At 42.5% G+C, this 144,179-nt stretch overlaps 5 protein-coding genes and 1 non-coding gene across 8 annotated transcripts in view; 3 read left to right on the forward strand and 3 right to left on the reverse strand.

Moving 5' to 3' along the window:
* Positions 1–13,785: 13,785 nt before the first annotated feature.
* txlnbb (taxilin beta b) lies at positions 13,786–32,760 on the forward strand. 2 transcript variants are annotated; one of them, XM_014211508.2, is made up of 10 exons: positions 13,786–14,028; positions 15,703–15,943; positions 16,332–16,423; positions 22,472–22,642; positions 24,314–24,508; positions 28,096–28,215; positions 28,439–28,513; positions 28,669–28,761; positions 31,635–31,730; positions 32,042–32,760. In XM_014211508.2, the coding sequence occupies exons 2-10, from the start codon at positions 15,712–15,714 to the stop codon at positions 32,657–32,659; spliced, it is 1,692 nt and encodes a 563-aa protein (XP_014066983.2). In that variant the 5' UTR covers positions 13,786–14,028; positions 15,703–15,711; the 3' UTR covers positions 32,660–32,760. The 2 variants fall into 2 exon arrangements, with proteins under 2 accessions (XP_014066983.2, XP_045579629.1); XM_045723673.1 differs by lacking the exon at positions 13,786–14,028 and adding an exon at positions 14,074–14,097.
* Positions 32,761–39,559: 6,799 nt separating this feature from the next.
* On the forward strand, positions 39,560–59,522 carry slc22a3 (solute carrier family 22 member 3). Its single transcript, XM_045687067.1, is given in 11 exon segments — positions 39,560–40,060; positions 47,638–47,741; positions 48,009–48,163; positions 48,615–48,783; positions 49,063–49,180; positions 51,978–52,093; positions 52,844–53,058; positions 53,509–53,617; positions 57,093–57,205; positions 59,078–59,177; positions 59,340–59,522. Coding segments are annotated over 11 exon segments (1,692 nt in total). The 5' UTR covers positions 39,560–39,646; the 3' UTR covers positions 59,419–59,522.
* A 15,170-nt stretch (positions 59,523–74,692) lies between these two features.
* On the reverse strand, positions 74,693–76,572 carry dusp23b (dual specificity phosphatase 23b). Of its 2 annotated transcripts, none has more exons than XM_014211473.2 (3): positions 76,554–76,572; positions 75,580–75,861; positions 74,693–75,375 (listed from the first exon to the last, which is right to left on the reverse strand). In XM_014211473.2, the coding sequence occupies exons 2-3, from the start codon at positions 75,847–75,849 to the stop codon at positions 75,190–75,192; spliced, it is 456 nt and encodes a 151-aa protein (XP_014066948.1). In that variant the 5' UTR covers positions 75,850–75,861; positions 76,554–76,572; the 3' UTR covers positions 74,693–75,189. The 2 variants fall into 2 exon arrangements, with proteins under 2 accessions (XP_014066948.1, NP_001134900.1); NM_001141428.3 differs by lacking the exon at positions 76,554–76,572 and adding an exon at positions 76,437–76,541 and having other exon boundaries at positions 74,707–75,375.
* Positions 76,573–85,756: 9,184 nt separating this feature from the next.
* On the forward strand, positions 85,757–85,839 carry trnal-cag (transfer RNA leucine (anticodon CAG)). The gene has a single exon. It is a non-coding gene; the product is annotated as a tRNA-Leu (tRNA).
* A 1,683-nt stretch (positions 85,840–87,522) lies between these two features.
* Positions 87,523–116,445, reverse strand: gng2 (guanine nucleotide binding protein (G protein), gamma 2). Its single transcript, NM_001146515.1, is given in 3 exon segments — positions 87,523–88,626; positions 90,992–91,113; positions 116,341–116,445. Coding segments are annotated over 2 exon segments (216 nt in total). The 5' UTR covers positions 91,079–91,113; positions 116,341–116,445; the 3' UTR covers positions 87,523–88,497.
* An 18,891-nt stretch (positions 116,446–135,336) lies between these two features.
* LOC106611355 (FERM domain-containing protein 6) overlaps positions 135,337–144,179 on the reverse strand; it is a 63,933-nt gene continuing 55,090 nt past the window's right edge. The window contains exon 14 of the mRNA XM_014211509.2: positions 135,337–138,876. Coding sequence (XP_014066984.1) covers positions 138,580–138,876 — 297 coding nt within the window. The 3' untranslated portion in view covers positions 135,337–138,579. The remainder of the gene's footprint in view (positions 138,877–144,179) is intronic.

Here is a 144,179-nt window from a genome sequence, read left to right on the forward strand (position 1 = left end):
GGTGTCAGTATGTTCCCCTGTCTCTCTCTCTATTGGTGTCAGTATGTTCCCCTGTCTCTCTCTCTCTCTATTGGTGTCAGTATGTTCCCCTGTCTCTCTCTCTCTATTGGTGTCAGTATGTTCACCTGTGTCTCTCTCTCTATTGGTGTCAGTATGTTCCCCTGTCTCTCTCTCTATCTATTGGTGTAGGTATGTTCCCCTGTCTCTCTCTCTCTATTGGTGTCAGTATGTTCCCCTGTCTCTCTCTCTCACTATTGGTGTCAGTAGGTGCCCCTGTCTCTCTCTCTCTATTGGTGTCAGTATGTTCCCCTGTCTCTCTCTCTCTTTTGGTGTCAGTATGTTCACCTGTCTCTCTCTCTATTGGTGTCAGTATGTTCTCCTGTCTCTCTCTCTCTATTGGTGTCAGTATGTTCCCCCCCTCTCTCTCTCTCTCTCTCTCTCTCTATTGGTGTCAGTATGTTCCCCTGTCTCTCTCTCTCTCTCTCTCTATTGGTGTCATTATGTTCTCCTGTCTCTCTCTCTCTATTGGTGTCAGTATGTTCCCCTGTCTCTCTCTCTATTGGTGTCAGTATGTTCCCCTGTCTCTCTCTCTATTGGTGTCAGTATGTTCCCCTGTCTCTCTCTCTATTGGTGTCAGTATGTTCCCCTGTCTCTCTCTCTATTGGTGTCAGTATGTTCCCCTGTTCTCTCTCTCTATTGGTGTCAGTATGTTCCCCTGTCTCTCTCTCTATTGGTGTCAGTATGTTCCCTGTCTCTCTCTCTATTGGTGTCAGTATGTTCCCCTGTCTCTCTCTCTATTGGTGTCAGTATGTTCCCCTGTCTCTCTCTCTATTGGTGTCAGTATGTTCCCCTGTCTCTCTCTCTATTGGTGTCAGTATGTTCCCCTGTCTCTCTCTCTCTATTGGTGTCAGTATGTTCCCCTGTCTCTCTCTCTATATTGGTGTCAGTATGTTCCCCTGTCTTTCTCTCTCCATTGGTGTCAGTATGTTCTCCTGTCCCTCTCTCTCTATTGGTGTCAGTATTTTCCCTGTCTCTCTCTCTATTGGTGTCAGTAGGTTCCCCTGTCTCTCTCTCTATTGGTGTCCGTTTGTTCCCCTGTCTCTCTCTCTCTCTGTTGGTGTCAGTAGGTTCCCCTGTCTCTCTCTCTCTATTGGTGTCAGTATGTTCCCCTGTCTCTCTCCCTATTGGTGTCAGTATGTTCTCCTGTCTCTCTCTCTACTGGTGTCAGTATGTTTCCCTGTCTCTCTCTCTATTGGTGTCAGTATGTTCTCCTGTTCTCTCTCTCTCTCTATTGGTGTCAGTATGTTCTCCTGTCTCACTCTCTCTATTGGTGTGAGTATGTTCCCCTGTCTCTCTCTCTTTATTGGTGTCAGTATGTTCCCCTGTCTCTCTCTCTCTCTTTCTCTCTCTCTCTCTCTCTCTCTCTGTTGGTGTCAGTAGGTTCCCCTGTCTCTCTCTCTATATTGGTGTCAGTATGTACCCCTGTCTCTCTCTCTATTAGTGTCAGTATGTTCCCCTGTCTCTCTCTCTATTGGTGTCAGTATGTTCCCCTGTCTCTCTCTCTCTCTATTGGTGTCAGTATGTTCCCCTGTATCTCTCTCTCTATTGGTGTCAGTATGTTCACCTGTGTCTCTCTCTATTGGTGTCAGTATGTTCTCCTGTCTCTCTCTCTCTCTCTATCGGTGTAGGTATGTTCCCCTGTCTCTCTCTCTCTATTGGTTTCAGTAGGTTCCCCTGTCTCTCTCTCTCACTATTGGTGTCAGTAGGTGCCCCTGTCTCTCTCTCTCTCTATTTGTGTCAGTATGTTCCCCTGTCTCTCTCTCTCTTTTGGTGTCAGTATGTTCACCTGTCTCTCTCTCTATTGGTATCAGTATGTTCTCCTGTCTCTCTCTCTCTATTGGTGTCAGTATATTCCCCTGTCTCTCTCTCTCTCCCATTGGTGTCAGTATGTTCCCCCTCTCTCTCTCTCTCTCTCTCTGTTGCTGTCAGTATGTTCCCCTGTCTCTCTCTCTCTATTGGTGTCAGTATGTTCCCCTGTCTCTCTCTCTATTGGTGTCAGTATGTTCCCCTGTCCCTCTCTCTATTGGTGTCAGGATGTTCCCCTGTCTCTCTCTCTACTGGTGTCAGTATGTTTCCCTGTCTCTCTCTCTACTGGTGTCAGTATGTTCCCCTGTCTCTCTCTCTCTATTGGTGTCAGTATGTTATCCTGTCTCTCTCTCTATTGGTGTCAGTATGCTATCCTGTCTCTCTCTCTATTGGTGTCAGTATGTTACCCTGTCTCTCTCTCTATTGGTGTCAGTATGTTCTCCTGTCTCTCTCTCTCTATTGGTGTCAGTATGTTCCCCTGTCTCTCTCTCTATTAGTGTCAGTATGTTCCCCTGTCTCTCTCTCTATTGGTGTCAGTATGTTTCCCCTGTCTCTCTCTCTTTGGTGTCAGTATGTTCCCCTGTCTCTCTCTCTCTCTATTGGTGTCAGTATGTTCCCCTGTCTCTCTCTCTCTATTGGTGTCAGTGTGTTATCCTGTCTCTCTCTCTATTGGTGTCAGTATGTTCCCCTGTCTCTCTCTCTCTATTGGTGTCAGTATGTTCCCCTGTCTCTCTCTCTCTCTCTCTCTCTCTCTCTATTGGTGTCAGTGTGTTCTCCTGCTCTCTCTCTCTCTATTGGTGTCAGCATGTTCCCCTGTCTCTCTCTCTCTCTATTGGTGTCAGTATGTTCCCCTGTCTCTCTCTCTCTCTATTGGCGTCAGTATGTTCACCTGTCTCTCTCTCTATTGGTGTCAGTATGTTCTCCTGTCTCTCTCTCTATTGGTGTCAGTATGTTCCCCTGTCTCTCTCTCTCTATTGGTGTCAGTAGGTTCCCCTGTCTCTTTCTCTCTATTGGTGTCAGTATGTTCCCCTGTCTCTCTCTCTCTATTGGTGTCAGTATGTTCACCTGTCTCTCTCTCTATTGGTGTCAGTATGTTCTCCTGTCTCTCTCTCTCTATTGGTGTCAGTATGTTCCCCTGTCTCTCTCTCTCTATGGTGTCAGTATGATCCCCTGTCTCTCTCTCTATTGGTGTCAGTATGTTCTCCTGTCTCTCTCTCTACTGGTGTCAGTATGTTCCCCTGTCTCTCTCTCTACTGGTGTCAGTAGGTTCCCATGTTCTCTCTCTCTATTGATGTCAGTATGTTCCCCAGTCTCTCTCTCTATTGGTGTCAGTATGTTCCCCTGTCTCTCTCTCTCTCTATTGGTGTCAGTATGTTCCCCTGTGTCTCTCTCTCTCTATTGGTGTCAGTATGTTCCCCTGTCTCTCTCTCGATTGGTGTCAGTATGTTCCCCTGTCTCTCTCTCTCTATTGGTGTCAGTATGTTCCCCTGTCTCTCTCTCTCTATTGGTGTCAGTATGTTCACCTGTCCCTCTCTCTATTGGTGTCAGTATGTTCCCCTGTCTCTCTCTCTATTGGTGTCAGTATGTTCCCCTGTCTCTCTCTCTCTCTATTGGTGTCAGTATGTTCCCCTGTCTCTCTCTCTATTGGTGTCAGTATGTTCCCCTGTCTCTCTCTCTATTGGTGTCAGTATGTTCCCCTGTCTCTCTCTCTCTATTGGTGTCAGTATGTTCCCCTGTCTCTCTCTCTATTGGTGTCAGTATGTTTCCCCTGTCTCTCTCTCTATTGGTGTCAGTATGTTCCCCTGTCTCTCTCTCTATTGGTGTCAGTATGTTCCCCTGTCCCTCTCTCTATTGGTGTCAGTATGTTCCCCTGTCTCTCTCTCTATTGGTGTCAGTATGTTCCCCTGTCTCTCTCTCTCTATTGGTGTCAGTATGTTTCCCCTGTCTCTCTCTCTATATTGGTGTCAGTATGTTCCCCTGTCTTTCTCTCTCCATTGGTGTCAGTATGTTCTCCTGTCCCTCTCTCTCTATTGGTGTCAGTATTTTCCCCTGTCTCTCTCTCTATTGGTGTCAGTATGTTCCCCTGTCTCTCTCTCTATTGGTGTCCGTTTGTTCCCCTGTCTCTCTCTCTCTCTGTTGGTGTCAGTAGGTTCCCCTGTCTCTCTCTCTCTATTGGTGTCAGTATGTTCCCATGTCTCTCTCCCTATTGGTGTCAGTATGTTCTCCTGTCTCTCTCTCTACTGGTGTCAGTATGTTTCCCTGTCTCTCTCTCTATTGGTGTCAGTATGTTCTCCTGTCTCTCTCTCTCTCTCTATTGGTGTCAGTATGTTCTCCTGTCTCACTCTCTCTATTGGTGTGAGTATGTTCCCCTGTCTCTCTCTCTTTATTGGTGTCAGTATGTTCCCCTGTCTCTCTCTCTCTCTTTCTCTCTCTCTCTCTCTCTCTCTGTTGGTGTCAGTAGGTTCCCCTGTCTCTCTCTCTATATTGGTGTCAGTATGTACCCCTGTCTCTCTCTCTATTGGTGTCAGTATGTTCCCCTGTCTCTCTCTCTATTGGTGTCAGTATGTTCCCCTGTCTCTCTCTCTCTCTATTGGTGTCAGTATGTTCCCCTGTCTCTCTCTCTCTATTGGTGTCAGTATGTTCACCTGTGTCTCTCTCTATTGGTGTCAGTATGTTCTCCTGTCTCTCTCTCTCTCTCTATCGGTGTAGGTATGTTCCCCTGTCTCTCTCTCTCTATTGGTTTCAGTGGGTTCCCCTGTCTCTCTCTCTCACTATTGGTGTCAGTAGGTGCCCCTGTCTCTCTCTCTCTATTTGTGTCAGTATGTTCCCCTGTCTCTCTCTCTCTTTTGGTGTCAGTATGTTCACCTGTCTCTCTCTCTATTGGTATCAGTATGTTCTCCTGTCTCTCTCTCTCTATTGGTGTCAGTATATTCCCCTGTCTCTCTCTCTCTCTCCATTGGTGTCAGTATGTTCCCTCTCTCTCTCTCTCTCTCTCTCTATTGCTGTCAGTATGTTCCCCTGTCTCTCTCTCTCTATTGGTGTCAGTATGTTCCCCTGTCTCTCTCTCTATTGGTGTCAGCATGTTCCCCTGTCCCTCTCTCTATTGGTGTCAGGATGTTCCCCTGTCTCTCTCTCTACTGGTGTCAGTATGTTTCCCTGTCTCTCTCTCTACTGGTGTCAGTATGTTCCCATGTCTCTCTCTCTCTATTGGTGTCAGTATGTTATCCTGTCTCTCTCTCTATTGGTGTCAGTATGCTCTCCTGTCTCTCTCTCTATTGGTGTCAGTATGTTACCCTGTCTCTCTCTCTCTATTGGAGTCAGTATGTTCTCCTGTCTCTCTCTCCTATTGGTGTCAGTATGTTCCCCTGTCTCTCTCTCTATTAGTGTCAGTATGTTCCCCTGTCTCTCTCTCTATTGGTGTCAGTATGTTCCCCTGTCTCTCTCTCTTTGGTGTCAGTATGTTCCCCTGTCTCTCTCTCTCTCTATTGGTGTCAGTATGTTCCCCTGTTCTCTCTCTCTCTATTGGTGTCAGTGTGTTACCCTGCTCTCTCTCTCTATTGGTGTCAGTATGTTCCCCTGTCTCTCTCTCTCTATTGGTGTCAGTATGTTCCCCTGTTCTCTCTCTCTCTCTCTCTCTCTCTCTCTCTATTGGTGTCAGTGTGTTCTCCTGTCTCTCTCTCTCTCTATTGGTGTCAGTATGTTCCCCTGTCTCTCTCTCTCTCTATTGGTGTCAGTATGTTCCCCTGTCTCTCTCTCTCTCTATTGGCGTCAGTATGTTCACCTGTCTCTCTCTCTATTGGTGTCAGTATGTTCTCCTGTCTCTCTCTCTATTGGTGTCAGTATGTTCCCCTGTCTCTCTCTCTCTATTGGTGTCAGTAGGTTCCCCTGTCTCTTTCTCTCTATTGGTGTCAGTATGTTCCCCTGTCTCTCTCTCTCTATTGGTGTCAGTATGTTCACCTGTCTCTCTCTCTATTGGTGTCAGTATGTTCTCCTGTCTCTCTCTCTCTATTGGTGTCAGTATGTTCCCCTGTCTCTCTCTCTCTATGGTGTCAGTATGATCCCATGTCTCTCTCTCTATTGGTGTCAGTATGTTCTCCTGTCTCTCTCTCTACTGGTGTCAGTATGTTCCCCTGTCTCTCTCTCTACTGGTGTCAGTAGGTTCCCATGTCTCTCTCTCTATTGATGTCAGTATGTTCCCCAGTCTCTCTCTCTATTGGTGTCAGTATGTTCCCCTGTCTCTCTCTCTCTCTATTGGTGTCAGTATGTTCCCCTGTGTCTCTCTCTCTCTATTGGTGTCAGTATGTTCCCCTGTCTCTCTCTCGATTGGTGTCAGTATGTTCCCCTGTCTCTCTCTCTCTATTGGTGTCAGTATGTTCCCCTGTCTCTCTCTCTCTATTGGTGTCAGTATGTTCACCTGTCCCTCTCTCTATTGGTGTCAGTATGTTCCCCTGTCTCTCTCTCTATTGGTGTCAGTATGTTCCCCTGTCTCTCTCTCTCTCTATTGGTGTCAGTATGTTCCCCTGTCTCTCTCTGTCTATTGGTGTCAGTATGTTAACCTGTCTCTCTCGCTATTGGTGTCAGTATGTTCCCCTGTCTCTCTCTCTCTATTGGTGTCAGTATGTTCCCCTGTCTCTCTCTCTCTCTCTCTCTCTCTCTATTGGTGTCAGTATGTTCTCCTGTCTCTCTCTCTCTATTGGTGTCAGTATGTACCCCTGTCTCTCTCTCTATTAGTGTCAGTATGTTCCCCTGTCTCTCTCTCTATTGGTGTCAGTATGTTCCCCTGTATCTCTCTCTCTATTGGTGTCAGTATGTTCCCCTGTCTCTCTCTCTCTATTGGTGTCAGTATGTTCACCTGTCTCTCTCTCTATTGGTGTCAGTATGTTCTCCTGTCTCTCTCTCTCTCTATTGGTGTCAGTATGTTCCCCTGTCTCTCTCTCTCTATTGGTGTCAGTATGTTCCCCTGTCTCTCTCTCTCTATTGGTGTCAGTAGGTTCCCCTGTCTCTCTCTCTATATTGGTGTCAGTATGTTCCCCTGTCTCTCTCTCTATTGGTGTCAATATGTTCACCTGTCTCTCTCTCTATTGGTGTCAGTATGTTCTCCTGTCTCTCTCTCTCTCTATTGGTGTCAGTATGTTCCCCTGTCTCTCTCTCTCCATTGGTGTTAGTATGTTCTCCTGTCTCTCTCTCTCTATTGGTGTCAGTATGTTCCCCTGTCTCTCTCTCTACTAGTGTCAGTATGTACCCCTGTCTCTCTCTCTATTAGTGTCAGTATGTTCCCCTGTCTCTCTCTCTATTGGTGTCAGTATGTTCCCCTGTCTCTCTCTCTCTCTATTGGTGTCAGTATGTTCCCCTGTCTCTCTCTCTCTATTGGTGTCAGTATGTTCACCTGTGTCTCTCTCTATTGGTGTCAGTATGTTCCCCTGTCTCTCTCTCTATCTATTGGTGTAGGTATGTTCCCCTGTCTATCTCTCTCTATTGGTGTCAGTAGGTTCCCCTGTCTCTCTCTCTCACTATTGGTGTCAGTAGGTGCCCCTGTCTCTCTCTCTCTATTGGTGTCAGTATGTTCCCCTGTCTCTCTCTCTCTTTTGGTGTCAGTATGTTCACCTGTCTCTCTCTCTATTGGTATCAGTATGTTCTCCTGTCTCTCTCTCTCTATTGGTGTCAGTATGTTCCCCTCACTCTCTCTCTCTCTCTCTCTCTCTCTATTGGTGTCAGTATGTTCCCCTGTCTCTCTCTCTCTCTCTCTATTGGTGTCATTATGTTCTCCTGTCTCTCTCTCTCTATTGGTGTCAGTATGTTCCCCTGTCTCTCTCTCTATTGGTGTCAGTATTTTCCCCTGTCCCTCTCTCTATTGGTGTCAGTATGTTCCCCTGTCTCTCTCTCTATTGGTGTCAGTATGTTCCCCTGTCTCTCTCTCTATTGGTGTCAGTATGTTCCCCTGTCTCTCTCTCTATTGGTGTCAGTATGTTCCCCTGTCTCTCTCTCTATTGGTGTCAGTATGTTCCCCTGTCTCTCTCTCTATTGGTGTCAGTATGTTCCCCTGTCTCTCTCTCTATTGGTGTCAGTATGTTCCCCTGTCCCTCTCTCTATTGGTGTCAGTATGTTCCCCTGTCTCTCTCTCTATTGGTGTCTGTATGTTCCCCTGTCTCTCTCTCTCTATTGGTGTCAGTATGTTCCCCTGTCTCTCTCTCTATATTGATGTCAGTATGTTCCCCTGTCTTTCTCTCTCCATTGATGTCAGTATGTTCTCCTGTCCCTCTCTCTCTATTGGTGTCAGTATTTTCCCCTGTCTCTCTCTCTATTGGTGTCAGTAGGTTCCCCTGTCTCTCTCTCTATTGGTGTCCGTTTGTTCCCCTGTCTCTCTCTCTCTCTGTTGGTGTCAGTAGGTTCCCCTGTCTCTCTCTCTCTATTGGTGTCAGTATGTTCCCATGTCTCTCTCCCTATTGGTGTCAGTATGTTCTCCTGTCTCTCTCTCTACTGGTGTCAGTATGTTTCCCTGTCTCTCTCTCTATTGGTGTCAGTATGTTCTCCTGTCTCTCTCTCTCTCTCTATTGGTGTCAGTATGTTCTCCTGTCTCACTCTCTCTATTGGTGTGAGTATGTTCCCCTGTCTCTCTCTCTTTATTGGTGTCAGTATGTTCCCCTGTCTCTCTCTCTCTCTTTCTCTCTCTCTCTCTCTCTCTCTCTGTTGGTGTCAGTAGGTTCCCCTGTCTCTCTCTCTATATTGGTGTCAGTATGTACCCCTGTCTCTCTCTCTATTAGTGTCAGTATGTTCCCCTGTCTCTCTCTCTATTGGTGTCAGTATGTTCCCCTGTCTCTCTCTCTCTCTATTGGTGTCAGTATGTTCCCCTGTATCTCTCTCTCTATTGGTGTCAGTATGTTCACCTGTGTCTCTCTCTATTGGTGTCAGTATGTTCTCCTGTCTCTCTCTCTCTCTCTATCGGTGTAGGTATGTTCCCCTGTCTCTCTCTCTCTATTGGTTTCAGTAGGTTCCCCTGTCTCTCTCTCTCACTATTGGTGTCAGTAGCTGACCCTGTCTCTCTCTCTCTCTATTTGTGTCAGTATGTTCCCCTGTCTCTCTCTCTCTTTTGGTGTCAGTATGTTCACCTGTCTCTCTCTCTATTGGTATCAGTATGTTCTCCTGTCTCTCTCTCTCTATTGGTGTCAGTATATTCCCCTGTCTCTCTCTCTCTCTCCATTGGTGTCAGTATGTTCCCCTCTCTCTCTCTCTCTCTCTCTCTATTGCTGTCAGTATGTTCCCCTGTCTCTCTCTCTCTATTGGTGTCAGTATGTTCCCCTGTCTCTCTCTCTATTGGTGTCAGCATGTTCCCCTGTCCCTCTCTCTATTGGTGTCAGGATGTTCCCCTGTCTCTCTCTCTACTGGTGTCAGTATGTTTCCCTGTCTCTCTCTCTACTGGTGTCAGTATGTTCCCATGTCTCTCTCTCTCTATTGGTGTCAGTATGTTATCCTGTCTCTCTCTCTATTGGTGTCAGTATGCTATCCTGTCTCTCTCTCTATTGGTGTCAGTATGTTACCCTGTCTCTCTCTCTATTGGAGTCAGTATGTTCTCCTGTCTCTCTCTCTCTATTGGTGTCAGTATGTTCCCCTGTCTCTCTCTCTATTAGTGTCAGTATGTTCCCCTGTCTCTCTCTCTATTGGTGTCAGTATGTTCCCCTGTCTCTCTCTCTTTGGTGTCAGTATGTTCCCCTGTCTCTCTCTCTCTCTATTGGTGTCAGTATGTTCCCCTGTCTCTCTCTCTCTATTGGTGTCAGTGTGTTATCCTGTCTCTCTCTCTATTGGTGTCAGTATGTTCCCCTGTCTCTCTCTCTCTATTGGTGTCAGTATGTTCCCCTGTCTCTCTCTCTCTCTCTCTCTCTCTCTCTCTCTATTGGTGTCAGTGTGTTCTCCTGTCTCTCTCTCTCTCTATTGGTGTCAGCATGTTCCCCTGTCTCTCTCTCTCTCTATTGGTGTCAGTATGTTCCCCTGTCTCTCTCTCTCTCTATTGGCGTCAGTATGTTCACCTGTCTCTCTCTCTATTGGTGTCAGTATGTTCTCCTGTCTCTCTCTCTATTGGTGTCAGTATGTTCCCCTGTCTCTCTCTCTCTATTGGTGTCAGTAGGTTCCCCTGTCTCTTTCTCTCTATTGGTGTCAGTATGTTCCCCTGTCTCTCTCTCTCTATTGGTGTCAGTATGTTCCCCTGTCTCTCTCTCTATATTGGTGTCAGTATGTTCCCCTGTCTCTCTCTCTCTATTGGTGTAAGTATGTTCCCCTGTCTCTCTCTCTCTCTCTCTCTCTCTCTCTCTCTCTCTCTCTCTCTCTCTCTATTGGTGTCAGTATGTTCTCCTGTCTCTCTCTCTCTATTGGTGTCAGTATGTTCCCCTGTCTCTCTCTCTCTATTGGTGTCAGTATGTTCCCCTGTCTCTCTCTCGCTCTCTCTCTCTCTCTCTCTCTCTCTCTCTCTCTATTGGTGTCAGTTGGTTCTCCTGTCTCTCTCTCTCTATTGGTGTCAGTATGTTCTCCTGTCTCTCTCTCTCTATTGGTGTCAGTAGGTTCCCCTGTCTCTCTCTCTCACTATTGGTGTCAGTAGGTGCCCCTGTCTCTCTCTCTCTCTATTTGTGTCAGTATGTTCCCCTGTCTCTCTCTCTCTTTTGGTGTCAGTATGTTCACCTGTCTCTCTCTCTATTGGTATCAGTATGTTCTCCTGTCTCTCTCTCTCTATTGGTGTCAGTATATTCCCCTGTCTCTCTCTCTCTCCATTGGTGTCAGTATGTTCCCCTCTCTCTCTCTCTCTCTCTATTGCTGTCAGTATGTTCCCCTGTCTTTCTCTCTCTCTATTGGTGTCAGTATGTTCCCCTGTCTCTCTCTCTCTATTGGTGTCAGTATGTTCCCCTGTCTCTCTCTCTATTGGTGTCAGCATGTTCCCCTGTCCCTCTCTCTATTGGTGTCAGTATGTTCCCCTGTCTCTCTCTCTACTGGTGTCAGTATGTTTCCCTGTCTCTCTCTCTACTGGTGTCAGTATGTTCCCATGTCTCTCTCTCTCTATTGGTGTCAGTATGTTATCCTGTCTCTCTCTCTATTGGTGTCAGTATGTTATCCTGTCTCTCTCTCTATTGGTGTCAGTATGTTCCCCTGTCTCTCTCTCTATTGGTGTCAGTATGTTATCCTGTCTCTCTCTCTCTATTGGTGTCAGTATGTTCCCCTGTCTCTCTCTCTATTAGTGTCAGTATGTTCCCCTGTCTCTCTCTCTATTGGTGTCAGTATGTTCCCCTGTCTCTCTCTCTATTGGTGTCAGTATGTTCCCCTGTCTCTCTCTCTCTCTATTGGTGTCAGTATGTTCCCCTGTCTCTCTCTCTCTATTGGTGTCAGTATGTTATCCTGTCTCTCTCTCTATTGGTGTCAGTATGTTCCCCTGTCCCTGCTCTCTATTGGTGTCAGTATGTTCCCCTGTCTCTCTCTCTCTCTCTCTCTTTCTCTCTCTCTCTCTCTATTGGTGTCAGTGTGTTCCCCTGTCTCTCTCTCTATTGGTGTCAGTATGTTCCCCTGTCTCTCTCTCTATTGGTGTCAGTATGTTCCCCTGTCTCTCTCTCTATTGGTGTCAGTATGTTCTCCTGTCTCTCTCTCTCTCTATTGGTGTCAGTATGTTCCCCTGTCTCTCTTTCTCTCTATTGGTGTCAGTATGTTCCCCTGTCTCTCTCTCTCTCTCTCTCTCTCTCTCTCTCTCTCTCTCTCTCTCTCTCTATTGGTGTCAGTGTGTTCTCCTGTCTCTCTCTCTCTCTATTGGTGTCAGTATGTTCCCCTGTCTCTCTCTCTCTCTATTGGTGTCAGTTTGTTCCCCTGTCTCTCTCTCTATTGGCGTCAGTTTGTTCCCCTGTCTCTCTCTCTATTGGTGTCAGTATGTTCCCCTGTCTCTCTCTCTATTGGTGTCAGTATGTTCACCTCTCTCTCTCTCTATTGGTGTCAGTATGTTCACCTGTCTCTCTCTCTATTGGTGTCAGTATGTTCTCCTGTCTCTCTCTCTATTGGTGTCAGTAGGTTACCCTGTCTCTCTCTCTCTATTGGTGTCAGTAGGTTCCCCTGTCTCTTTCTCTCTATTGGTGTCAGTATGTTCCCCTGTCTCTCTCTCTCTATTGGTGTCAGTATGTTCCCCTGTCTCTCTCTCTCTCTCTCTCTATTGGTGTCAGTATGTTCTCCTGTCTCTCTCTCTCTATTAGTGTCAGTATGTTCCCCTCTCTCTCTCTACTAGTGTCAGTATGTTCCCCTGTCTCTCTCTCTATTGGTGTCAGTATGTTCCCCTGTCTCTCTCTCTATTGGTGTCAGTATGTTCCCCTGTCTCTCTCTCTATTGGTGTCAGTTTGTTCCCCTGTCTCTCTCTCTATTGGTGTCAGTAGGTTCCCCTGTCTCTCTCTCTCTCTCTCGCTATTGTTGTCCATATGTTCCCCTGTCTCTCTCTCTCTCTGTTGGTGTCAGTATGTTCCCCTGTCTCACTCTCTCTATTGGTGTCAGTATGTTCCCCTGTCTCTCTGTCTATTGGTGTCAGTATGTTCCCCTGTCTCTCTCTCTATTGGTGTCAGTATCTTCCCCTGTCTCTCTCTCTATTGGTTTCAGTATGTTCCCCTGTCTCTCTCTCTATTGGTGTCAGTATGTTCCCCGGTCTCTCTCTCTATTGGTGTCAGTATATTCCCCTGTCTCTCTCTCTATTGGTGTCAGTATGTTCCCCTGTCTCTCTCTCTATTGGTGTCAGTTTGTTCCCCTGTCTCTCTCTCTATTGGTGTCAGTAGGTTCCCCTGTCTCTCTCTCTCACTATTGGTGTCAGTAGGTGCCCCTGTCTCTCTCTCTCTTTTGGTGTCAGTATGTTCACCTGTCTCTCTCTCTATTGGTATCAGTATGTTCTCCTGTCTCTCTCTCTCTATTGGTGTCAGTATGTTCCCCCGTCTCTCTCTCTCTATTGGTGTCAGTAGGTTCCCCTGTCTCTCTCTCTCTTTTGGTGTCAGTATGTTCACCTGTCTCTCTCTCTATTGGTATCAGTATGTTCTCCTGTCTCTCTCTCTCTATTGGTGTCAGTATGTTCCCCCGTCTCTCTCTCTCTATTGGTGTCAGTAGGTTCCCCTGTCTCTCTCTCTCACTATTGGTGTCAGTAGGTTCCCCTGTCTCTCTCTCTCACTATTGGTGTCAGTAGGTGCCCCTGTCTCTTTCTCTCACTATTGGTGTCAGTATGTTCCCCTGTCTCTCTCTCTCTTTTGGTGTCAGTATGTTCCCCTGTCTCTCTCTCTCTATTGGTGTCAGTAGGTTCCCCTGTCTCTCTCTCTCACTATTGGTGTCAGTAGGTGCCCCTGTCTCTCTCTCTCACTATTGGTGTCAGTATGTGCCCCTGTCTCTCTCTCTCACTATTGGTGTCAGTATGTTCCCCTGTCTCTCTCTCTCTATTGGTGTCAGTAGGTTCCCCTGTCTCTCTCTCTCACTATTGGTGTCAGTAGGTGCCCCTGTCTCTCTCTCTCTATTGGTGTCAGTATGTTCCCCTGTCTCTCTCTCTCTTTTGGTGTCAGTATGTTCACCTGTCTCTCTCTCTATTGGTATCAGTATGTTCTACTGTCTCTCTCTCTCTCTATTGGTGTCAGTATGTTCCCCTGTCTCTCTCTCTACTGGTGTCAGTATGTTTCCCTGTCTCTCTCTCTACTGGTGTCAGTATGTTCCCCTGTCTCTCTCTCTATTGGTGTCAGTATGTTCCCCTGTCTCTCTCTCTATTGGTGTCAGTATGTTCCCCTGTCTCTCTCTCTATTGGTGTCAGTATGTTCCCCTGTCTCTCTCTCTATTGGTGTCAGTATGTTCCCCTGTCTCTCTCTCTATTGGTGTCAGTTTGTTCCCCTGTCTCTCTCTCTATTGGTGTCAGTATGTTCCCCTGTCTCTCTCTCTATTGGTGTCAGTTTGTTCCCCTGTCTCTCTCTCTATTGGTGTCAGTATGTTCCCCTGTCTATCTCACTATTGGTGTCAGTATGTTCCCCTGTCTCTCTCTCTGTGTTTGTGTCAGTTGTGTCCCTGGGGTTTATTTTGAGGTCTTATCACAGCTGTTCTATATGTGGGCAAGACCCCCCACCCCCCACCCTCTCTCGCTCTTTTCCTCCTTCTCACTTCTCCTTTTCTTTCTCATATACCCAGGACCTTCTGGTAAGAATCAGTTCAGTATCTCGTATCCGTTTTGTGTTTGGGGTGATGTAGACAGAAATATTTTCATGGGTATATGTTTCCTGTCTTCTTGTGGCATTGTAGGGATTGTTTGAAAGTATTTTGGATAAGCTATTGTTTTTGGAATGGGTAACAGATTTGTAATATTCGTGAAGTAGTGTACAGTTTGTGTTACGGTGGACCACTTTTTCTTCGACATTTTTATGTGAACTTGTCAATTACAATATTGTATCAAATTAGTGTTTGGTTCCAAAAGTCTTTCTTGGAATGGATTAGGCAGGCTGCTTGGAGGTCGATGTCCTATCACACTGCTCTATCTGAAAGATTCATTAGAAATACATACACATGCAAAAGTGTCCCATTTTTAGACAAGAGGCTGTGGAATATAGTATTACAATTAAAATAGATGTGTTACTTCTTCTGGGTAAAATGCAACTCCAGCTCTGTTGTATAGTCACTGTTCTGGGTATTTCAAGTGCTGGTATTAGTTTCATCAATCCATATACTACTACCATTTACACCAACAAAAGTGAGGTTTTGAAATAAATAAATAACATGACCATATTAAGAAGTTCCTAAAATAGCATGTGTGCCCAGAACAGGTGGCAAGTGCTCTGACAACTCAGCTCTGCCTGTGAAAGCACTGAGCAGCGGGAAGTGGAGAATGAGTAGAGGCTTTGCACCCAGGCAGCAGACTAATTATATGCACATAAACAGGCCACAGTCAAGCTCTACCACCAGACTTCAGTTGATATATTATAAGTTGTGAATCTGATTGACTATGTCATTTAGGCTCATTAAATAGATACAAATCAAGAGAAAACAGTTTTAATAATATTGGAAAAGATTATGTTAAAGCTATTCTGTTGAAGTTTGGATTGACCTTGGCTTGAATGTTTTCCCCTTATACAGTATTATAATAGTAGAAGTATATTAGTATACACTGAGTGGACAAAACATTAGGAACACCTGCTCTTTCTATGACAGACTGACCAGGAGAATCAAGGTGAAAGCTATGATCCCTTATTGATGTCACTTGTTAAATCCACTTCAATCAGTGTAGATGAAGTGGAGGAGACAAGTTAAAGAACGATTTTTAAGCCTTGAGACAATTGAGACATGGATTGTGCATGTGTGCCATTCAGAGGGTGAATGCCTTTGAACAGGGTATGGTAGTAGGTGCCAGGCGCACCTGTTTGAGTGTGTCAAGGGCTGCAATGCTGATGGGTTTTTCACGCTCACCCGTTTCCCGTGTGTATCTGGAATGGTCCTCCACCCAAAGGACATCCAGCCAACTTGACTCAAATGTGGGAAGCATTGGAGTCAACATGGGCCAGCATCCCTGTGGAACCTTTTTGACACCTTGGAGAGTCCATGCCCAACTAGTTAAGGCTGTTCTGAGGGCAAAAGGGGAGTGCAACTCAATATTAGGAAGGTGTTCCCAATGCTTGGTACACTCAGCATATTTTATTGCTTTTATTACCTGAGCATGAGGAACCAGTCGGGGGATTTGCATTGTGAGCGTGTGTAATAGCGCATAGTCTCTAGGTTTTGTCTCATTAATGACCATCTTTCATGGAAACACTGAACTAGAATATAACCACATTCGTTTTAGTCATTCTAATTATATGCTGTATCATTCTCTCTCGTTGCTAGTCTATCAGAATGGAGACTTGTCAGGTGAGTGGCCAGGAGGAGCCAGCCCAGGGTCAGGGTCAGGTGGACTTGACAGAGGACCTGAGCAAGCAGCTAGAGGACATCATCAGTACCTACCAGGAGGCCAGTGAAGAGCCCACAGAGCAGGAGGAGGTGGAAGACGAGGCGCTGAAGGAGCAGGTCACTAAGAAGAGCTCCGCCAAGGACCAGAAACTGGAGAAGAAGATGCTCAAAAGTCTTGGTGGGTTATTTTCTTCTTCTTCTTTGGTTCTATTCAGCATCAATAGTTGTAGTGTTACAGTGTATCAATAGTTGTTGTGTTACAGTGTATCAATAGGTGTAGTGTTACAGTGTATCAATAGTTTTTGTGTTACAGTGTATCAATAGTTTTTGTGTTACAGTGTATCAATAGTTGTAGTGTTACAGTGTATCAATAGTTGTAGTGTTACAGTGTATCAATAATTGTAGTGTTACAGTGTATCAATAGTTGTAGTGTTACAGTGTATCAATAGTTGTAGTGTTACAGTGTATCAATAGTTTTTGTGTTACAGTGTATCAATAGGTGTAGCGTTACAGTGTATCAATAGTTTTTGTGTTATTAACTGTACTATAACATGATCTCTATTCAGGTAAAGAGGCCATGCTATTGATGCAGAGTTTGAACAAGCTCGGCACTCCAGAGCAGAAACTGGAGGCCATCATCAAGAAACATGCTGAGCTGGTGAGCGGAGCATGCTGATCCATGCCTCAGAGTTAGTGCTGATGGAAAAAGTACCCAATTGTCATACTTGAGTAAAAGTAAAGATACCTTAATAGAAAATTACTCAAGTAAAAGTGAAAGTCACCTAGTAAAATACTACTTGAGTAAAAGTCTAAAAGTATTTGGTTTTAAATATACTTAAGTATCAAAAGTAAATGTAATTGCTAAAATATACATGCGTATCAAAAGTAAAAATAAAAGTATAAATCATTTCAAGTTCCTTATGTTAAGCAAACCAGATGGCACCATTTTCTTGTTGTTTTTTAATTTATGGATAGCCAGTTGAAACACTCAGACATCATTTACAAACGAAGCATGTGTTTAGTGAGTCCGACAGATCAGAGGCAGTAGGGATGACCAGGGATGTTCTCTTGATAAGTGTGTGAATTAGACCATTTTCCTTTGGGGTGTCAGGGAAAATGTATTGAGGAAAAAGTACACAATTTGTCAAAAAGTAAAAGTTCTAAAAAATATAAATAGTAAAGTACAGATACCCAAAAAAACGACTGAAGTAGTACTTTAAAGTATGTTTACCTAAGTACTTTACACCACTTCCCAGAGGTAGTGTTGATCCATGCCCCAGATGTAGTGTTGATCCATGCCCCAGAGGTAGTGTTGATCCATGCCCCAGAGGTAGTGTTGATCCATGCCCCAGAGGTAGTGTTGATCCATGCCCCAGAGGTAGTATTGATCCATGCCCCAGAGGTAGGGTGCTGTGGCGTGTAGAAGGGAACTAGACATGATCTTTGTCCATGTACTTTTCCATGATCCTTTCCTTCTAAATATATTTAATATTATTTGTAGTGAAGCATAGATGCATGTATCTAACAGGCTGCCAACCAGTTCCATATCATTGGTCTAGACCAGTCATAGGCAACTTTGATGGGGGTGGGGGCCACAAAACTTCAAAACTCATCATGAGGGGCCTCAGTTGCTCGCGGGTCTGCGTACCCACAAGTAGAGTTTATATTGTGCAATTCTACACATTTTGCCATGGGGCATAGAGAAAATGTTGCGGTTTTAAAGTGAGTTTGCTGAAATTCTGCACATTTTGCCATGGGTCATAGAGAAAATGTTGCAGCTTAATAGTGAGCTTGCTGAAATTCTACACATTTTGCCATGGGCAGAGAGAAGATTTTGCAATTTTATAACTAATTTCATACAATTCTACTCGTTTTATCATGGGATGGAGAGGAAGATCTGCTGTTTTACAACACATTTCCTGCAATTCTGCACATTTTGCCATAGGGTGGTGTTGTGTCTTTACTATCATTAAACGTGAAGACTGTTATTTTATCAAATCAATTTACACTCTCTATTTCCCGAATCGACTGTTCAGATATTTTCATATCTTATCGAGTACAGTCTTCTATGAATGATTATTAATCTTTACCTTCCGTCAGTCTCATTCCAAATGTCATAAAATTCTTGGTTATCTGCATGAACCCTATCTTAAATTATGAATCAGCGATATACAAATTGGCTTAATTATTTGTTTACTAATTAACTAATCAAATCACAGAAACACATGAAAACACACACAATCAGTTCATACATTGGGTTCCTACATGATACAAAGAAAAGTCCCTAGAAGATGAAACCGATATGACGGCTTGGTAGACAAAGAAAAGTCCCTAGAGGATGAAACCGATGTGACGGCTTGGTAGACAAAGAAAAGTCCCTAGAGGATGAAACCGATGTGACGGCTTGGTAGACAAAGAAAAGTTCCTAGAGGATGAAACCGATATGACGGCTTGGTAGACAAAGAAAAGTCCCTAGAGGATGAAACCGATGTGACGGCTTGGTAGACAAAGAAAAGTCCCTAGAAGATGGAACCGATGTGACGGCTTGGTAGACAAAGAAAAGTCCCTAGAGGATGAAACCGATGTGACGGCTTGGTAGACAAAGAAAAGTCCCTAGAGGATGAAACCGATATGACGGCTTGGTAGACAAAGAAAAGTCCCTAGAGGATGAAACCGATGTGACGGCTTGGTAGACAAAGAAAAGTCCCTAGAAGATGAAACCGATGTGACGGCTTGGTAGACAAAGAAAAGTCCCTAGAGGATGAAACCGATGTGACGGCTTGGTAGACAAAGAAAAGTCCCTAGAGGATGAAACTGATATGACGGCTTGGTAGACAAAGAAAAGTCCCTAGAGGATGAAACCGATGTGACGGCTTGGTAGACAAAGAAAAGTCCCTAGAGGATGAAACTGATGTGACGGCTTGGTAGACAAAGAAAAGTCCCTAGAGGATGAAACCGATATGACGGCTTGGTAGACAAAGAAAAGTCCCTAGAGGATGAAACCGATGTGACGGCTTGGTAGACAACGAAAAGTCCCTAGAGGATGAAACCGATGTGACGGCTTGGTAGACAAAGAAAAGTCCCTAGAGGATGAAACCGATATGACGGCTTGGTAGACAAAGAAAAGTCCCTAGAGGATGAAACCGATGTGACGGCTTGGTAGACAAAGAAAAGTCCCTAAAGGATGAAACCGATGTGACGGCTTGGTAGACAAAGAAAAGTTCCTAGAGGATGAAACCGATGTGACGGCTTGGTAGACAAAGAAAAGTCCCTAGAGGATGAAACCGATGTGACGGCTTGGTAGACAAAGAAAAGTCCCTAGAGGACGAAACCGATGTGACGGCTTGGTAGACAAAGAAAAGTCCCTAGAGGATGAAACCGATGTGATGGCTTGGTAGACAAAGAAAAGTCCCTAGAGGATGAAACCGATGTGACGGCTTGGTAGACAAAGAAAAGTTCCTAGAGGACGAAACCGATATGACGGCTTGGTAGACAAAGAAAAGGGGTGTGGCAGTTCAGGAGCGGGAAATTCATAGAGGATTACTACACTCATAGAAATTGCTAATACTTTACATGAACGACCGCTCATTCGAAAAGAAATTGCAATGTATATATATTTACACCCAGAATGTTGTTGTTGGAATCTGTTGGAATCCTCGATCATCCTGTAGGGTTCATCAGAGTCTCTGGTTAACTTTCATTCAAGTCACAAAGTCTTTTGTGGTTGTAGATGGTTAGAATGGCTACTTCAGAGTACCATTCAGAAATGTTCTCATAGATAGATGCTTCGGCGGTTGTCAGTATTCTCGTTCTAGACTTACATAATTTCTAGCTGTAGACTAGTAATTATACGTCTAAGATTTGCTTTATTCTGTAGGGATCGATAGTCTCAGAGTTGAACCATTTCCAGTCGTGTAGCCAATGCTCCACGTGGTATAGTCTTGTCCTTTGGTAGAGTTGCAGTTTAAACCACTTCACACACCAGCGTCACCCGGCATGTTTTGGTCTTAGAAATTCAACCATCTGCAACCTTAGCTTACACCGGGGTTTGCGTGGTCTGGTGTGAATTTCATCAGGAGTGGGTTTTATACGTTTCAGTAGAAAAGGGCGGTTCCATGACGCCGACGTAATGTCTATGCTCACGTGGGCATGACCATTGGTTTGATTAACTTTACATGAAAAACCCATACTCTCATTTAGAAGGTTAACATCACATTACATCTTTTCACAAATAGTTTAATCTTTAATCACATACGTTTCACAATATTTAGATGTAAACCTGACTGCTGGGAAATGTACACTTTAAGAGATACCGTTATGTGTGTTTCCTGTCCTTCTTGAGATCACCAAATGAAACACACTCAACATGACTGTCCCTTAAGTGTCCACGGACCATTCCCAAAGTAGAAATATTTTTAAATTCTCCCCTTTTGAAGATTTAGGAGTTTGGCCAAGTGAAGTATTTTGTTCTCTCTCTCTGAATACTGCATGGTAGTTTCTACCCAGTATTTATGACCAGTCACAAAACTGTGGCGAGAGAGAGAGAGAGAGAGAGAGAGAGAGAGAGAGAGAGAGAGGGAGAGAGAGAGAGAGGGCTATGATCCTTCCCACAGGGCACGTCATGACAGTGGAGAGAAATGTTTGTAGTTCTTAGTGTGATACCTGAGTGAGACTGACTAATAAAGTGGGTGGTAATAAAGTGGTAATTCAACCGGGATTACCAAATTTAGATAGCTTGCCGCTAGACTAACGTACTAATCTAAAAAATGCTAGCTGACATAGGCTAATTGAGTGACTACCAGTAACTGACATAACAAGAGAGAACTGCTGATGCACAACAACATTTCGAAATTGCACCTTGTGTATTCTACTATTATATTTCCCAACACTAAGCAGAGACCCCGACAGAGTTCCAAATAAATAAAACATTTAATCCGAGGGTTTTCAAAAGGGGTGCCATCTCTGGTCTAGACATACAGTGCATTCAGAAAGTATTCAGACCACTTGACTTTTTACACATTTTGTAACGTTACAGACTTATTGTAAAATGGATTAAATATTTGTTCCCCTCATCAATCTACACACAATACCCCACAATGACAAAGCGAAAACAGGTTTTTAGACATTTTTGCAAAAAAATAAACAAAATATCACATTTACATGAGTATTCAGACCCTTTACTCAGTACTTTGTTGAAGCACCTTTGGCAGCAATTACAGCCTCAAGTCTTCTTGGGTATGACGCTACAAGCTTGGCACAACTGTATTTGAAGAGTTTCTGCCATTCTTCTCTACAGATCCTCTCAGGCTCTGCCAGGTTGGATGGGGAGCATCACTGTACAGCTATTTTCTTACTTCTTTATTTAAAAAAATAAAATAAAATGTACCCCTTTTTCACAGCTATTTTCAGGTTTCTCCAGAGACGTTAGATCGGATTCAAGTCCGGGCTCTGTCTGGGCCACTCAAGGACATTCAGAGACTTGTCCTGAAGCCACTCCTGCATTGTCTTGGCTGTGTGCTTAGGGTCGTTGTCCTGTTGGAAGGTGAACCTTTGCCCCAGTCTGAGGTCCTGAGCGCTCTGGAACAGGTTTTCATCAAGGATCTCTTTGCTCCATTCATCTTTCCCTCGCTCTTGACTAGTCTCCCAGTCCCTGCAACTGAAAAACATCCCCACAGCATGATGCTGCTACCAGCATGCTTCACCGTAGGGATGGTGCCAGGTTTCCTCCAGACATGACGCTTGGCACTCAAGCCAAAGAGTTCAATTTGGTTTCATCAGACCAGAGAATCTTGTTTCTCATGGTCTGAGAGACCTTTAGGTGCCTTTTGGCAAACTCCAAGCAGGCTGTCATGTGCCTTTTACTAAGGAGTGGCTTCCATCTGGCCACTCTACCCTAAATGCCTGATTGGTGGAGTGATGCAGAGATGGTTGTCCTTCTGGAAGGTTCTCCCATCTCCACAGAGGAACTCTAGAGCTCTGACAGAGTGACGGTCAGGTTCTTGGTCACCTCCCTGACCAAGGCCCTTCTCCCCCGATTGCTCAGTTTGGCCAGGCGGCCAGCTATAGGTAGAGTCTTGGTGGTTCCAAATTTCTTCCATTTAAGAATGATGGAGGCCACTGTGTTTTTGGGGACCTTCAATGCTGCAGAAATGTTTTGGTACCCTTCCCCAGATCTGTGCCTTGACACAATCCTGACTCGGAGCTCTACGGACAATTCATTCGACCTCATGGCTTGGTTTTTGCTCTGACGTGCATTTTCAACTGTGGGATATTATATAAACAGGTGTGTGCCTTTCCAAATCATCTTTCCAAATCATGTCCAATCAATTGAATTTACCACAGGTGGATTCAAATCAAGTTGTAGAAACATCTCAAGGATGATCAATGGAAACAGGATGCACCTGAGCTCAATTTCGATTTTTTTACCAAAGGGTCTGAATACTTATGTAAAAAAGTTATTTCTGTTTTTTATTTGCATTATGGGGAATTGTGTGTAGATTGATGAGAAAAAAAAGGCTATAATGTAACAAAGTGTGGAAAAAGTTAAGGGGTCTGAATACTTTCTGAATGCACTTTATACTACATAGATTTGTTTTGTTTGTGAAGAGGAAAAATGATGTATGTGTGTGTGTGTGTGTGTGTGTGTGTGTGTGTGTGTGTGTGTGTGTGTGTGTGTGTGTGTGTGTGTGTGTGTGTGTGTGTGTAGCTGGATGAACACCGGGGTGACCAGAAGCAGCTGAAGTTTCTGCAGAAGAAGCTTCTCCAGGTGATGAAAGAGAAGGACCAGCTCCAGAGTGAACACAGCAGGGCTGTTCTGGCCCGCAGCAAGTTGGAGTCCCTGTGTAGGGAGCTGCAGAGACACAACAAGACCCTCAAGGTGAGCCTCTCATTGTAGCATGATTTACACTACATGACACTACACTACAAAAGTATGTGGACACCTGCTCGTCGAACATCTCCTTCCAAAATCATGGGCATTAATATGGAGTTGGTCCTGCCTTTGCTGCTATGACAGCCTCCACTATTCTGGGAAGGCTTTCTACTAGATGTTGGAACATTGCTGCTGGGACTTGCTTCCATTCAGCCACAAGAAAATGAGTGAGGTTGGGCACTGATGTTGGGCGATTAGGCCTAGCTCGCAGTTCCAATTCATCCCAAAGGTGTTCGATAAGGTTGAGGTCAGGGCTCTGTGCAGACCAGTCAAGTTCTTCCACACCGATCTCGACAAATCATTTCTGCATGGACCTCGCTTTGTGGTTTGTTATGCTGAAACAGGAAAGGGCCTTCTCCAAACTGTTGCCACAAAGTTGCAAGCACAGAATCGTCTAGAATGTCATTGTATGCTGTAATGTTAAGATTACCCATCACTGGAACTAAGGGGCCTAGGCCAAACCATGAAAAACAGCCCCAGACCATTATTCTCCTGGGATCTGCCAAGCCCAGATTTGTCCGTCGGACTGCCAGATTGTGAAGCGTGATTCATCAATCCAGAGAACTTGTTTCCACTGCTCCAGAGTCCAATGGCGGCGAGCTTTACACCACTCCAGCCAATGCTTGGCATTGCTCATGGTGATCTTAGGCTTGTGTGTGGCTGCTCGGCAATGGAAACCCATTTCATGAAGCTCCCGACAAACAGTTCTTGTGCTGATGTTGCTTCCAGAGGCAGTTTGGAATACGGTCGGGAGTGTTTCATCCGAAGACAGACAATTTTTATGAGCTACATGCTTCAGTACTCGGCGGCCCGTTCTGTGAGCTTGTGTGGCCTACTACTTCGCGGCTGAGCCGTTGTTGCTCCTAGGCGTTTCCACTTCACAATAACAGGACTTACAGTTGACCGGGGCAGCTCTAGCAGGGCTGAAATTTGACCAACCGACTTGTTGGAAAGGTGGCATTCTATAACAGTGCCACATTGAAAGTCACTGAGCTCTTCAGTAAGTCCATTCTACTGCCAATGTTTGTCTATAGAGATCACATGGCTGTGTGCTCGATTTTATACACCTGTCAACAACGGTTGGGGCTGAAATAGCCAAATCCACTAATTTCAAGGGGTGTCCACATACTTTTGTACATATAGTGTGCCTCAGTACCCATAACACTCTGTGTAACATGTCCAAGGTGAGGCTCTCCTCTCACTAGTACCGCCAACCAGAATTGTATCAAATACTACTTTGAAATACCTGAACTGCTATTGATTTACTTTGCCCTTTAAAATGGAACCAATGGATTAGCCTTGAATGTTCAAACTCCAAGCTAAATCAAGCGCATCTCAAATACTTTTACACATTTATTTGACCCGGGTCTGATGCAACAACCAGTGGCCCTCACTAAGTTAAAATTATATGGCAGGTGTATGGTTAGTATGTGAATACACTGTCTGTGTATTCACTCCTTACATGAGATTGTCTGGGAGTCCAAATGGCACACTTTCCCTATGTAGTGCACTACTTTTGACCAGAGCCTGGTCAAAGGTAGTGCAATACATAGGGAATAAGGTGCCATTGGGGACAAACCCTAATGGTGCATCATCCTGTATTCTGTGATTGTTCAGGAGGAAACCCTCCAGAGGTGTAGGGAGGACGACCTGAAGAGGAAGGATATCACCACTCACTTCCAGAGCACGCTGACGGACATCCAGGCCCAGATCGAGGACCACAGTACCCGCAACACCAAGCTGTGTCAGGAGAACACCGACCTGGCAGAGAAACTTAAGAGCCTCATCTCCCAATACGACGCAAGAGAGGCAGTATGGAGTCCTATTACAAACTCTCTGGAGCATATAGTGCAGTTTAAACTGAATGTGTTTAGTTACAGTATTAGTCAAATGTTCAAGGTTTTTGCTTTATTTTTTACAATTTTATACATAATAGAATAATAGTGAAGACATCAAAAGTATGAAATAACACATATGGAATCATGTAGTAACCAAAAAAGTGTTAAACAAATCAAAATATATTTTAGATTTTAGATTCTTCAAAGTAGCAATCCTTTGCCTTGAAAACAGCTTTGCACACTCTTGGCATTCTCTCAACCAGCTTCATTAGGAATGCTTTTTCAACAGTCTTGAAGGAGTTCCCACATATGCTGAGCACTGGTTGGCTGCTTTTCCTTCATTCTGTGGTCCAACTCATCCCAAACCATCTCAATTGGGTTGAGGTCGCATGATTGTGGAGGCCAGATCATCTGATGCAGCACTCCATCACTCTCCTTGGTCAAATAGCCCCTACACAGCCTGGAGGTGTGTTGGGTCATTGTCTTGTTGAAAAACAAATGATAGTCCCATTAACCTCTCTAGGCTAGGCGGGACGAATTCGTCCCACCTACGTAACAGCCACTGCTATCCTGTGGCGCGATTTTCAAAACCTTAAAAATCCTATTACTTCAATTTCTCAAACATATGACTATTTTACAGCCATTTAAAGACAAGATTCTCGTTAATCTAACCACACTGTCCGATTTCAAAAAGGCTTTACAACGAAAGCAAAACATTAGATTATGTCAGCAGAGTACCAAGCCAGAAATAATCAGACACCCATTTTTCAAGCCAGCATATAATGTCACCAAAACCCAGAAGACAGCTAAATGCAGCACTCACCTTTGATGATCTTCATCAGATGACAACCCTAGGACATTATGTTATACAATACATGCATGTTTTGTTCAATCAAGTTCATATTTATATCAAAAACCAGCTTTTTACATTAGCATGTGACGTTCAGAACTAGCATACCTCCGGGGAATTCGCTAACATTTTACTAAATTACTCACGATAAACGTTCACAAAAAGCATAACAATTATTTTAAGAATTATAGATACAGACCTCCTCTATGCACTCGATATGTCCGATTTTAAAATAGCTTTTTGGTGAAAGCACATTTTGCAATATTCTAAGTACATAGCCCAGGCATCACGGCTCGCTATTTAGACACCCGGCAAGTTTAGCACTCACCATAATCATATTTACTATTATAAAAGTTTGATTACCTTTTGTTGTCTTCGTCAGAATGCACACCCAGGACAGCTACTTCAATAACAAATGTTGGTTTGGTCCAAAATAATCCATCGTTATATCCGAATAGCGGCGTTTTGTTCGATGCGTTCCAGACACTATCCGAAATAGTAAAGAAGTGTCGCGCATGGCGCAATTCGTGACAATAAAATTCTAAATATTCCATTACCGTACTTTCGAAGCATGTCAACCGCTGTTTAAAATCAATTTTTACGACACTTTTCTCGTAGAAAAGCGATAATATTCCGACAGGGAATCTCCTTTTCGGCAAACAGAGGAAAAAATCCCAAAGGCGGGGGCGGTCGGGGTCACGCGCATAAGCTCAGTGTCCCTTGATCGGCCACTTGAGAAAGGCGATAATGTGTTTCAGCCTGGGGCTGGAATGACGACATTCTGTTTTTTCCCGGGCTCTGAGCGCCTATGGACGACGTGGGAAGTGTCACGTTAGAGCAGAGATCCTTAGTAAATGATAGAGATGGAAAAGAAGTTCAACAAATGGTCAGACAGGCCACTTCCTGTAAAGGAATCTCTCAGGTTTTGACCTGCCATTTGAGTTCTGTTATACTCACAGACACCATTCAAACAGTTTTAGAAAATTTAGGGTGTTTTCTATCCATATGTAATAAGTATATGCATATTCTAGTTACTGGGTAGGAGTGGTAACCAGATTAAATCGGGGAATGTTTTTTATCCAGCCGTGTCAATGCTGCCCCCTAGCCCTAACAGGTTAAGCGCAAACCAGATGGAATGGTGTATCGATGCAGAATGCTGTGGTAGCCATGCTGGTTAAGTGTGCCTTGAATTCTAAAAAGATCCCTGACAGTGTCACCAGCAAAGCACCCCCACACCATCACACCTCCTCCTCCATGCTTCATGGTGGGAACCACACATGCGGAGATCATCTGTTCACCTACTCTGTGTCTCACAAAGACATGACGGTTGGAACCAAAAATCTCAAATTTGGACTCATCAGACCAAAGGACAGATTTCAACTGGTCTAATGTCCATTGCTTGTGTTTCTTGGCCCAAGCAAGTCTATTCTTCTTATTGGTGTCCTTTAGTAGTGGTTTCTTTGCAGTAATTCAACCATGAAGGCCTGATTCACGCATTCTCCTCTGAACAGTTGATGTTGAGATGTGTCTGCTACTTCAACTCTGTAAAGCATTTATTTGGGCTGCAATCAGAGGTGCAGTTAACTCTAATGAACTTATCCTCTGCAGCAGAGGTAACTCTGGGTCTTCCTTTCCTGTGGCGGTCCTCATTAGAGCCAGTTTCACCATAGCGCTTGATGATTTTTGCGACTGCCCTTGAAGAAACTTTCAAAGTTCTTGAAATTTTCCGCATTGACTGACCTTCATGTCTTCAAGTAATGATGGACTGTCGTTTCTCTTTGCTTATTTGAGCTGTTCTTGCCATAATATGAACTTGGTCTTTTACCAAATAGGGCTATCTTCTCTATACCACCCGTACCTTGTCACAACACAAGTGATTGGCTCATTGCATTAAGAAGGAAAGAAATTAACTTAAAAAGGCACACCTGTTAATTGAAATGCATTCCAGGTGACTACCTCATGAAGCTGGTTGAGAGAATGCCAAGAGTATGAAAAGCTGTCATCAAGGCAAATGGTGGCTACTTTGAAGAATCTAATTAAAAAAATATATTTTGATTTGTTTAACACTTTTTTGGTTACTACATGATTCCATAGTTTTGATGTCTTCATTATTATTCTACAATGTAGAAAATAGTAAAAAAAATTAAGAAAAACTCTTGAATGAGTAGGTGTTCCCAGACTTTTGACTGGTCTATTAACACACAATCACACATGTATTTTAAATAGTGTTTTTCATTACAATGATAATCTCAAAGATGCTTTAAAGTAAAACAAATGTTACAATGTTAGTATTAAATTGTACACAACTTTTGTGTGTCTTTCTAACTTCCATCGCACACACTTCACATCACACACACTTCACACACTTATATTCAATTCAATACTCAACTGATATAGAAACCCATCATGATTGAACACAACAGGCCCATGCAACAATAGGGGTCACTGTGTGACAATATAAGCTTGCTCCTCCTTGAGTCAAGGACATGCTCAGTGGTTCATTTGTCTCATTTCTCATTATTGTTAGTGTCTGATGAGCTTGGCTCGGTTATTGATGTCAAAGTTCACCTTTCAAGCAAGAATGTTACCACTAGGAATAGACCAATGACACAAACCAGCCCTTGCTACTCTTTTACTGTGGAAATGTTGTGTAAAATGTGTAGTGTTTGTTTCAGTGAAAGTGATCCAATCTACCTCTTGTTACCTCACAGAACCTGGAAAAGGTGTTCAAACATAGAGACCTGCAGCAGAAGCTGTTGGAAACCAAACTTGAACAGGCAAACATGATCATTGCAGAGGGAGAGGAGAAGCACAAGCGAGAGAAAGACCACGTAAGTTAGCATCTTACACAATTTAAAAATATTTTATTTTCAGGTCATATTGACTGACGATGAGAAGAGTTTCATCACATACAGTGTATTCATATACTGTCTATTATTGAAGATCAGTGCTTGGAATAAGCTACACACATGACAGAACATAATGGAAAAATGTTATTCAGTGACAAGGCAGAGAATTCACAACTGATATATTTTCATTTTACATTTTTTGAAGTTGATAAATAAGGCCGCACGGTCGCAGGTGAAGGTGCAGATTCTGAAAGAACAAGAGGAAGGGATGCAGGCCCAGGTAAATGGAGACAGTTTCTTTATCTCTGTCTGTCTTCCCTCTCTCTCTCTCCCACTCTGTCTCCCCTCTATCTCTCTCTGTCTGTCTCCCCTACCCTCTCTCTCTCTCTTTTACATACTGCTGCACAAACTTAACTTTCTAATTTCTCCCTCCAGATTTCCATGTACTCCGAAAAGTTTGATGAAATCCAGGGGACTGTGTCAAAGAGCAATGGAGTGTACGCCAGCTTCAGACAGGACATGGAGAAGGTAGCCAAAGTCTTACTCTCAGTATATCACCTATAGTGATGACCTTATGTATAATCTTATATGAGATCAATGGTGTTGCCATGGCACAAATACATTCCATTTATTTATACCATGGCATTGTTGAATACTAATATCTGATTGGCTCTAAGGGCATTCTAGAGCTTGCATTATTGAAGTGACAATGCCCGAGAAGCTGGTGTTTGGAGGATATTGGCATGGGTGTTGTTAGACAAACCGTGCCAATATATCTTCCAAACACCAGCTTCGAGGGCATTATCACTTTTATACAACGGGTTACCAACATATTCAAATAATAATTGACATATTTCATTAAAAACGTTATTTTTATGAATTTATTCATACTATTTCATCCAAAAGATATAGTCCCGACTCACAAATGTAGGGTTGCTACCAAACCCGGCTGGTCGTTCGTTCTATCGGTTCGGTCGCCAGAGACGCGACCCAGTCGTTCAGTCTTTTTGTTCTGTATCTATGGACGGGACCCAGTCGTTCGTTCTAAATGTTACATTGCCATACTGGCTGGCAACGTTCTCATCCCTTGCTTGCTAGCTACTTACAGTCACGTAAAAAAGTGCAGCCAGAAAAAAAGCTAAGTAGCTGCATTTGCATTTGTTTAAGCTGTTTTCTAGTTAAATTTATTTGGGTACATCCATAACAATGAGATAATGAGGCATGATTTCGGCTGGCATAGAAAATCTGCACACTAGCCAACAACAAAGCTAACTCAATCACTTCAAACTGAAGCTGGAAAGACTGCAAACTAGCTGCACTTTGTTTTGTTTTACCTTTTTTCAATTGACATTTCTTTGTATATACCCATAAATGATGGCAGCTGATTCATGATTTTGACTGGCTGAGAAACGCTGCCTTTCTGTGTGTCTCGTCCAGACACGTTCATTACTATGGGACAGATGGAGATCGAATTTGAATATTGAAACAATATTGCAAAAGTCAGAGAGACAGAAAGCAAGGTTTATACAAATTTCCGCAGTTGAAAACTAAATGTTAGTCTAAAAGAAATGTGAGATAATGTCTAGATGCTTTTTATAGTTGAGATCAAGTTTATAAATTGCCTGGCTGGGCAGATGAGACAGTGGATTATGCAGTCAGATGGAACAGAGTAAATAGGCATTTTAACATCATAGATTTAGCTGGTGGTAAGTTGTGGAATAGACACCGGCTGGAATGTGTTTTCTTAATAAAAAAATATCCAATTGGTAGTTACAGTCTTGTGCCATCGCTGCAACTCCCCTACGAACTCAGGACAGGCAAAGGTCGAGAGCCACGAGAGCCTCCAAAACATGACCCTGCCAAGCCGCACTGCTTCTTGACACACAGCTCGCTAAACCCGTAAGCCAGCCTGCACCAATGTGTTGGAGGAAACACCGTACAACTGTTGTTGACCGAAGTCAGTGTGCATGCACCAGGCTCACCATAAGGAGTCGCTAGAGCGCGATGGGACAAGGACACCCTGGCAGGCCAAACCCACCCCTAAGCCGGACGACGCTGGGCCAATTGTGCGCCGCCTCATGGGTCTCCCGGTCACAGCCGGCTGCGACACAGCCTGGGATCTAATCTGGGTCTGTAGTGCCTTACATGCTGACCACACAGCCCGCATTGCAAAAGAAATGTACACATACATGTTATTCAATCATTGCACTCACACTGCTCGCGCGCGTCAACGTGCGTCTGCGTAGCCAGGCGCTAAAATAAAACTGGGTTCTATTTGTGACGCTTGAGGCGCTGCAAGTCCCGCCTCTCCCATCTCCTCATTGGTTTTTAGAGATTACTAGAAAAAAACTTGGTTTATCCATTTATCTGTGGATTAATTGTCGGAGTAGAGGACCTTGTGCATTTCAGGTAAAATAACAACCCAGGTGAAATTACAACCCAATGTTTATATCCCAGAACAAATGAGCTAGCAACAGCAAGCTAGCTAGCTAAATTGCAATACATGTTTAATGCTTTTCGACCTGTCCCCAAATGAATATAGTTGGTTCAGAGTTTGTTTTGATATTTCAACCTGCGTGTCCTGATCGCGTCTGGTGTGGGTGGACAAAATCAACATGCATGTGATGTGAGTGGTCTGGTCAGCATGTTAGACCCAGATGCTGGAATGCAGTTTTAACCATACAGCATTCGGGATTAGACCCACCCATTGTATAATACCCTTTATAAACTGGGTGGTTCGAGCCATGAATGCTGATTGGCTGATAGCCGTGGTATATCAGACCATACCACGGGTATGACAAAGCATTTATTTTTACTTCTCTAATTAGGTTGGTAACCAGTTTATAATAGTAATAAGGCACCTCGGGGGTTTGTGGTATTATGGCCTATATACCACACCCCCTCGTGCCTTATTGCTTAAACAATGCACGGTAGATGGCTATAGTTCATCCTTACATGTTCTATGTTTGAGCTGCTTTTGAAAGCAAAAGTCGAATTGAAAACATTGGTATTGTTGAATTGGATTTTCATAATAGCAAGCTAGGACAGATGGTTTGGTTAGCCAAACTAGCAAGTCTGTTTGTTCAGTAACCAAGGCAACTAACAGTTACTGTCGTATCTAGTAAACTTGCTATCTACTTCAGTTGATGTTTAACAGATTTCTACCTGCAAATGAACACATTTCTAGCGGCAAATGTGTTCAAGTATAGCCATTGTATAACAGGGATAACCAACTCTGGGCTCTGCGTTCTCTGGAAAATAATGCAACTCCGTGGAAGGATGGTTCAACTCTGCAAGCGTGTCGTGGAACACACCTTCCACGTCGTTCATTATTTTCCATAGAGCGCATAGCCCCTTGTTGATTACTTTTCAATTGAACTGTCTTTTTTTTGGTCTTGTAGATGTCCAAGAAGATGAGGAAGCTGGAGAAAGAGTCTATTCAATGGAAAAGCCGTTTCGAGGGCTGCAACAAGGCTCTTATCGATATGCTCACAGACGTAAGACCATACAGACCATACACGTTTCATCCATTTTTTGTAATACTCAGTGCGCTTTTACATTCACCCTCTATCAAAGACATGAAAGACAAACAAGCAACAAAGACTTAAATATGACTGTAGTTCTTCTTTGACTCATGGTGGAGATAGTGTCTGCATATCAAATGGCACCCTATTCCCTGGTGCAGTGCACTACTCTTGACCATAGCCCTATTGGCTATAGACACCACATAGGGAATAGGAGGACATTTGCTATGATGGCTATGATTTATCTAGACAAAGCTCACCCTGTATCTTTTTACCCCATTCAGAAAACCTTGAAGGAGAAGGAGTTTGAGCTGTTCACCTTGAAGACTCAGAAGCTGGAGAAACTGTGCCGGGCACTGCAGGAGGAGAGGAACAGTCTCTCTCATAAGCTCCAGGAAGCCAATCCAGCAGCTGCCACCAGTGTAGCGGAGACAAAAGAGAAGGAGAATCCAGAGGTACCTGCTACTGAAAAGCCCAGTGAGACACCCTCTGAAAAACCCAGGGCTATTGAAACCCCTGTTCCTATAGAGACCCCCGCAGTCGTAACTCCTGCTACTGAAAATCCCGCTCCTGCAACCCCCCTGACCAGAGAGCTGGCTGACCTGAAGGCCCAGAAGGCCCGTCTACAGGAGATTCAAATGTCCTTCACCCTTTCCAACGTCGTGCCGCCTGAGTTCTTTGACAACCAGGAAGAGGAGGAGACCACCACAGAGCCACATGGACACACTGAGGCCCCAGTGGCCAGTAACGAGGCAACCAAGGCCCCAGAGAAGAATCACATAGAGAGGTGTAACGGAGACAAGACGACAGAGGAGACCACCAGCCCATCTTCTTCTGCCGCAGCAGCTGAAGAAGACGAAGCCCAGGAGCAGAGAGATAGGGATATGGAGTCAGTTGACTAGACTAGGGTTGGTGTAGTTACAGTAGGTTACAATCAGAGATGGAAACCATGTGATCATAACTTGTTTGAATGGAATTTTTAAGAATAAACAATAAAAACGTGCTCTTGTCCATTCATAAATCATTTATAATCACTTGTGTGCTGATACTAAATTAAAGCCCAGTCTTTCAGGCACTGATGATGCAGCTTCTAGCCTACATAGATTCAATTATTATTATTGTACATGATTACCAAATATGTTTCCAAACAATAAAATACATTGATTATTATTCACCACCAGCCTCTCTGTGAACAAGAAAAAGGAAGCTGAGGAACTATGGACGAGAAACTACCAGTAAGGCATCTAGCATAGCTACCTTTCCTAATGAGAACCATTGACTGTGAATGTAAACACCTTTGTGAGATCAACTTTATTACAGCCAATGCATTTAGTAATAATCAACATTATCTCATTCATCACATTATATTAACCTTTGAACAGCACATACAGAAGTTACACAGATTATCTACTGTTATTGCTCTCTGGATGTAAGGAAATGCGGAATGCTGTTGAGGACTTTATACAGCTGGGAGTAGGCTGATATACAGTACCAGTCAAAAGTTTGGACACACCGACTCATTCAAGTGTTTTTCTTTATTTTAAAAGATTTCTACATTGTAGAATAATAGTGAAGACATCAAAACTATGAAACAACATGGAATCATGTAGTACAAACCAAAAAAGTGTTAAACAAATAAAAATATATTTTATATTTAAGATTCTTCAAAGTAGCCACCCTTTGCCTTGATAACAGCTTTGCACACTCTTGGCATTCTCTCAACCAGCTTCACCTGGAATGCTTTTCCAACAGTCTTGAAGGAGTTCTCACATATGCTGAGCACTTGTTGGCTGCTTTTCCTTCATTCTGCGGTCCAACTCATCCCAAACCATCTCAAAATTGGGTTGACGTCAGGGGATTGTGGAGGCCAAGTCATCTGATGCAGCACTCCATCACTCTCCTTGGTCAAATAGCCCTTACACAGCCTGGATGTGTGTTGGATCATTGTCCTGTTGAAAAACAAATGATAGTCCCACTAAGCGCAAACCGGATGGGATGGCATATCGTTGCAGAATGCTGTGGTAGCCATGCTGGTTAAGTGTGCCTTGAATTCTAAATAAATCACCATCACACCTCCTCCTCCATGCTTCACGGTGGGAACCACACATGCGGAGATCATCCATTCACCTACTTTGCCTCTCACAAAGACATGACGGTTGGAACCAAAAATCTCAAATTTGGACTCATCAGACCAAAGGACAGATTTCCACCAGTCTAATATCCATTGCTCGTGATTCTTGGCCCAAGCAAGTATCTTCTTCTTATTGGTGTCCTTTAGTAGTGGTTTCTTTGCAGCAATTTGACCATAAAGGCCTGATTCACGTAGTCTCCTCTGAACAGTTGATGTTGAGATGTGTCTGTTACTTGAACTCTGTGAAGCATTTATTTGGGCTGCAATTTCTGAGGCTGGTAACTCTAATGAACTTATCCTCTGCAGCAGAGGTAACTCTGGGTCTTCCTTTCCTGTTGTGGTCCTCATGAGAGCCAGTTTCATCATAACGTTCAAAGTCCTTGAAATCTTCCGTATTGACTGACCTTCATGCCTTAAAGTAATGATGGACTGTCGTTTCTCTTTGCTTATTTGAGCTGTTCTTGCCATAATATGGACTTGGTCTTTTACCAAATAGGGCTATCTTCTCTATACCACCCCTACCTTGTCACAAACAACTGATTGGCTCAAACGCTTTAAGTATGAAAGAAATTCCACAAATTAACTTTTAAGAAGGCACACTTGTTAATGGAAATGCATTCCAGATGATTACCTCATGAAGCTGGTTGAGAGAATGCCAAGACTGTACAAAACTGACATCAAGGCAAATGGTGGCTACTTTGAAGAATTTCAAATATAAAATATATTTTGATTTGTTCAACACTTTTTTGGTTACTACATGATTCCACATGTGTTATTTCATTGTTTTGATGTCTTCACTATTATTCTACAATGTAGAAAATAGTAAAAGTAAAGAAAAACCCTTGAATGAGTAGGTGTGTGCAAACCCTGCTGTATAGATCATACTGACAGCCCTATAGACAGACCTGCAGTATATACTGACAATCCTATAGACAGACCTGCAGTACATACTGACAGTCCTATAGACAGACCTGCAGTATATACTGACAGTCCTATAGACAGACCTGCAGTACTTACTGACAGCCCTATAGACAGACCTGCAGTATATACTGACAGTCCAATAGACAGACCTGCAGTACATACTGACGGTCCTATAGACAGACCTGCAGTACATACTGACAGCCATATAGACAGACCTGCAGTACATACTGACAGCCATATAGATAGACCTGCAGTAGAGGACGTACTGACAGCCATATAGATAGACCTGCTGTAGAGGACGTACGGACAGTCCTATAGACAGACCTGCTGTACATACTGATAGCCCTATAGACAGACCTGCAGTAGAGGACATTTGGACAGTCCTATAGACAGACCTGCAGTACATAATGACAGCCATATAGACAGACATTCAGTAGAGGACATATGGACAGCTCTATAGACAGGCCTGCAGTACATAATGACAGCCCTATAGACAGACCTGCAGTAGAGGACATATGGACAGCTCTATAGACAGACCTGCAGTACATACTGACAGCCCTATAGACAGACCTGCAGTACATACTGACAGCCCTATAAACAGACCTGCAGTACATACTGACAGCCCTATAGACAGACCTGCAGTAGAGGACATATGGACAGCCCTATAGACAGACCTGCAGTAGAGGACATATGGACAGCCCTATAGACAGACCTGCAGTACATACTGACAGCCCTATAGACAGACCTGCAGTACATAATGACAGCCCTATAGACAGACCTGCAGTACATAATGACAGCCCTATAGACAGACCTGCAGTACATACTGACAGCCCTATAGACAGACCTGCAGTACATACTGACAGCCCTATAGACAGACCTGCAGTACATACTCCAAAGTGGAGCAGCGGTCTAAGGCACTGCATCTCTGCATCTCAGTGCTAGAGGCGTCACTACAGACCCTGGTTTGATTCCAGGCTGTATCACAACCGGCTGTGATTGGGAGTCCCATAGGGCGGCGCACAATTGGCCCAGCGTCGTTAGGGTTTGGCCGTGGTAGGCCGTCATTGTAAATAAAAACGTGTTCTTAACTGACTTGCTTAGATTTTAAAAGGTATGCTGTTGGGGTAGTGTATATTATTCTGTTTTAATCTTACTCCTGAATCGATACGATAAATATAATAGTTTTTCTTCAGTCTATTTTTAACAAAGATGATAGTTACGTTGAAGTGCAAAGTGTAGGGATAAGCCTACAGATGAAATCAGTCTTCAGTACAAACAAGGTGGTGTAGCAAGAAGATTAGAATGCCATGAACCAAAAGGATGTGAGTTCAAATACCAGGTGAGGACATGTTGAATAATAATTACTTTATGAATAAACATACACAATGTAGTCAAAGTTGGTCATATATGTAAATTGAAAACAGTATGTTAAAAGAATTGTGCGTGTTGCCCAAAGACAAAGAGATGTGATTGGATCAGTGGTTCACCATTCAGGGCCTTGATGTCCATGGCAACAGTAACAAGGGGTGATGTGTAATGAAACTAGGGCGTGGGTGTCCTGGGTGTCCTGGGTCAATCATTTTTGGGTGGGGAGAATATTTTTTGCGACAATCAGGTGAAGTCCCCGGAACAAACCGGGAACTAGACAAAAAACCTCCAGAGGACCATGACACAATGTCCCAAGAACGTTCAGGGGTCCTTTAGGGGACCATGACCTAACATCTCAAGAAAGTCCTAAAAACTGGGAACTAGACAAAACCTCCAGGGGACCATGATATAACGTCCCAAGAACGTCCTAAAAACGTTTGCGGGACAAACCGGGATCTAGGCAAAACCTCCAGTGGACCATGAGACAACATCCCAAGAATGTCCTAAAAACTTGGAACAACCGGGAACCAGACAAAACCTCCAGGGTACCATGACACAATGTCCTGATGACTTAAGGCAAACACTTTGTGATGTCCCAAGGACATTGAAGCCAGTTCACTGCTTTTATAAATTCTTCCCCTCGAATAAGGGACTGATTTAGACCTGAGACACCAGGTGTGTGCAATTAATTATCGAGGTAGAACAGCAGTACTTGTAGAATAAGATTTGAATACCCCTGGACCATAGTCTCCAGTGCCAGAGAAGAACAGTAGCTGTTAGGAGACTACAGTACCTAGCTAAACTAATCTCAGAACCAACAACCAAATCTCACATGGTCTAACAGTCTTTTACAGTGCCTTCAGAAAGTATTTAAATTGTCTTGGTAAATTGCATTTGTTATCATTAATTTCTTGCTGCTGTATACCTTTTTGAAAGTGTTTTGGATGCCGTAGATGTCAGTCATGTACCCATGCTCTAATTTTGAGCTTGGTTCTTCTACTGTACCTACTATGGTACATAAGGTGCAGGCATGCGGCACAGTTTTGATTGTTGTTGTTTAGATCATGATTACAGATAACCTGGGTCAATTATTTCTAGGTAGTTCTTTAGTATCTTTTTTAGTCTAGTGATCATTATGTATAAAAAAAATGATAATAATAAAACATTGTATTATGAAGAGCAGTATACCTGGGTATGTTATACTGACACGTTATTCTTTATGATATATTCAAGACAGCTGTATCTTAGAGAATGTGAATTCAGTGAATTTGAAAAATGTCAAAGCACACAACTTTCAAAATGAGTCCTCAGATCTTTTATTACCTTTAATGTAAAGTAAATCTAGAAGTTATAAAACGTAGACTTTAATAACAGTTGTGACCATTAAAGCCAGATGTAAAAGGGCAGCTCTGCTGAAGAGCAGTGACCCATGTATGGTCTGTCATGCAAAATGAAGAGTCCTGTTTATTACATCCAGATGGGTAACAAATAGCTTCATATGAGGACAATGTCTCCTTTGAACATTCATGTTATCTACAGGGCTGTCTCAAATGTCACACTATTCCCAATAGCCTAGTGAACTAACTAGTTTTGACCAGGCACCTTATTACCTATTTCATGTGGGAATAGGGTGTCATTCGGGAAACATGCAGGGACTGGAGGAGAGTTTGAGATAAGGGTTTGTCCTTGTCGAATAAAGAAATGTAATATAGTCCTGGAATATTGTTCCTTGTTTTGTTTCAGTACCATGATAATGCAGTGTGTAGGAAAGACAAAAAGGAAATGAGCTTCAAGGGGATTTTTTGGGGCATTTATTGTATTCAATCTCATGTTCTGTACAAATCCTCAAAACAGTTATGTATTTACTTGTGGATGTCTTATTATTATTACTGTGTTATTATGTCCCGTGCCCCGGTACTCAAGGCCAAGTTAGGAAATTAAACAAGTATCTCTCTTGAAATGTTGCACAACTGGACAGACGAGATACATTTTTTTATTGATTTATTTTATTTTTATTTAACCTTTATTTAACTAGCCAAGTCAGTTAAGAACAAATTCTCATTTACAGTGACGGCCTACCAAAAGACAAAAGGCCTCCTGCGTGGACGGGGGATTAAAAAATAAATAATAATAGATTAGATGACCTATTGAAACAGCCTTTGAATGGACTCTTGTCAGTTATATTGTCATGCTTTATATATTGAATTAAAGAAAATTGTGACATTTAGTCAGTTCTTCTATACATTTATTTTATGAAATAATAAGTCTGAGGGGATATTGTAGTCTGCATTATTTTTAGACTCTGAATATGTTAACTTTCATTTGATGTTCAACTCATGCGATGTTTAACAGTGAGAATGGCAGAATGGTGAACTTACTAAATGGCTGAGAGTTTGACTGTGTGATATTAGGTTGCTTTTTGTGTAAATATTTGCCGTTTGTTATATATTGCATTTTATATAGGCTAAATGCAATATGTTGCATATATATGTTGCATTTATATGTTGCATTTATATGTTGCATATATATGTTGCATATATATGTTGCATATATATGTTGCATAGTGTACAGTGTATGGGCAGAGCACCAGGAAAAGGCCTCTCCCTTGAAGTCAACTACAGGCAGAAAATACTTCAGACTGTCAACCTATACAGATTTAGAATCTTAATTTGAACCAGTTTGCTACAGCAGGAAAATAATAATGTAGCAACAAGACATTTGTATTATTATGTGGATTGTAATTCATGTACGTTTTTGTTGGGGAAAATCAAGTCTGAAATTTCAAAGTGTAAACAACAACCTACAGAATCTTTTTAAAATCTCAAATACACTACGAGTTTTACATTTCTTGCACTGCAGAAAAGTTCTGCAACAGGGTGATCAAGTTAAGATCATACATCTGTACACATGGTGTTGTATCAAGTTCAATTTACTACTTAGCCCACAGTTCTGCTTAGGTCATGATGCCCCTTTCTTGAGTGTCTTCTCCTTCTCCTTGAGGGACTTTGAACAAGTCTCTAGACTAGCCCCACCTCTACTTCTACATATGTAGGATATTCATTTGAGCCAGTTTGCTACAGCAGGAAAATGATCCTGAAGAAAAAGGAAATGTGAATTATTATAAATAAATGTTGTTGTTTTTTTTACAGGTTGTGAACATTTTGTTAGGGCAAATCAAGTCTGACATTTCAAAGTGGAAATTACAAACTTTAAAAGCCTTTTTAAACATTGAATACACTACAAGTTTGTATTTCCTGCTGTGCAGGACAATTATCAGCAGCAACAGAGTGATCAAATTAAGATTCTACATCTGTAGTAAGGTACAATTATGCATGGAGTCAACCGAACCAAATGATTGACTTGAACAAAAGGAATGCCTTGTCAAATTACTTGACCCTCTCTTTAAAATGATGATGAGCCCTCCTCGCCACCAGTGACATCTGTCAACCCAAGATAAAACAATAAAACAATGCCGAATTTAGATGACCTGCTCGTCCACATCGGAGATTACGGACCATACCAAAGGAGAATCACTGTCCTCGGATCTCTGCCGGTGCTGACCTTCGCGTTCGTCCTCGTAGGAGTCGTGTTCTTGGGGAACACTCCCGCGCACTGGTGCCGGACCTCCGGGACAGAGCGCATCCAGGATGAATGTGACTGGACAGACAAGGAGCTGCGTGAACTCACCGTCCCGCTGTTGGATGAGTCGGGGCAGGATGCATTGGGTGCCCTACAGCCGCTGCCAGAGGTTCGATGTGGCCTAGAAATTCTGGAACGGCAGCCAGAGCAACTGCAGTGACCTCACCGACTCACCCAGTTACCGGTAGTCGCGTGCGACAGCGGCTGGGTGTTTGATCCGTCTCGCACTACTATCGTTTCAGAGGTAAATTTGGTCTTCAAAAAACGCTGCAGTGTCTGGAAGTTCAGGAGCTCAAATTCTACTAAGAAATAATTGAATTAATTAATTCATTTTATTTAACCTTCATTTTATCAGGGAGTCATACTGAGATTAAAGGTATATTTTACAGATGAGCCCTGAATTAAATTACAGAAAATACACACATCAATATAAATACAAAATGCAAGCAGAAAGAAAAACATGGTCATGAAAAACAAAGATGTTCATCAGTAAAAAGGTCCTCAATCAGCATCCTGAATTGACCTAGAGGTACCAGAACAGCACATTTCAGTACATGTTGAAGATTGTTCCTCAATTAAGATGCAATAACTAAAAGCTGAGACCAGGGGTGGTAACTGCTATGTCCGAGGTTTACTGGTGATGTTGGGTACAGTGGGATTTTTTGTACAAGTGCTTTATAAATGAAAACATAGCAATGTATCAACCTACATGACATCAAAGAGGGCCAACCAACTTCCTAGAATGCAGAGTGCTGATGAGTGCTAAAACTGTCGCTCATAATACAGTGCAGTATATGATGATAAACTGCATCTAACAGCTTTAATGAAGTAGCAGCTGTGTTCATTGTCTTGTTTTGCACCCTTTGTACAAAATATTAAAATGCAGTACTACAGGATATTTCTTAAAGTAGCTCTTTATTAGCTAGCTACAACTGGCATGTTCACTTATCTCCAACCATGATCAACTGACCATGACCTAACCCTCTGGGTGGTCTTAACCAATCATAGCACAGTATGATACGGCTGTACAATGCATCCAATTATAATTCAGTATGTTTACACATATGAATATTCCATTCATATAGATAACAGTGGAGGATTAAGAGGAGAGGATGGGTCATAATAATGCCTGGAACGGCGCAAATGGAATGGCAACCGTGTGTTTGATACCATTCTATTCATTTCGCTTCAGCTATGACCACCATCCCGTCTTCACAAATGACCGTGCCACCAACCTCCTGCGATAAATGCTGTCGCAGTAGTCTTGGACAGATAGGAACTTTGACTGAATAACCTGCTTTCTACTACTTATCGAGAGGCAGAACCTATTTCTATAGAACAATATTTTTATTCTCAGCTTCTTAAGTATATTTAAAACCAAATACTTTTAGACTTATTTACTGGGTGACTTTCACTTTTACTTAGTCATTTTCTATTAACTCCTCAATATGCTTTTAAAAAAACAGCTTTTCATCTATCCAGGGACACGATCAATATGGGCACCATCCAAAGTACATATGCTCAAATCATCAGAGTTATTTTTATGGTGCTCTAGAGAACAACATATTCACTAATGTAGTACTATGCCACTCAGCTCTCCTTGGACCACCCCACAGAGAGAAGCGCCACATTGAATTTCACTCAACTTCTAGAGTTTTCCCTGTTAGTTAAGACTATCGATGTTTCCCTTAACTGTGACAATTGTGATCGAATCAACGAAATATTAACCACTTTCAATGCAACATACCGAAACAAAACGAACTATGCAACATATTTTGTTTTTGGCAGAACGCATCAGAGTTGGATTCTGTTGCACATGACTCAGCAGTACTGTTTACAGACCCGTGCGGAATAACCAATCAGAGCTGCAGTAGGCCTATATGCAGATAGGCCATTGCCATATATGGATCTGTGCCATTTACTTTTACAGCATGAGCGGTCGTGAGTAGATGCGCTTGTCATGAGATCAAAGAGAGAGATGCATGTAGCCACATGGTCACATTTTGTTCATATCCTTTGCTAGTTAGTGAGTTATTAGCTCAGTTATAGATAATTTGTAGTCAGCAAGGGAAGTGATTGCTTCCTGCAATACAGGTAAAAAAAAAATTTTGGTCTTAAAGGGGCAGTGTTGTATTTTGAGACAGGCTTGAATAAACTAAGTAGCCAATAGGCAGATGGTAGCATAATTTGTCTTATTCTCTGTAATACTCGTGGTTTCTTCCATCAAACAACACAACAACATTTTCTGTCACCTCCTTATCTAAAGGACAAGTGGATAATCAGGTAAATGTCAAGCCCTGCATATTTTTTTCAAAAGTCTCATGGAATGTAGGCCTATATTGAACACCACACTGCTACTGTAGGCTGAATGATAGAACAGCTATTTCCATGTTCAAATATTATGGGATGCATTTCTCTATCGTTTTTGATGGTAGGTCGCTCTGGTAGGCCTACATTATGATCAAATAGCCACAGTAGCCTACTTGTCAACTGTTAAAACTGTAACTTAAAGTGGGTACAGCCTCAGTGTTCACAGTCAACACGCTCTGGAAGTTGCACAGAGTTATTTTTTTACAGACATATCGATATTGTTAATCTAAAAAGTAAAGGACCCAAACCTTTCGTAATATCCAGGAAACCTGATTTAACACCATCAGTAGCTATACATTAAGCTCTGTCTGTCAAGTCATTTATTAAAACCAGTTACATGCAGCCTGGTCTAGGCCAATTGAGGAAAGCCTCTGAATTAGCAGTGAGTGATCATCAGTATGGAAAGCCTTCGACAGGTCAATAAAGAGGGCAGCACAATGTTGCCCTTTATCCATACAATTAAGCACATCATTTATAACTAGGGATGCAGCAGAGATAGTGCTATGATCTGGTCTAAAACTTGACTGATGCACATTTAGAATGCATTTCAAAGATAACATAGACACAGACACGTGCATACACACACACAATAACATACACACTATACACACACACGATAACATATGCACTATACACACACACGATAACATACGCAAACTACACACATACAATAGCATATGCACTATACACACACGTGCACATGGATTTTGTGTTGTAGATACAGTGCCTTCGGAAAGTATTCAGACCCGTTGACTTTTTCCACATTTTGTTAGGTTACAGCCTTATACTTATTTAATTTTTTTATTCCCTCATCAATCTACACACAATACCCCATAATGACAAAGCAAAAACTGTTTAAAAAAAATACATATGATTTCAGACCCTTTACTCAGTAATTTGTTGAAGCACCTTTGGCAGCGATTACAGCCTTGAGTCTTCTTGGGTATGATGTTACAAGCTTGGCACACCTGCATTTGGGGAGTTTCTCCCATTCTTCTTTTCAGAACCTCTCAAGCTCTGTCAGGTTGGATGGGGAGCGTTGCTGCACAGCTATTTTCAGGTCTCTCCAAAGATGTTTGATCGGGTTCAAGTCTGGGCTCTGGATGGGCCACTCAAGGACATTCAGAGACTTGTCCTGAAGCCACTCCTGCGTTGTCTTGGCTGTGTGCTTAGGGTCATTGTCCTGCTGGAAGGTGAACCTTCGACCCAGTCTGAGGTTCTGAGTGCTCTGGAGCAGGTTTTCATCAAGGATCTCTCTGTACTTTGCTCCGTTCATCTTTGCCTTGATCCTGACTAGTCTTCCAGTTACTGCCGCTGAAAAACATCCGTACAGCATGATTCTGTCACCCCCATGCTTCACCCTAGGGATGGTGCCAGATTTCCTCCAGACGGGATGTTTTGCATTCAGGCCAAAGAGTTCAATCTTTTCATCAGAGCAGAGAGTCTTATTTGTCATGGTCTGAGAGTCTTTAGGTGCCTTTTGGCAAACTCCAAGCGGTCTGTCATGTGCCTTTTACTGAGGAGTGGCTTCCATCTGGCCACTGTACCATAAAGTCCTGATTGGTGGAGTGCTGCAGAGATGGCTGTCCTTCTGGACGCTTCTCCCATCTCCACAGAGGAACTCTAGAGCTCTGTCAGAGTGACCATCGGGTTCTTGGTCACCTCCCTGACCAAGGCCCTTCTCCCCGATTGCTCAGTTTGGCTTGGTGGCTAGCTCTAAGAAGAGTCTTGGTGGTTCTAAACGTCTTCCATTTAAGAATGATGGAGGCCACTGGATTCTTGGAGACCTTCAATGCTGCACGAAATGTTTTGGTACCCTTCGCCAGATCTGTGCCTCGACATAATCCTGTCTCGGTGCTCTACGGACAATTCCTTCAACCTCATGGCTTGGTTTTTGCTCTTACATGCACTGTCAACTGTGGGACCTTATATAGACAGGTGTGTGCCTTTCCAAATCATGTCCAATCAATTGAATTTACCACAGGTGGACTCCACAATCACGTTGTAGAAACATCTCAAGGATGATCAATGGAAACAGGATGCACCTGAGCTCAAATTCAGGTCTCATAGAAAAGGGTCTGAATACTTATGTAAATAAGGTATTTCTGTTTGAAAAATGTTATACATTTGCAAACATTTCAAACTTTTGCTTTGTCATTATGGGCTATTGTTTGTAGATTGATGAGGATTTAAAAAAATGTAATCCATTTTAGAATAAGGCTGTAACGTAACAAAATGTGGAAAAAGTCAAGGGTTCTGAATACTTTCCGAAGGCACTGTATGTATTTGTATTTGTATTTATTATGGATCCTCACTCTTCCTGGGGTCTGGCAGAATTAAGGCAGTTTTCACTTTTTTAAACATTACAGTACATTCATAACAGATTTTGCAACACATTAAGAGTGTGCCCTCAGGCCCCTACTCCACTACCAGATATCTACAACACAAAATCCATGTGTACATATTTGTATATTGCTTATATTATCATGTGTGTGTATGCATGTGGCTGAGCCTATGTTTGTGTTGCTTCACTGTCCCCGCTGTTCCATAAGGTGTATTTTTATCTGTTTTTTAAATCTGATTCTACTGCTTACATCAGTTACCTGATGTGGAATAGAGTTCTATGTAGTCATGGCTCTATGTAGTACTGTACACCTCCCATAGTCTGTTCTGGACTTGGGGACTGTGAAGAGACCTCTGGTGGCATGTCTTGTTGGGTATGCATTGGTGTCTGAGCTGTGTGCTAGTTGTTTAAACAGACAGCTCGGTGCTTTCAACATGTCAATACCTCTCACAAATACAAGTAGTGATGAAGTCAATCTCTCCTCCACTTTGAGCCATGAGAGACTGACATGCAGCAGCTGTGCTGCCCTGCCCTGTTCTCAGCCAACTGCAATTTTCCCAAGTCCCTCTTTGTGGCACCTGACCACACGACTGAACAGTAGTCCAGGTGCGACAAAACTGGGGCCTTTGATAGTGTTGTTAAGAAGGTAGAGCAGCGCTTTATTATGGACAGACTTCTCTTTTTATATTTTTATATTTTTTTTATTTAACCTTTATTTAACCAGGTAAGCTAGTTGAGAACAAGTTCTCATCTACAACTGCGATCTGGCCAAGATAAAGCAAAGCAGTGTGACACAAACAACAGCACAGAGTTACACATGGAATAAACAAGCGTACAGTCAATACCACAATATAACAAAAAAAGAAAGTCTATATACAGTGTGTGTAAATGGCGTGAGGAGGTAAGGCAATAAATAGGCCATAGTAGCGAAGTAATTACAATTTAGCAAATGAACACTGGAGTGACAGATGAGCAGATGGTAATGTACAAGTAGAAATACTGGTGTGCAAAAGAGCAGAAAAGTAAATAAAAACGATATGGGGATGAGGTAGGTAGATTGGGTGGGCTATTTACAGATGGGGTATGTACAGCTGCAGCGATCGGTAAGCTGCTCAGATAGCTGATGTTTAAAGTTAGTGAGGGAAATATGTCTCCAGCTTCAGCGATTTTTGCAATTCATTCCAGTCATTGGCAGCAGAGAACTGGAAGGAAAGGAGGCCAAAGGAGGTGTTGGCTTTGGAGATGACCAGTGAGATATACCTGCTGGAGCGCGTGCTACGGGTGGGTGTTGTTATCATGACCAGTGAGCTGAGATAAGGCGGAGCTTTACCTAGCATAGACTTATAGATGACCTGGGGCCAGTGGGTCTGGCGACGAATATATAGCGAGGGCCAGCCGACTAGAGCATACAGGTCGCAGTGGAGGGTGGTATAAGGGGCTTTGGTGACAAAACGGATGGCACTGTGATAGACTGCATCCAGTTTGCTGAGTAGAGTATTGGAAGCTATTTTGTAAATGACATCGCCGAAGTCGAGGATCGGTAGGATAGTCAGTGTTACGAGGGTATGTTTGGCGGCGTGAGTGAAGGAGTCTGTTCTCCCCATCTTACCTACTGTTGTATCAATATGTTTTGACCATGACAGTTTACAATCCAGGGTTACTCCAAGCAATTTAGTTACCTCAACTCGCTCAATTTCCACAGAGGTTTAGGGTTTAGTGAATGATTTGTCCCAAATACAATGCTTTTAGTTTTTGAAATATTTAGGTCTAACTTATTCCTTGCCACCCATTCTGAAACTAACTGCAGCTCTTTGTTAAGTGTTGCAGTTATTTCAATCGCTATAGTAGCTGACTTGTATAGTGTTTAGTCACTCGCATACATAGACACGCAGGCTTTACTCAGAGCCAGTGGCATGTCGTTAGTAAAGATTGAAAAAATTAAGGGGCCTAGACAGCTGCCCTGGGGAATTCCTGATTCTACCTGGATTATGTTGGAGAGGCTTCCATTAAAGAACACCCTCTGTGTTCTGTTAGACAGGTAACTCTTTATCTACAATATAGCAGGGGGTGTAAAGCCATAACACATACGTTTTTGCCAAGGCAGCAGCTAATGGGGACCCATAATAAATAAAAAATAAAAAATCATAAATGGGTTAATGATTCAGCAATGAGGGGGGCAGAGAGCTGCAGTGGAAATGGATCAAGCATATCAGCCCAAGTGGATTTTTTACATCAGTCTTATGCACGGCATCTCGGACATCACAGATAGTAAATTGCTGAAATGAAAACAAAGATCCACTAGAAGTTGACGTGTTAACCGACAAGTCAGCTAGAGGCTGGGAGTGGGAAGAGCAGTCGATTGATTGACCAGGGTCAATTAGACCACCGTTTCTCTCAAATAAAAAGACTGCTGAGATAAAATGATGATTAAAAGCATCACTTATCCTGTTCTTCTCAGTGATGATTCCAGCGTCAGACAGAACTTGCTTAGGCAGGGGAGGAGAGGAATGTGTACGCTTCAGTGCATTTACTGTTTTCTAACATTTAGAAGGATCTCCAGCAGAGTCAGAGATAGAACTTAAAAAGTAGCTTGATTTAGCCTTTTTAATGGAGATAGTACATCTGTTTCTCATTTGTCTGAAAAATGACCAGTTCACTGCAGTCTTTGGCCCAGGCCTGATTTCTCATCTGAATGAGCTCAGATAACTCTGAACAAAACCAAGGATTAGATCTATCTTTCACTCTGAGTTGTTTAAAAGGAGCGTGTTTATCTGCCAGAGAAACAAATATGAAGGATACATTTTCTAGAGCCAAGTCAGGGTCAGGAATGAATGAATTACACTCTGTTGCAAGTGCATGGTCGGTAAATTTACTGAAAAGCCTATTATTCAGGATAACTTCAAATACCAACAAAAGTTAAAGTGCAACATTTATCATTGACCATTTGACAGCATGTCAGCATCAGTGAGAAGGGTCACTTCATCTTAAACTAAGCATGACGTCACCCCTTGAGCAAGGATCTGTTTTCTCAGCAATATAAAAGGTGCATTTGTCACCAATATACATAATGTTATCTATTTATTTACTTGTTTCTTTATTTATCCCAGTTTTCCTTAGTGTGTGAGGATTCATGGCTAGCAGATTTGATTCAGGTGTCCCTGGCTGGAGGGTTCTTCATTGGTGCTTTTGTCACTGGATACTTGGCAGACAGGTACATCAGCATTTTGTTTAAACACTGTAATAATAATAATACATAGCATCAATCAATGTAAATACATACTGTCAATATAACCTGTATGGGTATTATGGGAGCATTCCCCTTATGCAGCAGACTAAAAACACCGTTAGGTAGGCTACTACTGCAGAAAGGCAGTAGTAGCCTACCTTTCCTTAAAAATAGTTATTCTGACATGCTGCTTAATTGTTTTAATGATGTCAGTTGCATTCTTAAACACTTTCATTATTCCTCCTCCAACAGGTTTGGAAGGAAGCCCTGTTTCATCCTGTCTATGTTTGGCCTGGGGGTGTCAGGGATAGTTGTGATGCTGTCACCCTCTTACCCCCTGCTGCTGCTCTTCAGAGTTCTCCAGGGCTTCTGTTGCAAGGGAGCATGGACAGTCAGCTATGTATTTAGTATGTTCTTTATTGAAATAACAGTGACTGGTATGGAAGCACCAGAATCCAGCCTTAAATGTGAAATACTGTTATGTAAAGGAGGTGTTCTCTGCTCTTTGTTGACTAGAAATGCAGTCACATGGCAGTCACACATAACATCACTGAAACACATGGGTATTGTTTTTACAAAATAAAAATGTATTAATAATATATGCAAAATTATAAATCACAGAACACCGAAACAGAACACAGAAACACAGAAACACACGAACACAGAAACACAGAAACACATGAACACAGAAACACAGAAACACAGAAACACAGTCCATACAAGGTTTTTAGGTAGAAAGTCAGTGTCCATGTATTGGTTTTCAGAGGAATGATATGGGAGGTTTTCTGCTTCGTTCTGTACCGGCTCCTGCTTTGACGTTTCTGTTATTGTGGTCTTTCTTGTTTTTGTCTTTGATAGTCATTGAGTTCTTTGGCTCAAACAACCGGAAGTTTGTCTCATTGGTGTCCCGTACCTTTTATTCCACTGGAATGACCATCCTACCTCTCTTGGCATACTTCTTGCCCTCCTGGAAAACCCTGCAGCTGGCCATGAGTCTCCCCTGCTTCATCTTCATCACTTACTTTTGGTAATATGTCAATATTTACACACACACACACACACACACACACACACACACACACACACACACACACACACACACACACACACACACACACACACACACACACACACACACACACACACACACCAAGTAGGTGACAGTTGTAAAAACAGTTATAAAAATGCAATTTAGCTAGATGATTCCATAGTGTGTGGTGTCCAGGGGTTTGAGTAAAACCTATGAAATTAAGCTGATTATTATTATTATTATTATTAAAATATTTAAATATATTTTCCATTTCAGGCTCATTCCAGAATCTCCTCGCTGGTTGTTGTCACAACGAAGAACCAAAGAGGCTATGAGGATCGTTAAAAACATTACCAAGTGCAATAAGAGAACTGTCCCTGAGAATTTTAGAGAGGTTGCCTACTTTTGATTTCTGAAACATCTTCTTGTGTTTCAGGGAGCTCTCTTCGGAGTAGTGTCTGAAACATCTTGTTGTGCTTCATGGAGCTCTCTTCGAAGTAGTGTCTGAAAGATCTTGTGTGCTTCATAGAGCTCTCTTCAGAGTAGTGTCTGAAACATCTTGTTATACTTCAGGGAGCTCTCTTCCGAGTAGTGTCTGAAACATCTTGTTGTGCTTCAGGAAGCTCTCTTCGGAGTAGTGTCTGAAACATCTTGTTGTGCTTCAGGGAGCTCTCTTCGGAGTAGTGTCTGAAACATCTTGTTGTGCTTCAGGGAGCTCTCTTCGGAGTAGTGTCTGAAACATCTTGTTGTGCTTCAGGGAGCTCTCTTCTGAGTAGTGTCTGAAACATCTTGTTGTGCTTCAGGAAGCTCTCTTCGGAGTAGTGTCTGAAACATCTTGTTGTGCTTCAGGGAGCTCTCTTCGGAGTAGTGTCTGAAACATCTTGTTGTGCTTCATGGAGCTCTCTTCTGAGTAGTGTCTGAAACATCTTGTTGTGCTTCATAGAGCTCTCTTCGGAGTAGTGTCTGAAACATCTTGTTGTGCTTCATGGAGCTCTCTTCGGAGTAGTGTCTGAAACATCTTGTTGTGCTTCATAGAGCTCTCTTCTGAGTAGTGTCTGAAACATCTTGTTGTGCTTCAGGGAGCTCTCTTCGGAGTAGTGTCTGAAACATCTTGTTGTGCTTCAGGGAGCTCTCTTCGGAGTAGTGTCTGAAACATCTTGTTGTGCTTCAGGGAGCTCTCTTCTGAGTAGTGTCTGAAACATCTTGTTGTGCTTCAGGAAGCTCTCTTCGGAGTAGTGTCTGAAACATCTTGTTGTGCTTCAGGGAGCTCTCTTCGGAGTAGTGTCTGAAACATCTTGTTGTGCTTCAGGGAGCTCTCTTCGGAGTAGTGTCTGAAACATCTTGTTGTGCTTCAGGGAGCTCTCTTCGGAGTAGTGTCTGAAACATCTTGTTGTGCTTCAGGGAGCTCTCTTCGGAGTAGTGTCTGAAACATCTTGTTGTGCTTCAGGGAGCTCTCTTCGGAGTAGTGTCTGAAACATCTTGTTGTGCTTCAGGGAGCTCTCTTCTGAGTAGTGTCTGAAACATCTTGTTGTGCTTCAGGAAGCTCTCTTCGGAGTAGTGTCTGAAACATCTTGTTGTGCTTCAGGGAGCTCTCTTCTGAGTAGTGTCTGAAACATCTTGTTGTGCTTCATAGAGCTCTCTTCGGAGTAGTGTCTGAAACATCTTGTTGTGCTTCAGGGAGCTCTCTTCGGAGTAGTGTCTGAAACATCTTGTTGTGCTTCAGGGAGCTCTCTTCTGAGTAGTGTCTGAAACATCTTGTTGTGCTTCAGGAAGCTCTCTTCGGAGTAGTGTCTGAAACATCTTGTTGTGCTTCATGGAGCTCTCTTCTGAGTAGTGTCTGAAACATCTTGTTGTGCTTCATAGAGCTCTCTTCGGAGTAGTGTCTGAAACATCTTGTTGTGCTTCATGGAGCTCTCTTCGTAGTAGTGTCTGAAACATCTTGTTGTGCTTCATAGAGCTCTCTTCTGAGTAGTGTCTGAAACATCTTGTTGTGCTTCAGGGAGCTCTCTTCTGAGTAGTGTCTGAAACATCTTGTTGTGCTTCATGGAGCTCTCTTCGGAGTAGTGTCTGAAACATCTTGTTGTGCTTCAGGGAGCTCTCTTCGGAGTAGTGTCTGAAACATCTTGTTGTGCTTCAGGGAGCTCTCTTCGGAGTAGTGTCTGAAACATCTTGTTGTGCTTCAGGGAGCTCTCTTCTGAGTAGTGTCTGAAACATCTTGTTGTGCTTCAGGAAGCTCTCTTCGGAGTAGTGTCTGAAACATCTTGTTGTGCTTCAGGGAGCTCTCTTCGGAGTAGTGTCTGAAACATCTTGTTGTGCTTCATGGAGCTCTCTTCTGAGTAGTGTCTGAAACATCTTGTTGTGCTTCATAGAGCTCTCTTCGGAGTAGTGTCTGAAACATCTTGTTGTGCTTCATGGAGCTCTCTTCGGAGTAGTGTCTGAAACATCTTGTTGTGCTTCATAGAGCTCTCTTCTGAGTAGTGTCTGAAACATCTTGTTGTGCTTCAGGGAGCTCTCTTCTGAGTAGTGTCTGAAACATCTTGTTGTGCTTCATGGAGCTCTCTTCGGAGTAGTGTCTGAAACATCTTGTTGTGTTTCAGGAAGCTCTCTTCTGAGTAGTGTCTGAAACATCTTGTTGTGCTTCATAGAGCTCTTTTCTGAGTAGTGTCTGAAACATCTTGTTGTGCTTCATAGAGCTCTCTTCTGAGTAGTGTCTGAAACATCTTGTTGTGCTTCAGGGAGCTCTCTTCTGAGTAGTGTCTGAAACATCTTGTTGTGCTTCAGAGAGCTCTCTTCGGAGTAGTGTCTGAAACATCTTGATGTGCTTCATGGAGCTCTCTTCTGAGTAGTGTCTGAAACATCTCGATGTGCTTCAGGGAGCTCTCTTCGTAGTGGTGTCTGAAACATCTTGTTGTGCTTCAGGGAGCTCTCTTCGTAGTAGTGTAAACTGCTATCTCCAGTTTATCTACAGATGGAAGATGGGAGGCTGATATGTACTGTAGAACTGAAAGGACACACAGTTAGTGCAACAGTTTATCAATCCTAAATATATTCTTTTAGCATTTTTCGATTTTATTATTATCCCTGACATGGATAGCATAAAATGATACACACACTGGGGGGGGGGTATCATCAGGCACAGCGTCAGGCATATCGTCAGTCATATCACTTATCACATATCAGTCTTTTTTCAGTTTGATCCTCTGGAGGAGAAGCAGGAGCAGGAGGCAGAGATAAGTCTTCCATCATTCATGGATCTGTTTAGGACTTCCAACATGAGGAGAAACACTGTGACCCTCATCTATGCTTGGTAAGAGACAAGCCAACTGGGCAACAAGATATCATGGTCTCACTTAAGTATTTAACGTTTGTCCAGTGCGGGGATAAACGTCAAATTTCAAAGGTCAAGTTTAGGCATTAATTCCCGAATTTTGAAAGTAAGTGTTAAGGTTTGAGATAGGGTGGAAACAGAACAAATTTAAACCAGTGCCGAGCTCTGGGATTGAACCTGTGACCTTTCCTCTATCCCCATCCACAACACATATATTTTGGGTCAATGGTTGTGTGGTGATGTCTACAAACAAAATTAATGCACAATGAAAGGTTTTGAATGTAAAACTGGTTTTGTTACAAGTGTTACCAGTTTGGATGTTTGTACTAAAAGTTTAGAAAATTCACCACATACACCAAATAACTGTCATAGCTGGTGCCAGACACATTTGAAATGGAATGTGCACTGTTCATGATGTTTACTGTTCCACTCAAAGAGTTTTTTGTAAAAGAGTAGGCTACATACAGATGCAGTTAGCATCATATCATGCTGCACTCAACTGTAAAAAAAGATTTTACTGCATTTAATTGAACAAATGCCACACATCCTCATCACCATGGAAATGAAATGATGTTGTGCCAGGTGAGTGCCGGATGCTGTTCTGTGACGCCCGTCAAAAAATACTTTATCTGTACATGAAGTCCTCAGATCAATTGATCCAAAACATCACCCTGTCTCTGTCATGGGCTACATTCCACATGAACCTCTCACTGCTGGTCTTCCTCCAAGGTTCACGAGCGCCGTGGTTTTCCAAGGGCTGGTTCTCCGCCTGGCGATCACCGGAAACAATATCTTCCGGGATTTTTTCATCTCTGCAGCCGTGGAGCTGCCCACCGGCCTCATCTTTTACCTGTTGGTGGACAGGGTTGGACGGAGACCTCTCATGGCTGTGTCTAACTTCATAGGAGGAGTCGCCTGCCTCATAGTGCCCTTCGTCTCAGTAGGTGAGTTGGTATTTTAATGTATTATTTGAAATAGGAGAATAGAGACTTGTCCACTTTCTGCATTATTATATTATTAACCTCAGAATGCAGATGTTATTGTAGAGGGGAGAAAGTGAGAAAGTGGTTGGGGTGGGATTCAATCCCACGTTGCTCCTGGTGGTGGCATTTCAAGCTGAAGTTGGAGGTCAACCAATTAAACTCAGTTACACAACTCTGATGATAACTGACATGGTAAAGCTCAGACTGAAAATAATGGATTCTGAGAGTTGCTTTTCCCCCTTTTATTCGTTTTTATTTTCCTCTCTTTATTTCTGATCATTTACTTTCGTTATGAGATTATCTGTTGTATTCCCATCCTTAACATTCTGGGATGACCATTCTGCTTAATTTGGCTGTTAAAATATGATGGGTAGTTTAATCTATTCCCCCTTCTCTTTTAATCTTCTATAGACTATCTGTGGCTGAAGAAAGCCATAGCAATCATTGGGAGGCTTTCTGTCGCCATTGGATTTGAGACTGTCAATTTTGCCAACTCTGAGCTGTATCCAACACCTCTCAGGTGAGAGTGAGACCAAATAATAACATCAAACTCAAGTCATTAATGCTGCTCAATCCTAACGTTTTTACAACCTGGATTAGGTTGTAGGTCTCAGTCTTGAGTCCGGTCTCGTTACCACATTATGTGTAAGAGGTGCGTAACTGGTGGCAGGGAAGTCAGACGCAGGAGAGCAGAACTTGGTAATAGCCGGAGCAGTTTAATAGTAAAACCAACGGCACAAGAAATACAAAATATGGGCAAAATAACCCGACGCGCACCAGTCAAACAAATGTGCACAAGCACTTATAATAAACAATACCACACAGAGACATGGGGGGAACAGAGGGTTAAATACACAACACATAATGAGGGAAATGAGAACCAGGTGTGTAGGAAAACAAGACAAAACAAATGGAAAATGAACAATGGATCGGTGATGGCTAGAAGACCGGCGATATCGACCGCCGAACACCGCCCGAACAAGGAGAGGCATCGACTTCGGCAGAAGTCGTGACATTATGACTCGGTCTTGTCTCGGTGTCAGATACATTTCTACACGGTCTTGACTCAGTCTCAGTCAAATGAGGACTCGTAATTTCTTCATGAGACCAGCTGAGACCAGCAGAGTAAAAAACTCAGAATTATCCGTTTCCATTCAGTCAGCACATAAAACCGCTTCACCAGTCCAAATATATACACCTTTCTTTAAACATTAATATCTTAACAGCTTTGTTTATTATAGACATGTTTGTGAAGTGGCGAACCTGTAGGCCTTCAGTAAGTGACAGGTTGGTTATTCTGAAAGGACAGCAACCCATGATTCTGAAAGGACAGCAACCCATGATTCTGAAAGGACAGCAACTTTTTGTAAAACAGAAAGGGACAGTGTAGTGGAGGGTATACACAGGTATAAACCGTATACCCATTTTTTTTCAGTGGACATTGCATGTACTCACTTCTTAATCCCTACTGATGTATATCAAAGTAGTGTAGTGGAGGTGTATGATTTATCCGTTATGTAGTACAAAAGAGAAATTGTGCACAAAGTAGCCTACACAATCGCAAAGCACGTGGAATATATTCACATGCGCACCACACACATAGCCTAGGTTCAACAGAATCTGCAGGCAGCAAGAGTGTTCAGCTCTCAACAGGTTTTGGCATGGAATGACATCGATGTCATTCCATGCCAAGATCAGCCAGGACCTGACAGACCCACCCACTGGGGAGTCAGGACCGGACAGGCCCACCTATTGGCTGGATCCCCATTGGGTGGGCCTGTCAGGTCCTGACTCCCCATTGGGTGGGCCTGTGTCCACCCAGGACGCAGGAGAGCAGAACTTGGTAATAGCCGGAGCAGTTTAATAGTAAAACCAACGGCACAAGAAATACATGATATCGACCAGTAAATTTAGCATTTACTGGTCGATATCATGAATTGAAAGGTCTTTCCTACTCTACCGGCTACCGATGTCATTCCATGCCAAAATCAGCCAGAACCTGACAGGCCCACCCAATGGGGAGTCAGGACCTGACAGGCCCACCCAATGGGGAGTCAGGACCTGACAGGCCCACCTAATCAGATTGATGTGGTTTAAGCATTGTTGAGGACTTAGACCATCAAATGTTTGCATTTTTTCTATAAAAACAAAATTGTGATTTTGAGAGTGAAAATCTGACAAATCTATAGGAAAACACAGGATTTTTCTCTCAGGGGGCCTTTCTCTGTCATGGGCTACATTCTACATGAACCTCTCACTGCTGGTCTTCCTCCAAGGTTCACGAGCACAGTGCTTTTCCAAGGGAGGTCCACATGAACCTCTCCATGATTGATTGGACATTGATTGGTAACTTTCTGGCAAAATTACAGTATACCCACTTCTCCAGGCTCCACTACTCCATTGGATAGGGCTGATGGAAAGACAGCAGTCACACACAGCATGATGTTAAAGCACCACTGCATAGGGATGATGGAAAGACAGCAGTCACACACAGCATGATGTTAATAGATAAGCAGTCCATAAACTCTGACATTGTAAACCAGTAGGTCCCAATCATAATAATACAAAAATACAACCATTAAGCATTTCCCAATCGAAATGTACAACTATTACTTCCCATTGCACAACAATGTCACATTTAGCTCACAAAGTAACCAGTGAGTTTGAAGTGGAACTGATAATGTTTTAAATACTTTGCAGATATGAAACAAACAGACAATCATAATATCAGTCAAAAATATAAAATTCCCCAATTTATCCTACAAAACTAACTTCATAAGAGGTTTTAAAACATGTTATATTTGACTCAACGTTCCATAATGTACAGTAAGGCATTGTTGTCAGAATAGATGGATGCAGTTCAATGCATGATTAATATAATTCACCAATACAAAAATAATATTGCTATCAGGTTGTAAATCACAGCTGGTCTGGTACGTAGTTTGTTGCCTCCATTCGGGATGCACTGTTTCAGTTTCAATGACTCAATATTCTGGACAAAAACGGACGAATGTAACTAAGGCTGGGAATGTCAACACAATCTAACTAGCAAGGGCTAACTCTGTGTTAACTCTTTCCTTTCCAACAAAAACTCAAGAGATTAAATCAGAACATAATTATTATTATGTCACGACTTCCACCGAAGTCGGTCCCTCTTCTTGTTCGGGCGGCGTTCGGCGGTCGACGTCATCGGCCTTCTAGCCATCGCCGATCCACTTTTCATTTTCCATTTGTTGTGTCTTTGTTTTACACACCTGGTTTAAATTCCCCAATTACATGTTCATTATTTAACCCTCTGTTTTCCCCATGGCTTTTGTGCGTGACTGTTTTATTGTAATTTCGGTCCGATGTTTGTGGGCTTGGTATTTACTTCATGTATTTGGAAATTTTAAGTAAAGTTCCTTGTGTTACTCATCTCTGCTGTCCTGCGCCTGACTCCTCTGCACCAGCTACACCCAGATCCTTACATATTATAATAATTATTTTATAAATCCTTAGCCCTTCTCTAACCCCCGTGTTTGGGTTAGCAATAATTTGTAGAGCGGCTCTGTTGTCCCTCAACATGTATTTTTTCACTATTCTAACTGTCTAAAGAATCCAGATGTTGTTCTGAAATATGAACACAGAAATACTGGACATTTTCAACTCTTATTATAGTGGTGATTTGACTAAATTACAATCATGGTCTTGAAATGGACTCCCATTTTTTTGGTCTCAGTCTTCTCCAGGCTTGGTCTTGACTCTGACTCAATTTTCTCCGGTCTTGGTCTTGACTCTGACTCAATTTTCTCCGGTCTTGGTCTTGAATCGGTCTTGCTTTAGGCAGTCTCGAACACAACACTGCTGTTAGTACTATATGCAGTAACATGCAATAATACACATTGGAATATGTGTAAACACTACTGTATGATCGAGTGTTTGAAAAGAATAATGAAATCACATTGATATGACGTAGTGTACTGTATATCAAGACTAATATCACTTGTATTTGACAGAAACCTGGGCGTGTCTGTGTGCTCATCAGCCAGTGATATAGGAGCTATAGTTGCCCCTTTCTTGCTCTACAGACTGGCCAGTATCTGGCAGGAACTGCCTCTCTTCCTCTATGGTATTTCACAATTGTATTTTACATTTTAAAAAAAAAATATATATATATATATACACTGCTCAAAAAAATAAAGGGAACACTTAAACAACACAATGTAACTCCAAGTCAATCACACTTCTGTGAAATCAAACTGTCCACTTAGGAAGCAACACTGATTGACAATACATTTCACATGCTGTTGTGCAAATGGAATAGACAACAGGTGGAAATTATAGGCAATTAGCAAGACACCCCCAATAAAGGAGTGGTTCTGCAGGTGGGGACCACAGACCACTTCTCAGTTCTTATGCTTCCTGGCTGATGTTTTGGTCACTTTTGAATGCTAGCGGTGCTTTCACTCTAGTGGTAGCATGAGACGGAGTCTACAACCCACACAAGTGGCTCAGGTAGTGCAGCTCATCCAGGATGGCACATCAATGCGAGCTATGGCAAGAAGGTTTGCTGTGTCTGTCAGCGTAGTGTCCAGAGCATGGAGGCGCTACCAGGAGACAGGCCAGTACATCAGGAGACGTGGAGGAGGCCGTAGGAGGGCAACAACCCAGCAGCAGGACCGCTACCTCCGCCTTTGTGCAAGGAGGAGCAGGAGAAGCACTGCCAGAGCCCTGCAAAATGACCTCCAGCAGGCCACAAATGTGCATGTGTCTGCTCAAACGGTCAGAAACAGACTCCAAGAGGGTGGTATGAGGGCCCGACGTTCACAGGTGGGGGTTGTGCTTACAGCCCAACACCGTGCAGGACGTTTGGCATTTGCCAGAGAACACCAAGATTGGCAAATTCGCCACTGGCGCCCTGTGCTCTTCACAGATGAAAGCAGGTTCACACTGAGCACGTGACAGACGTGACAGAGTCTGGAGACGCCGTGGAGAACGTTCTGCTGCCTGAAACATCCTCCAGCATGACCGGTTTGGCGGTGGGTCAGTCATGGTGTGGGGTGGCATTTCTTTGGGGGCCGCACAGCCCTCCATGTGCTCGCCAGAGGTAGCCTGACTGCCATTAGGTACCGAGATGAGATCCTCAGACCCCTTGTGAGACCATATGCTGGTGCGGTTGGCCCTGGGTTCCTCCTAATGCAAGACAATGCTAGACCTCATGTGGTTGGAGTGTGTCAGCAGTTCCTGCAAGAGGAAGGCATTGATGCTATGGACTGGCCCGCCTGTTCCCCAGACCTGAATCCAATTGAGCACATCTGGGACATGTCTCGCTCCATCCACCAACACTACATTGCACCACAGACTGTCCAGGAGTTGGCGGATGCTTTAGTCCAGGTCTAAAGGAGGAGGAGATCCCTCAGGAGACCATCCGCCATCTCATCAGGAGCATGCCCAGGCGTTGTAGGGAGGTCATACAGGCACGTGGAGGCCACACACACTACTGAGCCTCATTTTGACTTGTTTTAAGGACATTACATCAAAGTTGGATCAGCCTGTAGTGTGGTTTTCCACTTTAATTTTGAGTGTGACTCCAAATCCAGACCTCCATGGGTTGATAAATTGGATTTCCATTGATTATTTTTGTGTGATTTTGTTGTCAGCACATTCAACTATGTAAAGAAAAAAGTATTTAATAAGATTATTTCTTTCATTCAGATCTAGGATGTGGTGTTTAAGTGTTCCCTTTATTCTTTTGAGCAGTATATTTTGCAAAGATTATACATTTTTGGGGGTTGCACCCCCACTCACGTTGGTTGAGTGCCCTCCTCTTTGCATATTTTGTATTTTAGAAATACATGCAGATAAATTGATGAAGAAAATATCATTAAACTCTCACATTGACGTCAAACGATTGATCTTACTGTGATATACAGCTCATATCTCTGCATCTCAGAACTGTCAGCTCAACTGCTCGATAATACTGTAACATGTGTATCTGTAGGTGTCATGTCCGTGTTGTACAGTGGACTGGTCATGCTATTACCAGAGATGAGAGGCATCGATTTCCCTGAGACCATAGAAGACGTGGAGAACTTAAATGGGTATGTTTGTGTTTATGTTTATGTTTTGGTTATGTTTGTGTATTTGTTTACGTTTATGCTTGTGTTTATGTTTATGTTTGTGTATTTGTTTACGTTTATGTTTTTGTTTATGTTTATATTAATTAGCATTAGTCCCTTATTGTACCCTCTTTGTGTTACCAGGAGGAGATACAGATACGTCTCAAAAGGAAAAGATGCCAACATAACTACATCATCTAACATATTCCATATATTTTGGTGAATTTCACACAGTATACACACACATTTATACATGTACTGCTATCTGTTACTCCGCGAGTCTTGGGAGGAAGAAAAGTGACATGTAAAGTAGAATTAAGAGAAGAGAGGAGCAAAAATGAAAAACTTTTTGTCTATAACATGTTTATAACATCATAAAATAAAATGTTTATACCATAACAATTGTTTGTTTAATGAACACAATTTTATACCTATGATAAATATGATATTGAAAGTAATTGTGTACTGTAATACATTTTGGAAAATTAAAACTGATGGAATGATGGAATACAATAGCATTTTCAACATCCAGACGACAATAGCAAATATTTTTATAAAAGATTAGGGAGCAGATTAGCTTTAATATTGCAGATAGATTGTGGCTTCTATCAACGTAATCGTCTGCAGAATTTCCAATCCCTCATATATAAACTACCGGTCAAACGTTTTAGAACTCCTACTCATTCAAGGGTTTTTCTTTATTTTTACTATTTTCTACATTGTGGAATAATAGTGAAGACATCAAAACTATGAAATAAAACATATGGAATCATGTAGTAACCAAAAAAGTGTTAAACAAATCCAAATATGTTTTATGAGGGCAAGAGGCGTCACTACAGTCCCTGGTTCGATTCCAGGCTGTATCACATCCGGCTGTAATTAGGAATCCCATAGGGTGGTGCACAATTGGCCCAGGTTCGGCCGGGGTAGGCCGTCATTGTAAATAATAATTTGTTCTTAACTGACTTGCCTAGTTAAATAAAGTTTACATTTAAAAAAAATAACTGTCTGACCATCCCTGTACATATGGATGCTAGGGCCTTTAAGAGATAGGGGCCCATCCTTTAAAAAGAGCACATGGTGCCATCTACAGTACAGAACTAGATCCGCAGTCAACATCATTTAGAACGCCTTCGCCTCGATTCTACTGCATCTAGTTATTTTATAAATATATATATTAAAACATCTTGCATATCTTAATTTATTCCCAAAATTGATGAATAATAACTGTAATAATATAAGCACTTCTATGAAGGATTGTTACCTATAACAAGGGCTGGCAGTAGGAATTCCACATTTTTGTCAACAGATGTGGGATGCATACACTCACTCACCCGACCCCTCCCAAACAAACACATCTGCGCCTCTCTCCTCTTCCACCCATAGATCAACATAACCAGCACTGCCACTACCTGGGTGGGGTACTCCACCGGAATTCCCACCGGCTAAGTACGAGGTCATCAAGTTTCTTATTAGCAGCTTTGAGAAAATCCTTGTATATTATGCTCACCCATCTGGGGGCTTTGGCTTTTGGACCTACCCTGCCAGGCAGGGTTTCACTCTTGAGGGGGCAGTGCTACTTTAGTGGGTCTCTGACTGCGTTCACCTTTCTGTCTTGGCTGCGTGCAGGCTACTTGCACTAGGCCTATAAAATGGATAAGGACTTCTCCTTAGTGGGTGGGTCGCTCAGGTGGGTGTCTAGCATATAGGGTTGGCAATAGCATTCATTGTTTTGTGTTTTAAATAAGATTTAATTGGTTGTTCATGTGTATTAAGGTATTTGTTCTATTGTGAGTTACTACTGGACGCGTCATGAGCAGTCACAAACACTGCCTTACATTAATGATGTGGTTGAATGGTCTGGATTGAAGGCCTGTAACACATACTGGTGGAGATCACATATATCCATCAGAAGCGGACTCCACTCAAGCATGATAACTTCCCGGACTAAAGGAGGGTGGAATGTGCTCATACATACTGTAGCAAGCTGGGGCTGACTTTTAGGGTTCAGGGTAACTACTGTATCTTCATGATTCAGATCAATGATTGAACTGTATGAGTAGGGTACACTGCACCAGACGCCCCCTGAACACACTAGCTGCATCTCATTGCCTCAACAGTGACTGAATATACTTTTTCCATGAGAAGATATTGTGCATACACTTTGATGAATACCGTAATTTCCGGACTATTAAGCGCACCTGAATATAAGCCGCACCCACTGAATTTAAAAAAATATATTATTTTGAACATAAATAAGCCGCACATGTCTATAAGCCGCAGGTGCCTACCGGTACATTGAAACAAATTAACTTTACACAGGCTTTAACAAAACACGGCTTGTAACAAAAATAAATAGGCTTTAACGAAACACGGCTTGTAACAAAAATAAATAGGCTTTAACGAAACACGGCTTGTAACAAAAAATAAAAAATTTGCAGTAAGCTTTAGTTGTCTTTTTGCACTGAGTCAATTCCTCACGCTGCTGTTTCCAACGTCTTATCATCGACTCATTAAGACCAAGCTCCCGTGCAGCAGCTCTATTTCCTTTTCCAACAGCCAGATAAATCGCCTTCAACTTGAAAGCTGCATCATATGCATTTCTCCGTGTCTTTGCCATGATGAGGGTGACAAAATGACTACCGTAATCAGAATGATGGGAAGTTTGAGAGCGCTCGATTTAATCTAAACAGTAAACAAAAAAGTTGTTTGACCTTAACCCGTTGGGCAATTTCATTGGTCTAATGAAAGCTTCATGCCGCCAAAAAACTGAGCACGTCACAGAATGTTTTTTTTTTTAGAAAAAAAATTAAAAGCGGGAAAAATCCATATATTAGCCACGTCATTGTTTAAGCCGCGAGGTTCAAAGCTGGGAAAAAAGTTGCGGCTTATAGTCCGGAATTTACGGTAGGCTTGTACCATAAACCACACAGGTGTAGGGGTGTTCCCAGTTTTTCATAGGCATACATCCAGATTACCCACATTAGTTGACTATGAAATGAACTAGGACACCGCCCACTTTTACAGTAAAAACAATAGTTATTGGGCCCATAGACTTGGTGATGTTGATTTTATTGTTGATATTGTTATGCTATAATATTGTACACAGGAAGTGAAATATGTGTTATTATAGAATCAAGTCATCTGGGTAGCAGCTACGATCAATCCAGTCATCTGGGTAGCAGCTACGATCAATCCAGTCATCTGGGTAGCAGCTACGATCAATCCAGTCATCTGGGTAGAAGCTACGATCAATCCAGTCATCTGGGTAGCAGCTACGATCAATCCAGTCATCTGGGTAGAAGCTACGATCAATCCAGTCATCTGGGTAGCAGCTACGATCAATCCAGTCATCTGGGTAGCAGCTACGATCAATCCAGTCATCTGGGTAGAAGCTACGATCAATCCAGTCATCTGGGTAGCAGCTACGATCAATCCAGTCATCTAGGTAGCAGCTACGATAATTTGATTAAGAGGCCAGTCTATTGCTGTCATGGTCACGCATAACAAGGGTGCGATGACCCACCACTAACAGAGGTGAGGAGGCGTCCCAGGGCCTACTGCTAGAGAAAGTAATGAGGTTATTATGTATAGGCATTCAGAGTTGTACTACAGATGGGTTATACAGGAACACAGGAATAGGCTTTGGATTTGCACTCTTGTCATTGCAGGATAGTGCACTGGAAGAGAGTGTGACCAATGAAAGGATTATTTTGAAGACAAAACACTGTCCCTTTAGTATTTACTGGGTTGACTGGACATGACAGGGAAGGAAGAGTGGCAGAGGTTAGCTGATATCATCCAACATTGGAACAACAACAGACTGAACCTGTTTGAGATCAGTCTGGTGAGTGGACCTCAATAATAGAATCAATAGAATTTATATTTAATCTTCACTGAACAGAAATATAAACACAACATGTAAAGTGTTGGTCCCATGTTTCATGACCTGAAATTGTCCATTTGCACAAAAAGCTTATTTCTCTCAAATTTAGTTTACATCCCTACTTGTGAGCATTTCTCCTTTGCCAAGATAATCCATCCACCTGACAGGTGTGGCATATCAAGAAGCTGATTAAACAGCATGATCATTACTCAGGTGCACCTTGTGCTGGGGACAATAAAAGGCCATTTTAAAATGTGCAGTTTTGTCACACAACACAATGCCATAGATGTCTCAAGTTTTGAGGGAGCGTGCAATTGGCGTACTGACTGCAGGAATGTCCACCAGAGCTGTTGCCAGATAATTTAATTTTAATTTCTCTACCATAAGTTGCCTCCAACGTTGTTTTATAGAATTTGACAGTATGTCCAACCAGCCTGACAACCACAGACCACATGTTACCACGCTAGCCCAGGACCTCCACATCCGGCTTCTTCAGCTGCGGGATCGTCTGAGACCAGCCACTGGACCGCTGATGAAACTGTGGGTTTTCACAACTGAAGAATTTCTGCACAAACTGTCTCAGGGAAGCTCATCTGCGTGCTCAGTGGGCAAATGCTCACCTTTAATGGCCACTGGCACACTGGAGATGTGAGCTCTTCACGGATGAATCCCAGTTTCAACTGTACCGGGCAGATGGCAGAGTGCCCCATGGTGGTGGTGGGGTTATGGTATGGGCAGGCATAAACTACGGACAACGAACACAATTGGATTTTATCGATGGCAGTTTGAATACACAGAGATACTGTGACGAGATCCTGAGGCCCATTGTCCTATCATTAATCCCCCACCATCACCTCATGTTTCAGCATTATAATGCACGACCTGATGACGCAAGGATCTGTACACAATTCCTGGAAGTAGAAAATGTCCCAGTTCTTCCATGGCATGCATACTCACCAGACATGTCACCCATTGAGCATTTTTGGGATGCTCTGGATCGACGTGTATAACATCGTGTTCCAGTTCCCATCAATATCCAGCAACTTCACACAGCCATTGAAGAGGAGAGGGACAACATTCCACAGGCTACAATCAACAGCCTGATCAACTCTATGCGAAGGAGATATGTTGTGCTGCATGAGGCAAATGGTGGTCACAACAGATACTGACTGGTTTTCTGATCCATGCCCCTACCTTTTTTGAAGGCATCTGTGATTAACAGATGCATATCTGTATTCCCAGTCATGTGAAATCCATAGATTTAGGGCCTAATGAAATTATTTAAATTGGCTGTTTTCCTTATGTAAACTGTAACTTAGTAAAATATTTTAAATTGTTGCATGTTGTGTTTATATTTTTGTTCAGTGTATATACAGGACAACTGGGAAGAGTGTCCTTCTAGCTAGGAACTAGATTCAGCTGTGGGATGATTTTTCTCGGAGTGGGTGGTCGGGGCCAGAATATAATAATAATTTTTTACACTGCAAATTGACCACAACTAAACCACAATTTCATTTTAAAACAGTTCATACCTCGATTACAATGAGACACAATCATATATGGCTATTATTTGTGTGTGTGGGAATACCTTCCCCCCAAAAAATGTTTAATGCGCAAGATTTTGTTCTGTTCTGAGATTACCCTTTTACTAGTTTCTGTCACTCCCTATTCCTACCACCAGATGGCGCACTGAACACACTGATGGGTGACATGTATGTGCTGCTGTGCTGCCAGGTCAACGCAGACCTCACCATCCAGCTGTTCTCCCAGCTCTTCCACTCCACCTGCGCCTGACTCTATGCACACTCACAAGACCATATATAGTCACACAATATACACACTCACACACTACACTGACACTCTCACACAAAGCCCCCACCCATTCACACTACATACAGTGCATTCAGAAAGTATTCAGACCCCTTGACTTTTGCCACATTTTGTTACGTTACAGCCTAAATCTAAAATGGATTAAATACACTGCTCAAAAAAATAAAGGGAACACTTAAACAACACAATGTAACTCCAAGTCAATCACACTTCTGTGAAATCAAACTGTCCACTTAGGAAGCAACACTGATTGACAATACATTTCACATGCTGTTGTTCAAATGGAATAGACAACAGGTGGAAATTATAGGCAATTAGCAAGACACCCCCAATAAAGGAGTGGTTCTGCAGGTGGTGACCACAGACCACTTCTCAGTTCCTATGCTTCCTGGCTGATGTTTTGGTCACTTTTGAATGCTGGCGGGGCTTTCACTCTAGTGGTAGCATGAGACAGAGTCTACAACCCACACAAGTGGCTCAGGTAGTGCAGCTCATCCAGGATGGCACATCAATGCAAGCTGTGGCAAGAAGGTTTGCTGTGTCTGTCAGCGTAGTGTCCAGAGCATGGAGGTGCTACCAGGAGACAGGCCAGTACATCAGGAGACGTGGAGGAGGCCGTAGGAGGGCAACAACCCAGCAGCAGGACCGCTACCTCCGCATTTGTGCAAGGAGGAGCAGGAGGAGCACTGCCAGAGCCCTGCAAAATGACCTCCAGCAGGCCACAAATGTGCATGTGTCTGCTCAAACGGTCAGAAACAGACTCCATGAGGGTGGTATGAGGGCCCGACGTCCACAGGTGGGGGTTGTGCTTACAGCCCAACACCGTGCAGGACGTTTGGCATTTGCCAGAGAACACCAAGATTGGCAAATTCGCCTCTGGCGCACTGTGCTCTTCACAGATGAAAGCAGGTTCACACTGAGCACGTGACAGACGTGACAGAGTCTGGAGACGCCGTGGAGAACGTTCTGCTGCCTGCAACATCCTCCAGCATGACCGGTTTGGCGGTGGGTCAGTCATGGTGTGGGGTGGCATTTCTTTGGGGGGCCGCACAGCCCTCCATGTGCTTGCCAGAGGTAGCCTGACTGCCATTAGGTACCGAGATGAGATCCTCAGACCCCTTGTGAGACCATATGCTGGTGCGATTGGCCCTGGGTTCCTCCTAATGCAAGACAATGCTAGACCTCATGTGGCTGGAGTGTGTCAGCAGTTTCTGCAAGAGGAAGGCATTGATGCTATGGACTGGCTCGCCCGTTCCCCAGACCTGAATCCAATTGAGCACATCTGGGACATCATGTCTCGCTCCATCCACCAACGCCACGTTGCACCACAGACTGTCCAGGAGTTGGCGGATGCTTTAGTCCAGGTCTGGGAGGAGATCCCTCAGGAGACCATCCGCCACCTCATCAGGAGCATGCCCAGGCATTGTAGGGAGGTCATACAGGCACGTGGAGGCCACACACACTACTGAGCCTCATTTTGACTTGTTTTAAGGACATTACATCAAAGTTGGATCAGCCTGTAGTGTGGTTTTCCACTTTAATTTTGAGTGTTACTCCAAATCCAGACCTCCATGGGTTGATAAATTGGATTTCCATTGATTATTTATGTGTGATTTTGTTGTCAGCACATTCAACTATGTAAAGAAAAAAGTATTTAATAAGATTATTTCATTCATTCAGATCTAGGATGTGTTATTTTAGTGTTCCCTTTATTTTTTTGAGCAGTGTAGTTTTCCCCCTTCATCAATCTACACACAATACCCCAAAATGACAAAACAAAAACAGGTTTAGACATTTTTGCAAATGTATTACAAATAAAAAACGGAAAAATCACATTTACGTAAGTATTCAGACCCTTTACTCAGTACTTTGTTGAAGCACCTTTGGCAGCGATTACAGCCTAGAGTCTTCTTGGGTATGACGCAACAAGCTTGCCACACCTGTATTTGGGGAGTTTATCCCATTCTTCTCTGCAGATCCTCTCAGCTCTGTCCGGTTGGATGGGGAGCATTGCTGCACAGCTATTTTCAGGTCTCTCCAGAGATGTTTGATCGTGTTCAAGTCCGGGCTCTGGCTGCGCCACTCAGGGACATTCAGAGACTTGTCCCGAAGCCACTCCTGCGTTGTCTTGGCTGTGTGCTTAGGGTCGTTTTCCTACTGGAAGGTGAACCTTCGCCCCAGTCTGAGGTCCTGAGCTCTCTGGAGCAGGTTTTCATCAAGGATCTCTCTGTACTTTGCTCCATTCATCTTTCCCTCGATCCTGACTAGTCTCACAGTCCCTGCTGCTGAAAAACATCCCGAAGGCATGATGCTACCACCACCATGCTTCACCATAGGGATGGTGCTAGGTTTCCTCCAGACGTGATGCTTGGCATTCAGGCCAAAGAGTTCAATTTTGGTTTCTCTTGTTTCTCATGGTCTGACAGTCCTTTAGGTGACTTTTAGCAAACTCCAAGCGGGCCATCATGTGCCTTTTACTGAGGAGTGGCTTCCATCTGGTCCCTCTACCATAAAGACCTGATTGGTGAAGTGCTGCAGAGTTGGTTGTCCTTCTGGAAGGTTCTCCCATCTCCACAGAGGAACTTTGGAGCTCTGTCTGAGTGACCATCGGGTTCTTGGTCACCTTCCTGACCAAGGCACTTCTCCCCCGATTGCTCAGCTCTAGGAAGAGTCTTGGTGGTTCCAAACTTCTTCCATTTAAGAATGATGGTGGCCACTGTGTTCTTGGGGACATTCAATCCTACAGACATTTTTTGGTACCGTTCCCCAGATCTGTGCCTCGACACAATTCTGTCTCGGAGCTCTACGGACAATTCCTTCGATCTCATGGCTTGATTTTTTGCTCTGACATGCACTGTCAACTGTGGGACCTTAAGTAGACAGGTGTGTGCCTTTTCAAATCATGTCCAATCAATTAAAATAAACCACAGGTAGATTCCAATCAAGTTGTAGAAACATCTCAAGGATAATCAATGGAAACGGGAGTCTCATAGCAAAGGGTCTGAATACTTATGTAAATAAGGTATTTCTGTGTTTGATATACATTTGCAAAATTTCTAAAAACCTGTTTTCACTTTGTCATTATGGGGTATTGTGTGTAAATCAATGAGGAAAACAATTTATTTAATCAATTTTAGTATAAGGCTGTAAAGTAACAAAATGTGGAAAAAGGGAAGGGGTCTGAGTACTTTTCCAATGCACTGTATATGAATGTTTAATTTGATTAGATTTTACTGTTAGTTGTCTTGGCTTATTTGTGTGCTTTTTTTATTTTATTTTATTCATCGATTTATTGCCTCCTGTTGTTTTTATCTTGCTTATTTTATTTTACTGTAAAGGTCATGACATAACATCAGATACATTATAAAGCAATTAGAAGGATTTATAATGGCTTATTCATGGAAGTTATTGTAAAGTGTAACCAAAAAACACAGGTTTCTCAAATACCCCTCATGTCTTCCTATATACCATGAACCCTGCGCTCCAGGGTGTGATTGACAGGGTGGTGTCTGCTGCAGAGACCAGTGCTGATGACGTGGTGCATAGTGAAGGGTGGGACCTCCAGCTGGAGGAGGGGCCAGACCTCCACCTCCCCTTCCTGTTCTCTGAGGATGGCTAATCCTATGACACGGTCAGAGGCATCCCACAGGGCTTCAGAGAGTTCCTAGAGCCTATCTGCCGCAAAGGTACTCTTGTAATCTAGTAAAAAGACAGTGGTGTAAAGTACTTAAGTGAAAATACTTTAATGTACTACTTAAGTAGTTTCTTGGGGTATCTGTACTTTACTATTTATATTTTAACTTTTACTTCACTACATTCCTAAAGAAAATAATGTACTTTTTACTCCATACATTTTTCATGACACCCAAAAGTACTCATTATATTTTGAATGCTTAATAGCAGGAAAATTGTCAAATTCACGCACTTATCAAGAGAACATCCCTGGTCATCCCTACTGCCTCTGATCTGGCAGACTCACTAACCATAAATACTTAGTTTGCAAATTATGTCTGATTGTTGCAGTGTAAATTATACGTAAATGGAAAAATAAAAAATAAAAAATGGTACAGTTTGGTTAATCTAAGCAATGTGAAATAATTTATAGTTTTACTTTAAAAACTTGAGTATATTTTTGCAATTGCATCTACTTTTGATACTTACATATATTTAAAAGCAAATACTTTTTTACTTTTACTCAAGTAGTATTTTACTGAGTGACTTTCACTTTTACTTGAATCATTTTCTATTAAGGTATCTTTACTTTTACTCAAGTATGACAATTGGGTACTTTTTCCACCATTGTAAAAAGAGAATATGATTACGTTTGCATTCACTTGTCATTAAGGTTTTCTGAACTTTAATGTGTTTCAGTAGGCTATAAAACAGTGAATTACTTTTAAAAACTGGTATAAAACACCTGCATTGTTGGAGGCTTTATTCAGGATGGAAAAAGTTAACATCCTAAGTAAAATGCATGATATACATAACACAAAACAATGCACTGTACAGCATGTATTGTTGTGTTTGTGTATAGTTATCTAAAATGTTCTCTCTTCCTGTAGACCTTTGAATTACAATCTCTCACCTCTGGATTATCTTCTTCAACAGAGCAAACCGTTTCTCTACCTCGAACCAAAACGGGTTCTCAAATGGGGAAAGAAGCCTTTTAGAAGCGTGTGTTTCTAAAAGCAAATTATATAGTTCTGTATCCGTTTTTATCTTTTTATCTTATTGTGATCTTTTCTCTGTTTCTTTCAATTATTAGACACTGAGAACCTGACTATCTGGAGTATTTCTCCTGTCTTATCCGGTGTCTTGTGTGAATTTAAGTATGCTCTCTCTAATTCTCTCTTTCTCTTTCTCTCTCTCTTTCTTTCTCTCGGAGGACCTGAGCCCTAGGACCATGCCTCGGGACTGCCTGGCCTGATGACTCCTTGCTGTCCCCAGTCCACCTGGCCGTGCTGCTGCTCCAGTTTCAACTGTTCTGCCTGCGGCTATGGAACCCTGACCTGTTCACCGGACGTGCTACCTGTCCCAGACCTGCTGTTTTCAACTCTCTAGAGACAGCAGGAGTGGTAGAGATACTCTGAATGATCGGCTATGAAAAGCCAACTGACATTTACTCCTGAGGTGCTGACCTGTTGCACCCTCTACAACCACTGTAATTATTATTATTTGTCCCTGCTGGTCATCTATGAACATTTGAACATCTTGGCCATGTTCTGTTACAATATCCACCCGGCACAGCCAGTAGATGACTGGCCACCCCTCATAGCCTGGTTCCTCTCTAGGTTTCTTCCTAGGTTCTGGCCTTTCTAGGGAGTTTTTTCCTAGCCACCGTGCTTCTCCACCTGCATTGCTTGCTGTTTGGGGTTTTAGGCTGGGTTTCTGTACAGTACTTTGAGATATCAGCTGATGAAAGAAGGGCTTTATAAATAAATTTGATTTGATTTGACTATTACACTGAACAAACCCTTGAACAGAGGAATGTGGGTCAGCATCATGGCAGCCAAGGTGCAAATTCATTAGTTCATCCATTCATGCAACAATCACTGACAAGAATCCATATTTTGCTCCCATCTACAGGGAGCAGGATAAAACAACCTTGGGATTTACGTTGTCTATCGTCAAGGTAGGACCAGCAGAAATGGTTAGAAAACTACACTGAGTGTACAAAACATCAGGAACACCTTCCTAATATTGAGTTGCACCCCCTTTTGCTCTCAGAACTAGCCTCAATTCGTCGGGGCATGGACTCTACAAGATGTTGAAAGCGTTCCACAGGGATGCTGGCCCATGTTGACTCCAATGCATCCCACAGTTATGTCAAGTTGGCTGGATGTCCTTTGGGTGGTGGACCATTCTTGATAACAAGGGAAACTGTTGAGTGTGAAAAACCCAGCAACGTTGCAATTCTTGACACAAACCATTGCGCCTGGCACCTACTACCATACCCATTCAAAGGCACTTAAATCTTTTGTCTTGCCCATTCACCCTCTGAATGGCACACATACACAATCCATGTCTCAATTGTCTCAAGTCTTAAAAATCCTTCTTTAACCTGTCTCCCCTTTATCTACAATGATTGAAGTGGATTTAACAGGTAAAATCAATAAGGGATCATAGCTTTCACCTGGTCAGTCTATGTCATGGAATGTTTTGTACACAGTGTATAGTACAATTCAAATAATCTATGTGGACTGGGTACAGTATGCAATGACATTTCGATACATTTGAATGAACATCATTGAAAACTTATGTTACCCATGTGTTTCCATGGCGCTGTGTTGGACATGATGGCAGGTTGATTTCTGGGGGCCAGTTGCTGTGCGTGGATGGACACAGTATGGCAGGATTCTCACAGGGAAGGTAGATAGCGTTCTAACTTTCAGGTCCTTTTTCAGTCATATGGCTATGTGAAACTTAATAATATATATATAATAATTGTTGTGACTCAACAGGTTGCCAAGCAGAGGGCAGCATACCATGGTCTGGCTGACCTGCTTGATGAACCACCTCCGGTAACAACTAGATACGAGTAGAACTTCAGTAACAAATATAGCTACAAGCAGAACAAGAATAAAATGCAATATTTCTATTGCATTAGCGTTTTTTCCCTGAACAGTCCTTCAACAAAGGTGTAATGATCTAAGACCAAAGACAATTTGTATTTTCGATTCAGCTAATTGCATTTCATGGACTCCCATTATTCAGTAGTCGTTTTCCACAATGAAAAATGGTAGAGGAATAGTAGACCTATAGCTGGTGACATTCTCATGGATCTCTACGGGTTCCTAGATGATCTGGATCTAACCAACTGGTTTATGATTCCCTCAGCATTGGATGGTAGTGGCCCTGCTAAGTCCAACGGTAAGACCGTGATCCTGTATGAGGGTATGGAGCAGACTATGGGGTAATAACCTTCCCCATGGAGGGAACAGAACACAGAGAGAACAGGCCCTGCTGGAGAACAGACAGCTGTACTGCTCCAGCCCCAACATGGTTAGTGAGTCTAACAATAGTGTTATTGAAAATCGACTAACAATTAATTTAATGGGATAATTGCAGTCTTATCATGGGTCGCATGTGAGGTAAATATAATACGCATGGTCTGTATATCTGTATAGATAACCTATAATTGATCTTCTCAATAACATGTGTGGGTTATTGATTGGTTGTAGTGCAGAGTCCAGGAGGACAACATCAGAGGTGATGCAGCCCCTGAGAATCTCACATCAAATGACTCCACCAAAGTCAAAGCCTTGTAAGGAGGATCCTGAGAAGACGGGCTCAACATTTGATAAAGGCTCAACATTTTAAAAGCATAAACATATTTTGATGATTTAATTGACCTCCAACATGATTGGCACTACTTTTATTGATCTCACATTATTTCGGTTTTCGGGCTGTCTTCCTTTAGGAATCTGTGGAGAACATTGCTGCCCCACATCTCAAGCACTAAGCCCAGGACAGACCTGTGCTGGCAGTGGCAGAGGAACAACTATCAGGTCTTCAGATCTGCCAATCTGACAGAAGCTGTTAAATCAGCCAAGCTGAAGAAGCAAGAGCAGCATCTCCTGCTTGTTCAGAGTGAGCAGTCTGTCTACCAGAAGATGGTTGCTGACAGTAATACCATCTGTCAAGACCTGCAGTTGACTCTGGGGCCCTACTGAACCAGCAAAGACATCAGGATGCATTACAGCTTTGATTTTACTCAACAAGTAAGAAACATTTCCTCTTTTATACTGATTAAGGACATAGATGGATAAATAGATATACAGTACACTAATATATATATATATGAGGCAGACAAATACCTTTCACTAAGCTGTGAAAAGACAGATTGACAGGGGTGAGACAATTAATTGTAATTTATCTTAATGTTCTTTCGTTGTTTGCAGGTGCACTATCCTTTTGACCCTATGCAGCCAGGTCCCATCTAATTTTTAACTTCTCGCAAGTGTGTCTTGTTTGGTGTCGGCTGTGAAGGAATACCACAACAAGTCAACTACTTGATTGATGAAGGCATGTCATCCAGCAAAGACAGCAGCAGTCATCAACTACATGCACCATTTCTTCACCAACTACAGAGTTGGCGAAACACGTGTGGACCTGAATTGTGATAACTGCAGTGGCCAAAATAAGAACAAGTTTGTGCTCTGGTATTGTGCCTGGCGGACCATGCACAAGCTCCACCACAGTCTGGAACTTCACTTCCTGATCACAGGCCACACCAAGTTTTCCCCCGACTGGTGCATCAGCCTCATCAAGCAGCGCTTCAGAAAGACCAGAGTGAACACTTTGTCTGAGATTGCTGGTGTTGTGAAGGACATCACTGTGACAGGGGTCAACATCCCAGAGCTGGTTGGACTGCTGGTGGAAAGCTATGGCTGGCAACAACACCTGACTCCGTACTTCAGGCCGCTGCCACAGATCAAGCAGTACCAGCACTTCAGGTAAATATAATTTTCATTGCATTGTATGAGGTTATTCTTCTTATCTAAACTTGGGAGGTGAATTGTTGTCAAAAATGTTTTTGTTATTTTCTGTTTTACAGCTTCGGTGCTCTGGAGCCTGGTGGTGTTGTCGCCAAGGAGCGTTCGGACTGTCGGGACCAGGTTCCAGCTGCTGCGCAACGCTGACATCCTTCTTCCCATAGATGGTCTGCCTGTACAAGCACCACCTGGACCGGACACAGCTAGACAAACTTATCTTTTTGAGAAGATTAGGGAGTTTTACAATGAAGAGGCTATGGGCATCACATGCCCTTCACCAAAGTCAAGGGCAGGACAGAAACAGACTCTCCGAATATAGATTCCCTTGTTCATGCGTGGTTCAGACAGACCACTCATCAGCACTATCTGCAGTTCCTCACCACTTTACCCGACTGTATGCATACAACTAGCTCGTCTATCACTATCGTTATTGTTCGTCTACATACTGTATATCATTTTATATTTGCACTATTTCTGATAATGCTAATATGCAAGTAACCATTTGGCTGTACCGTTTACACCTTCTGTAAAGACCCATCACTTAGCAAGACTTTGAGACTTAGCAAAATATTGATATATAAAATGAATATTGATATGTGTGGTCGTAACATGATTTTGTGACATACCACACAGACTCACTAAACACAAATGCTTTGTTTGTAAATTATATCGGAGTGTTGGAGTGTGCCCCTGGCTATCCGTCAATAACAAATAAAAATAGGGCCGTCTGGTTTAAGGAATGTAAAATGATTTATACTTTTACTTTTGATACTTAAGTACATTTTAGCAATTCCATTTACTTTTGATACTTAAGTATTTTTTAAAACCAAACACTTTTAGACTTTTACTCAAGTAGTATTTTACTGGGTGACTTTTACTTCAGTCATTTTCTATTAAGGTATCTTTACATCTGGACACTTTGTTTACCTGGAATGTTTCCTTACTGTTGGCTACTACCACTTTAAGTCTTAATCTCTACTACACTACTCATTGTTTAGCACATGACCTCACATGTGAATCCTTAAAGAGATGGGTGGGGCTGGCTTAAGAGGGTGTGAACGATGCAGAATGTGTGTAGACAAAGGAGAGCTAGTAGGTACCAAAACATTCAAAGGCCATTTTCTCAAAAGTGAGTTTAAGTCTAAACTTGCAAAGCAGAATTACTTTCCCCATTGTTCCTCAAAAATGCAGTGCATGATATACCATTTTGTAGCTCGGAGTCTGTACTTTCTACCAATGTAGAAAACCCTATTTCAAATGTTGCTACATAAGACCGAATCCAGGTGCTGAGTCACAAATGCTTATTGCATGAGTCTGTTGTTTAATTGAACTCAATCAAAACTTAGGTCACTTAATGGATTTTTGTAATAAATGAATGGTTTTCTATTTGGCAAATTTACAACAGCAATCAAGTGCGTTTTCTATAGCCCATATTACATCAGCAGTTGTCACAAAGTGCATTATAGATACCCAGCCTAAAACTCCAAAGAGCAAGCAAGGCAGAAGCACAGCAGTCATGGTATACATTACAGATGTACAGTATACTTTCCATACAATTCAGGACACCCTCCTAGAGTTAAAAATAGTCACTCCTAAAAAATCCATGAGTAGTTCCAAACCTGAGTAGCAGCTTTAAAGAAGAAATACAGCTATAATATATAAAATGTGGCCCCTTTTTGAATTTGGCCACTTCAATTTGTCAAGTTATAGATGTGTACAGTACAGGCATACAAGTTGATTTCTCCTTTAAAATTATTTAAACGTAAAATATTTAAACAAAAAGTTATTTAATGCGCTGGTAAAACTGCACCACTGCTTTCTCCTGGTCGTGTGTCTCAATGGAGCCGTGACGTAGTCTTCTGATCTCATTAATGGCGTCGATGCCTGAGATTTTCCTGGTCTTCACCAGATAGCAGGCCAACATGGTCCCTGTCCTCCCATGGCCATGCATACAGTGAACAGCTACACCCTACAGCAGAGAGAAATACATGTGGCTGACTACATAGATAGAGATACAGGCTGTTTTAATATACAGCAATGGTTAACTATAATTCAAATGTGTACATTTTGACTGTGACCACTGTGGTCAATGTTTGTTTAGTTTCATATGTCGGAACAGAAGTAAGGAAGTCCTCTGATGTATTAACTGACTAATGGGTAACTGAACCCTTACCTCGCCTTTAGCGTTCGATTCCTCCACAATAGACAGAAACCTCTGAATTTGTTCTGGAGTTGGTGGGGTGAAGTCTATTATATTGATGTGGTGTAGTTTCACTCCTGGGACGGTATCATAGTTGGGAGGTTTTCTCTCACACAAGCAGACCAGGTGTTGAATGCCATTGTCCAGAAGGTATTGGTAGTGGGCAGTCATTCGAGGGAAAGCCAGTCCTGCCAACTTTGTAGGTTCAACCCAGGAGAAATTGGGGGGTGGACTACAGGCCATGGCAAAGTCAATCTGAAATATTGTGAAACGTAGAGATTATTGAATGGTAAAACAATCTCATTCCCAATGTGCATTCAGATGCCCCCCAATCAAAATGAAGGAAAATACTAAAATAAGCCCATTGATGTGTTAACGTTACTACAGTGAAACTGTTTGACCTCAGTTTTGTGTAGTATTTAGGAAAGATGACTGAAATCTGGCCTAGTTGAATTGTACTCCACTGGGAGACCGCATGATACTTGAACAAGGTTTATTATAACAAAAGATTCGTATAACTAACTAGCTAAAATGTTCCCCTTTCATCTGTGACTGACACTTCAACCCACTAAAAAAGAGCTAGTTAGTAGTAGCTACTAGTTGAGTTAGATAAATAAATCCATAAACGCCCATGACAAACGGTGGGCGTCAACTCCGTGTACAAAAAAAACTGATGATAAACTAACATTTGCTATATTGCCAAAAGTCCAAATGTAATAAAACATTTTTGCTAGTTACACTAGCTATCTTTACGTGAAGCTTATAAAATAGGTTGCGAGCTAGCATGCTACTGGCACCTGTCCATTCATGCAATACAGTTATTTACTTACATTCAGTATTGTTTTTTGAAGAAATCCGTGTGAAAAGGTTTTTAGCTAGCTAAACGACTGAAGTTAGGGTGTGGTGTGTGTGTGTGTAATGTCCTGTTAAACACCAAAGAACACAACCTGCACTGGAATTTAATCCGTCTTTAGAACGATGACGTCAAATATTTGTAAAGGCCGGCGAACAGTATTTTATACATACACTAGAAAATCTCCTGGGGGCACTGTTTTGAAGCCACTGCACCTCCATCTTGGCACTCCTCACCATGGTTTAAAAAAATGTTTGGGAAGTTACTGTACAGAAATGCATTTATAATGTCTACATTTGTTTTTTTGCCACGTTTATTATATTACAGACACCTTAATGCATACTTTTATTATCTGAACTAAACATACAAATAATAATAATCCTTAAAGTATACTTTTTTGAAAGTACTAATGTTACTGTCGCCACTACAACAAAAAAATACTTAAATGCATGTAATTTTGTCCTTGAAACATTTAATTGAAATACTGTATAATTCCATAAATTCCTACAGAGGACTGCTTCTTCTGAGGAGTGCCAATATGGCTTAAGCAGTCTAGGCTTTATATACATCACTGGTTGGGACTAGATAGAGCGAGTACAGCTATGGCCAGAAGTGACTTTTTTGTAGTTAGGAGAGCATTTTAGCTAACTCTAACCCCTTTCCTAACCTTAAAATAAGTCTCCTAACCCACCACGGTAATTATTCTAACCTGCTGCGTAAATTCTCCTAACCTGCTATGAAAAGTCACTTATGGTCGTATATGTACTCCTTACAGTCAGAACCTTTTTATAGCTCCTTGTTCTGTGATGACATGCGTTGCCAACGTCGCGGCGGAAGCCATTGGTTTTTAATTGGACCGTTGCGGCAGAGAGATTGCAGTAAGGGTCTGGAGCTGGCCTCCAACTGCCAACTTTGCGTCATCATACAGGTCCCAGTGTCCAATTTCTATCTAAGCATAGTCACTTTAATAACTCTACCTACATGTACATATTACCTCAATGACCTCGACTAACCGGTGCCCCCGCACATTGGTACCCCTGTATATAGCCTCGCTATTGTTATTTTACTGCTGCTCTTTAATTATTTGTTACTTTTATTTATTTTCTTTTTTTGTGTGAGTATTTTACTTAAAACTGAATTGTTGGTTAGGGGCTTGTAAGTAAGCATTTCACTGTAAGGTCTACACCTGTTGTTTTCGGCGCATGTGACAAATAACATTTGATTTGAATGAGCAAAACCTTGGTGAAAAGACGGTAATATGACGTCTTTTTATGATGTCTTATTCTGGTCGCAAACTGGTTGAAAAAAGTAATTTTTTAACGTCTTTTTGTGACCACCATATGACCAGTTGGTCATAATTGTGAGCTCTATCTGACCTGCTGGTCATAATTCTGACCACTATATTATGTGCTATATTATGTTGCCTACTGGTTATAGTTAAGACCTCATCATAACCTGGTAATGACCACCTGACTACAGCGTATTACCTACAGTAAAAAGTATTGCAGAGGATAAAGTTGGATATTGAAAATATGGTTCATTACATTTCTATCTGTTTCCATAGTCACCAATTAAAGTTTAAATCTGGAAAAAATAATCTTACATTTAAAATAGTTCAAGCAATAGCAAAACAAAATCTACATCACCCTTTTTTTTTTACATCTGCATACAGTAATTGATTTATAATTCACCCATAGAGTGGGTGACACAGAGTATATAAAGGCCCATTGTTTTATTTTATTCATGAATAATATGAGTGGTATGATAGGGTAGATCCTCATCAAGGACCTCTGAGAACAGAAGACAATCTGGAACGTAGTGGGCCCTCTTGAAGAGTGGTGTGATAGGTCAGATCTGCAGTGAAGAGAATCAGAGCCGTGACGAGAATCAGCGCAGTGAAGAGAATCAGAGCAGTGAAGAGAATCAGAGAAGTGAAGAGAATCAGAGCAGTGAAGAGAATCAGAGCAGTGAAGAGAATCAGAGCAGTGAAGAGAATCAGCGCAGTGAAGAGAATCAGAGCAGTGAAGAGAATCAGCGTGAAGAGAATCAGAGCAGTGAAGAGAATCAGAGCAGTGAAGAGAATCAGAGCAGTGAAGAGAATCAGAGCAGTGAAGGGAATCAGAGCAGTGAAGGGAATCAGAGCAGTGAAGAGAATCAGAGCAGTGAAGAGAATCAGCGCAGTGAAGAGAATCAGAGCAGTGAAGAGAATCAGAGCAGTGAAGAGAATCAGAGCAGTGAAGAGAATCAGAGCAGTGAAGAGAATCAGAGCAGTGAAGAGAATCAGCGCAGTGAAGAGAATCAGAGCAGTGAAGGGAATCAGAGCAGTGAAGAGAATCAGAGCAGTGAAGAGAATCAGCGCAGTGAAGAGAATCAGAGCAGTGAAGAGAATCAGAGCAGTGAAGAGAATCAGCGCAGTGAAGAGAATCAGAGCAGTGAAGAGAATCAGCGTGAAGAGAATCAGAGCAGTGAAGAGAATCAGAGCAGTGAAGAGAATCAGAGCAGTGAAGGGAATCAGAGCAGTGAAGAGAATCAGAGCAGTGAAGAGAATCAGAGCAGTGAAGAGAATCAGAGCAGTGAAGAGAATCAGCGCATTACAAATGTATCAATTTGAGATTTAAAAGAAAATGAGAAAAGGACATTCCTGAAGAAACTTTGTGGACTCAGCTACCTAAAAGTATTTCCATGGTACATGTTGAAGAAGTTTGTGGCAGTTATAGCTTAGAGATGTTTTCAAAAAACGCCCCCAGACCGTAGTTGGGATGGCTCAGGCCAGGGAGCCTTCACTTGCTAGCTCCAGGGTCAAAGCAATTTCTGGATGCTCTGGGGTAATTCCCCACACACACACACACACACACACACACACACACACACACACACACACACACACACACACACACACACACACACACACACACACACACACACACACACACACACACAGCTACAACAGATAAACATTTAAACTTACCATATCCATGGAGGATTAGCCAAATAGCTGATGTTAGCTAGCTAAAATTGGCCAGCTAAGTTAGCTAGTTAGCAAATCTTTGCTTGACTTTCTTCTCCTCAACAAACCACCACTTTATTTACAAAAGAAAAACAAGATAGCTACCACTTAGCAGTCAAATATTTTAGAAGTTTTTTGTGTACATTTTTTAATGCACATTTGTATTCCACAACAACAACACATAGTTAAAATTATTAGAGCGTTTGTTATGAAAGAGCACATGTAATCATGATTTATAACAGACTGTGGGCTCGGCCCCAACTCAGCTGGAGTTGCATGGCAAATTGTCCAGGAACACAAGGAATGCACAAAGGACAATGCCCAATGACTAGTCAACTCTTCCCCCTCTTAGGGGCCAAAATATATCTTTCTGTTACAGTATTCAGAAGACTGACTAATGTTATAGTGTCCATGTAGGGCTTTTTCCTATAGAGCTCCATTTTTATGGAATGGTCTGCCTACCAATGTGAGAGACGCAGACTCAGTCTCAACCTTTAAGTCTTTACTGAAGACTTATCTCTTCAGTAGGTCCTATGATTAAGTATAGTCTGGCCCAGGAGTGTGAAGGTGAACGGAAAGGCTGGAGCAACGAACCGCCCTTGCTGTCTCTGCCTTGCCGGTTCCCCTCTTTCCACTGGGATTCTCTGCCTCTAACCCTTTTACAGAGGCTGAGTCACTGGCCTACTGGTGTTCTTCCATGCCGTCCATGGGAGGGGTGCGTCACTTGAGTGGGTTGAGTCACTGACGTGGTCTTCCTGTCTGGGTTGGCGCCCCCATGGCCTACCAAAAGGCAAAAGGCCTCCTGCAGGGACGGGGGCTGGGATTAAAATCAAAATAAATTAAATAAAAAATATAGGACGAAACACACATCACGACAAGAGAGACAACACAACACTACATAAAGAGAGACCTAAGACAACAACATAGCATGGCAGCAACACATGACAAAACAGCATGTTAGCAACACAACATGACAACAACATGGTAGCGACACAACATGGCAGCAGCACATGGCAGCAGCACAAAACAGGGTACAAACATTTTTGGGTACAGACAACAGCACAAAGGTCAAGAAGGTAGAGACAACAATACATCATGCAGAGCAGCCACAACTGTCAGTAAATGTCCATGATTGAGTCTTTGAATGAAGAGATTGAGATAAAACTGTCCAGTTTGAGCATTTGTTGCAGTTCTATGCAAAGGAGTTTATTGTCTTCTCAGGAATTCTGTCTTATTTACATTGGTACAAAAGCTGAAGAACATATGCACATCTAGGTACTTTCCGCAGGTGCTGGAGTTGTAGGCAAACTCATGGAAAACAGAAAGGAAAACTCTGCACACTGCAACTCATGCTAACTGGTGATTTATTATAAATTCTAATTTCCTAGGCTTCTAGGCCTTTGGCCTAGTAGGCATTTCTTTGTTCATGCTTTGTCTTGTAAGTTAACCTTATGATCCATGTGCCTAGAATTATGCTTTGCTAATGTCAGTACAAAGCTTTATGCTTTGTATGTGAACCCATTAATTTTACTAAGCAATTAAATACACCTGTATTTAGAATTCCATTTTCAGACATTTCTTCATTGCCTATTACTGTAACTCAACCAGTGTTCTATTACTGTAACTCAACCATAGTGTTCTATTACTGTAACTCAACTATAGTGTTCTATTACTGTAACTCAACCATAGTGTCATATTACTGTAACTATAGTGTTCTATTACTGTAACTATAGTGTTCTATTACTGTAACTCAACCATAGTGTTCTATTACTGTAACTCAACCACAGTGTTCTATTACTGTAACTCAACCATAGTGTTCTATTACTGTAACTCAACCAGTGTTCTATTACTGTAACTCAACCAGTGTTCTATTACTATAACTCAACCATAGTGTTCTATTACTGTAACTCAACCACAGTGTTCTATTACTGTAACTCAACCATAGTGTTCTATTACTGTAACTCAACCACAGTGTTCTATTACTGTAACTCAACCACAGTGTTCTATTACTGTAACTATAGTGTTCTATTACTGTAACTCAACTATAGTGTTCTATTACTGTAACTCAACCATAGTGTTCTATTACTGTAACTCAACCATAGAGTTCTATTACTGTAACTCAACCACAGTGTTCTATTACTGTAACTCAACCATAGTGTCATATTACTGTAACTATAGTGTTCTATTACTGTAACTATAGTGTTCTATTACTGTAACTCAACCATAGTGTTCTATTACTGTAACTCAACCACAGTGTTCTATTACTGTAACTCAACCATAGTGTTTTATTACTGTAACTCAACCAGTGTTCTATTACTGTAACTCAACCAGTGTTCTATTACTATAACTCAACCATAGTGTTATATTACTGTAACTCAACCACAGTGTTCTATTACTGTAACTCAACCATAGTGTTCTATTACTGTAACTCAACCACAGTGTTCTATTACTGTAACTCAACCACAGTGTTCTATTACTGTAACTATAGTGTTCTATTACTGTAACTCAACTATAGTGTTCTATTACTGTAACTCAACCATAGTGTTCTATTACTGTAACTCAACCATAGAGTTCTATTACTGTAACTCAACCACAGTGTTCTATTACTGTAACTCAACCATAGTGTCATATTACTGTAACTATAGTGTTCTATTACTGTAACTATAGTGTTCTATTACTGTAACTCAACCATAGTGTTATATTACTGTAACTCAACTATAGTGTTCTATTACTGTAACTCAACCATAGTGTTATATTACTTTAACTCAACCTGTGTTCTATTACTGTAACTCAACCACAGTGTTCTATTACTGTAACTCAACCTGTGTTCTATTACTGTAACTCAACCACAGTGTTCTATTACTGTAACTCAACTATAGTGTTCTATTACTGTAACTCAACCATAGTGTTCTATTACTGTAACTCAACTATATAGTGTTCTATTACTGTAACTCAACCATAGTGTTCTATTACTGTAACTCAACCACAGTGTTCTATTACTGTAACTATAGTGTTCTATTACTGTAACTCAACCATAGTGTTCTATTACTGTAACTCAACCATAGTGTTCTATTACTGTAACTCAACCATAGTGTTCTATTACTGTAACTCAACCACAGTGTTCTATTACTGTAACTCAACCAGTGTTCTATTACTGTAACTCAACCAGTGTTCTATTACTGTAACTCAACTACAGTGTTCTATTACTGTAACTCAACTACAGTGTTCTATTACTGTAACTCAACCACAGTGTTCTATTACTGTAACTCAACCAGTGTTCTATTACTGTAACTCAACCACAGTGTTCTATTATTGTAACTCAACCACAGTGTTCTATTACTGTAACTCAACCACAGTGTTCTATTACTGTAACTCAACCACAGTGTTCTATTACTGTAACTCAACCACTGTTCTATTACTGTAACTCAACCACAATATTCTATTACTGTAACTATAGTGTTCTATTACTGTAACTCAACCAGTGTTCTATTACTGTAACTCAACCATAGTGTTCTATTACTGTAACTCAACCATAGTGTTCTATTACTGTAACTCAACCACAGTGTTCTATTACTGTAACTCAACCATAGTGTCATATTACTGTAACTATAGTGTTCTATTACTGTAACTATAGTGTTCTATTACTGTAACTCAACCATAGTGTTCTATTACTGTAACTCAACCACAGTGTTCTATTACTGTAACTCAACCATAGTGTTCTATTACTGTAACTCAACCACAGTGTTCTATTACTGGGGGGGATTTAACACCCGCTCGCCAGCCGCACCAATGTGTCAGGAAACACTGTTCACCTGATGACCATGGTCAGCCTGCAGGCGCCCGGCCCGCCACAAGGAGTCCTTAGAGCGCGATGAGCCAAGTAAAGCCCCCCCGGCCAAACCCTCCCCTAACCCAGATGATGCTGGACCAATTGTGCACCACCCTATGGGACCCTCGATCACGGCCAGTTGTGATACAGCCCGGGATTGAACCTGGGTCTGTAGTGATGCCTCTAGCCCTGCAATGCAGTGCCTTAGACCTCTGCGCCTCTCGAGAGGCCCAAATATACTTTATTTCAATAAATGTTTTGACTATCTGTTTTGCCATGTATGAATATGTTATTCAATACGTTTCTATGGGCTAATAGGAATAAGGCCAAATTCAATGTTTCATTAAATATTGTACCTACAGGGGTCATATAATTCCAAATCAAATCGCTAAATGATCCTTGGTATGACCATCTTAAAACAATTCCATATGTTAGCTTAGAAGAAACCAAGCCCTGGCCCTTAGTCTTTTTATAGCCACTGGTCAAAAGTAGTGCACTATGTATAATGCAAATATCTAGCAACCAAAAGGCTGAGTGTTCAAATCTCATTGTGGACAACTTTCGCTAATTAGCCACTTTTGTACATTTAAGTACATTTGAGCTACTTTGCAACTACTTAGCATGTTATCTAACCCTTCCCCTAACCCTCACCTTAAACCTTTAAACCTTTTAACTAACCCTTCCCCTAACATTAACCCTTTAACCTGATCCTAATACTAACCCTAACCCTACCCATAACCCTAACACCTAGCCTAGCTAACATTAGCCAGCTAGCTAACATTAGTCTTATCCACCTAGCTAACATTAGCCAAAACAAATTGGAATTCATAACATATCCTACGAATTGTAAATCGGAATATATCATACGAAATGGATGATGGACATCCACAAATTAATACATACCATGTGAAACGTAACATTTCATACTAAATTGAGTGCCTCGGATTTACAGTGCATTCAAAAAGTATTCAGATCCTTTGACTTTTTCCACATTTTGTTGTTACAGCCTTATTCTAAAATGGATTTTATAGCTTTTTTCCCTCAACAAATTTACACACAATGCCCCATATCCTAAACATGGGGGCCACTCAGGGGTGCTTGCTTAGTCCCCTCCTGTACTCCTTGTTCACCAACGACTGCGTGGCCAAGCACAACTCCAACACCATCATTAAGTTTGCTGACGACACAACAGTGGTAGGCCTGATCACCGACAACGATGAGACAGCCTATAGAGAGGAGGTCAGCGGCCATGCAGTGTGGTGCCAGGACCACAACCTCTCCCTTAATGTGAGCAAGACAAAGGAGCTGATCGTGGACTACAGGAAAAGGAGGGCCGAACATGACCCCATTCACATTGACGGGGCTGTAGTGGAGCAGGTCGAGAGTTAAGTTCCTTGGTGCCCATATTACCAACAAACTTTCATGGTCCAAACACACCAAGACAGTCGTAAAGAGGGCACGACAATACCTTTTCTCCCTCAGGAGACTGAAAAAATTTGGCATGGGTCCCCAGATTCTCAAAAAGTTATACAGCTGCACCATCGAGTGCATCCTGACTGGTTGCATCATCGCCTGGTATGGTAACATCTTGTTATCCGACCGTAAGGCACTACAAAGGGTAGTGCGTACGGCCCAGTACATCACTGGGGCCAAGCTTCCTGCCATCCACAACCTATATACTAGGCGGTGTAAGAGGAAGGCCCAAAAAATTGTCAAAGACTCCAGTCACCCAAGTCATCATAGATTGTTCTCTCTGATACTGCACAGCAACGGTACCGGAGCATCAAGTCTAGGTCCAAAAGGCTCCTTAACAGCTTATACCCCCAAGCCATAAGACTTCTGAATACTTGGACAAAGACAAACAAACGGTTGGTATAACTAGCTAGCTATATTGCCAAAAGACCGTTTGCTCGATATCTTTCAAGTGAAGTTTATTAGGTTGGTTGCCAGCTTGTAACGGATACTAACCACTGTCTATTGAATTCATTCAAGCAATATTCACTTACATTAAGTGCATTTCTCGAGAAATGTATAAAAAAAATGTCAGATCTGGTGAGGAAACGTTTTAGCTAACTACCTAAACGACTAAAGTTGGGCGTAGGTGATGTCCTGTTAAACAGGGTGACGTTATAGCAACAACGTTAAACACCAAAGTACACAAACTCCACTGGAGCTTCCTTCTTCTGCCTTCTTTTTGCACGAAGACTTCAGAGATTTGTATCCCTCCTTGTGCCGCGTTCATGTGCTAGTGGGAACTAGGAAACTCAGACATTTCCGAGTTTCTAAATCGTTGAATGCAGCACGTAACTTCAACCAGTTAGCAAGTACAAAAAAAATATTATCTGAATAAATCCTGCTACTGTTATAAAACCAATAACCGTATAGCAGTTTTGACTTTACTCGAAGTTAAAATCTTAAAATCTCTAAGGCTAAAATATTATACATTCGCAATCAAAAGTATGTCAGGATGGCCGAGCGGTCTAAGGCGCTGCGTTCAGGTCGCAGTCTCCCCTGGAGGCGTGGGTTCGAATCCCACTTCTGACAAATACTTTTTTCCTCCCCGAACTGAATCAGACAAGTGCGTCGATGTTAGTAAGATCCCCTGCTACAAACAAGTAAGTTATTTTATAGTAGCAACGAACGCAATACTAAATCAGTATAAATAAAATTTCGAAAATTTTGTTGGAACTGTTATCCACACGAGGGCACTAAAGTGCAACAAATAGAACCTCATCAAACTGCAAGGGTGAAGTTTCTCCTAAATACAGATTTAGGATCAGCTTCCTATCCTTAACCCATTAGTGGGGAACATGCAAAATGGACCTAAGATCAGTGACAAGAGGCAAATTCACCCTATTCCTATAGAAAATTTCCAGATTTTTTTCATTTTTTAAAAAACATTTTGTAATTCTATGCTCACGGATGATCCAAATATGATATAATTCTATTATATTACTGCCTGGCCTCAGAGCTATATGAAATATATGTTTACATATTTCTGAGCGCCTCCAAGACATGTTATGATACGTACTTATGTTCTAGTTTAGGGATGGGCAGTTGGCGGCCCATGAAGGCCCTTGGATAGAGGAACCAGGAAATCTGGTCACAATGCAGACACAGTGGACAGATAACAGACACATTTTAATACCATGTGTTGACACTTTTCAGAATGTAGGCAAGGTCAGGACAAAGGACCCATGTTAGCACTATGTATAAATGGGGCTTTAGAGTTTGAGTTTTATTAAAAACATTTTTTTCAGTTTTCTGCAATGCTGCAGTGCACCCCAAAAATAATCACTTCTTAGGTGCTACTTCATTCATTTATTTGGGCATACAGTATGTTCACTTGCCAAGATTCTAAATATGAATGATTATGAATATGGTAGGATGCCATGTTGCTCATGAAATGTGTAGGCCTACCAGTTGTTTTGTGATGAAGGGACTAAATCCTATGTCCGTTTCTGCACAGTCTGCAATATCTACTAGATTTCTCCTTGCAGTTCGAATGGGTGATTTATACATTTTATATATAGTTTTAGGAATAACCCCCATAGTCTGGCCCATGTGAATGTGAATGTTCATTGATGTCTTATACTCCAACTAGCTAGTAGCTTGATGTGCAAAGTGCTATAGAAATATAACTTAGCAGTCAGAACCAGGTATTGCTATAGCACGAGAAGGAAGGCCAAATTAAAGGGACTTTTCTGACCAGCATCCGACGAGCCAATATCTATAACGGACAACCTATGCCCTAACAAAACAGTTAAAGCTAGGGCTAGATCCATGCTTTGGTTTAGTCTCCCTGGCTCTGTTTCAACATACTAACGTTTTAGCATTTGTGGCACAAATTCAAGTCATGGAACCGATATTAGCATTTTCATGTTCAAAACATCTGTAAGTGACTTTGTTGAGCTTCACAACTTTAATGACTTTAATGGGATTTATCCCACAAATGCTAAAACGTTAGCATGTGGAAACAGTGCCAGGGAAACTAAACCAAATCATGGATTGCAGTCATACCTGGTCCATAGACTGTTTGGAGGGTTAGGAAACCAATGTGTCATTTTGTAATTTGGCTGAACTATCCCTTTAACCCTAAATCTAAACGTTAACCCTAACCATAACCTATTTTTAAACAATTTGGGAAATTAAGCAACATCGGCTTGCAGCCTAGTCTTGTCCCTTTCATTTTTCCTATGACAAAGATGTCCTTATGGAGTCCATTTTGAGTCATTGTTATCCTTTTAATACAGTTGGCACTGCCAGATGGAGGCTGCCTCGTTCATACAATCCCCACATTAAAAATAAAATTAAAAAATAGTTAATTTCATGCAATTATTAATGATAAACACAAACATTCAGAACGCACAGCACAACACAGTTTACTTGCTAATATTTTTATACAAATAGTAAAAAGAGAGCTTGTATTTGAAGGAAACACATACTGTACCACATTGCCAGATATATATGTTGTATACTTCTCTCAGAAGAAGTTTAAAGAAACATGTCTGTAAAGAAAATCACTTAATTGAACGTCCAAACTTTCCATTACAACAGCTTTCACCAACTCTAACGATGTAAAAAAAAAAGAAGAAAGTTAAAATAGCTGTTTCAGTAATCACATACAGTATAGAAAGTTGTCTAAGTGATTTAGCCAAACCAATTAATCTCAGAATCAAAATCTGCATAAAATAAACAGCAAAAATAAAAACATTCCGATAAACAGCCGTTAGTATCTGGTGGTAAGCAGCTCATCTACCCTACCCAACCCAACCCACCATTTAACGTAACACTTGGATTTCATGTTCCAAAAGAACCACAAAATATTTTTTGTTTAGTTTTTTTCCTTCATTCTTTTTTTATTTTAAACACAACCTGAAGACTTGGTTGATTGGTTGTCCATCATGTTTCTGGGTGGATAACCATACTATCTTCGGTTGTCCTCTGACTACACGGATGGATCCATCAAACATGCTGCACAGCCCTCAACAACAGCCCTCAGATCAGGTCAGATCAGACCGCTGTAAATGGTTACGTCTTACTCTGTGGTTTTTAAATGCCTGCTTTAGCTTCCATTGTAGAGAAAGAGACAGTACTACTCCTCCATGCCCTTCTGTTAGAAGATGTCTACATATTGAACGTCCTCGTTCAATGTCCCAAGATGAGCAGACTTCCTGTCAGACCAAATTTACCACACCCCGTTTACAGGATGGCACAGAAGAACTTCTTCTCCCTAAAAGGGTTTTCGGATGCGGGCACCGGCGACAGGAGCGGGTCCTCTTTGGCATGGGCTTCGCAGTACGACATTAAGTCTGCTGCTGCTTTGGACACCTGTATTGAAACACACACACACACACACACACACACACACACACACACACACACACACACACACACACACACACACACACACACACACACACACACACACACACACACACACAATTTGACTTTGACTTCGACACAATAGATTTGTTGGTACTTTTACATTACAGTGCGGAATAAAGCGATAATATCATAGTAACTATAACCATACTATGGCAACCAATGTCTCATTCTGTATATCCCTTAGTTCCTTTATCCTTTTTTGGCAGTGATGCTACCGATTTCTCATATATCGGTTATATCCTTTTAGGCAGTGATGCTACCGATTTCTCATATTTCGGTTGTATGCTTTTAGGTAGTGATGCTACCGATTTCTCATATTTCGGTTATATGCCTTTAGGCCGTGATGCTACCGATTTCTCATATTTCATATATGCCAATAACCGAAAGATGCTGGATCAAATCCCTGAGCTGACAAGGTAAAAAAAATCTGCCAAATCTGCCATTCTATTTACAGATGTGCTGTGTACAGGTACAGTGATCGGTAAGCTGCTCTGACAGCTGATGCTTAAAGTTACTGAGGGAGATATAAGTCTCCAGCTTCAGGGATTTTTGCAATTCTTTCCAGTCACTGGCAGCAGAGACCTGGAAGGAAAGGCGGCCAAAGGAGTTGTTGGCTTTGGGGATGACCAGTGAAATATACCTGCAGGAGTGCGTGCAACGGGTGGGTGTTACTATGGAGACCAGTGAGCTGAGATAAGGCGGGGCCTTAACTAGCAAAGACTTATAGATGACCTGGAGCCAGTGGGTTTGGCAACGGATATGTAGCGAGGGGCAGCCAACGAGAGCATACAGGTTGCAGTGGTGGGTAGTATATGGGGCTTTGGTGACAAAACGGATGGCACTCTGATAGACTACATCCAATTTACTGAGTAGATTGTTGGAGGCTATTTTGTAAATGACATCGCCGAAGTCAAGGATCGGTAGGATAGTCGGTTTTACGAGGGTATGTTTGGCAGCATGAGTGAAGGAGGCTTTATTGCGAAATAGGAAGCCGATTCCAGATTACATTTTGGATTGGAGATGCTTAATGTGAGTCTGGAAGGAGAGTTTACAGTCTAGCCAGACACCTAGGTATTTGTAGTTGTCCACATATTCTAAGTGAGAACTGTCCAGAGTAGTAATGCTAGGCGGGCGGGCAGGTGCGGGCAGCAATTGGTTGAAGAGCATGCATTTAGTTTTACTTGCATTTAAGAGCAGTTGGAGGCCACGGAAGGAGTGTTGTATGGCACTGAAGCTCGTTTGGAGGTTTGTTAACACAGTGTCCAAGGAAGGGCCAACTGTATACAGAATGGTGTCATCTGCGTAGAGGTGGATCAGAGAATCACCAGCAGCAAGAGCAACATCATTGATATATACAGAGAAAAGAGTAGGCCCGAGAATTGAACCTTGTGGCACCCCCATAGAGACTGCCAGAGGTCCGGACAACAGGCCCTCCGATTTGACACACTGAACTCTATCTGAGAAGTAGTTGGTGAACCAGGCGAGGCAGTCATTTGAGAAACCAAGGCTGTTGAGTCTGCCGATAAGAATGCGGTGATTGACAGAGTCGAAAGCCTTGGCCAGGTTGATGAAAACGGCTGCACAGTACTGTATTTTATCTATGGCAGTTATAATATTGTTTAGGACTTTGAGCGTGGCTGAGGTGCACCCATGACCAGCTTGGAAACCAAATTGCATAGTGGAGAAGGTACATTGGGATTCTAAATGGTCGGTATACGTCTGTAGCAGTTTGGGTCTAGAGTGTCTCCCCCTTTAAAGAAGGGGATGACCGCGGCAGCTTTCCAATCTTTATGGATCTCAGATGATACAGGCTAGTAATAGGGGTTGCAACAATTTCGGTGGATAATTTTTTGATTGTCTAGCCCAGCTGATTTGTATGGATCCAGATTTTGCAGCTCTTTCAGAACATCAGCCATCCGGATTTAGGTGAAGGAGAAGTGGGGGAGGCTTGGGCAAGTTGCTACGGGGGGTACAGAGCTGTTGGCCGGGGTAGGGGTAGCCAGGTGGAAAGAATGGTCAGCCGTAGAAAAATTCTTCTTGAAATTCTCGATTATCATAGATTTATCGGTGGTGACAGTATTTCCTATAAAATATATTTTGATTTGTTTAACACTTTTTTGGTTACTACATGATTCCATATGTGTTATTTCATAGTTTTGACGTCTTCATTGTTAATCTACAATGAAGAAAATTGTAAAAATAAAGAAAAACCCTTGAATGAGTAGCTGTTATAAAACCTTTGACCGGTAGTGTATCTGTTAGGTTTTTTATCTTCTTGGCCGGTGATATAGACCTAATTCCCCCTCACCTTTATCCTGTCAATGTTTGCCTCCATCTTCAGCTGCTCTACCAGTTTCCTGGCCTGGGCGATGCTTGCTGTGTTGTTGGACGCCATGATAAAGATTCTCAGCTAGGCCTGGTATAGGCTGTCTGAAGGGAAGAGAAGAGGTTCGGTTAGGGTTGAAGCTTAAGATTAGTCTGTTTGTCTGTCTGTCTGGGGTGGAAACCTGGTCTCAGAACATTTCATATCATTCTGTATGTACAGTGCATTCGGAAAGTATTCAGACTCCTTCCCCTTTTCCACATTCTTTTTAAAGTTTGAACTTTATTCTAAAATGGATTAAATTAAATTAAATCCTCATCAATATACACACAATACCCCAAAATGACAAAGTGAAAACAGGTTTTTATAAATTGTTGCAAATGTGTTACATAGGTATTCAGACCCTTCGCTATCAGACTCGAAACTGAGCTCAGGTGCATCCTGTTTCCATTAATCATCCTTGAGATGTTTCTACAACTTGATTGGAGTCCAGCTGTGGCAAATTCAATTGATTGGACATGATTTGGAAAGGCACGCACCTGTCTATAAAAAGTCTCACAGTTGACAGTGCAAAACCAAGCCATGAGGTTGAAGGAATTGTCCATAGAGCTCCGAGCCAGGATTGTGTAGAACCTCAGATCTGGGGAAGGGTACCAAAACAATTATGCAGCTTTGAAGGTCCCCAAGAACACAGTGTCCTCCATCATTCTTAAATGGAAGAAGTTTGAACTACCAAGACTCTTCCTAGAGCTGGCCACCCGGCCAAACTGAGCAATCGGGGAGAAGGGCCTTGGTCAGGGAGGTGACCAAGAGCCTGAGGGTCACTCTGACAGAGCTCCAGAGTTCCTCTGTGGAGATGGGAGAACCTTCCAGAAGGACAACCATCATGCAGCACTCGAACAATCAGGACTTAATGGTAGAGTGGCCAGACAGAAGCCACTCCTCAGTAAAAGGCACATGACAGCCCTCTAGGAGTTTGCCAAAAGGACTCTCAGACCATGAGAAACCAGATTCTCTGGTCTGATTAAACCAAGATTGAACTCTTTGGCCTGAATGCCAAGTGTCACGCCTGGAGGAAACCTTGCACGATCCCTACAGTGAAGCATGGTGGTGCCAGCATCATGCTGTGGGGGATGTTTTTCAGCAGCATGGACTGGGGGAATAGTCAGGATCGAGGGAAAGAGTACAGAGTACAGAGATCCTTGACGAAAATCTGCTCCGGAGCACTCAGGGCCTCAGACAGGGGCGAAGGTTCACTTTCCAACAGGACAAAGACCCTAAGCACACAGCCAAGACAAGGAGTGGCTTCGGGACAAGTCTCTGAATGTTCTTGAGTGAACCCGATCGAACATCTCTGGAGAAACCTGAAAATAGCTGTGCAGCGACGCTCCCCATCCAACCTGACAGAGCTTGAGAATATCAGCAGTGAGGAATGGGAGAAACTCCCCAAATACAGGTGATTCAAACTTATGTTGTTATGTTGTGTCATGCCAAGATGACTCAAGGCTGTAATCGCTGCCAAAGGTGCTTCAACAAAGTACTGAGGAAAAGGTCTGAATACTTATGTAAATTGAATATTTCAATTTGTTATTATGCATACATTTGCAAAAATGTTTAAAAAAAACTGTTTTAGCTTGGAATTTCAAATCAAATCACATTTTATTTGTGATTTGCGCCAAATTCAACAGGTGTAGGTAGACCTTACCATGAGATGCTTACTTACAAGCCCTTCACCAACAATGCAGTTCAAGAAATAGAGTTAAGAAAATATTTACTAAATAAACTAAAGTAAATAATCTACTAAAAAGTAACACAATAAAATAACAAGTATGAGGTTATATACAGGGTGTACCAAGTCAATGTGGGGGGGTACAGGTTTGTTAAGGTCATTTGTACATGTAGGTAGTGGGAAAGTGACTGTCCATAGATAATAAACAGCGTGTTGCAGCAGAGTAAAAAACAAAGCGGGGGGTCAATGCAAATAGTATGGTTGGCCATTTGATTAATTGTTCAGAAGTCTTATGGCTTGGGGGTATAAGCTGTTAAGGAGCCTTTTGGACCTAGACTTGATGCTCCGGTACCGTTGCTGTGCGGTATCAGAGAGAACAATCTATGACTTGGGTGACTGGAGTCTTTGACAATTTTTTGGGCCTTCCTCTTACACCGCCTAGTATATAGGTTGTGGATGGCAGGAAGCTTGGCCCCAGTGATGTACTGGGCCGTACGCACTACCCTTTGTAGTGCCTTACGGTCGGATAACAAGATGTTACCATACCAGGCGATGATGCAACCAGTCAGGATCCACTCGATGGTGCAGCTGTATAACTTTTTGAGAATCTGGGGACCCATGCCAAATTCTTTCAGTCTCCTGAGGGAGAAAAGGTATTGTCGTGCCCTCTTTACGACTGTCTTGGTGTGTTTGGACCATGAAAGTTTGTTGGTAATATGGGCACCAAGGAACTTAACTCTCGACCTGCTCCACTACAGCCCTGTCAATGTGAATGGGGTCATGTTCGGCCCTCCTTTTCCTGTAGTCCACGATCAGCTCCTTTGTCTTGCTCACATTAAGGGAGAGGTTGTGGTCCTGGCACCACACTGCATGGCCGCTGACCTCCTCTCTATAGGCTGTCTCATCGTTGTCGGTGATCAGGCCTACCACTGTGGTGTCGTCAGCAAACTTAATGATGGTGTTGGAGTTGTGCTTGGTCGTTGGTGAACAAGGAGTACAGGAGGGGACTAAGCAAGCACCCCTGAGTGGCCCCCATGTTTAGGGCATTGTGTGTAAATTTGTTGAGGGAAAAAAGCTATAAAATCCATTTTAGAATAAGGCTGTAACAACAAAATGTGGAAAAAGTCAAGGGATCTGAATACTTTTTGAATGCACTGTAAATCCGAGGCACTCAATTTAGTATGAAATGTTACGTTTCACATGGTATGTATTAATTTGTGGATGTCCATCATCCATTTCGTATGATATATTCCGATTTACAATTCGTAGGATATGTTATGAATTCCAATTTGTTTTGGCTAATGTTAGCTAGGTGGATAAGACTAATGTTAGCTAGCTGGCTAATGTTAGCTAGGCTAGGTGTTAGGGTTATGGGTAGGGTTAGTATTAGGATCAGGTTAAAGGGTTAATGTTAGGGGAAGGGTTAGTTAAAAGGTTTAAAGGTTTAAGGTGAGGGTTAGGGGAAGGGTTAGATAACATGCTAAGTAGTTGCAAAGTAGCTCAAATGTACTTAAATGTACAAAAGTGGCTAATTAGCGAAAGTTGTCCACAATGAGATTTGAACACTCAGCCTTTTGGTTGCTAGATATTTGCATTATACATAGTGCACTACTTTTGACCAGTGGCTATAAAAAGACTAAGGGCCAGGGCTTGGTTTCTTCTAAGCTAACATATGGAATTGTTTTAAGATGGTCATACCAAGGATCATTTAGCGATTTGATTTGGAATTATATGACCCCTGTAGGTACAATATTTAATGAAACATTGAATTTGGCCTTATTCCTATTAGCCCATAGAAACGTATTGAATAACATATTCATACATGGCAAAACAGATAGTCAAAACATTTATTGAAATAAAGTATATTTGGGCCTCTCGAGAGGCGCAGAGGTCAATGGCACTGCATTGCAGGGCTAGAGGCATCACTACAGACCCAGGTTCAATCCCGGGCTGTATCACAACTGGCTGTGATCGAGGGTCCCATAGGGTGGTGCACAATTGGTCCAGCATCATCTGGGTTAGGGGAGGGTTTGGCCGGGGGGGCTTTACTTGGCTCATCGCGCTCTAAGGACTCCTTGTGGCGGGCCGGGCGCCTGCAGGCTGACCATGGTCATCAGGTGAACAGTGTTTCCTGACACATTGGTGCGGCTGGCGAGCGGGTGTTAAGAAGCGCGGTTTGGCAGGTCGGAGGACGCGTGATTCGACCTTCACCCCCCCCGAGCCCTTTGGGGAGTTCCAGCGATGAGACAAGATTTACATTTGGGAGAAAAAAGGGGGTAAAATACAAAAAAATTAAGTCTATTTTGCAGTGTCTGTCCTATAGCTCAGGGTTATTATGATCTGTTTCTATCCATTTTTAACCACTTTTTTGGCACTAAAGTACTTCCATGCTTCCATAATTTTTTTTAAACTGGTACTGGGTTACCTTTAGGCAAGTTTTGTGAGGCTTGTGGGCATCGTAGAGCCCAAACCGTTCAGACACTACAGATGTTTTCATGATGTCTCCTGGTCTGACAAACATCGCTGTACCTCTGCCACCTTCCACCGCAGATGGGGAAGGCCGACATGAACAGATATATCTAGTTTAAATAGACAGATTTTGATTGGGATTTTTGTTATTATGCTAATTACATTTCTGCGTGGGCGGTTAAAAACAGGCTTTAAAACATTGATAAGAGGGAGGTTGAAGTGTCTGTGTGTGTGCCTGTGTCACCGACTAGCTATCCCTAGTGATTAATCCCATCAGTGGCCTCCTACCTTTCAGCCCCATGGTGCAGCAGGTTAGGGTATGGCTCACCGTGGGATCAGATGGATCAGTGGGTTAAACGCTCATCTCAGATTTCTGCTTGGTGCTGGAACATCAATATTGATGTCCCACAGTGGCACACCTGTCCATGTCACAGCGCCCCACCTGTCCATGTCACAGCGCCCCACCGGTCCATGTCACAGCATCACACCTGTCCATGTGGATGCCTCAAAGGGACAGCCCTGTAGCATGGTCAGTTTTCACTGCTGTCACAGCCTGACTGCACCCTGCACCTGATCTGCCAGCCACAGGGTCCAGACCTAACCAGTTACCACAGACCTCCACTAGGCTCTATGGCCTTTATAACGGTGAAGGTTTATCCCTGCCTTTTTAGTTGACATTGTCCTAAATCTGAGGAGACAAAACTTCAGAGCAGGGATTCACTTTTGACAGGTTAAGATAACTGAGATATTACTTTTTTTTTGAGCTACATGTCCCTACAAAGTAAGAATAGAGGTTATCAATATTTTTCAGAGTACTTCAATTGAAAATTCTCACAATTATTGCCAGATAGAACTATATGTTAGAGGTGGTGTGACGAGGTGTATAGTTTGAGGAGGGTCTGTGTGTTCAAGTTTTGTAACAGAGTCTTTTTTATTTAATTGTATTTAATTCAAGTCCATGCTCCCCAAATGGCACCACACAGCTAAGGAACAGGGACCAGACTTCAGTATGTCTGATGAGTAAGCTGCAGCTACAGCAGGCTGTGGTGTTAGTGGGTCAGGTGGTCAGCCTGAGGTGGTCTTAGTGGGTCAGGTGATCAGCCTGAGGTGGTGTTAGTGGGTCAGGTGATCAGCCTGAGGTGGTGTTAGTGGGTCAGGTGATCAGCCTGAGGTGGTGTTAGTGGGTCAGGTGGTCAGCCTAAGGTGGTGTTAGTGGGTCAGGTGGTCAGCCTGAGGTGGTGTTAGTGGGTCAGGTGATCAGCCTGAGGTGTTGTTAGTGGGTCAGGTGATCAGCCTGAGGTGGTGTTAGTGGGTCAGGTGGTCAGCCTGAGGTGGTGTTAGTGGGTCAGGTGGTCAGCCTGAGGTGGTGTTAGTGGGTCAGGTGATCAGCCTGAGGTGGTGTTAGTAGGTCAGGTGGTCAGCCTGAGGTGGTGTTAGTAGGTCAGGTGGTCAGCCTGAGGTGGTGTTAGTGGTTCAGGTGATCAGCCTGAGGTGGTGTTAGTGGGTCAGGTGATCAGCCTGAGGTGGTGTTAGTGGGTCAGGTGGTCAGCCTGAGGTGGTGTTAGTGGGTCAGGTGGTCAGCCTGAGGTGGTGTTAGTTGGTCAGGTGATCAGCCTGAGGTGGTGTTAGTGGGTCAGGTGATCAGCTACCTATCATTCTTTATTCATTAGTCTGGTTCTACCCCAGAACACAGTGTGTCTGAGGTCCCACTTGAGTCCCCCTGCACATTTGAAGGATTCCCTTATCCTACCCTTACCTTTCGGCACACCTCCTCATATTAAATCCTCTGGTGTGGCCTGGGTGGTCTAGGGGTCAGTGCCACCACATATAGCAAACAAAGACCAGCATCAACATGGGTTCAAATCCCCCACTTCCTATGTGACGCACTGTCTCCTCCATTAAACTCATACTTTCTATGACGCACTGTCTCCTCCATTAAACTCATACTATCTATGTGATGCGCTGTCTCCTCCATTAAACTCATACTTTCTATGATGCACTGTCTCCTCCATTAAACTCATACTGTCTATGTGACGCGCTGTCTCCTCCATTAAAAAATCATATTGTCTATGTGACGTGCAGTCTCCTCCATTAAACTCACACTGTCTATGTGACGCGCTGTCTCCTCCATTAAACTCATACTTTCTATGACGCACTGTCTCCTCCATTAAAAAATTCATACTTCCTATGTGACGCACTGTCTCCTCCATTAAACTCATACTGTCTATGTGACGCACTGTCTCCTCCATTAAACCCATACTGTCTATGTGACGCACTGTCTCCTCCATTAAACCCATACTGTCTATGTGACGCACTGTCTCCTCCATTAAAAAATCATATTGTCTATGTGACTTGCGGTCTCCTCCATTAAACTCACACTGTCTATGTGACGCGCTGTCTCCTCCATTAAACTCATACTTTCTATGACGCACTGTCTCCTCCATTAAACTCATACTGTCTATGTGACGTGCGGTCTCCTCCATTAAAAAACTCATACTTTCTAATAACCCCTTTTACTGGTCAGGACGTGACAACTGTCTATGTGACGTGCGGTCTCCTCCATTAAAAAATTGCATTGTCCCCACAATAAGTTGGAGAAGTTGAAATAAAACCATTTATTTCAGTGAGGCAAAGGACCACCTGTCATAGTGGATTTATAGTGACTGTAAACAGGCTAAGTTGTATCAACAGTGTAATGTAAACTACAGGGTTTTACTGAGTCTAAGGCTCTCAGGACACGGGCTGTTTCAGAAATGGCAGCCTATTCCCTATGTTGTGCACGTATTTTGACCTGGGCCCTGGTCAACAGTAATGCACTACATTGGGAACAGGGTACCATTTCAGACTCAACCCTGGTTGCTCTGGTTGTTCTCACACACACACACACACACACACACACACACACACACACACACACACACACACACACACACACACACACACACACACACACACACACACTTAAAGTAGCAACCACGTAGTAGACCTTGTCTGGTACCTGCTAGTGGTGAAGGAGAACAGGCTACAGAGGTAGACAGGGAGTTTACCCAGAAGGGCAGAAGGAAGTACCAACAGAAGGAGGTGCCAACAGAAGGAATTACCAACAGAAGGAAGTACCAACAGAAGGAAGTACCAACAGAAGGAAGTACCAACAGAAGGAAGTACCAACAGAAGGAAGTACCAACAGAAGGAGGTGCCAACAGAAGGAAGTACCAACAGAAGGAAGTACCAACAGAAGGAAGTACCAACAGAAGGAAGTACCAACAGAAGGAAGTACCAACAGAAGGAATTACCAACAGAAGGAAGTACCAACAGAAGGAAGTACCAACAGAAGGAAGTACCAACAGAAGGAAGTACCAACAGAAGGAGGTGCCAACAGAAGGAATTACCAACAGAAGGAAGTACCAACAGAAGGAAGTACCAACAGAAGGAAGTACCAACAGAAGGAAGTACCAACAGAAGGAAGTACCAACAGAAGGATGTACCAACAGAAGGAAGTTCCAACAGAAGGAAGTACCAACAGAAGGAAGTACCAACAGAAGGAAGTACCAACAGAAGGAAGTACCAACAGAAGGAAGTTCCAACAGAAGGAAGTACCAACAGAAGGAAGTACCAACAGAAGGAAGTACCAACAGAAGGAAGTACCAACAGAAGGAAGTACCAACAGAAGGAAGTACCAACAGAAGGAAGTACCAACAGAAGGAAGTACCAACAGAAGGAGGTGCCAACAGAAGGAATTACCAACAGAAGGAAGTACCAACAGAAGGAAGTACCAACAGAAGGAAGTACCAACAGAAGGATGTACCAACAGAAGGAATTACCAACAGAAGGAAGTGCCAACAGAAGGAAGTACCAACAGAAGGAAGTACCAACAGAAGGAGGTGCCAACGAGTTACCAACAGAAGGAAGTACCAACAGAAGGAAGTACCAACAGAAGGAAGTACCAACAGAAGGATGTACCAACAGAAGGAAGTACCAACAGAAGGATGTACCAACAGAAGGAAGTACCAACAGAAGGAAGTACCAACAGAAGGATGTACCAACAGAAGGAAGTTCCAACAGAAGGAAGTACCAACAGAAGGAAGTACCAACAGAAGGAGGTGCCAACAGAAGGAATTACCAACAGAAGGAAGTACCAACAGAAGGATGTACCAACAGAAGGAAGTACCAACAGAAGGAAGTACCAACAGAAGGAAGTACCAACAGAAGGAAGTACCAACAGAAGGATGTACCAACAGAAGGAAGTTCCAACAGAAGGAGGTGCCAAAAAAGGGTGGCATGGCGACCACTCCAGGGACCACTCTAGAGACTACTCCAGGACCACTCCAGGGACCACTCCAGGGACCACTCTAGAGACCACTCTAGGGACCACTCCAGGACCACTCTAGAGACTACTTCAGGACCACTCTAGGGACCACTCCAGGACCCCTCCAGGACCACTCTAGAGACCACTCTAGGGACCACTCCAGGACCACTCTAGAGACTACTCCAGGACCACTCCACGACCACTCCAGGACCACTCTAGGGACCACTCTAGAGACTACTCCAGGACCACTCCAGGACCACTCTAGAGACTACTCCAGGACCACTCCAGGACCACTCTAGGGACCATTCTAGAGACTACTCCAGGACCACTCTAGAGACCACTCCAGGACCACTCCAGGACCACTCTAGGGACCACTCTAGGACCACTCTAGTGACCACTCTAGGGACTACTCTAGAGACTACTCCAGGACCACTCCAGGACCACTCTAGTGACCACTCTAGAGACCACTCTAGGGACCACTCTAGAGACTACTCCAGGACCACTGCAGGACCACTCTAGGGACCACTCTAGAGACTACTCCAGGACCACTCTAGAGACCACTCCAGGACCACTCCAGGACCACTCTAGGGACCACTCCAGGACCACTCCAGGACAACTCTAGAGACTACTCCAGGACCACTCCAGGACCACTCTAGTGACCACTCTAGAGACCACTCCAGGACCACTCTAGAGACCACTCCAGGACCACTCCAGGACAACTCTAGAGACTACTCCAGGACCACTCTAGTGACCACTCTAGAGACCACTCCAGGACCACTCTAGAGACCACTCCAGGACCACTCTAGAGACCACTCCAGAACCACTCCAGGACCACTCTAGAGACTACTCCAGGACCACTCTAGAGACTACTCCAGGACCACTCCAGGACCACTCTAGAGACCACTCCAGAATCACTCCAGGACCACTCTAGAGACTACTCCAGGACCACTCCAGGACCACTCTAGAGACTACTCCAGGACCACTCCAGGACCACTCTAGGGACCATTCTAGAGACTACTCCTGGACCACTTCAGTCTAGGGACCACTCTGAGACTACTCCAGGACCACTCCAGGACCACTCTAGAGACCACTCCAGGACCACTCTAGTGACTACTCCAGGACCACTCTAGTGACCACTCTAGAGACCACTCCAGGACCACTCTAGAGACCACTCCAGGACCACTCTAGTGACCACTCCAGGACCACTCTAGTGACCACTCCAGGACCACTCTAGTGACCACTCTAGGACCGCTCCAGGACCACTCTAGAGACCACTCCAGAATCACTCCAGGACCACTCTAGAGACTACTCCAGGACCACTCTAGAGACTACTCCAGGACCACTCCAGGACCACTCTAGAGACCACTCCAGAATCACTCCAGGACCACTCTAGAGACTACTCCAGGACCACTCTAGAGACTACTCCAGGACCACTCCAGGACCACTCTAGGGACCATTCTAGAGACTACTCCTGGACCACTTCAGTCTAGGGACCACTCTGAGACTACTCCAGGACCACTCCAGGACCACTCTAGAGACCACTCCAGGACCACTCTAGTGACTACTCCAGGACCACTCTAGTGACCACTCTAGAGACCACTCCAGGACCACTCTAGTGACCACTCCAGGACCACTCTAGTGACCACTCCAGGACCACTCTAGTGACCACTCTAGGACCGCTCCAGGACCACTCTAGAGACCACTCCAGAATCACTCCAGGACCACTCTAGAGACTACTCCAGGACCACTCCAGGACCACTCTAGAGACTACTCCAGGACCACTCCAAGACCACTCTAGGGACTACTCCAGGACCACTCTAGGACCACTCTAGTGACCACTCTAAAGACTACTCCAGGACCACTCTAGGGACCACTCCAGGACCACTCTAGAGACTACTCCAGGACCACTCTAGGGACCACTCTAGAGACCACTCCAGAACCACTCCAGGACCACTCTAGAGACTACTCCAGGACCACTCCAGGACCACTCTAGAGACTACTCCAGGACCACTCCAGGACCACTCTAGGGACCATTCTAGAGACTACTCCAGGACCACTCCAGGACCACTCTAGTGACCACTCCAGAACCACTCCAGGACCACTCTAGAAACTACTCCAGGACCACTCCAGGACCACTCTAGTGACCACTCCAGAGACTACTCCAGGACTACTCTAGGACCACTCTAGGGACCACTCTAGAGACTACTCCAGGACCACTCCAGGACCACTTTAGTGACCACTCCAGAGACTACTCCAGGACCACTCTAGGGACCACTCCAGGACCACTCTAGTGACTACTCCAGGACCAGTCTAGGGACCACTCTAGAGACTACTCCAGGACCACTCCAGGACCACTCTAGAGACCACTCCAGGACCACTCTAGTGACTACTCCAGGACCACTCTAGTGACCACTCTAGAGACCACTCCAGGACCACTCTAGTGACCACTCCAGGACCACTCTAGTGACCACTCCAGGACCACTCCAGGACCACTCTAGTGACCACTCCAGGACCACTCTAGTGACCACTCCAGGACCACTCCAGGACCACTCTAGTGACCACTCTAGTGACCACTCCAGGACCACTCTAGTGACTACTCCAGGACCACTCTAGTGACCACTCCAGGACCACTCTAGTGACCACTCCAGGACCACTCTAGTGACCACTCCAGGACCACTCTAGTGACCACTCCAGGACCACTCTAGTGACCACTCCAGGACCACTCTAGTGACCACTCCAGGACCACTCTAGTGACTACTCCAGGACCACTCTAGTGACCACTCCAGGACCACTCTAGTGACCACTCCAGGACCACTCTAGTGACCACTCCAGGACCACTCTAGTGACCACTCCAGCATGCGTCACACTGATGGGGTGGGTGGGCAGTTGAGTTCTACCATGAAACCAGTTCCCCTTGAACATTAAATACTAGAATAGCAGAACTGAATACTAGAACTGAATATAAGAATAGCCTACTGAATATATAAATTAAATAGTAGAATTGGACATTATTCAATACTATACTAGAATTAGTGAATACTATAATTATAATTATTACAGAGAGATAACACAGAGAGGTCCGTTGGATGTGTTCATATTTGTGAGAAGGGTTTTATATCGTTAACCTGGCTGGGACACTATATCATTCATTTGTAAATGTAAATGTAATTTTATTTAACCAGCTTAGTCTTATTGAGATATAAAATAGATTTTTCAAGACAGACCTGGATAAATCTTCCATACTTATAATCTGTTATAATCTGGGTCCCCTCTGTGGAGGCCATATGCCTGCCCTTCTACACATTGGCATCTGATGGGTGTCAGGAAGACCAGCATTGTGAGGGTGAGGCCCCCAGGGGCCTCATTATATGTTGGAAGGTTAATACTGATTTAGGTTATGATTCAGTCCAAGGCGCATTTTAGAGAAACACATTGCTCTTTGACTTTTAAAGGCAATTTACACTTGACCATCATTTAAAATATTTACTGTGAATGTGATGTTCGTGAATATCGGGACCATTGCTTTTAAAAGGTGCATTGTTGACAGACCCATGCTGTTCCCTACAACGCGCCTTGGATTGAAATCCAGACTTTGTCGTCCAATTGCACATGAGAATGTAATTTAAATTGCCCCACTTGTTGAAATAGGGCAGAAACTACAACAGCATCATTGACAAAGCTCTGAACAACCCTAAAATAACATTATTTTTCCATAATGGGGCCACAATATCATAATGGTCAATACTCATGGGAGATGTCGAAACAGGTCACAATACTGTTTCATTGGGTGACAGCAGTATGATATCAACACTGTCTGCACACTCTTTGAGGACTTGTGCTTGATATTGTACACTAAATAGTGAGAGAGAGAGAGAGAGAGAGAGAGAGAGAGAGAGAGAGAGAGAGAGAGAGAGAGAGAGAGAGCAAGAGAGAGAGCGAGAGAGAAAGAGAGAGCGAGAGAAAGAGAGAGCGAGAGAAAGAGAGAGCGAAGAAAGAGAGAGCGAGAGAAAGAGGGAGCGAGAGAAAGAGCTGTGCTTAGACACACCATCATGTGCCCCTCCAAGCTACCAATGACTTCACACTGGAAGAACTTAAGCTACACTAAAGCTAGGCTTAAGAAATGTATAGTTTACTGAACTAAAGTTACTTTGAAAAAGTAGTTCACCACATCCAGACTACTTTGTGAAAAATGATAATGTGTAAATCTGAAATGTCATAGACTATAAATGTTAACAGAATGTATAATTTAGCATCGACCCATTGTTGCAATAATACAAGGTTTCCTAAACTGCATTCTGCACAGGTCCTAAACAAAAACATCATGTCACTCACTACACAGTGCCTCTCTTCAGACCCAGATGTATCCTTTAGTAGTCTGTGTTGTGTGTCAGTATAATTATTGTGGCATCAGTAGCCTCTGAAACATTAGAAACATGTCCACTCGTCTGACACCACAGTTGTCCCCTACACACGCATACGGTGCATTCGGAAAGTATCAGGCCGTTTCCCTTTTTCCACATTTTGTTACATTACATCCTTTACATCCATTCTACAATTGATTCAATTCGTTTTTTCCCTCATCAATCTACATACAATAGCAGAAACTTGGGTGGCTCCCGAGTGTCGCTGTGGTCTAAGGCACTGCATCTCAGTGCTAGAAACATCAATACAGACACCCTGGTTCAAATCCAGGCTGTATCACAACTGGCCATGATTGGGAGTCCCATAGGGCAGTGCACAATTGGCCCAGCGTCGTCTGGGTTTGGCCAGTGTAGGCCATCATTGTAAATAAGAATTTGTTCTTAACTGACTTGCCTAGTTAAATAAAGGTAAAAAAATATTTAAGTGAAAACGTGACATTTTTTATTTAACCAAATGTATTAAAAATAAAAAACAGAAATACCTTATTTACATTAGTATTTAGACCCTTTGCTATGAGACTCTAAATTGAGCTCAGGTGCATCCTGTTTCCATTGATCATCCTTGAGATGTTTCTTCACCTTGATTGTAGTCCACCTGTGGTAAATTCAACTGATTGGACATGATTTGGAAAGGCACACACCTGTCTATATATGATCCCACAGTTGACAGTGCATGTCAGAGCAAAAACCAAGCCATGAGGTCGAAAGAATTGTCTGTAGAGCACCGAGACAGGATTGTGTCAAGGCACAGATCTCCGGAAGGGTACCAAAACATTTCTGCAGCATTGAAGGTCACCAAGAACCCAATGGCCTCCATCATTCTTAAATGGAAGAAGTTTGGAACAACCATGACTCTTCTTAGAGCTGGCTGTCCGGCCAAACTGAACAATTGGGGGAGAAGGGCCTTGGACAGGGAGATGACCAAGAACCCGATGGTCACCTGGTCTGAAGAAACCAAGATTGAAGTCTTTGGCCTGAATGCGAAGCGTCACGTCTGGAGGAAAGCTGGCACCATCCCTACGGTGAAGCATGGTGGTGGCAGCATCATGGTGTGGGGATGTTTTTCAGCGGCAGGGACTGGGAGTCTAGTCAGGATCGAGGTGAGGGAGATGACCAAGAACCCGATGGTCACTCTGACAGAGCTCCAGAGTTCCTCTGTGGAGATGGGAGAACTTTCCAGAAGGACAACCATCTCAGCAGCACTTCACCAATCAGGCCTTTATGGTAGAGTGGTCAGATGGAAGCCACTCCTCAGTAAAAGGCACATGACAGCCTGCTTGGAGTTTGCCAAAGTCACCTAAAGGACTCTCAGACCATGAGAAACAAGATTCTCTGTTCTGATGAAACCAAGATTGAACTCTTTGGCCTGAATGCCAAGCGTCATGTCTGGAGGAAACCTGGCACCATCCCTACGGTGAAGCATGGTGGTGGCAGCATCATGCTGTGGGGGATGTTTTTCAGCGGCAATGACTGGGAGACTAGTCAGGATTGAGGGAAAGATGAATGGAGCAAAGTACAGAGAGATCCTTGATGAAAACCTGCTCCAGAGCGCTCAGGACCTCAGACTGGGGTGAGGTTCACCTTCCAACAGGACAACGACCCTAAGCACTGTCATGATGTTGCCCTCTTGGTGAGGTTTATGATCCCCATAAATACCTTTCCCCTTTTCTCTCTCTACCCTACAGAATGGACTCTTGGAACGCCCTTTGTTAACATAGAGTATGGTAACATCAAAAGGTTGGGGAAAAGAACAATCTTTATGTAATCCAACCAGTTGAAAGTGTCCGTTGGTACTTAAAGAATATGATGTCAGATCAGTTGTCGTCTGAGACATTATTACTGATGATAGGACGACATAAACTGTATCTTGGAAATTCTACACATTCTAGTTGAGACAACATATCCGTTCTACCACAAGATGACGGTACTACAACATATCCGTTCTATCACAAGACAACAGACTACTACGTATCCGTTCTACCACAAGACAACAGACTACAACGTATCTGCCCAGTAATATTCTTCAAAGGACAAGGGAGATCTCTGCTGGGCAACCCAGCCTCCATATTCGACCAATCTATCGAAGCACAGCTCAGAGAAAATATATTTCTTGCATTTTCCTTTTCAGAATGGGCGGTTATTTAGAATGCATAAGATTCTGTATTTACGATAGCATATCTTCATAAGGTCCGATAGAGACCCAATCCTTTTTTCCCTCAGTCTTCCCGCACTTTCATTCAAACCCAACCCCCTTTCTTTGTGTAACCAGCTGTCATATCGGTTTTGTCTGCTAGGGACGTTTTCTTTTATGACATAATTAGTAATCAATGTATGATCCAAATTTTGTATTGCTGATCCAACTTGTTAGCCAGGGTTCGTGAAGATAACCAAGAATTTTACGATGTTCAGATGAGACTGAATAAGGTGAATGATTAATAATTGACTGCTATTGATATAAAAGATGACCAGGTCTTTAAGAGTTTATTCGGAAGACAACAGCTCTATAAACATTATTCCGTGGTGCCCCGACTTCCTCGTTAATTACATTTACATGATTAGTTTAATCAGGTAATATTAATTACAGAGAATTGATTTGATAAAATAGCATGTCATATATCACTTAATCCATAGTAAAGACACGACAGCACACAGCCAAGACAACCCAGGAGTGGCTTCGGGACAAGTCTCTGAATGTCCTTGAGTGGCCCAGCCAGAGCCTGGACTTAAACCTGATCAAACATCTCTGGAGAGTCCAGACAGAACTTGAGAGGATCTGCGAAAAATAATTGGAGAAACTCCCCAATTACAGGTATGCCAAGCTTGTAGCATCATACCCAAGAAGACTCGAGGCTGCTTCAATAAAGTAAAGGGTCGGAATACATATGTAAATGTGATAGTTACGTTTTATAAATGTGCAAAAATGTAAAAAAAAAAGTTTTTGCTTTGTTATTATGGGATATTGTGTGTAGATTGATGAGGGAAAAAAACAATTTAATCAATTTTAGAATAAGGTTGTAACCTAACAAAATGTGGAAAAATGCACTGTACTGTATATACATATATATATATATATATATATATATATATATTTTTTTTTTTGTGTGGTTTATGAGGTCAGAACACTGCCATTGACGACCATTCATTTTATGGTAAAGAAGTAAGATACGATCTCTTCAAATGAAGCCAGAAAGGAAAACCCAATATTACTTAAAGTAAGTTAGATATTATCCATACATATAAAAAACACAGAAATATGTTTTTTTTTATTGCAAAATACAATCGTGTGGATTGGTCAAGTTGATAAATGTTGCTTTTTCAGACAGAATATGACTTAATTTCAGATGTATATACCTTTAGACAATATTTTCCATCACATGTAAATGGTTTTAATCCATTTTGATGTGATATTGATATAATTTCACAGGTTTCTTACCACACATTTTCCTACCATTTTCCTATGATTCCTACCACCACCCCACCTCCCCCAGCTGACCCTCCTTTAATATTTCATCCACAGAGTTCCAGATGGCTCTGTGAGGGACAAACACACACACAGCGAGGGACAGATTTTTAATTACCATGCTCTGATTTCACACCCTGGGCATCGCAGCATGGGGCAGGGGTGGGGGACGTGTGTGTGTGTGTGTGTGTGTGTGTGTGTGTGTGTGTGTGTGTGTGTGTGTGTGTGTGTGTGTGTGTGTGTGTGTGTGTGTTCGTGACAAGGCCGTCCACAGATGTGATCATGGCTGGTGTTTGCCTCTGGATGTCTCTGACTTACAGGGTGATTAATTAAACCTACAGGACTAGATCCTACAAAGGGCATGGAGAGAGAGATGGAGAGAGATTAATCATTGATTAGTTAATGCTGTGGGAGGGATGAAGCAGGATGAAGCATGCTGGGTGCTTTTTGAATCATCCCTAAACACCTGTCTGTGTTGGAGGGGGAGTGAGGAAGCAGAAGGCCTGGGACACAGGGGAGGAGAGGAAAAGAGATGAGAGGAAAGGGGAGGATAGGAGACGGAAAGAGATCAGAGGAGAGGGGAAGAGAGGAGAGGGAAGAGAGGAGAGGAGGGAAGGAGAGGAGAGGAGAAGAAAGAGATGAGAGGAGAGTGGAGGATAGGAGACGGAAAGAGATCAGAGGAGAGGGGACGAGAGGAGAGGGAAGGGAGGAGAGGAGGGGAGGGAAGGAGAGGGGAAGAAAGAGATGAGAGGGGAGGAGAGGAGAGGGAGGGGAAGGGAGGGGAAGGGAGGAGATGAGAGGGGAGGAGAGGAGAGGAGAGGAGAGGAGAGGAGAGGAGAGGAGAGGAGAGGAGAGGAGAGGAGAGGAGAGGAGAGGAGAGGAGAGGAGAGGAGAGGAGAGGAGAGGGAGGGGAGGGGAGGGAGGGGAGGGGAGGGCAGGGGAAGGGAGGAGAGGAGAGGAGAGGGAGGGGAGGGGAAGGGAGGAGATGGGACACAGGGGAGGGGAAGATGGAATTGGACCACTTGTCATGATGCCCCTTGTATATTATTCTCAGTCCAAATCCTACTATGCTCTGCCTGGGAGCATGACTCAACAATGATGACGACATGCACAAAGAGTAAAAACAAGTAGAAACTAGAATTTTCCTTCAGAAAAATTGTGTGCTTGCTTCAGAATAATAACTATAAGTCAGAAGCTTAGCAAGCAGATTAATAACAACATTATTCATTCTGCTACCTCCACTAGTGTAGTTCTATATACAGTCTGTAGTGGTTGGCCTGTAGGCCTTCCTACTGTACTGTATCGGTCCCAGACATCACATTTCAGATTTTTCCCTGTCTTGTACACTCATGGGACAGGGTTGTGATCGATGTTGATATGAGTGTGTTCTAAAAGAGGCAAATAACGAGAGGACACACCTCTCTTGTCTCTTCACTTCCTTCCTTCCGTTAGGATTCCAGACTATCTTTAGATTCTTTAGAACTCCTTAGGCTGCATTCCAAGTAACACCCTATCCCCTACATAGTGCACAACTTTTGACCAGGGCCCATAGGGTTCTGGTTGTGCACTATATAGGGAATAGGGTGTTATTTTGAATGCAACCAAAGGAATTGCAACCAACTATAAGGTTCCATTTGAGACACAATCTTTGTTTCTATGATGCTCGATGTGAACGTTGGTGCATAAAGAGATTCTGTCCTATAGTGTCCCCATCACAGTCAGAAGTCCACAAACCACAACTATTAGATTACCCCAGACATCTGTGCCCTCCCCTGGCCTCAGCGGGCACTGTCCTGCCCAGCCTGATTCTGCTCTACATGACGAGGAGAAGGAGGTGGTAGAACCTGGGGCTCCAAGGTTTAGGGGGGAGGGGTGAGGGTAGTGGCCCAGGAAATGATGCCTCCCCTGGGATGCGAGGAGACAGCAGGCAAGGTCCTTCCTCCAGGCCATTGCCTTATGTCTGTGGTTATTTTAGGCTATTTTAGGCTATTATTATCAACTGGTCTAGGGCCTGTCTTACGGATAGGATTGTAATGGGGGAGTGACAGAGAGACAGAGGACTGATTCTAGATCAGGTGCGAGAGAGAGAGAGAGAGAGAGAGAGAGAGGAATGATTCTAGATCAGGTGCTGGAGAGAGAGAAATAGTGACCATGGAGGGTAGCGATACAGAGGACTGATTCTAGATCAGGTGCTGGAGAGAGAGAGAAATAGTGACCATGGAGGGTAGCGATACAGAGGACTGATTCTAGATCAGTTGCTGGAGAGAGAGAAATAGTGACCATGGAGGGTAGCGATTCAGAGGACTGATTCTAGATCAGGTGCTAGAGAGAGAGAGAAATAGTGACCATGGAGGGTAGCGATACAGAGGACTGATTCTAGATCAGGTGCTAGAGAGAGAGAGAAATAGTGACCATGGAGGATAGCGATACAGCTAGCTGGACAGGGCTACGGGTGAGTGGGTGCATGTGGCCTTACCGCTGGCCTATACACTGAGTGTACAAAACATTAACACCACCTACTCTTTCCATGACGAAGACTGACCAGGTGAATCCAGGTGAAATCTATGATCCCTTATTGATGACACCTGTTAAATCCACTTCACTCAGTATAGGTGAAGAGGAGGAGACAGGTGAAAGGAGGATTTTTAAGCCTTGAGACAATTGAGACATGGATTGTGTATATGTGTCATTCAGAGGGTGAATGGGGAAGACAAAATATGTAAGTGCCTTTGAACAGGGTATGGTAGTAGGTTCCAGGAACCGGTTTGTGTCAAGAACTGCAATGCTGCTGTTTTTTTCACACTCAACAGTTTCCTGTGTGTATCAAGAATGGTCCACCACCCAAAGGACATCCAGCCAACTTGACACAACCGTGGGAAGCATTGGAGTCAACATGGGCCAGCATCCCTGTGGAAAGCTTTCAACACCTTGTAGAGTCCATGTCCCCGACTCAATATTAGAAAGGTGTTCTTAATGTTTGATATACTCAGTGTACAGACTATGTGAAGAATCTAGATGTAATTCTATACTAATAGACTGACCCTACCTTAAATGAAGATCATGGTGTGTAGATACATCCCTTGGTCACTTGACTGGTGGACTATAAATGAATGGTGAAAAAGTTTACATTCATGCTTTAAATGTTGCAGAGATGATCCATTAAGTTGAAATATCTTTCAAATAAAATGTCATGTAATAAAAAAATCCCGACACAAAAAATAAATAAAAGACTTGATCGGATGTTCACAGACTCGCGTTAGAAGGTGTTCTCCTGATGGGAGTACAGGGAATTGGTTGATCCAGCTCACCTGGCTGGCACTATGTATGCGGATGTAAACAGGAAATACTTCTCTAACTGTTCTCATTTACTTGGCATCATACCCTTCGCTGGAAGCCAGGCCAAAGAGTTGGGTTACATCCCAAATGGCACCGTATTCCCTACATAGTGCACTACTTTTGACCAGAGCCGCTCCCCCTATTCCCTACATAGTCCACTACTTTTGACCAGAGCCCCTCCCCCTATTCCCTATATAGTGCACTACTTTTGACCAGAGCCCCTCCCCCTATTCCCTACATAGTGCACTACTTTTGACCAGAGCCCCTCCCGCCATTCCTTAGTGCCCTACTTTTGACCAGAGCGTTATGGGGAAGAAGGGGGTCATTTGGGACGTGTCGATGATACTGCCTGGTTATATGGTCTAATTCTCTCCTTTCATCTCTAAGGATCACATACCTTTATCCAAATTAATGTTGCTGATTGCTAGTTTCCATTAGATAGATGTGTAGTTTCTTACCAGCAAAATGACCAAAAGAGTCTTTGAAATCTGGGATAGCCATCAACTGTACATAATGGTATTCAAACTCATTCCTGTAAAATGTTCAGTGATTGCACTGAGTTCCAGATAGCATCTGCTACACACACACACACACACACACACACACACACACACACACACACACACACACACACACACACACACACACACACACACACCAGCGTTGGCCTGGTCAGCAGTGAGGGGAATGTAGTGTTATGCTACGTTGCTCTGGGTGAGGAGGAATAAACACAGCTTCCTCAGCCACCAATAACACTTCCTGACTCCCTCTGCTAGAACAGTCACATCTGAGTCCCTAATGGCACAGGTTGCTGTGGGTCCTGGTCAAAAGTAGTGCACTAAATATGGAATAGGGTGCCATTTGGGACACAACCAATATTACAAACATCCGGGCTTGTTTAGAGTCTGCAGGACAGTTTATAACCTAAACATAACCTAAGCATGCTGTCTAGATAGATATGGATACACTACCCAGAGGGAATCCTGAAGCTAGTACAAAAGCTTGACAGAAAGACTGCAAGGCACATACCTTTGGTTGTTTGATACCTTGAAGAGAAAAGAAGGAAGGAAAGCATTGCTAGGATACGATAGTAGATCTTAGTAGGTAGAAGGTGCTTTTAGGTAAGGGGGTTAATTGGTCATAAAAAAATGTCAAAAACATGGAAGACCAATGCACTGTTCATATAATTAAAATAGCTTCATTGTTACAGCATGTTCAAAAGAACAAACCATTTAAAAACGCTGAAGCGTTACAACATAGCCTTCATTTTGAACATGGTCTTTGACCAGGATAGCATGATATAAAAGGGCATCATACTGAAGTAGTTCAGTAGTGGAATGCTGAGTCTCCTCTAAAGGTTATAAAAGGGCTGTCGTAAACAGAGCCTTCGGAAAGTATTCAGACCCCTTTACTTTTTCCACATTTTGTTACGTTAAGGCCTTATTCTAAAATGGATTAAATATTTAAAATATTCTTAGCAATCTACACACAATATCCCATAATGACAATGCGAAAACAGGTTTGTAGAAAATTGTTGCTAATTTATTAGAACTAAAAAACAGAAATACCTTATTTACATAAGTATTCAGACCCTTTGCTATCAGACTCGAAATTGAGCTCACGTGCATCCATTGATTTTTTTGGTACCCTTTCCATTGATCATCGTTGATATTTTTCTCCAAAAACCAAGCCATGAGGTCAAAGGAATTGTACGTTGAGCTCCAAGACAGGATTGTGTCGAGGCACAGATCTGGGGAAGGGTACCAAAAAATATCTGCAGCATTGAAGGTCCCAAGAACACAGAGGCCTTCATTATTCTTAAATGGAAGAAGTTTGTGACCGCCAAGCTGGCCGCCCGGCCAAACTGAAGAATCGGGGGAGAAGGGGCTTGGTCAGGGAGGTGACCAAGAACCTGATTGTCACTCTGACAGAGCTCCAGAGTTCCTCTGTGGAGATGGGAGAACTTTCCAGAAGGACAACCATCTCTGCAGCACTCCACCAATCAGGCCTTTGTGGTAGAGTGGCCACATGGAAGCCACTCCTCAGTAATAGACACATAACAGCCTGCTTGGAGTTTGCCAAAAGTCACCTAAAGAAAAGTCACCATGAGAAACAAGATTCTCTGGTCTGATGAAACCAAGATTGAACTCTTTGGCCTGAATGCCAAGCGTCACATTACATTTACATTTTAGTCATTTAGCAGACGCTCTTATCCAGAGCGACTTACAGTAGTGAATGCATACATTTCATTTCATACATTTTTTATTTATTTATTTATTTTTCGTACTGGCCCCCCGTGGGACATTTGGAGGAAACCTGGCACCATCCCTACAGTGAAGCATGGTGGTGGCAGCATCATGCTGTGGGTATGTTTTTCAGCGGCAGGGACTGGGAGACTAGTCAGGATCGAGGCAAAGATGAACAGAGCAAAGTACACAGAGGTCCTTGATGAAAACCTGCTCAGGACCTCAGACTGGGGCAATGGTTCACCTTCCAACAGAACAACGATCCTAAGCACACAGCCAAGACAACGCAGGAGTGGCTTTGGGACAAGTCTCTGAATGTCCTTGAGCAGTGGTGGAAAAAGTAACAAAATGTCATACTTGAGTAAAAGTAAAGATACCTTAATAGAAAATGACTCAAGTAAAATAAGTACTTGAGTAAAAGTCTAAAAGTATTTGGTTTTAAATATACTTAAGTATCAGAAGTAAATGTAATTGCTAAAATATACTTAAGTATTAAAAGTCAAAGTAAAGGTATAAATCATTTGAAATTCCTTATATTACGCAAACCATACGGCACCCTTTTCTTGTTTTTTTTTAAATTTAAGGATAGCCAGGGGCATTTTCCAACACTCAGACATAATTTACAAACTAAGCTTGTGTGTTAGGTGAGACCATCAGATCAGAGGCAGTCGGGATGACCAGGGATGTTCTCTTGATAAGTTTGTGAATTGAAACATTTTCCTGTCCTGCTGAGCATTCAAAATGTAACGAGTACTTTTGGGTGTCAGGGAAAATGTATGGAGTAAAAAGTACATATTTTCTTTAGGAATGTAGTGAAGTAAAAGTTGTCAAAATATAAATAGGAAAGTAAAGTACAGATATCAGAAAACTACTTAAGTAGTACTTTAAAGTATTTTTACTTAAGTACACCACTGCCTTGAGTGGCGCAGCCAGAGCCCGGACTTGAACCATTTCGAACATCTCTGGAGAGACCTGAAAATAGTTGTGCAGCAACGCTCTCCATCCAACCTGACAGAGCTTGAGAGGACCTGCAGAGAAGAATGGGAGAAACTCCCCAAAACAGGTGTGCCAAGCTTATAGCATCATACCCAAGAAGACTCGCGGCTGTAATCGCTGCCAAAGGTGCTTTAACAAAGTACTGAGTAAAGGGTCTGAATACTTATGTAAATGTGATATTTCATTTTAATTTTTTTATAAATTACTAACATTTTCTAAAAACCTGTTTTTGCTCTGTCCTTATGGGTATTGTGTATAGATTGATGAGGGAAAAAAACAATTCAATCAATTTTAGAATAAGGTCGTAACGTAACAGATTGGTCTGCATACTTTCCTAAGGCACTGTATATACTCCTCTCTACCTGTCACATGACGTGTCACATCTACCACAGACACGGCCGCGTCTCAAATGGCACCCTATTCCCTATTTAGTGCACAACGTTTGACCAGGGCCCATGTGTAGGAAATAGAGTGCCATTTGGATGGAGAGCATGCAGTACATCACTGTGATGATCTAACGTCTCCATCAGGGAGTCTCATTGACCTTTGACCCATAGCTACTATGGTGTAAGTGGCTACAGTTAAACAATGAGAAAGTAAAAAAAAACTTATTACACTCTACTTACGGGAATAATTACACAGGATGTGTTCCTAAATGGCACCCTATTCCCTATATAGTACACTACTTTTGACCAGGGCCCTATGGGAGACAGACACAATAATGAGAACCCTAACTATAATGTATGACCCTGATCTCTACCAGTCCGGCCAGAACTAGGCCAGTGACTCAGCAGTCAGTGGGTTTTAGAGTGTGTGTGTGTGTGTGTGTGTGTTTGTTTGTGTGTGTGTGTTTGTGTGTGTGTGTGTGTGTGGCTACTGACTCAGTCGTAAGTAGGTTTTGGAGAGAGCCGCACCCCAAAGCAGGGTCCAGCTGCGAATGGAAGCCAACAATGAGTTTTCGGTGGACAGAGAGGAAAAGTCTTTAACTGGGAAATTATTAGCATTTTGTCAAAGTCTTCTGTCTCCCTCTCTCTCACATTCTCTTGCTGTCTGTCTGTCTGTTAAACACACACACACACACACACACACACACACACACACACACACACACACACACACACACACACACACACACACACACACACACAAAGATATCTACAAACATATGCACACTTCCCTTCTCCGACATCTCTGTTCTGTTCTGTGTCACGAGAGCTGAGCAGCTTGTAACGGAGCAGTTGCATAATTATGACGCTGGACTTGTTATGTGCCTTTATAATACACTGGCAGAAAACACTCATCTATTTCAGTGGTGACGGTTAAACCATTTCAGTGTAATGTAATCAGGGCTTACGCCTGAGAAAATAACAACGTGACAAAATGGTCATTCTCACCAGACAGTGAATTACAGTAGGAGATAGTAATACATGCACACCTAACATGGCTGACTGGGTGTGAGAGTGTGAAGGTGTGTGTGTGTGTGTGTGCGTCTGTAAATCTGAATGTGAATCTGTCTGTGTGCGTGAATGTCTGCTTGTATCAGTGTATGTTCCCAAAGAGAAGAGAATGTATCCAACATGGCCAACACTAACCCTGCTGCTTTACTGAGAGGACAGCTCAGCCTATGGTCAGCTGATATTTGACAATAGTTCTGAACGGTAACTGCCTTCTGAATAGGAATGACCAGAGAACCCAAGGGAGGGTTGAGGGATTCCTATTCCATTCTCAGCCCCCCCCCCTCTGTCTCCAGCAGCATCTATCCTCCAGTCCTCTCCCTTCCCCCTAACCTCCTTCTCTCTCTCCGTCTCTCTCTCTCTTCCCCCAATCATGCAAATTTCCCCTAAACAGATGCTCCTAATTTCTCCCTCTCCGTATAACAGACCTGTCCAATGTGAAATGAAAACATTCCATTCTCTCAATCCCTCGCTCTCTCACATACACACAGAGATCAGAAATCCAGAGGCAGTAAATGCAAAACACACCTCAGAGAGAGAAAAAGGGAGAGGGAGGGAGAGAGAGAAAGAGAGAGAGGGAAAGAGGGAGAGAGGGAGAAAGAGAAAGAGAGAGAGGGATAGAGAGGGAGGGAAAGAGGGAAAGAGGGAAAGAGGGAGAGCGCGAGCGAAAGGGAAAGAGGGAGAGAGAAGGAAAGAGGGAGAGAGGGAGATTACATGATGTAGAAACCAGCTGAAGGGAAGATGGGAACAGAACAGATCTTTCTCTCCCCTGCAGCACTGACACAACCACTGACTGTAAATCAACAGACCCACTGCCCCTGTGAAGCAGACACTCCCTAACAATCCATTTTCTTACAACCAAACAAAGGGAAAGACAACAATACATGGTTAGAATATGGTGGCAATGTGTGTCTTACCTCTGTAATGTGTGGACTGCTCCCCTAGTGATGCCAGAGACATGCAGTCTGGTGGAGTAGTATCCACAAGCTCCCTGACTCTCCCTCTCCCTCTCTCTCGCTCTCACACACACACACACACACACACACACACACACACACACACACACACACACACACACACACACACACAGTCAGTCAGGCAAGCAAGCAGGAAGGCAGGCTCATACACACACACTCTTTCACTGTGCTGTGGCTCCCTCTCTAGCTGCTCTCACTTGCTGATCCAGCTGACATACGCCCTCCCCTCCCCTCCTTCTCTAGCTGCTCTCTCTTGCTGATCCAGCTGACATACGCCCTCCCCTCCCCTCTGCTGCTCTCAGTCTCCACCCTTCAGCCAGCACCAACACTACACTACACTGTGCCTACAAGGAGCCAGTAGGAGCCCATCTCCTCTCTTCCTCCCCTTCTTTCTCTCTCTCCCTGTTTGACTATTAGACACAGTGCTTCTGTGGGGCCACAGGAAAAGGCTTGACTGTCTTTTCTAATCACAGACTGTAAACATACACAGACTGTAAACATACACAGACTGTAAACACGCACAGACTGTAAACAAGCACAGACTGTAAGCAAATACAGACTGTAAACAAACACAGACTGTAAACAAACACATAATGTAAATAAACACAGCCTGTCAACAAACATATACTGTCAACTAATACAGACTGTAAACAGACATATACTGTAAACAAACACATACTGTAAAAAAACATACTGTAAACAAACACAGAATTTAAGAGCAGATGATAGTGACACCCATGGCTTTTCCCATCTTTGCATGTAGCTGATGTAGCTGATGATGCTGTAGATGATGTAGATGATGTAGCTGATGATGATGTAGCTGATGATGATGTGGCTGATGCTGTAGCTGATGATGATGTAGATGATGATGATGCAGCATGATGATGATGATGTAGATGATTATGATGTTGATGATGTAGCTGATGATGATGATGTAGATGATGTAGCTAATGATGATGTAGATGATGATGTAGATGACGATGATGTAGATGATGTAGCTGATGATGATGTAGATGATGATGATGTAGCTGATGATGATGTAGATGATGTAGTTGATGATGTAGATCATGTAGCTGATGATGATGTAGCTGATGATGTAGATGATGTAGTTGATGATGATGTAGATGACGTAGCTGATGATGATGTAGATGATGTAGTTGATGATGATGTAGCTGATGATGATGTAGATGATGTAGATGACGTAGCTGATGATGATGTAAATGATGATGATGTAGATGGTGATGTAGATGATGGTGATGTAGATGTAGCTGATGTAGTTGATGTAGCTGATGTAGTTGATGTAAATGTAGTTGATGTCGATGACGTAGATTATGTAGCTGATGTAGATGTAGTTGATGTATTTGTAGTTGATGTCGATGATGTAGTTGATGTAGATGTAGTTGATGTATATGTAGTTGATGTCGATGATGTAGATGTAGTTGATGTAGATGTAGTTGATGTAGCTGAAGTAGATGAAGCTGATGTAGATGTAGCTGAAGTAGATGAAGCTGTAAATGATGTAGCTGATGTAGCTGATGTACAGTTGAAGTCAGAAGTTTACATACACCTAAGCCAACTACATTTACACTCATTTTTTCACAATTCCTGACATTTTATCCTAGTAAAAATTCCCTGTCTTAAGTCAGTTACGATCACCACTTTATTTTAAGAATGTGAAATGTCAGAATAATAGTAGAGAAAATGATTTATTTCAGCTTTTATTTCTTTCATCACATTCCCAGTGGGTCAGAAGTTTACATACACTCAATTAGTATTTGGTAGCATTGCCTTTAAATTGTTTATCTTGGGTCAAACGTTTCATGCAGCCTTCCACAAGCTTCCCACAATAAGTTGGGTGATTTTTGGCCCATTCCTCCTGACAGAACTGGTGTATCTGAGTCAGGTTTGTTGGCCTCCTTGCTCGCACACGCTTTTTCAGTTCTGCCCACAAATTTTGAGGTCAAGGCTTTGTGATGGCCACTCCAATACCTTGACTTTGTTGTCCTTAAGCCATTTTGACATATCTTTGGCGGTATGCTTGGGGTCATTGTCCATTTGGAAGACCCATTTGTGACCAAGCTTTAAGTTGCTGACTGATGTCTTGAGATGTTGCTTTAATATATCCACATAATTTTCCTACCTCATGATGCCAGCTATTTTGTGAAGTGCACCAGTCCCTCCAACAGCAAAGGACCCCCACAACATGATGCTGCCACCCCTGTGCTTCACGGTTGGGATGGTGTTCTTCAGCTTGCAAGCCTCCCCTTTAGCCTCCAAACATAATGATGGTCATTATGGCTAAACAGTTCTCCAAAAAGTACGATCTTTGTCCCCATGTGCAGCTGCAAACCATAGTCTGGCTTTTTTATGGCGGTTTTGGAGCAGTGGCTTCTTTCTTGCTGAGCGGCCTTTTAGGTTATGTCGATATTGGACTTGTTTCACTGTTTCCTCTAGCATCTTCACAAGGTCCTTTGCTGTTGTTCTGGGATTTATTTGCACTTTTCGCACCAAAGTACATTCATCTCTAGGAGAAAGAAAGCGTCTCCTTCCTGAGCGGTATGACTTTTATACTTGCGCACTATTGTTTATACAGATGAACGTGGTACCTTCAGGCGTTTGGAAATTGCTCCCAAGGATGAACCAGACTTGTGGTCTACAATTTTTTTTCTGAGGTCTTGGCTGATTTCTTTTGATTTTCCCATGATGTCAAGCAAAGAGGCACTGAGTTTGATGGTAGGCCTTGAAATACATCCACAGGTACACCTCCAATTGACTCAAAGAATGTAAGTTAGCCTATCAGAAGCTTCTAAAGCAATGACATCATTTTCTGGAATTTTCCAAGCTGTAACGTAGTGTATGTAAACTTCTGACCCACAGGAATTGTGATACAATGAATTATAAGTGTATTAATCTGCCTGTAAACAATTGTTGGAAAAATTACTTGTGTCATGCACACAGTAGATGTCCTAACCGACTTGCCAAAACTATAGTTTGTTAACAGAAAATTTGTGGAGTGGTTGAAAAACGAGTTTTAATGACTCCAACCTAAGTGTATGTAAACTTCCGACTTCAACTGTAGATGTAGCTGATGTAGATGTAGATGATGTAGATGTAGTAGATGATGTCGCTGTTGTAGATGATGTCGCTAATGTCGCTGATGTAGATGATGTCGCTGATGTCGCTGATGTAGGTGATGTCGCTGATGTCGCTGATGTTGATGATGTTGATGATGTAGATGATGTCGCTGATGTCGATGATGTAGATGTAGTAGATGTCGCTGATGTAGATGATGTCGCTGATGTCGATGATGTAGATGTAGATGATGTCGCTGTAGATGATGTCGCTGATGTCGATGATGTAGATGATGTAGATGATGTCGCTGATGTCGCTGATGTAGATGATGTCGCTGATGTCGATGATGTCGCTGATGTCGATGATGTCGCTGATGTAAATGATGTCGCTGATGTAGATGATGTCGCTGATGTCGATGATGTAGATGTAGTAGATGATGACGCTGATGTCGCTGATGTCGCTGATGTAGATGATGTAGATGTAGTAGATGTCGCTGATGTCGCTGATGTAGATGATGTCGCTGATGTCGATGATGTAGCTGATGTCGATGATGTAGATGATGTCGCTGATGTTCGATGATGTAGATGATGTTCGATGATGTAGGTGATGTCGATGATGTCGCTGATGTCGCTGATGTCGATGATGTCACTGATGTCGATGATGTCGCTGATGTCGATGATGTCGCTGATGTAGATGATGTAGATGATGTTCGATGATGTAGATGATGTCGATGATGTCGCTGATGTAGATGATGTCGCTGATGTCGATGATGTCGATGATGTCGCTGATGTAGATGATGTTCGATGATGTAGATGATGTCGCTGATGTAGATGATGTCGATGATGTCGCTGATGTCGATGATGTCGCTGATGTAGGTGATGTCGCTGATGTAGCTGATGTAAATGATGTATGTACACGTTTGATTCTGACACTGTGCTGATACCTGCTACGCACACACAGACAGACAGTCCATTGTGAGCTGCTGTAATCAAAGGGCTTTCATCTTCAGACCACTGGATTATTAAAGCCACAGAAGATTAAACCCCCAAAATGCCAGCATGCATCTCAGAGTGGAATCACCCTAACAAATACACACACACACACACACACACACACACACACACACACACACACACACACACACACACACACACACACACACACACACACACACACACACACGCCAAGGCTTTGTGTGTGTGTGTGTGTGTGTGTGTGTGTGTGTGTGTGTGTGTGTGTGTGTGTGTGTGTGTGTGCGCGTGTGTGTGTGTGTGTGTGGAGTCAAATTCGTAGAGATATTGTCTTCCTCATTGTTAATGGAATAAAATATGGTCCGTTCTGGCTCGGACAAGAATGAATAATTCTTCATTCCACAGACCTTGTTATGTATCAATAGAATGAATAATTCTTCATTCCACAGACCTTGTTATGTATCAATAGAATGAATAATTCTTCATTCCACAGACCTTGTTATGTATCAATAGAATGAATAATTCTTCATTCCACAGACCTTGTTATGTATCAATAGAATGAATAATTCTTCATTCCACAGACCTTGTTATGTATCAATAGAATGAATAATTCTTCATTCCACAGACCTTGTTATGTATCAATAGAATGAATAATTCTTCATTCCACAGACCTTGTTATGTATCAATAGAAAATGACTCAAGTGAAAGTGCCCAATAAAATACAACTTGAGTTAAAGTATAAAAGTATTTTCTTTTAAATATACTTAAGTATCAAAAGTAAAAGTATAAATCATTTGAAATTGATCATATTAAGCAAACCAGACGGCAAAATGGTGATGTTTTTTTATTTACGGATAGCGAGGGGCACACTCCAACACTTGGACATAATTTACAAACCAAGCATTTGTTTAGTGAGTCTGCCAGTTCAGAGGCAGTAGAGATGACCAGGGATGTGCTCTTGATAAGTGTGTGAATTGAACAATTTTCCAGTCCTGCTAAGCATTCAAAGTATAACGAGTACATTCAGGGAAAGTGTTTGGCGTAAAATGTATTATTTTCTTTAGAAATGTAGTGAAGTAAAAGTAATCAAACATAGAAATGGTAAAGTAAAGTACAGATACGCCACTTAAGTAGTACTTTAAAGTATGTTTACTTACTGTAACTCCTTTAGACCACTGCTACAGAGAGAGGGATGGAGAAAAAGAGAGAAAGAGAGAGAGATAGATAGAGAGAAAGAGAGAGCGATAGAGACATAGGGAAAAAGTGTGTGAGAGAGAGAGAGATAGGCATAGAGAAAGATACAGAGAGATACAGAGAAAGAGAGAGACAAAGAGAGACAGAGTGAGTCATTGTTCCAGCAGCATAAAATAAAGGAATACTGGAGAAGACCAGAGAATATCTACACCATGAGATAGCTAGCAGTATTTGGAGTTCATTCCATTTAAATTCAGTCAATAACCTGAAATGCAATGCTTTTAAAAGAAAATTGGAATCAGAACTTTGGTTTACTTCTAGAATCGACTGAATTAAAATGGATCTGACCCCAGACCAGATGGTGTATAATCCACCCAGTAATGGTTCCTCTGCCAGAGGGATTGTGTAAAGCCAGTCTGCTTCCCAAATGGCACTCTATCCCTATTCCCTATGTAGTGCACTACAAAACTAGTACACTACATATGGAATAGGGCACCGTTTGGGACGTACCTTCAGAGAGATTGACATCACAGTGACAGGGCACACCCTCCTGCCGGAGAGATAAATCATGAGAGTTGTTGATTTGTAATCTGGCTATCATGTTTTATTATCGGCTCATAGGATCATCTCTGAACCCTGTTTTGGTGTCACTAAGACTGTTTTAGTTAATGAGCTGGTTTAATAAGTACTGGATCACTAATCCCTCGGACAGAGGACACTCCCTCCTAGATATAGTGCTGGCCAACACTTCTATAAATTGGGACAGTGGGGTAGACTAGGGTTTGTGACAGAGGAGGGAGAGTCGAGACAAGGAGCAGAAACAGGTCAACTACAGGCTTCTTCGGTTGTAATTCCATCATTACTAGCCTACTACTATTATAAATAAGGTATAAAGATCGTAGGCTAGTGTTTATGGTAGAGGAGAGAGTCAAGGAGCAGGAAGAGACATTCCTGAAACATGACAACAACAAAAAACTAAAAGAAGAAAAAGATCCATAAAAGAAAAGAAGCAATCCGAAAAATGAAAATAAATGTATTATATCAACAACAAAAAAATAGAAAATAAATCTAGAGGCTTGAATGGGTCTCCCGGTGAGGAGTGTGAGTGTTGCAGGCCACAGGCTACAGGTCACAGGCTACAGGCTACAGGCCACAGGCTACAGGCTACATGTCACAGGTCACAGGCCACAGGCTACAGGCTACAGGATACAGGCTACAGGCCTTCCATTCTGCTTCGTGGTCATCTGACTCCTGCAGCAGCTGTTGTACAGGGCAGGGTTTATACGGGTCTCTAATGATCCGCCAGCTGCCTTTGTGCTGAGTTTCGGAATCATCCTGCTTCGTGTAATAATATGATTATTAGTTTTCATTTGTAATTAAAAATGGGTGTGTTTAATGTAAATTACATCTTAAAAGGAGAGAGCAAGAAATAAAGAGAAGCAGGTGAAAAGGGAAGCAGGTGAAAAGACAAACAGGTGAAAAGACAAGCAGGTGAAAAGACAAGCAGGTGAAAAGACAAGCAGGTGAAAAGACAAGCAGGTGAAAAGACAAGCAGGTGAAAAGACAAGCAGGTGAAAAGACAAGCAGGTGAAAAGACAAGCAGGTGAAAAGACAAGCAGGTGAAAAGAGAAACAGAGAGAAAAGGAGGAGGCTGATAAAATAGATTTCCCGTCTGTGTTGCCATGGCGACAGTGGTGGCTGGTGGATGACTGATTTCCTGTACAGCTGTGTAGTTGGGAGGAAAAGGGTGAGCGAAGGAGGAGGAGCAGCGAGAGAGAGAGAGAGAGACTGTATTGATGTCATAGGCTGGGGGAGGAGCTTACTGAAGAAAGCAGTCCATGTTTTCTCTAGATTTTAAAGCACATCTGATTTCCCCTCTCCACTGTATTTCTACATGTTAATATTGGGTTATTGACTTGACAGTTATTACAATTCATGACGAATTTGTTAGACTACAATAGCAAATATACTGATGAGGTTTAGGGTAGTTTTTTAACGGGGATTTATGATGTTCCCTACACATTACTGACAACAGTGAAGACTAAAAGAGAGAGAGAGAGAGAGAGAGAGAGAGAGAGAGAGAGAGAGAGAGAGAGAGAGAGAGAGAGAGAGAGAGAGAGAGAGAGAGAGAGAGGGAATCAGAGAGAGAGAGAGAAAGAGAGTGAAAGAGAGAGAGGGGGAGAATCAGAGAGAGAGAGAGAGAGAGAGCAAGAGAGTGAAAGAGAGAGAGGGGGAGAATCAGAGAGAGAGAGCGAGAGAAAGTGTATCCCTAGCTTATTAAAGCCGACTGTGCACAATGTGATTAATGTCATCTCTTTAACCTACCCACCCACACACACAGCATCCCCCCATGAGAAACACTCATTCAACGCACAACACAACTCTCCATCCCACTCAAGTACTGTAGAGCAAAACTCAACAATTGGGAACAATTACTCATACACTCACAAAGTGTAGGGGAGACTGGGGTTGGTTGTCACACATTTTTACTGGGAACCCTTGTTTATCCTAATATCTTATTCAAACATGCCATCAAACACACTGTGTCCACTTGTGACAACCAGCCCCATTGGATGTCACATAAACAACCAACCCTGTACTATGATAATGAGGTTAATAGTGACAAACAACCCCACATTCCATGTGACAAACAATCCAAAACCACCCCCCAATGCTAATTAAGATGCTAGTTACCACATGGCTTGATTTAGGAACTCAGAAATTCGTTTGAAATATAGCTCTCTTTCCTCTTTTCAACAAAGATAATTGATTATGGATCCGTTACATTTGTATGTTTTTATGTTTTTATTTGTATTTCGTTTTTTTAACTGCTCTATGGATACTATTAATGCTTGGATGACCTATGTATTGATTTATGTTTCATTCTTTATGCGGTGGGCACTGCACAGGACCCCAGAAGTATTATCACTGTGTTACAGTATCTATGTGAATCATTGTAATGTTTGTTTATGTGTCAAATAATCCCGTAAGGGATTAACTGGTGATTTGAGACAAAAATAAAATGTAATTAATTAATTTGATTCTCCCATAATTCAAACATTTACAAAGAAAACACAAACGTACAGTATATCTTTTTAACTTTCACTTATGAAAAACACAAATTCCATTCACCTCAATGTTTTGTCATACTGACATGAATTGACCAGTTGATGAGTTCTTTCAAAGAATTCACACATTTTAACCTTAAAAATATTGCACAGCTCCATTTGGATTGCGAGTAGTTAGCACTGTGACAAACAACCTGGTCTGCCCTACTACACACAGTTCCTTTACAGAGCATTCAGAAAGTATTTCAGAATCCTTGACTTTTTCACCATTTTGTTATGTTACAGCCTTATTCTAAAATTGGTTAAAAATAATGTATTTCCTCATCAATCTACAGACAATACCCCATAATGACAAAGCAAAAACAAAGGAATTGTCCGTAGAGCTCCGAGAGGATTTTGTCGAGCCACAGAACTGGGGAAGGGTACCAAAAAATGTCTGCATGTCTGAATACTTATGCAAATGTGAAATATATATATATACATACATTTCTGTTACCCCATAGTGACAAAGCAAAAACAGGTTATCTTATGTAGATTATTGAGGGGGGGAAAACTATTTAATCAATTTTAGAATAAGGCTGTAAAGTAACAAAATATGGACAAAGTCAAGGGGTCTGAAAACTTTCAAAATGCACTGTATACACGTGCTTATAGTGAGCTATAAGAAACAACTATTATTATAGTTCTAACCTGGGGTCTGTAACAGCTTTTCATCACCCTCAAGTACTAAAAAATAAACGCAACATGTAGTGTGTTGGTCCCATGTTTCATGAGCTGAAATAAAAGATCCTAGAAATGTTCCATATGCACAAAAAGCTTATTTCTCTCAAATGTTGGGCACATATTTGTTTACATCCCTGTTAGTAAGCATTTTTCCTTCGCCAAGATAATCCATCCACCTGATAGGAGTGGCATATCAAGAAGCTGATTAAACAGCATGATCATTGTGATCACCAGCATGATCACCTTGTGCTGGGGACAATAAAGGCCACTCTAAAATGTGCCATTTTGTCACACAACACAATGCCACAGATGTCTCCAGTTTTGAGGGTGTGTGCAATTGGCATGCTGACTGCAGGAATGTCCACCAGAGCTGTTGCCAGAGAATTGAATGTTCATTTCTCAACCATGAGTTGCCTCCAACATTGTTATAGAGAATTTGGCAGTACGTCCAACCGATTTCACATACATAAACATTATTCACTCATACCCACACATATCCCATGCTTGTTCAATAAACCATAAACAATGAATGAACATGCACCTGTGGAACGGTCATCAAGACACTAACAGCTTACAGACTGAAGGCAATTAAGGTCACAGTTATGAAACCCAGGACACTAAAGAGGCCTTTCTACTGACTCTGAAAAACACCAAAAGAAAGATGCCCAGGGTCCCTGCTCATCTGTGTGAGCGTGCCTTAGGCATGCTGCAAGGAGGCATGATGACTGCAGATGTGGCCAGGGCAATAAATTGCTATGTCCGTACTGTGAGACGCCTAAGACAGCGCTACAGGGAGACAGGACGGACAGCTGATCGTCCTCGCAGTGGCAGACCACGTGTAACAACACCTGCACAGGATCGGTACATCTGAACATCACACCTGCGGGACAGGTACAGGATGGCAACAACAACTGCCCGAGTTACACCAGGAACGCACAATCCCTCCATCAGTGCTCAGACTGTCCGCAATAGGCTGAGAGAGGCTGGACTGAGAGCTTGTAGGCCTGTTGTAAGGCAGGTCCTCACCAGACATCACTGGCAACAACGTCGCCTACGGGCACCAACCCACCGCAAACTGAACCAGACAGGACTGGCAAAAAGTGCTCTTCACTGACGAGTCGTGGTTTTGTCTCACCAGGGAATGAGCGTTACACCGAGGCCTGTACTCTGGAGCAGGATCGGTTTGGAGGTGGAGGGTCCGTCATGGTCTGGGGCGGTGTGTCACAGCATACAACGGACTGAGCTTGTTGTCAATGCAGGAAATCTCAACGCTGTGCGTTACAGAGAAGACATCCTCCTCCCTCATGTGGTACCCTTCCTGCAGGCTCATCCTGACATGACCCTCCAGCATGACAATGCCACCAGCCATACTGCTCGTTCTGTGCGTGATTTCCTGCAAGACAGGAATGTCAGTGTTCTGCCACGGCCAGCGAAGAGCCCGGATCTCAATCCCATTGAGCACGTCTGGGACCTGTTGGATCGGAGGGTGAGGGCTAGGGCCATTCCCCCCAGAAATGTCTTGGTGGAAGTGGTGAAACTTGCAGGTGCCTTGGTGGAAGAGTGGAGTAACATCTCACAGCAAGAACTGGCAAATCTGGTGCAGTCAGATTTGTTTGACCCCCCCTTTGTTCAGGGACACATTATTCAATTTCTGTTAGTCACGTCTGTTGAACTTGTTCAGTTTTTGTCTCAGTTGTTGAATCTTGTTATGTTCATACAAATATTTACACATGTTAAGTTTGCTGAAAATAAACGCAGTTGACAGTGAGAGGACGTTTATTTGTTTGCTGAGTTTACATAAACACTATTCACTCACACATAAACACTATTCACTCACACATATTCACTCACATATTCACTCACACATGAACACTATTCACTCACACATGAACACTATTCACTCACACATGAACACTATTCACTCACACTATTCACTCACACATGAACACTATTCACTCACACATGAACACTATTCACTCACACATGAACACTATTCACTCACACATATTCACTCACACAAACACTATTCACTCACACATAAACACTATTCACTCACACATAAACACTATTCACTCACACATGAACACTATTCACTATTCACTCACACTATTCACTCACACTATTCACTCACACTATTCACTCACACATGAACACTATTCACTCACACATGAACACTATTCACTCACACATGAACACTATTCACTCACACATATTCACTCACACATAAACACTATTCACTCACACATAAACACTATTCACTCACACATAAACACTATTCACTCACACATAAACACTATTCACTCACACATAAACACTATTCACTCACACATAAACACTATTCACTCACACATAAACACTATTCACTCACACATAAACACTATTCACTCACATACATTTTTATTTGTTTTACCTTCATTTAACCAGGCAAGTAAGTTAAGAACAAATTCTTATTTTCAATGACGGCCGAGGAACAGTGGGTTGCAACCTTTCAGTTACTAGTCCAACGCTCTAAACAATTGGCTACCCTGCTGCCCCATAAACACTATTCACTCACACACACATACATAAACACTATTCACTCACATACATAAACACTATTCACTCATACATATGCAAATCAAATGTATTTATAAAGCCCTTCTTACATCAGCTGATATCTCAAAGTGCTGTACAGAAACCCGGCCTAAAACCCCAAACAACAAGCAATGCAGGTGTAGAAGCACGGTGGCTTGGAAAAATTCCCTAGAAAGGCCAGATCCAAGGAAGAAACCTAGAGAGGCTATGAGGGGTGGCCAGTCCTCTTCTGGCTGTGCCGGGTGGAGATTATAACAGAACATGGCCAAGATGTTTAAATGTTCATAGATGACCAGCATGGTCAAATAATAATAATCACAGTGGTTGTCGAGGGTGCAACAGGTCAGCACCTCAGGAGTAAATCTCAGTTGGCTTTTCATAGCCCGATCATTCAGTGTATCTCTACTGCTCCTGCTGTCTCTAGAGAGTTGAAAACAGCAGGTCTGGGACAGGTAGCACGTCCGGTGAACAGGTCAGGGTTCCACAGCCGCAGGCAGAACAGCTGAAACCGGAGCAGCAGCACAGACAGGTGGAGTGGGGACAGCAAGGAGTCAGGCCAGGCAGTCCCGAGGCATGGTCCTAGGGCTCAGGTCCTCCGAAAGAAAGAAAGAAAGCAAACTTATATTCACACAGGACACCGGATAAGACAGGAGAAATACTCCAGATATAATAGACTGACCCTAGCCCCCTGACACAAACTATTACAGCATAAATACTGGAGGCTGAGACAGGAGGGGTCAGGAGACACTGTGGCCCCATCTGACGATACCCCCGGAGAGGACCAAACAGGCAGGATATAACCCCACCCACTTTGCCAAAGCACACCCCCTACACCACTAGAGGGAAACTTCAACCACCAACTTACCATCCTGAGACAAGGCCGAGTATAGACCACAAAGATCTCCGCCATGGCACAACCCAAGGGGGGGCACCAACCCAAACAGGAAAATCACGTCAGTGACTCAACCCACTCAAGTGACGCACCCCTCCTAGGGACGGCATGGAAGAGCACCAGTAAGCCAGTGACTCAGACCCTGTAATAGGGTTAGAGGCAGAGAATCCCAGTGGAGAGAGGGGAACCGGCCAGGCAGAGACAGCAAGGGCGGTCCGTTGCTCCAGTGCCTTTCCGTTCACTTTCACACTCCTGGGCCAGACTACACTCAATCATAGGACCTACTGAAGAGATTAGTCTTCAATAAAGACTTAAAGGTTGAGACCGAGTCTGCGTCTCTCACATGGGTAGGCAGACCATTTCATAAAAATGGAGCTCTATAGGAGAAAGCCCTGCCTCCAGCTGTTTGCTTAGAAATTCTAGGGACAGTAAGGAGGCCTGCGTCTTGTGACCGTAGCGTACATGTAGGCATGTATGGCAGGACCAAATCGGAAAGATAGGTAGGAGAAAGCACATGTAATGCTTTGTAGGTTAGCAGTAAAACCTTGAAATCAGCCCTAGCCTTAACAGGAAGCCAGTGTAGAGAGGCTAGCACTGGAGTAATATGATAACATTTTTGGGTTCTAGTCAAGATTCTAGCAGCCGTATTTAGCACTAACTGAAGTTTATTTAGTGCCTTATCCGGGTAGCCGGAAAGTAGAGCATTGCAGTAGTCTAACCTATAAGTGACAACAGCATAGATTAATTTTTCTGCATAATTTTTTGACAGAAAGTTTCTGAATTTTGCAATGTTACTTAGATGGAAAAAAGCTGTCCTTGAAACAGTCTTGATATGTTCGTCAAAAGAGAGATCAGGGTCCAGAGTAACGCCGAGGTCCTTCATAATTTTATTTGAGACGACTGTACAACCATCAAGATTAATTGTCAGATTCAACAGAAGATCTCTGTTTCTTGGGACCTAGAACAAGCATCTCTGTTTTGTCTGATTTTAAAAGTAGAACATTTGCAGCCATCCACTTCTTTATGTCTGAAACACAGGCTTCCAGCGAGGGCAATTTTGGGGCTTCACCATGTTTCATCGAAATGTACAGCTGTGTGTCATCCACATAGCAGTGAAAGTTAACATTATGTTTCCGAATGACATCACCAAGAGGTAAAATATATAGTGAAAACAATAGTGGTCCTAAAACGGAACCTTGGGGAACACCTAAATTTACAGTTGATTTGTCAGAGGACAAACCGTCCATATACACTATTCACTCAGACAATCACATACATAAACACTATTCACTCAAACACAAGCTTTAAGTGATATTAGTAACAACTCTCTGACCTGCATCTGTCACGCTCTGACCTAGGAGAGCTGTGTTTTCTCTGTTTAGCTAGGCCAGGGTGTGATAGGTGGGTGGGCATTCTATGTTTTGTGTTCTATGTTTTGGCCGGGTATGGTTTCCAATCAGAGGCAGGTGTCTATCGTTGTCTCTGATTGGAAGCCATACTTAGGCAGCCTGTTTTTCCTTTGTGGGTAGTTATTTTCCGTTTAGTTGTAAGTACCTGATGGGACTGTCTGCTGTCATCTTTTGTTTAATTTGTAAAGTGTTCATTCTTTTTTCATTAAACGACAAGATGAACATATTCCACGCTGCACCTTGGTCTACTCATTCTGACGCCTGTGACAGTATCCTTGGAGCCAGAGCACATAGTGAGGGGCTATAGAGAGACTGGCATATCCAATCTATGTGCAATGTTTGTGTGTGTGTGTGACTAAACATTATGTAGCTTCATGATCCCTCATGTCTCCATTAAAAAACTTGCAGTTATAGTTTGTCAACTTGATACACAGACAATGAATATATCATATTGAATTACATTGACATATATTTTTTAAACTATATTCATTCAATTCAGTATCAAAACATGAAATACAAGTTCAATTTATGGATTCAATTTGTGAATTACAAATGCAAAAATATTGAATTCAAATAGGGTTAATTTTGGGACACAGGCAACCCTTCTCAGACTGCACAGCTCTGGCACAGGGACACAGACAACACTGCCACCTGGTGGCTAACTATAGCATGATGAGGCAGAAAACTAATGACTGCTGAGGTGAGATGTTTTCTACGGGCAGCAGAGGGGAGCATGTCTCCATGGATACAGAATCTTGGCTTCTCCCAGTGTTCTCAGAATGTCAGTCGAGAGGAGAGGTCTCAGTTCCAATACTTCCCTCTTTGAAGTAATTATTGATCTGACATTATTTGGACATAAAGCAGGGACACCACTACATATATTTGCTTTGATAAACCCACTGTTAGATCAGTGAAAACGTCAAGGAAGGGTTAGGTATAAGAGCATTAGTCATTTAGTATACACAACTTGCAAATTGAAGACAGAAAACCACTGGTTGAAAAGAACAGAAGCATTACATAATAGGTTCTGCAATAGAGAAGTGAAATGAAAGGCAAGAGCTGGTGCATTCAAAAAAGTATTTGAATAGGGCACTGCTTTTGATTCTGTTTTCATTGCTCCGTCTGTTATACACAGAGTATACCAAAAACTAAGGACATCTTCCTGATATTGTCACCTAAAACCCTGAAACTTTTAAAGGTGCAAAATTGAGAGCATCCTGTTGGGCTATATCACCGCCTGGTACGGCAACCACACCGCCCTCAACCACAAGGCTCTCCAGAGGGTGGTGCGGTCTGCAGAACGCATCACCGGGGGCAAACTACCTGCCCTCCAGGACACCTACAGCACCCGATGTCACAGAAAGGCCAAAAAGATCATCAAGGACAACAATCACCCAAGCCACTGCCTGTTCACCCCGCTACCATCCAGAAGGCGAGGTCAGTACAGGTGCATCAAAGCTGGGGCCAAGAGACTGAAAAACAGCTTCTATCTCAATGCCATCAGCCTGTTAAACAGCCATCACTAACACAGAGAGGCTGCTACCTACAGTTGAAGTTGGAAGTTTACATACACTTAGGTTGGAGTCATTAAAACTCCTTTTTCAACCATTCCACAAATTTTTTGGTAACAAACTATAGTTTTGGCAAGTCGGTTAGGACATCTACTTTGTGCATGACACAAGTCATTTTTCCAACAACTGTTTACAGACAAATTATTTCACTTATAATTCACTGCGTCACAATTCCTGTGGGTCAGAAGTTTACATACACTACGTTGACTGTGCCTTTAAACAGCTTGGAAAATTCCAGAAAATGATGTCATGGCTTTAGAAGCTTCTGATAGGCTAACTTACATTCTTTGAGTCAATTGGAGGTGTACCTGTGGATGTATTTCAAGGCCTACCTTCAAACTCAGTGCTTCTTTGCTTGACATCATGGGAAAATCAAAAGAAATTGGCCAAGACCTCAGAAAAAAGATGTGTAGACCTCCACAAGTCTGGTTCATCCTTGGGAACAATTTCCAAACGCCTGAAGGTACCACGTTCATCTGTACAAACAAGAGTGTGCAAGTATAAACACCATGGGACCACACAGCCATCATACCACTCAGGAAGGAGACGCATTCTGTCTCCTAGAGATGAGCGTACTTTGGTGGGAAAAGTGCAGATCAATCCCAGAACAACAGCAAAGGACCTTGTAAAGATGCTGGAGGAAACAAGTACAAAACTATCTATAGCCACAGTAAAACGAGTCCTATATCGACCTAACATGAAAGGCCGCTCAGCAAGGAAGAAGCCACTGCTCCAAAACCGCCATAAAAAAGCCAGACCACGGTTTGCAACTGCACAAGGGGACAAAGATCATACTATTTGGAGAAATGTCCTCTGGTCTGATGAAACAAAAATAGAACTGTTTTGCTATAATGACCATCATTATGTTTGGAGGAAAAGGGGGGAGGCTTGCAAGCCGAAGAACACCATCCCAACCGTGAAGCACAGGGGTGGCAGCATCATGTTGTGGGGGTGCTTTGCTGCAGGAGGGACTGGTGCACTTCACAAAATAGATGGCATCATGACGACGGAAAATTATGTGGCTATATTGAAGCAACATCAAGACATCAGTCAGGAAGTTAAAGCTTGGTTGCAAATGGGTCTTTCAAATGGACAATGACCCCAAGCATACTTCCAAAGTTGTGGCAAAATGGCTTAAGGACAACAAAGTCAAGGTATTGGAGTGGCCATCACAAAGCCCTGACCTCAATCCTATAGAAAATTTGTTGGCAGAACTGAAAAAGTGAGTGTGAGCAAGGAGGCCAACAAACCTGACTCAGTTACACCAGCTCTGTCAGGAGGAATGGGCCAAAATTCACCCAATTTATTGCGGGAAGCTTGTGGAAGGCTACCCGTAACGTTTGACCCAAGTTAAACAATTTAAAGGCAACGCTACCAAATACTAATTGAGTGCATGTAAACTTCTGACCCACTGGGAATGTGATGAAAGAAATAAAATATGAAATAAATCATTCTCTCTACTATTTGAACATCTTGACCATGTTCTGTTATAATCCCCACCCGCCACAGCCAGAAGAGGACTGGCCACCCCTCATAGCCTGGTTCCTCTCTAGGTTTCTTCCTTGGTTCTGGCCTTTCTAGGGAGTTTTTCCTAGCGTTGCTTGCTGTTTGGGGTTTTAGGCTGGGTTTCTGTACAGCACTTTGTGACATCAGCTGATGTAAGAAGGGTTTTATAAATAAATGTTATATTATTCTGACATTTCACATTCTTAAAATAAAGTGGTGGTCCTAACTGACCTAAAACAAGGAATATTTTGGATTAAATGGATTAAATGACAGGAATTGTGAAAAACTGAGTTTAAATGTATTTGGCTACGGTGTATGTAAACTTCCGACATCGACTGTAAATACCGACTTGAAATCATTGGCCACTTTAATAAATGGATCACTAGTCACCTTAAATAATGCCACTTTAATGTTTACATATCTTGCATTACTCATCTCATATGTATATACTGTATTTCATACCATCTATTGTATCTTGCCTGTGCCGCTCCGGTCATCTCTCATCCATATGTACATATTCCTATTCCTTTCCTTTAGATTTGTGTGTATAAGGTAGTTGTTGGGGAATTGTTAGATTACTTGTTCGATATTACTGCACTGTCGGAACTTGAAGCACAAGCGTAACAATTGCTTAACACTATGGGCTACTGTATGTTTAAGCTTCAACTCTATTGGAGCAGTTAGGTTCGCTACTGGAGCAGTAGGGAGAAATGAAAACCACACAACTGAATATTAAGGGGAAAAAATGCCGGCTTGTATTTAGTGACTGTGCCTATCAATAAACACTGTCAGGGGTTTACGTGTAGCACGTGTTGAACAATCCCACTGCAATGTATGATGCAATGATGTCTTGCAAGAAAAATCCTACCACACCGTAGTATGGCAGCGCAAATTCACTGTTCTCCAAGGAAAATACATCTTTGCATGCAAATCTTCTTATTGATGTCATGAGTTCGGGCGGCTCTCCATCCTTGGTGGAACTGAATCCAAACTCAAACCTGACCAAATCCTGGCGTCAATCTTTCCCTCAATCCCTTCACAGCATGTTTATATAGATAAGGGAGTGTTAATATCCAGTTCTCTCTTTTAAGTTCAGTTTTATACAACTTCTCAACAATTTGAAACTCAGTTTTAGTTCCATGGAATGGCGGTAGCTATTCACGTTGCGTTCTAGCTCTTTTTTTCCAGAATGTTGACGCCAACTGATGTATAACGTGAGGTTAGGAGACGGACTAAGAGAATATTCCGTTTTGATTGGCTCAAGATAAACTGATTTGTAATAGCTGTCAATTTAAACATATCAATAGTAATATAGTATAATATGATTGGTTAATGAACGATAAGTATTCAACATTAGTTGACCTGCGTTACACAAGCATTTCGTTACACTCGCATTAACATCTGCTAACCATGTGTATGTGACCAATAAAATTTGATTTGTACCTCCCACTTTTGTCCTCAGAACAGCCTCAATTCGTCAGGTCATGGACTCTACAAAGTGTCGAAAGCTTTCCACAGGGATGCTGGCCCATGTTGACTCCAATGCTTCCCACGGTTATGTCAAGTTGGCTGGATGTCCTTTGGGTGGTGGACCATTCTCGATACACGGGAAACTGTTCAGCGTGAAAAACCCAGCAGCTTTGTAGTTCTTGACACTCAAACTGGTGCCCCTGACACCTACTAAAATACCCCGTTCAAAGGCACTTAAATCATTTGTCTTGCCCATTCACCCCCTGAATGGCACACATACACAATCCATGTCTCAAGTCCTAAAAATCCTTCTTAAACCGGTCTCCTCCCCTTCATCTACACTGATTGAAGTGGATTTAACAGGTAAAATCATTAAGGGATCATAGCTTTCACCTGGTCAATCTACGTCATGGAAAGAGTAGGTGTTCTTAATGTTTTGTACAACATTGCCCAAACAGAATATCAGAGAGGTCAGGACAGCTTAGCTTAGACAAATAAAATGTATGGTTTTTATTGAATATTGTTTCAATTCAACAGGGTTTGGCAAAACAACTAAATCATTCATTTTTTTCCTGAAGGCCAATCCTTTCACAGAAAGGACTATGGATACTTAGTTGTAGACATACAGTAAGGGTGTGTGTAGAAGCTAAGCCACCAAAGGAGAGAGTTAAACAAAATGCTAAGGTTTTCAGGTTGTTGTTCTGGTTTTATGGCGGTGTACCTGGACACACACTGGCTTTATACAGCATAGAACATCAATGATCTACCAGAAAAATATTTCAATTTGTGAACAAGTCTTTGTTTGCGCGGATACCCAATATTAATAAGTATAAATTATAAGAGTAAAAATAGAGAAGCTAGTAACATGGTTAGAAATAAAATGTTACAGTATGCACTGTTACTTTGAAATCACACAACAATATCAATTTCATAAGTGTATTCATTATTATACATTTCTTTCCAACAATCACGTCTTGCTGCCTTGGCCTGATCTGTGGTTCTAGATCAAGATGCCTTGCTCTGTGGTTCTAGGCCGACGTGTCCAGCTGATGAGACCAGCAGTGAAGAGAAGTGGAACTGTCAGATCTCTCCACTATACCACAGCAGAGCTGTTTCTAGAACATTCTAAAAAGGTTCTAGAGCCTACATAGCTCCCTAGAGCAGCAATGGAAAAGCTCAGCTAGAATGTTGACCCAAAACAATTACTTAACTGAGGTACATAGTGGTGTAGAATTCCAAATACATCATGAAGTAGCATTTTGTTTATTACTCCAGAGATATTAGATGACACAAATGAGGGTAGGATTACAAATGTACATGCATAATGTACTATTACCATACATGAAATTAAGAGGTTAATGAAACTAACACGGCCTTCTCAATAAGGTTTACTGAGTGGGGAAGAAATGCAAAAGTACTGTGTGAAAGACATTTGGAAGACAAACTCTACTTTCCATTTATATTGAGTAGGTATGGTTTGGAGATTTATTAGTTAGAACTCTAAGACAATAGATCATTGAGGGGAAAAAATTAAAAAAAAAAAAAAAAAAGAGGCCAGACAGCCTTGTCTGGATCCCCACATAGTAAGGTATAATAAAGCTGTCTTTATATGAACATGACTTGTGTAGTTGTGTGTTTCAAACCTTGTGAAAATTGTTTAGCTCTTGGCCAATTAACTGAGCAATGTAAAAATCATTAGGCATCAACTTTCTTCAGCTGCTGTAAGATGAAATGAGACTATCACTGGGTAAAAAAAGGGCACAATATTTTTAAAAAGTGAATGTGATCTCACAGGTTTGTAATACTGTCACATAAATGTACACTGCTTATAATACTGACTGACATCAACCGCACACAAAGAATACCTTTTCAACAAATACAACGGATCTCATTGTTCTAAAAATGCTCCATTCCAAAAATATTACTTTAAAACTTCCAATTAGCTAAAATGGTCAAATAAAAAAAGACACAAAAATGTTACAAGTTCCAGTTTGAAATAATAAATTGAGACAGAACAAACATGACAATCCCCAAAACTAACAAAGACAGCCGAGTGAATAATAATATCATGTTTCAGCATACAGAAAGAAAAGTCTAAATCCCAGTTTGAGAGCTGGCCTAAACACAACCAAACTCCATTTTGTCTGTGTGTGGATTACATCTAGGATTTTCTCAGCTCTGCGCACACAGACAGGTGAGGGCATGTAGAAACTCATCCTGCCCCAAGCAACAGAGCAGACCTGAAACATCCAATGACGTTGCCCGTGCTACATGTCATATGACAGGAAACTAACTGTCACAGATTCAAATATGTCTGTTATAAGGATGGTAGGATAGGGATGGTAGATGACATCATTATAGAGGTAATCCCCTTCAATGATTACTGGTTAATAAACAGACTGTTTGAATAATGATTTTTAAAGTCTGATGTCAATGATTAAATACCAAATATACTGCTGACCAACAATAAAGTTACAGAAGAGCCTTATGACTTAAAAACTGATCTCCGCGATTCGTGTGAGCAAGTGTTGCTAAGCGAGAAGCTGGGATTGATTGTCAAGGCACGGTTGTGGTTCAGGACTTGCATAGGTGTAATGAAGGCATGTGGGGTGTGTTCCTAATATCAGTCTACTCCCTACACTAGCAGACAGCTCTACAGAGGAACTGTTGGCACATTGCACTTCCTGGCAAAGAGAGGAGAAATGGCGTGTCATGTCTAATCTCAGACTAGCGCATGCTGGATTTGGTTCTGGGCTCCGAGATTATGTCATACATACTACATACTGGAGACAGAGGGAAGGCAGATGCAGGACATCATCAGTGTTTCTTCTGGAACAATCCAGAACCTGCTCATTGTGACTTCATAATATCCTGTCATGGACTCACAAAGCTGTATCATTTCATTGATTGGTTACACACTACAACAACAATAATAATAATAATAAGTGGACATTAAGTTTTTTTCTTTAGTTTAACGCAACTTGTCTTTGGTTCATAGCACAAATAGCTTCACCATCTATTTTTGTAGGGGAAGGAGTGGGATCTACTCTTCATGGCAGAACATTTTGATATAGGCTGTGTGTACTGCATTACTAAAGTCATAGTAGGCAAACACATGACATTGATTTTAGTTTTCTGTGAAAGTATTATTTTGCTTAGCACACCCCATGTTCAGATCCAAAAAACATTCTGGATAAAGTACATGCTTTGGAAACGCAGACGGTCAGAGGTTGTATAAATAACAGGGTGATGCTGAGATATTCCTTGACGTTCCTTAACTTTTCCCTTTACTTTCCCAACCAGAGTGTCACTGGAGTATTATCAGTCCGATTAAAAGATGCTGCCAGCTTTTCTTGAAACCCAGAAAAGGTTTATCCTTTTTTTAAATAATATTTATTATACCCCCGTTTCGGCAAAAGATTCCTCTGAAAGGGCTTTCGTTATCTGTCTCTCCGGTGTAGGTCGTCTCAGGTGTTACCATGGTTACGTTGACTGGTGATGTCAATCTGGTGGATGTAGGGCTTTTAACCTCCATCTAACTCTTCCCAGTACGGTGCAGATGGCTGTTATGGCTGACAGGTTATGGCAACAGACAGATAAACCAAGTATCACCTCTCCAAACCTCCAACCCTCTTCTCTCGTCCCATTCTGTTTCCTGTGGCATCTACAGGTCTGAGCGGTGGAGGCAGGGGTCATGAGGCCACCCTTTTTGCCTCCCCCAGCCATCCATCACACCACAAACTCTGGGACCTCGTCGCTGGTAAGCTCCAGGGAGAAGTACTTGCTGGTCCTCTTGATGGGAAAGCCGTCAAGCTGGTCACCGCGGATCCCGGCGCACTGCTCGGCAAGGTTGCCCTGGTAACCACTGCTGTCGCTCAGCTCCTGGGCACAGCCGAAGGTGTAGCTGTGGGCGGTGTCCTGGCATAGCTCCGCCCACTGGAGGCAGCCCTTCTGGTAGAGACGCACATCGTCCAGGGATTGGCTGTGGCGGTCCGTCGATGTCTGAGGCTTCCTGCACACTGTCGTCTGGGGAACAGAAGGAAAACTAAACAATCAGTAAATGTATTCCGTTTTTGTTTTACAATGTAAAAACTGCTGTACTTGCCTTTTCCCTTAGTATTTCTAGCCAGAGAGCAGATATTTTTTGTGAAGGTTTTACTCGATAATTTAAAGGAATAAGTGATCAAAATAGCTTTATCTTATTTAGTTCAATGCACTGATTGTAAGTCATTCTGGATAGGAGGGTCTGCTAAATAACTCAAATGTAAAATGACAGTACTAGGGATGCAAATTTTGGTCAATTTTGATGCAAAGTAACCGACCCTCATTAACCGGCTAACAAATGGTTAAATTTGTTCCAAATAGTTAAATGACCAACAAAAAATACAAGGAACAGTCATGTTTCATTATAGAGCTTATTTGAATCATGCAACAGTAGCAAGCCAATCGTCTCACTGCCAAACGGCTGGTATTGAACATACAACTACTGTACAAAGCAGCCAATGTAAAACATTTCCAACATTTGCCAAAATGCAATTCCCAGGAAAACACTGTTCTACACAGTGAACCAGATGCCAGCAGCTCCATATGTGAGAGATGAAAATATCTGTTAGAAATGTAGAAAGAGGGAGACTCTAAAGATGCAACAACTAGGATGTGGTTGGCCAACATGACTAGGATGGTGTTGTTAACATGACTAGGATGGTGTTGTTAACATGACTAGGATGGTGTTGTTAACTAGGATGGTGTTGTTAACATGACTAGGATGGTGTTGTTAATATGACTAGGATGGTGTTGTTAATATGACTAGGATGGTGTTGTTAATATGACTAGGATGGTGTTGTTAATATGACTAGGATGGTGTTGTTAACATGACTAGGATGGTGTTGTTAACATGACTAGGATGGTGTTGTTAATATGACTAGGATGGTGTTGTTAATATGACTAGGATGGTGTTGTTAACATGACTAGGATGGTGTTGTTAACATGACTGGGATGGTGTTAACATGACTAGGATGGTGTTGTTAACATGACTAGGATGGTGTTGTTAACATGACTAGGATGGTGTTGTTAACATGACTAGGATGGTGTTGTTAATATGACTAGGATGGTGTTGTTAATATGACTAGGATGGTGTTGTTAACATGACTAGGATGGTGTTGTTAATATGACTAGGATGGTGTTGTTAATATGACTAGGATGGTGTTGTTAACATGACTAGGATGGTGTTGTTAACTAGGATGGTGTTGTTAATATGACTAGGATGGTGTTGTTAATATGACTAGGATGGTGTTGTTAACATGACTAGGATGGTGTTGTTAACATGACTAGGATGGTGTTGTTAATATGACTAGGATGGTGTTGTTAACATGACTAGGATGGTGTTGTTAACATGACTGGGATGGTGTTGTTAACATGACTAGGATGGTGTTGTTAACATGACTAGGATGGTGTTGTTAATATGACTAGGATGGTGTTGTTAACATGACTAGGATGGTGTTGTTAACATGACTGGGATGGTGTTGTTAATATGACTAGGATGGTGTTGTTAACATGACTAGGATGGTGTTGTTAATATGACTAGGATGGTGTTGTTAACATGACTAGGATGGTGTTGTTAATATGACTAGGATGGTGTTGTTAACATGACTAGGATGGTGTTGTTAACATGACTAGGATGGTGTTGTTAATATGACTAGGATGGTGTTGTTAACATGACTAGGATGGTGTTGTTAACATGACTAGGATGGTGTTGTTAACATGACTAGGATGGTGTTGTTAATATGACTAGGATGGTGTTGTTAATATGACTAGGATGGTGTTGTTAACATGACTAGGATGGTGTTGTTAACATGACTAGGATGGTGTTGTTAATATGACTAGGATGGTGTTGTTAACATGACTAGGATGGTGTTGTTAACATGACTAGGATGGTGTTGTTAATATGACTAGGATGGTGTTGTTAATATGACTAGGATGGTGTTGTTAATATGACTAGGATGGTGTTGTTAATATGAATAGGATGGTGTTGTTAACATGACTGGGATGGTGTTGTTAACATGACTGGGATGGTGTTGTTAACATGACTGGGATGGTGTTGTTAACATGACTAGGATGGTGTTGTTAACATGACTAGGATGGTGTTGTTAACATGACTAGGATGGTGTTGTTAACATGACTGGGATGGTGTTGTTAATATGACTAGGATGGTGTTGTTAATATGACTAGGATGGTGTTGTTAATATGACTAGGATGGTGTTGTTAACATGACTAGGATGGTGTTGTTAATATGACTAGGATGGTGTTGTTAACATGACTGGGATGGTGTTGTTAATATGACTAGGATGGTGTTGTTAATATGACTAGGATGGTGTTGTTAACATGACTAGGATGGTGTTGTTAACATGACTAGGATGGTGTTGTTAACATGACTAGGATGGTGTTGTTAACATGACTAGGATGGTGTTGTTAATATGACTAGGATGGTGTTGTTAACATGACTAGGATGGTGTTGTTAATATGACTAGGATGGTGTTGTTAATATGACTAGGATGGTGTTGTTAACATGACTAGGATGGTGTTGTTAACATGACTAGGATGGTGTTGTTAACATGACTAGGATGGTGTTGTTAATATGACTAGGATGGTGTTGTTAATATGACTAGGATGGTGTTGTTAACATGACTAGGATGGTGTTGTTAACATGACTGGGATGGTGTTGTTAACATGACTGGGATGGTGTTGTTAATATGACTAGGATGGTGTTGTTAATATGACTAGGATGGTGTTGTTAACATGACTAGGATGGTGTTGTTAACATGACTAGGATGGTGTTGTTAATATGACTGGGATGGTGTTGTTAACATGACTAGGATGGTGTTGTTAACATGACTAGGATGGTGTTATTAATATGACTAGGATGGTGTTGTTAATATGACTAGGATGGTGTTGTTAACATGACTAGGATGGTGTTGTTAACATGACTAGGATGGTGTTGTTAACATGACTAGGATGGTGTTGTTAATATAACTAGGATGGTGTTGTTAACATGACTAGGATGGTGTTGTTAATATGACTAGGATGGTGTTGTTAATATGACTAGGATGGTGTTGTTAATATGACTAGGATGGTGTTGTTAACATGACTAGGATGGTGTTGTTAACATGACTAGGATGGTGTTGTTAACATGACTAGGATGGTGTTGTTAATATGACTAGGATGGTGTTGTTAACATGACTAGGATGGTGTTGTTAACATGACTAGGATGGTGTTGTTAACATGACTAGGATGGTGTTGTTAATATGACTAGGATGGTGTTGTTAATATGACTAGGATGGTGTTGTTAACATGACTAGGATGGTGTTGTTAACATGACTAGGATGGTGTTGTTAACATGACTAGGATGGTGTTGTTAATATGACTAGGATGGTGTTGTTAACATGACTAGGATGGTGTTGTTAATATGACTAGGATGGTGTTGTTAACATGACTAGGATGGTGTTGTTAATATGACTAGGATGGTGTTGTTAATATGACTAGGATGGTGTTGTTAACATGACTAGGATGGTGTTGTTAATATGACTAGGATGGTGTTGTTAACATGACTGGGATGGTGTTGTTAATATGACTAGGATGGTGTTGTTAACATGACTAGGATGGTGTTGTTAACATGACTAGGATGGTGTTGTTAACATGACTAGGATGGTGTTGTTAACATGACTAGGATGGTGTTGTTAACATGACTAGGATGGTGTTGTTAACATGACTAGGATGGTGTTGTTAACATGACTAGGATGGTGTTGTTAACATGACTAGGATGGTGTTGTTAACATGACTAGGATGGTGTTGTTAACATGACTGGGATGGTGTTGTTAACTAGGATGGTGTTGTTAATATGACTAGGATGGTGTTGTTAACATGACTAGGATGGTGTTGTTAACATGACTAGGATGGTGTTGTTAACATGACTAGGATGGTGTTGTTAATATGACTAGGATGGTGTTGTTAACATGACTAGGATGGTGTTGTTAATATGACTAGGATGGTGTTGTTAACATGACTAGGATGGTGTTGTTAACTAGGATGGTGTTGTTAACATGACTAGGATGGTGTTGTTAATATGACTAGGATGGTGTTGTTAACATGACTAGGATGGTGTTGTTAATATGACTAGGATGGTGTTGTTAACATGACTAGGATGGTGTTGTTAACTAGGATGGTGTTGTTAACTAGGATGGTGTTGTTAACATGACTAGGATGGTGTTGTTAATATGAATAGGATGGTGTTGTTAACATGACTAGGATGGTGTTGTTAATATGACTAGGATGGTGTTGTTAACATGACTGGGATGGTGTTGTTAACATGACTAGGATGGTGTTGTTAACATGACTAGGATGGTGTTGTTAATATGACTAGGATGGTGTTGTTAATATGACTAGGATGGTGTTGTTAACATGACTGGGATGGTGTTGTTAATATGACTAGGATGGTGTTGTTAACATGACTAGGATGGTGTTGTTAACATGACTAGGATGGTGTTGTTAACATGACTAGGATGGTGTTGTTAACATGACTGGGATGGTGTTGTTAACATGACTAGGATGGTGTTGTTAATATGACTAGGATGGTGTTGTTAACATGACTAGGATGGTGTTGTTAATATGACTAGGATGGTGTTGTTAATATGACTAGGATGGTGTTGTTAACAGGACTAGGATGGTGTTGTTAATATGACTAGGATGGTGTTGTTAACATGACTAGGATGGTGTTGTTAATATGACTAGGATGGTGTTGTTAACATGACTAGGATGGTGTTGTTAACATGACTAGGATGGTGTTGTTAATATGACTAGGATGGTGTTGTTAACATGACTAGGATGGTGTTGTTAACATGACTGGGATGGTGTTGTTAATATGACTAGGATGGTGTTGTTAATATGACTAGGATGGTGTTGTTAATATGACTAGGATGGTGTTGTTAATATGACTAGGATGGTGTTGTTAACATGACTAGGATGGTGTTGTTAATATGACTAGGATGGTGTTGTTAATATGACTAGGATGGTGTTGTTAACATGACTAGGATGGTGTTGTTAACATGACTAGGATGGTGTTGTTAACATGACTAGGATGGTGTTGTTAATATGACTAGGATGGTGTTGTTAACATGACTAGGATGGTGTTGTTAACATGACTAGGATGGTGTTGTTAACATGACTAGGATGGTGTTGTTAACATGACTAGGATGGTGTTGTTAACATGACTAGGATGGTGTTGTTAACATGACTAGGATGGTGTTGTTAATATGACTAGGATGGTGTTGTTAACA

This window comes from Salmo salar, chromosome ssa09 (genome assembly GCF_905237065.1).
Source record: "Salmo salar chromosome ssa09, Ssal_v3.1, whole genome shotgun sequence".
In the NCBI taxonomy this organism is placed as follows: Eukaryota; Metazoa; Chordata; class Actinopteri; order Salmoniformes; family Salmonidae; genus Salmo; species Salmo salar.

What these genes read in the sequence shown, in the direction of transcription:
- txlnbb (XM_014211508.2), top strand. Translation starts at nt 15,712, where the DNA reads ATGGAGACTTGTCAGGTGAGTGGCCAGGAGGAGCCAGCCCAGGGTCAG. An exon ending in GAAGATGCTCAAAAGTCTTG is followed by an intron (nt 15,944 to 16,331) that starts GTGGGTTATTTT and finishes ATCTCTATTCAG; the next exon opens with GTAAAGAGGCCATGCTATTG. An exon ending in TTATCGATATGCTCACAGAC is followed by an intron (nt 31,731 to 32,041) that starts GTAAGACCATAC and finishes TACCCCATTCAG; the next exon opens with AAAACCTTGAAGGAGAAGGA.
- dusp23b (XM_014211473.2), bottom strand. Translation starts at nt 75,849, where the DNA reads ATGGCCTGTAGTCCACCCCCCAATTTCTCCTGGGTTGAACCTACAAAG. An exon ending in AATCGAACGCTAAAGGCGAG is followed by an intron (nt 75,376 to 75,579) that starts GTAAGGGTTCAG and finishes TCTCTGCTGTAG; the next exon opens with GGTGTAGCTGTTCACTGTAT.